At 42.1% G+C, this 123,960-nt stretch overlaps 6 protein-coding genes and 4 pseudogenes across 7 annotated transcripts in view; 7 read left to right on the top strand and 3 right to left on the bottom strand.

Annotated features, from left to right (window-relative positions):
- The first annotated feature begins 12,971 nt into the window (after window positions 1-12,971).
- On the top strand, window positions 12,972-13,492 carry LOC112080490 (odorant receptor 131-2-like; annotated as a pseudogene).
- Window positions 13,493-17,779: 4,287 nt separating this feature from the next.
- LOC112080501 (odorant receptor 131-2-like) lies at window positions 17,780-18,674 on the top strand (annotated as a pseudogene).
- A 59-nt stretch (window positions 18,675-18,733) lies between these two features.
- Window positions 18,734-23,610, top strand: LOC112080500 (odorant receptor 131-2-like; annotated as a pseudogene).
- A 1,139-nt stretch (window positions 23,611-24,749) lies between these two features.
- LOC112080499 (prolyl 4-hydroxylase subunit alpha-3-like) lies at window positions 24,750-41,823 on the top strand. Its single transcript, XM_070442607.1, has 13 exons — window positions 24,750-25,104; window positions 25,629-25,783; window positions 25,932-26,161; window positions 27,106-27,255; window positions 27,409-27,460; window positions 27,938-28,101; window positions 28,397-28,573; window positions 35,336-35,400; window positions 35,873-36,032; window positions 36,987-37,049; window positions 37,353-37,421; window positions 38,208-38,304; window positions 40,366-41,823. Exons 1-13 carry the CDS (start codon window positions 24,914-24,916, stop codon window positions 40,434-40,436), a joined length of 1,644 nt encoding a protein of 547 aa, XP_070298708.1. The 5' UTR covers window positions 24,750-24,913; the 3' UTR covers window positions 40,437-41,823.
- Window positions 41,824-55,069: 13,246 nt separating this feature from the next.
- On the top strand, window positions 55,070-58,018 carry LOC112080489 (dicarboxylate carrier UCP2-like; annotated as a pseudogene).
- Window positions 58,019-60,611: 2,593 nt separating this feature from the next.
- LOC112080488 (vacuolar protein sorting-associated protein 37D) lies at window positions 60,612-64,007 on the bottom strand. Its single transcript, XM_024146271.2, has 4 exons — window positions 63,635-64,007; window positions 61,643-61,814; window positions 61,413-61,492; window positions 60,612-61,301 (listed from the first exon to the last, which is right to left on the bottom strand). Exons 1-4 carry the CDS (start codon window positions 63,758-63,760, stop codon window positions 60,792-60,794), a joined length of 888 nt encoding a protein of 295 aa, XP_024002039.1. The 5' UTR covers window positions 63,761-64,007; the 3' UTR covers window positions 60,612-60,791.
- A 6,368-nt stretch (window positions 64,008-70,375) lies between these two features.
- Window positions 70,376-85,884, top strand: LOC111982687 (calcium/calmodulin-dependent protein kinase kinase 1). Its single transcript, XM_024146283.2, has 17 exons — window positions 70,376-70,503; window positions 71,141-71,424; window positions 71,681-71,728; window positions 71,854-71,907; window positions 72,058-72,109; window positions 72,213-72,346; window positions 72,448-72,484; window positions 72,673-72,694; window positions 73,123-73,211; window positions 73,614-73,813; window positions 74,023-74,076; window positions 74,334-74,407; window positions 74,643-74,730; window positions 74,889-75,017; window positions 75,383-75,486; window positions 77,326-77,370; window positions 85,699-85,884. Exons 2-17 carry the CDS (start codon window positions 71,161-71,163, stop codon window positions 85,793-85,795), a joined length of 1,491 nt encoding a protein of 496 aa, XP_024002051.1. The 5' UTR covers window positions 70,376-70,503; window positions 71,141-71,160; the 3' UTR covers window positions 85,796-85,884.
- Window positions 85,885-101,010: 15,126 nt separating this feature from the next.
- Window positions 101,011-107,427, bottom strand: LOC112080497 (14-3-3 protein gamma-2-like). Its single transcript, XM_024146282.2, has 2 exons — window positions 107,171-107,427; window positions 101,011-101,769 (listed from the first exon to the last, which is right to left on the bottom strand). Exons 1-2 carry the CDS (start codon window positions 107,255-107,257, stop codon window positions 101,110-101,112), a joined length of 747 nt encoding a protein of 248 aa, XP_024002050.1. The 5' UTR covers window positions 107,258-107,427; the 3' UTR covers window positions 101,011-101,109.
- A 5,102-nt stretch (window positions 107,428-112,529) lies between these two features.
- On the top strand, window positions 112,530-114,175 carry LOC139027435 (RIMS-binding protein 2-like). The gene is made up of 3 exons (XM_070442606.1): window positions 112,530-112,849; window positions 113,345-113,507; window positions 113,760-114,175. The coding sequence occupies exons 1-3, from the start codon at window positions 112,622-112,624 to the stop codon at window positions 113,864-113,866; spliced, it is 498 nt and encodes a 165-aa protein (XP_070298707.1). The 5' UTR covers window positions 112,530-112,621; the 3' UTR covers window positions 113,867-114,175.
- A 3,287-nt stretch (window positions 114,176-117,462) lies between these two features.
- The window catches only part of LOC112080487 (carbonic anhydrase 4-like), an 8,543-nt gene continuing 2,045 nt past the window's right edge, over window positions 117,463-123,960 (bottom strand). The window contains exons 2-8 of one of the 2 annotated variants that reach the window (XM_024146269.2): window positions 122,777-122,821; window positions 122,518-122,682; window positions 120,085-120,230; window positions 119,403-119,495; window positions 119,232-119,298; window positions 118,732-118,895; window positions 117,463-118,528 (exon numbers count right to left, since the gene is read on the bottom strand). In XM_024146269.2, the coding sequence (XP_024002037.1) occupies window positions 118,349-118,528; window positions 118,732-118,895; window positions 119,232-119,298; window positions 119,403-119,495; window positions 120,085-120,230; window positions 122,518-122,682; window positions 122,777-122,821 (860 nt within the window). In that variant the 3' untranslated portion in view covers window positions 117,463-118,348. Of the gene's footprint in view, window positions 118,529-118,694; window positions 118,896-119,231; window positions 119,299-119,402; window positions 119,496-120,084; window positions 120,231-122,517; window positions 122,683-122,776; window positions 122,822-123,960 lie in introns of both variants that reach the window. The other variant, XM_024146270.2, reaches the window with a different exon arrangement.

Raw genomic sequence — 123,960 nt, 5'->3', positions numbered from 1 at the left:
GAAACAAACACCCACAAATCCCAACAACTACATGCCTAACGTGACTAGACTTTGGTATGAAATCTTTTAAGAGCGGACATACGCACAAACAAGCCTCCTATATATGATTCTCAATCAGGGACAACGATTACCATCTGCCTCTGATTGAGAACCATATTAGGCTGGACATAGAAACAGACAAACTAGACACACAACATAGAATTCCCACCCAGCTCACGTCCTGACAACACTAAACAAGCAAACACATAATAACTCTGGTCAGGACGTTTCACGCTGGTTGACGGACATGCCTTTTACTCTAGGCCTGGTCTGCATGCATTTCACCCAAGGTTGATAGAACACCCTTTAACTTCTCTAGGATATGTGGGACGCTAACGTCCTCTGGCCAAATCCAGAAAAGATGTAGCGCTCAAATTCAAATATATTACTATAATGACTTCAATACAAAATCTAGGAGGCTCATGGTTCTCATCCCCTTCCATAGACTTACACAGCCTTCCGTTCTGCTAGCTAACGTTCAATCGCTGGAAAATAAATGGGACATGGGGCGGGGGCCTATGCATATTTGTAAACAATAGCTGGTGCACAATATCTAAGGAAGTCTCAAGGTTTTGCTCGCCTGAGGTAGAGTATCTCATGATAAGCTGTAGACCACACTATCTACCTAGAGAGTTTTCATCTGTATTTTTCGTAGCTGTCTACATACCACCACAGACCGAGGCTGGCACTTAAAAACTGCACTCAATGAGCTKTATTCCGCCATAAGCAAACAGGAAAATGCTCATCCAGAGGCGGCGCTCCTAGTGGCCGGGGACTTTAATGCAGGGAAACTTAAATCAGTTTTAACTCTATCCTCCTGATTCCTGCTTACAAGCAAAACTTAAAGCAGGAAGCACCAGTGACTCGGTCTATAAAAAAAGTGGTCAGATGAAGCAGATGCTAAACTACAGGACTGTTTTGCAAGCACAGACTGGAATATGTTCCGTGATTCTTCTGATGGCATTGAGGAGTACATCACATCAGTCACTGGCTTTATCAATAAGTGCATCGAGGACATTGTCCCCAAGGTGATTGTACGTACATACCCCAACCAAAAGCTATGGATTTCAGGMAACATTCGCACTGAGTTAAAGGGTAGAGCTGCCGCTTTCAAGGAGAGGAACTCTATCTTGGAAGCTTATAAGAAATCCTGCTATGCCCTCCGACGAACCATCAAACAGGCAAAGCGTCAATACAGAACTAAGATCAAATCGTACTACACTGGCTCTGACACTCGTCGGATGTGGCAGGGCTTGCAAATTATTACAGACTACAAAGGGAAGCACAGCTGAGAGCTGCCCAGTGACACGAGCCTACCAGACGAGCTAAATCACTTCTATGCTCGCTTCGAGGCAAGTAACACTGAAACATGCATGAGAGCATCAGCTGTTCTGGATGACTGTGTGATCACGCTCTCCACAGCCGATGTGAGTAAGACCGTTAAACAGGTCAACATTCACAAGGCCACTGGGCCAGACGGATTAGGAYGTGTACTCCGAGCATGCGCTCACCAACTGGCAAGTRTCTTCACGGACATTTTCAATCTCTCCCTGTCTGAGTCTGTAATACCAACATGTTTAAAACAGACCACCATAGTCCCTGTGCCCAAGAACACTAAGGTAACCTGCSTAAATGACGACAGACCCGTAGCTCTCACGTCTGTAGCAATGAAATGCTTTGAAAGGCTGGTCATGGCCCACATCAAYACCATTATCCCAGAAACCCTATACCCACTCCCCCAGGTGGTAAGGGTAGGTAACAACACATCCACCACGCTGATCCTCAACACGGAGGCCCCTCAGGGTTGGTGTTCAGTCCCCTCCTGTACTCCCTGTTGACTCATGACTGCACGGCCAGGCGCGACTCCAACACCATCATTAAGTTTGCTGATGACACAACAGTGGTAGGCTTGATCTCCCACAATGATGAGACAGCCTATAGGGAGGAGGTCAGAGACCTGACCCTGTGGGTCAAGAACAACAACTCTCCCTCAACGTGATCAAGACAAAGGAGATAATTGTGGACCACAGGAAAATGAGGACTGAGCATGCTCCCATTCCTCATCGACGGGGCTGTAGTGGAGCAGGTTGAGATCTTCAAGTTCCTTGGTGTCCACATCTCCAACAAACTAACATTGTCCAAGCACACCAAGACAAAACCTATTCCCCCTCAGGAGACTGAAAAGATTTGTCATGGGTCCTCAGACTCAACAAGGTTTTACAGCTGCACCATCAAGTGCATCCTGACGGATTTCATCACCGCCTGGTATGGCAACTGCTCTGCCTCTGACCGCAGGCACTATAGAGGGTAGTGCGTACTGCCCATCACTGGGCCAAGCTTCCTTGCCATCCAGGACCTCTATACCAGGCGGTGTCAGAGGAAGGCCCTAAAATTGTCAAAGACTCCAGCCACCCTAGTCATAGACTGTTCTTGTCAGGACCCGGTGCGAGAAAACAGTCACTAATAATCGTCAGAACCCAGAAGATGAGGCAGACACAGCAGTACTAGCGATAGTGGTTTAATAAGAACAAAATCTTCAGGCAAAGAACACAAATCCACAATGTCCAAAAATAAAGACAAAAGGCAAAAAATGGAAATCTCCAAAATACAAAAGAAACTTCACAAAGTGGAAAAAACAGCAGGGAAAACAAAACCTCAAAAAGACTACTCAAATAATACACAAGAACTAAACCAGAGAACCTCTGAAAATCCAACAAGAGAAATCTCTGAATAAAACAAGGCTTGGCCTGGGGCCTGGGTGCTAACTTACAAAATCTGAGCAAGGAACAAGGAACACACAGGGTTTAAATACTAACAAGGAATGACCTACAGGTGCAACAATAATTAAGAGCAAAGAAAAAACAAAAAGGTACAAAAAAGGTGCAATGGGGACATCTATGTGACCAAAACCGAAACAGTCCTTGGCCAAAACCTGACAGAATCCCCCTCCTAGAACGGCTTCCTGACGTTCCTACCAGCCTTCTCAGGGTGGAGATCCTGAACTGACGAATGAGGCAGGTCCAGTATGTCCTTGGCAGAACCCAGGAGCGCTCCTCGGGACCGTAGCCTTCCCAGTCCACCAATACTGCCAGACCGCTGCACCCGGCGGGAATCCAGTATCCGGTGGACGGTTATAAGCCGACTGGCCACCGATGACACGCGGGGAGGGGGAGGTCTGCCTGCCGGGATAAGGGAGAGAAAAAACAACAGGTTTTAATAAAGAATGTGAAAATGTTGGATTGATCTTAAGGGATCTGGGTAAGTGCAGGCGAAAAGTAACGGATTGATCTCCTGGCAATCTTAAAGGGACCGATGAACCTCTGGGACAGCTTGCGAGACTCCACCCGTATGGTAATCTTAGTTGAGAGCCATACTCTCTGGCCGGGGTACAGGGTAGACCTGGACGGCGACGTCTGTTGGCTTGTCGTTGGTACTGCTGAGAGGAACCAGAAGATTAAACGTGCCTTCTTCCCACGTAAGCCGACAGGTCTGATGAACCTCGAGGCTGAAGGCACTCTGACTTCGCCCTCCTGGTCCGGGAACAACCTAGAGGCGCATAGCCAAACTGACACTCATGCGGGGATATACCAGTGGAGGAGGAGCACAAGGTGTTGTGCGCGTACTCGGCCCAAACAATGAAGGATGACCATGTGGCCGGGTTGTTTGGAAACCATGCATCTGAGGGTGGTTTCCAGCTCCTGATTCCTCCTCTCAGTTTGGCCATTGGACTCCGGATTGGTTACCCTGAAGATAAACTGGCCGTGGCCCCTATGAGTTGGCAGAGCCTTCCAAACCTTGAGGCGAACTGGGGACCTCTGTCGGAAACCATATCTTGCGGAATCCCAAAGACTCGGAACACATGGTTATCACCAACTCAGCTGTTTCCTTGGCAGAAGGTAATTTTGGTCAAGGGAAACAAAAACCTTGGCCGCCTTAAAACCTGTCGATGATGACTAACCGTGATCGTAGTAGTATTACCATGGGACGGAGGAGGCCAGTAATAAAGTCCAACAAGATATGGGACCAGGGTTCGTGGGGAATAGATAGAGCGGTGCAAGGAGTTCCTTGAAGGGCGGAGGTGAGAAGCATTTGCCCTTGGCAGCACGGAACAGGCCTTGAACGAAAGTCCGGCAACGTCTTCTTTTATGGTGGGCCACCAGACACTTAGCTGGATGAACTCCAAGGTGCGACCTACGCCGGGTGACAGTGAGTTCGAGAGGAGTGCCCCACAGAAGGACTTGGGGACATTGCTGCCTTTGGGCAACAAACAACCGATTAGAGGACTCCTCCAGGGCCCGGTTCGATGGCTTGAGCTTTGGTTTCACGGTACTCCTCCACTTGCCACGAGATCCGGAGCCACACGGATCTAGCGGCCGAAGGACAGTCATGTCAGTGATCTTCTCGAATGGCAAAGGAGAGTAGATTCGTGACAAGGCGTCCGGTTTGAGATTCTTCGACCCGGGTCTATCAGTGGAGGATAAAGCTGAAATCGGCTGACAGAAAAAGAGACATCGAGCTTTGTCTGGAGTTCAACCGCTTCGCCTGCTGGATATAAACTCCAGATTTTTGTGGTCCGTAGCACTTTGAAACGGTTGAGAAGCCCTCGAGCCAGTGTCTCCATTCCTTCAATGGCCATCTTAACCGCTAGGAGTTCAACGATCCCCCACACGTAATTCTCGTTCGCCGGGGTAAGCCGGTGAGAGAAGAAAGGCGCAAGGATGGAAGCTTCTTGTCTTCACCCTCTGAGACAGGACAGCTTCCAACCCCAACCTCTGGGGATGCGTCTTACTCCACACACAAAAGGTTTCATCCGCACGTTGGTCATGTGTTCCAGGATGGGAGCAGTAGCGGATGCGCTGCTTGAGTCCCTTGGAAGGCCCGTCTCAGCTTCTCTCCCCACAGAAACCTTGTGTTGCCACCCTTGGTTACAGCTTGAGAGAGGGCTGCCACCGAGCTGAAGTTCTTGATGCACTTGCGGTAAAAGTTGGTGAAGCCAGGAAACACTGAAACTTCCTTAACGGACTTGGGGGGTGGGCCAATCCGCTCCCGCCCTACCTTCTTGGGTCCATACTGGACTCGACCGGGTTCCACTGATAAATCCAAGAAATTGTCTACCCGAGAAGGAATGGAATTCACACTTTTCCAGGCTTAACGTACAAATGGCTGTCTAGGAGGCTTTGAGCACTTGTCTACATGCTTTAGTGTGTTCTGAAGGGAGCTCGAAAAGATGCCGGATGTCATCCAAGTAAACAAACACGAAGATGTTAAGCATATCCCTAAGCACATCGTTTATTGAGCGCTTGGAACACAGCCGGAAGCGTTGGTCAGGCCCGAAGGGCATACCGAGTTCGTAGTGACCAGTAAGGCGTGTTGAAAGCGGTCTTCCACTTCGTCCCGGTTTGATCGCACAAGATGTATGCGTTCCGCAGGTCAAAGCTTAGTGAAGACAACTGCTTTCCTGGAAGAGCTCAAAGGCTGTGGCCATAAGGGGTAGCGGGTAGCGGTTACGGACCGGTTATGGCATTGAGTCCCCGGTAGTCGATGCAAGGTCGTAATCCACCGGTCTTTCTTGGCCACAAAGAAAAACCCTGCTCCCAGCCGGCGAGGTAGATGGGACACATTGAGGCCTGCCTTGCCCAGAGGGTCCTTGATGTAGGTATCCATAGCAGCTCGTTCGGGAGGAGAAAGGGAAAAGATCCGACCCTGGGAGGGCAGGTCCCCGAAACAGGTCGATGGGTGCCAAATCCGTAAGGTCTATGGGTGGTAGTTTGGTGGCCTCTGTTTGGCTAATACCCCAGTTTTGAGGTCAATGGTAACACTCGGAACTCGGGACAGGTCGGATGATTCTAGAGACTGAAGGGGGAAACTCAGGGAACTGGGAAGAATACAAGTGGCTTTGGCCATGTAGACCCCACTGCTGAAGTTCCCACAGACCAAAGTCGATGTGAGGGGTTATGGCTGTGAAGCCAAGGGATAAACCAAGACGAGGAGGGGAACTCGGGAACAGGAGATCAGATGAAAGTTCATCACTTCCTTGGGTGTTGGGAAACTGAAAGTTCCGGCAAGGGGGGGGGGGTAGTGGCACGAGTAACAAGTCCAGATCCCAAAGGGCTTTCTATCCAACGTTGTAATCCTTCTGGGGTCATTCAGAGGTTCAGAAGGAACGCCATTCTCTTTCGGAGCCCAGACCCCATCCATGAAGTTACCTGCGGCATCCCAGAAGGTCTAGGCCACAGGCTTGAAGAGAAAACTCGTGGTCGTCCCAGGAAAAGGGTAACTGGAATGAGCAGGCGGGGAGTTTGGTGGATGGGAGGGGGTTATGTTTCCCGTTCAGTCCTCCCAGGGCCCTGCACGGGAGAGTGGCGTTTCCCTGGAAGCCCGGGACACGTGGAAGCGGAAATGGCCCGGTTTGGCCGCAAATTTATAGACAGCATCGCTCCCCTATCCGGCCGGTTCTCTCTCAACCTGGGAGATGCGTCCAACCTGCATGGGTTCTGGTGGAGCCAGCGAGGATAAAGGTGGAGACTCGGAGCTGGAATCCCCCCCGATAGGAGCTAGGGTGAGGGTCTACGGTTGAGTTTCTCTCTCTCAGGACCGTGGTCTATGCGTGAAGCCAACTTTGATAAGGGACTCGAGGTTGGTTTCCGGTGGGTTCCCCGAGTGGCAGTTCATTTTGGATGGTGTTCAGATAAGACGCCTTCAAAAACCACATTGTGAGCGGCCTCGTCGTTCGCAGCCACTTGCTGCTTGCCACAGTGCGGAACTGGACTGGCATAGTCCGTCACGCTGCCCGCCGGATCTTGGCGGAGGAGTCAGGAGCTGTTTGGCTGAGGTCAGGGCCGTTGGTAGGACCTTGAAACACTCGCTTGAATTCTCAGCAAAGGTAGAGTAAGCTGGCAAACAGCAGGGGACTTTGGGCATCCCACAACAGCAGTAGCCCAGGCTAGGGCTTTTTTCCCGACAGCAGGGTGATGATATATGCTATCTTGGACCGCGGTCGGTGGAAACGACCGATGGTTGCAGCTCAAAGGAGAGAGAACATTGGTGAACAAACCGCCTTACAACACTCGGATTCGCCCATGAGGAACCGTTGGGGAGTGCCGTAAGACGAGGTCAGCCAGGGGGTTAAACTGCCGAGGGGCCATTGAATCTGATGACTGGAGCAGAAGCGGTTTGCGGGGAAAGTAATCCGAAATCTGCTTTATGGAAGTCCAGCATTTCTGGACAGAAGTTGAGAATTGTCTAGCCATTAAGGCCCTTGCTGAAACCAGAGCAGCTTCGGGCGTTGGAACTAGTCCCTCGTGGTGGGACAGCATGGCAAAAAGATCCTGGGTACATGGCTGCTCTGGGTTTCATTATAATGGGCTCAGTGGTTTCTGTCAGGACCCGGTGCGAGAAACATCACTATAATCGTCAGAACCCAGAAGATGAGGCAGACACAGCAGTAGCTAGCGATAGTGGTTTAATAAAGAAAAATCTCAGGCAAAGAAAACTAAATCGACAATGTCCCAAAAATAAAGAACAAAAGGCACAAAATGGAAAATCCTCCAAAATACAAAAGAAACATTCACAAAGTGGTTAAAAACAGCACGGGAAAAACAAACCTCAAAAAGGACTCTCAAATAATACACCAAGAACTAAACCAGAGAAACCTCTGGAAAATCCAACAAAGAGAAATCTCTGATAAAAGGCTTCTTGGGCTGGGGCCTGGGTGCTAACTTACAAACACTGAGCAAGGAACAAAGGAAACACAGGGTTAACATACTAACAAGGGAATGACCTACAGGTGCAAAAATAATTAGAGCAAGAAAACAAAAGTACAAAAGGTGCAATGGGGACATCTAAGTGAACCAAAACCCGAACATGTCTTGCCAAAAAGCCTGACAGTTCTCTCTGGCTACCGCATGGCAAGCGGTACCGGAGCGCCAAGTCTAGGTCCAAAAGGCTTCTAAACAGCTTATACCCCCAAGCCATAAGACTCCTGAACAGCTTAAATCAAATGCTTAACCCAGGCTATTTGCATTGCCCCCCCCCCCCCCCCACGCTGGCTGCTACTCTTGTTATTATCTATGCATAGCCACTTTAATAACTCTAACCTACATGTACATAATTACCTCAATTGGCCTCGACACTGGTGCCCGCACATTGACACATTGACTCTGTAATGCGTACCCCTGTATATAGCCCGCTATTGTTATTTACTGCTGCTCTTTAATTATTTGTTATTCTTATCTCTTACTTTTTGGTATTTTCTTAAAACTGCATTGTTGGTTAAGGGCTTGTAAGTAAGCATTACACTGTAAGKTCTACACCTGTTGTATTTGGCGCGTTTGACAAATACAATTTGATTTGATTTGAAGAACTTCCGGAGGACGTCCTTTAACCTATCAGCGCTCTTGCAGCATGAACTGACATGTTGTCCACCCAATCAAAGGATCAGAGAATTAATCATGTAGCATAAGCTACAGCTAGCTAGCACTGCAGTGCATAACATGTGGTAAGCTGATTCAAAGGATGAGAAAGATTATGGTTGAACAGTTTTGAACAAATACATTTCTTCAAAAATGAAGGAGAAGCAAGAGAGATATTTTGTCATTTTTTTCGATTTCTCTTTAATTTACTTAGCTAGTAAATACAGCTAACTAGTTTAGCCTGGCTCAAACACCCGGCTCAAACAGAGGGATGCTATGTTAGCTAGCTGGCTATGACTATCCAACACTGGAACTCTTCCAAGTCAAGTTAAGCTTTTGGTTTTACAAATGTATTTTGCCACCGGGGCCCGCCAGTATAACTGCTAAACTGCTTACTGACTGTACACTGTACTGCTTGACTGTAGCGGGTTTACTAATGCGTTAGTTCTATTAGCTATGTTGACTATGAGGTTACTTTAGCTGATACGATGTAGGCTGTGTGTAGCGGGCAGCGGTTAGGATATAGTTCGGCTTGGCAAGTWTTTTTTGCCTGGTCAGAGACGGCTGATGAGTTGTGCATCGAAGTCTACATGTGAAGGGAAAACGTGAGAGGAGGAGAGCACGTAGATGCGAGAAGGAATACAATATGGCTGCTATGAAAGTGAACTGTGTTTACGTGTAATCAGGGGTGTATTCATTCCGCCGATTCTGTTGGAAAACATTTCGTAAACGGAAGCAAGCGGGACGAAACGTGGATATACGTACCTGAATTTGGCTAGTAGAAACTCTAATTTGCAACTGTTGAACTAATGATTACACTGTCTGTCACCTCAAAATTTTCTCTCGACCTGTGTGCACCTACGTTGTAAACTTTCATTCATAGGCTAGGTTGTAGCAACCTCATGATGGGTATAGGGAAAATCTGAGTATCATGTAGTAGCCAAAACCTATCGATGTTACATTGAACTGGGTGAATGAAATATGAATGAAAATCATCCAATATGCTGTAATAGAAATAAAGCCATGTTCCTAAAAATATATATAATCCTCCCTCATCTTAAACGGCACCGACCACCACTGGTATGGTAGTAAGTGCCAGGCGCACTGATTGATTTGAGTGTGTCCAGAACTGCAATGCTACTGGGGTTATCATGCTCAACAGTTTCCCGTGTGTATCAGGAATGGTCCGCCACCAAAGGACATCCAGCAAACTCGACACAACTGAGGGAAGCATTGGAGTGTCCATTGGCCAGCATCCCTGTGGAATGCTTACAACACCTTGTAGAGTCCAYCCCCCTACGAATTRAGGCTGTTCACAGGGCAAAAGGGAGCGCAACTCAATATTAGGAAGGTGTTCCTAATGTGTTGTCCAATCAGTGTATATTTGGCCTTGTGTTTTAGGTTATTGTCCTGCTGAAAGGTGAATTTGTCTCACAGTTTCTGTTGGAAAGCAGATTGAACCAAGTTTTCCTCTATGCATGCCAGCAAAGCCACTACACAACACTAAACAATAYGTTAATTGCACTATAACGGTGACAAAATGGTGCCCACAAACTGTTAGGCCCTACATAAAGCTGTCACAACAGCAGTCCCAGCACTTTACCACTGTTACACCTGGCTATCAGCAGAGCCTTGTCTGGCTGTGAAACATTCATTCATTTACTGCCTTTTAAAAAACCATAGCTGATATGGATGACTTGCTTCAGCAAATGTGGTTTCTACTGTCAGTTGAGATGTACAAACTATGGCATAAGGGGGCGACAAGCGGATAAGAGGCAATCCGTAATTTCGAATAAGACATTAATGAACGAGCTAGGACAGACGTAGTCAATATAATTATTTGTTCAACACTTTTGAAATGTACAGCGACAGAATTCAGAACATGGGCTGTTCTTTCATTGTTCTTCCTGTACACCAAGTCAGAACTGTATGATAAATAAAGGGGCCATATAAACAGACAATGAAGCACTCCATAGCACTCCATAGCGTCACGTATAGTTTGCCTTTTTCTTGTTTTGTGCGTTTCACAAATAAAAAGATGTGGAACCCATATCACGCTGCACCTTGGTCAGAATGTTATTTCGACGATCGTGACAGTGGGCACATTTTGTCATCAAACTTTGTCATCAAAGTCTGGCATTCTCTGGATTTATGGTGCTTTCAAGACAATTGGGAACTCGGAAAAAAACAAGGTTGAATCATGATGACGTCAGTGATCTTCAGGTCGTAGCTGTAGGAGGCCCGAGTTCCCGACTTACAATTCTGAGTTGGATGACCGTTCAAAATGTTTTTTTCCCAGTCGGAGCTAGTTTTTTCCCAAGTTCCCATTTGTCTTGAACTCACTGAAGACAGATTTCCCAGTTCTGAGTTTTATCTATAATTTCTCTTCATTATTTCTCTTCATTTGACAAGGATTTAAAAGGATTTGCTAGTAGATTGTCGACTTGATTAATAATGATGACTGCTRGCTAAGATTTTGAAAGTATGATGTTGACATGATCAGTCCAGTCAAAGCTACTCTACATGTAACGTGATTTGACGTCATTTTATCTGTGGGCAATGACCTTGAGTCTTTTTGGAATGGCACTTCTAATGTAACTCAATGGCAGCACCCAAGGGGCTTGAATTTTGAGCTCTACCCTTAAATTTGGCAGTGATGTAGTGTCCCCATGAGTGACAGAACACTGAGCCAATCACGGCGSAACTAGAGAACCTTACCAACCCCTACGCTTCGTATTTTGTCCCACCACCACCACAGAAAGCACTGAGCTAGGCTGAAACACCTGCATTTTGGAGCTGCCTTACTCAAGAAAGCAAAAAAGAGACCATGTTTGTATGGAGGCTTTATTAACTCAATTATTAAAAATATATTTTATTACATTGTTTGCAAACTGATATGTGACAGGTATTAATGTCAAAATAACATGCMATTYTTTATTTTATTTGCTCTGCCCCACCTGTCCTGAATGGCGGATCATCACTGTTCAGGACATAACGTTTTTTTCTTAGCAATTTTTTGGGCAGTTTTACTTAGTGCCTTATTGCAAACAGGATGCATGTTTTGGAATATTTTTATTCTGTACAGGCTGAGTGTATTGATACACCATCCAAGTGTAATTAATAACTTCACCATGCTCAAAGATTTTAATTATTATTTTCACCCATCTAACAATGGTGCCTTTTGCAAGGCATTGGAAAACCGCCCTGGTCTTTGTGGTTAAATCTGTGTTCCCTGCTCGACTGAGGGACCTTACAGATAATTGTATGTGTAGGGCAAAGAGAAGAGGAAGTCATTAAAAAAACATGTTACACTATTATTGCATACTGAGTGAGTCCATGAAACGTATTATGTGACTTGTTAAGTACATTTTTACTCCTGAACTTATTTAGGCTTGCCATAACAAAGGAGTTGAATAGTTATTGACTCAAGACATTTCAGCTTTTAATTCTCTATTCAATTGAAAAAAATGTGAAAATCAGAATTACACTTTGACATGATGTGGTATTGTGTGTAAGCCAGTGACACAAAATCTAAATTGAATAAATGTTTAATTCAGGTTATAACACAACAAAATGTCAAAAAAGTCAACAGGTGTAAATACTTTCTGAAAACAATGTATATGATTTGCACAAATTACTTAAACTGAGTAAAGATGGCTCTGTTAGCTCAGTTGGTTGGAGCAAGGTGCTTGCTTCTTGCATGGGCCACATAATTGCTCAAAGGGTCAATTTAATGACTATACTATGTTATTATTACTTCTAATGAGTTCCCTAAGTWAAAGTTAAGCACTAGACCTTTTCTCTGTTGAGGAATAAGCAATAMTTATGAACATGATGCATTATGACAATGGCATGAAATTAATTTATCCCTTGAGATATTTGGAAAAAGGAAATGCCTCTGTTTAGCATCATGGTGGTGCTATGCTGAAAAATGTATAAAAATCCACAACCCATCCCTCCCAAACCTTTACTGTCACGCCCTGACCGTAGAGATCCTTTTTATGTCTCTATTTTGGTTGGTCAGGGTGTGAGTTTGGGTGGGCATTACAGTATATGTCTGGTGTTCTATGTTGTCCTTGTTTTGTATTTGTGTGTGTTTGGCCTGGTATGGTTCTCAATCAGAGGCAGCTGTCTATCGTTGTCTCTGATTGAGAATCATACTTAGGTAGCCTGTTCCCACCTGTGTTTGTGGGTGGTTGTTTCCTGTTTASTGTTTGTTTCACCTTTCAGGACTGTTCGTTTGTCGTGTTTGTTGTTTTGTCAAGTGTTGCGTATTTTATTAAATAATATGAACACTTACCACGYTGCACCTTGATCCTCTTCTCCTTCTCCCGACGAYGTTCGTTACATTTAMKTTCTCCATCAGAGRACAAGTTGAKGTTAGTTCATGACTTCTTATTCATCTTTGGGATCCAGTATATTGTCATGAATTGTTGTTCTGTGTGCATATCAAGTTTTTGTTTTCTTCAAAATTTCAGATTTGCAAACATTGACCATTCCTCAAGCAGGCCACACTGAAAAATGCAGAATCTGACCGACCTTCCAGGCAATGCCATCAACTCACATAAGAGCCTGTCTGTAATAATCAAGGTGTGTGTGGTGATCCCTTTCTTCTGCATCTTTCTCTACTGCATCGTGGTCATGCTGCACACATTTGCCTCCCACAGACAGTTCCTGACCAACTCCCGATACATCCTGTTTGCCTTACACGCTGATCAATGACATCTGCTATCTCCTATCCTCTGTCCTCCTCTTCCTCTTCATTGTTGGCACGTGAAGTACGCTATGTCTACTGTGCCCTCTACTCTTCTTTCTCCACCGCCACCTTCCACAACACCCCTCTGATCCTGGCAGCTATGTCCCTGGAGCGCTACGTGGCCATCTTCTATCCTCTGCAGTGCCCAGCCGCCTGGCACGCTGACCTTATCTGGATCATCATCCTGAGCCTGTGGCTGGTCAGCTGCATCCTGCCCATTGTGGACTTCTTTCTGGGAGAGCCTCAGCCTGGCGTGATCGTCCTCTCCACCCTGGTGCTTCCTTAGCCCGCTCATCTATGGCCTGAGAGATGAGAGCTTGAGGAGCTACGTGATGGGAGATGTACTGTGCTGCTCACACAAACACAGGTTCAGGGTCAAGGGTCAGGGTCAGCCCCAGAGCCCCGGCCACCACACAGACACTGGGTCAGGGTCAGCCCCAGAGCCAAATCCATATTTTTATTTGAGTCTGTATATTAGTCAATTAAAATATCTCAAAAGAGTAAAACCCTGGCTGGATGAAAGGGGTGTCTTTAAAAAAAAAAGTTTTCTTCAAACACAGAAGCTTACTTTGGGATTGAGAAGATTGCTTTACAATGTGAAAAGACTTTGACAAACAGTAAACTGGAACACTAGATGTCACTATAATTCCAAACTTGTCAAGTTGTGGGCATGTTGCTGGTGCAMAGACTGTAACTTGAGCCACMGGGCTAGATGAATGTGCGCCCATAGGAAGACATGCAGTCTCTTTGGCAAAATAAAAAATATTGATATTGAAAGCAATAAGGGTTAGATTATTTGATATTCAGAGAGTTATTATAAAACCATTTAATGAGACTAATATATGTAGAGTGGAAAGCCGGAGGGACTGAGCACATTAACACATAATAATTCCAAAGTGCAAACTGTTGCTATAAAGTTGGAGCAAAACCAGTTTTCCTAATTACTATACCTACCTACTGTAACATGAATGTTCATTAATCATGCAACTTTATGTATGAGATTGTTATTAATAAATTAACAAGCATTCTCAAACATTCCTCCTGATGACAGATGATGTGAAGTAATGACTGCTCATATCTCAGCTGTCAGAGCGGCTCGAGCTCTGCTGAGATAGAACATTGGGGGAGAATCACACAGAATGGCAGGACCGGCCAAGCGCAGCTTTCCTAACGTAGGACAGATTTGAGTCAATTTAAGAAACTGATATAAATGTTATAATTTTACAGCAAGACCACGATGGAGATTAGAGTCGACCAAAAATCTGCTGCAAGTTTAGGCAACATTTACATTTCAAACTTCATCCAGGACATAATGTGCGTGCAAAATGCTATATTATTTCAAATCCATTTACAAAGTCTGTGTTATAATCAATATGATTTCGATTCCATTATCTTTRGTGAGATGTATACGTCCTTATTGAACGTCAAACAAGCCATGAATGTTGAAAGCCAACTTATTGATAATTTAGAAACTTATATCGAACAYGATTCGGAGAGACTTTGAAGACATCAAAAGGTGAGTGACAGTTGGATAGATACAGTGGTGTAAAGTACTTAAGTTGTATTTTACTTAAGTCATTTTTGGGGTTTCTCTAATTTACTATTTATCTTTTTGACAACTTTTAGTTTTGCTCCACTACATTCCTAGAGCGGACTCACTAAACACAAATGCATTGTTTGTAAATRATGTCTCTGTGTTGGAGTGTGCCCCTCACTATCCGTAAATTAAAATAACAAGGAAATCATACAGTCTGGTTTGCTTAATATAAAGAATGTGAAATGATTGATACTTTTACTTTTTACCTTTATTATATTCCGCTCCATACAATTTCATGATACTATTATCTTCTAGGTAACTCTAGAAGGAACTTAACATTAGTAATTAATAAAATATACTATTAGCCTATCATGAACTCAAAATGCATTCTAGGGGCAGGTTGATTTCCATGGAAAGCCTCATGCATATATCATTGCATGGTTGTCTCCCCCTTGTCCATCTATCATGGTATTACCGTAGGGTGAAGTATTCTCTCTAACTTATAACGAAGAGCCTTACTCTTTCTGCAAGTTTTCTGCAAAGGTTTCAGACTTGCACAGTGAGGTGTACAATGGACCATCAGCTGCTATGGCAAACCCTTTGGTGGCGTTCACTCTTATCAAGCTCTTGCAGTCCGTGTGGCTGAATCTAGTCTATAGTGATGAAGCACAAGAGAACACCAAATGTTATGTCCCTTTTAAAAACACACCTTGTCATTATAACTGATATCCCCACTTGGTGCCTGAGGGGCTACATGAGGGGAAATGTCCTGCACTGCTCACACAGACACAGGGTCAGGATCAGCCCCMGAGCCCCGGCCACCAAGCCCAGGGTCAAATGAACTGGTACACAAGCAGAGCCACTGGTCAAATCAATGACTTTATTTGTGTCACGATCGTTGTAAGAACATTCGGACCAAAGCGCAGCGTGATATGGGTTCCACATATTTATTGAAGTGAAAGTGGCCTGGGAACTGTCGCTGGAAGCTCTGGCCTGGGGACCGTCGCCGGAAGCTCTGGACTGTGAATGCGCACTGGAGGCCGAGTGCGTGGAGCCAGTACAGGTGGCACCGGACTGGTGACACGCACCTCAGGGCGAGTGCGGGAGCAGGCACAGGACTTACCGGACTGGGAAGGCGCACTGGAGGCCTAGTGTGTGGCGCCGGCACAGGTGGTACCAGACTGGTGACACACACTTCAGGGCGAGTGCGAGGAGCAGGCACAGGACGTACCGGACTGGGAAGGCGCACTGGAGGCCTAGTGTGTGGAGCCGGCACAGGTGGTACTGGACTGGTGACACACACTTCAGGGCGAGTGCGAGGAGCAGGCACAGGACGTACCGGACTGGGAAGGCGCACTGGAGGCCTAGTGCGTGGATTCGGCACAGGTGATACCGGACTGGTGACACACACTTCAGGGCAAGTGCGAGGAGCACAGGACGTACAGGGCTGGGGAGGCGTACTGGAGACCTGGTGCGTGGAGCCGGCACAGATTTTACCAGACTGATAGCATGCTCCTCAGGACGAGTTTCATGTCCGTTGTCTATTAAATGTTCTCCCTGTACCTGCTTCTTGTCTCCAGTGTCGATCCTTACAGAATGCTGACACCAAAATTGGAAGCATCAGGGTGGGTTTGTTTTTTTGTTGGTGACGTCGGGTCCGGATGCCGTCACCGATGGAACCGKGGGTGCCTCAGCTAGCTCGTCGGGCTTCCACGCCGGCTCGAGAGGTTTTCTTGCCCCGGTGGGCTCGGCAGGCGCCCAACCCACGTCATGTTGCAGCCGGCCATCAGGCCCCCACGCCTCAGCCGGTTCGCCAGGCTCCCACGCCTCTGCAGGTTCGTCAGGCTTCTAAGTCCCAGCCGGCTTGTCCAGCGCCCATGCCTCGGCCAGCCCGTCAGGCTCACCCAGGTGGGACTCCGGGTGGCGCCCCTAGAGGGGAGGGTACTTCCCTTTGTTGATTGCCCCATCTATAATTGTCTGCTCCCCCATTTGTTCCCTGTGTCAGCATTGATGTCGTTATTTTGTCCCCTGTCCAGATGCTGTTCCTGTCCTGTTTCATGTCCGTTGTCTATTAAATGTTCTCCCTGTACCTGCTTCCTGTCTTCAGCGTTGATCCTCACAATAATTAGTGCCACGTTCTACCCTAGGAACATCATTCAAATAACCTCAATACATAAAAAGAAATGGTCACTCGAAATGAATGTATGAGAGAGACCGTGTTTTGATGCTGCCTTTTACATGCAGGCCAACTTTTGGGATTTACTATTATTAAGAGAACACTAGTTATAGTTTCCAAATTTCTCATTAAATATAAATCACATTTAGCCTAGAATTCATACAGTACTTCATGAAAGGGACGAGAGCATGCATCTGTGTTTGAATGTGTACCTAATTAAGAGCCCGGGGTATCCACTACTGCGTTACACACTACTACACTCCACTGCTCACAGGTAGACAGATATCCATACTTCTTGGTCAGATTACCACAATATTTACACACAATACATAATGTTTACTGTAATCTGTGTTTTACTCCTAGTGAATGCCACACAGTCCCCTGTAAACATTATGGAAAAAGTTATATAATCCCAGAAGATTAGTGTTCGTGAATTACGTAGGTATWTGGTTAGTTTAAATATAGGGACGAGGTGTATTGGAAGATTCACGACAACATTCCTTTGAGAAACCCTTCATAAATTAATTTCTCTATAAAGACTTTCTTTATAAAGACATAGCACTCTGTCAGTAGATCTTTGCTTGAAGACCGAATAGGAGAATTACCATTTAGCAGTGTGCTACTGCTATGCTATGAAAGTAATCTGCCATATTTAAACTTGTATCCTATAACCAACAAGACACAATGCATCAGATTCTGACAAAATTACATTTATTTTCCTGGAACAGAGGTTTTAGATTTTATCTAAGATTTGAAATGTATTTAAAGATGTCAATATTTGACACTTAAATGTAAATGTTTATATTGTTTCTATGAAATACTGCATACTGTATAATACATTTTCATTGTTTTTTACAGATATGTCTGACAACGTTACAGCTACAGGTGGTAGCAGCTCCTCTCTGTGACGGGTTAATGAGASGGTTGTAATAATCCAGGTCGTAATAGTCCAGGTCCTGAATGCCATCTTTATTTACATCATCTGCTTGATCATCTTCACCGTCTTCAAAAAGGACAAACACACGCTATATCTTCTTCGCTCACACACTGCTGATTGACTGCCTGTACTTAATAGTGGCTAACATCTTGCTCCTACTTAGTTTCTTTGCAGTCCCCATGCAAGTTGCAGTGTGTATTATCATCTGTGTGTTTATGAGTGTATTGACCTTTGCCACGCCRCTGACTCTGACAGCCATGAGCCTGGAGCGSTATGTGGCCATCTGCATGCCTCTGCGCCACGGAGAGCTCTCCACTGTACGCAGAGCCATTCACTGCATCCTACTCATCCACAGCATCAGCGCCATACAGTCCATCATAATGGTCTCCATCTTTCTTGCCTCAGTACCTCTGGGGTTTTACACTCCGGACAAGCAGTGCTCAGTGGAGATGCTTGTTGTACATAGGTGGCAGGGTCACATTAGATCAGCAGTAAGTCAGTTCTACTTTCTGGTCATGTCCATCACCATTGTGTTTGCCTATGCTAGAATAGTAGCAGTTGCTAAAGAGGCATCATCAGACAGTAAGAAATCTTCCTCTAAAAGTCGTAAAATGGTGATCCTCCACGCCATCCAGCTGTGATGCCCAATCATCTAGGCGGCTATCTTGCAGATTCATTTCAGAATTTTTATTAATGTAAGGTACTTTGATTATATTGTTTTTATTCTGGACCCACGATGTCTGAGTCCGCTTGTCTATGGCCTAAGGGATGAAAAGTTTTTATGTATTTTGTGGATTGAAACAGAGAATATTTGTTGATATTTAAATAGCTGATTATATGAAAAGACATCACTTACTGGAACAGGTTAACAGAGATGTTTTGTTGTATTGCATGATGTACTCACTAATAATGGCTTTACTGTTTCAGATTTGGATATATAAAACATGATTGCTACAGCATGTAACAAGGTATTGGATTTATTTATCACATGATCTTGTGGTATTGAAATGCACTTTTCTTTGTCAAGTCCTCAGACAATGATGTACTGTGTTAATGTATTGGTATATATGCACAGCTCTGTTAAATGCACTTGTGTATGTTTTTAGGTCTACACCATCAATAATTATATGCATTGCAGTGAAATGTGTTCTTCCCCCCCAAAATGTCATAACATAAACCGTGTACAGTGCCTTCGGAAAGTATTCAGATCCCTTGACTTTATCCACGTTGTTACGTTACAGCCTTATTCTAAAATTGATTCAATAGTTTTTTCCCCTCATCAAGCTACACCCAATACCTCCTAATGATAAAGCAAAAACAGGTTTTTAGACATTTTTGCAAATGTATTAAAAACAAAAAACTTAAACATGACATTAACATAAATATTCAGACCCTTTACTCAGTACTTTGTTGAAGCACCTTTGGCAGCGATTACAGCATTGAGTCTTCTTGGGTCTGATGCTACAAGCTTGGCACACCTGTATTTGGGGAGTTCCATCCATTATTCTCTGCAGATCCTCTCAAGCGCTGTCAGGTTGGATGGGGAGCATCGCTGAACAGCTATTTTCAGGTCTCCAGAGATGTTCGGTGGGGTTCAAGTCCGGGCTCTGGCTGGGCCCCTCAAGGACATTCAGAGACTTGTCCCGAAGCCATTCCTGCATTGTCTTGGTTGTGTGCTTAGGGTCGTTGTCCTGTTGGAAGGTGAACCTTCACCCCAGTCTGAGGTCCTGAGCGCTCTGGAGCAGGTTTTCATCAAGGATCTCCCTGTTCTTTGCTCCGTTCAACTTTCCCTCGATCCTGACTAGTCTCCAAGTCCCTGCCGCTGAAAAACATCCCACAGCATGATGCTGTCACCACCATGCTTCACCGTAGGGATGGTGCCAGGTTTCCTCTAGACGTGACGGTTGGCTTTCAGGCCAAAGAGTTCCATCTTGGTTTCATCAGACCAGAAAATCTTGTTTCTCATGGTCTGAGATTCTTTAGCTGCCTTTTGGCAAAMTCCAAGCAGATGTCATCTGCCTTTTACTGAGGAGTGACTTCCGTCTGGCCACTCTACAATAAAGACCTGATTGGTGGAGTACTGCAGAGATGGTTGTCCTTCTGGAAGTTTCTCCCATCTCCATAGAGGAACTCTAGAGCTCTGTCAGTGTGACCATCGGGTTCTTGGTCACCTCCCTGACCAAGGCCCTTCTCCCCCGATTGCTCAGTTTGGCTGGGCAGCCAGCTCTAGGAAGAGTCTTGGTCGTTCCAAACTTCTTTCCTCTAAGAATGATGGAGGCCACTGTGTTCTTGGGGACCTTCAATGCTGCAGACATATTTTGGTACCCTTCCCCAGATCTGTGCCTCAACAAAATCCTGTCTCGGAGCTTCTATGGACAATTCCTTCAACCTCATGACTTGGTTTTTGCTGTGACATGCACTGTAATTGCAGGACTTTATATAGACATGTTTGTGCCTTTCCAAATCATGTCCAATCAATAGAATTTACCACAGGTTATCGCGACTCAGGATATGACCCAGATCCAGACACCGGAGGCCGATAGTAATAGTTCTCAAATGATTTATTAGAAACACGAGGCAGGAAAGGGCAGGTCGAGGGCAGGCAGAGGTTTGTGATCAGGTCCAAGTCAGGCAGGTACAGGACAGCATGCAGGCTCGGGGTCAGGGCTGGCAGGATGGTCTAGGAAACAGAACTAGAGAAACAGGAAGGCGGGAGAGAACGCTGGTAAGACCTGACAAGACAAGACAAACTGGCAACAGACAAACAGAGAACACAGGTATTAATACACAGGGGATAATGGGAAGATGGGCGACACCTGGAGGGGGGTGGAGACAGGCACAAAGACAGGTGAAACAGATCAGGGTGTGACACAGGTGGGCTCCAATCAAGTTGTAGAAACATCTCAAGGATGATCAATGGAAACAGGCTGTGCCTGTGCTCAATATTGAGTCTCAAAGCAAAGGGTCTCAATACTTACATAAATAAGGTATAGTATTTCTGTTTTTTATTTTTAATACATTTGCTAAAATAAAAAAATAAAAACAGTTTTCGCTTTGTCATTATGGGGTATTGTGTGTAGATTTCTCAGTTTTGATATTTTTAATACATTTTATAATAAGGCTGTAACGTAACAAATTGTGGAAAAAGTCTAGGGGTCTGAATACTTTCCGAAGGCACTGCATGTTATGATGACTTGATCAGGAGAATAATAAAATACCCCAGTTCCTCCCAAGAAAACCTGCAAGGAAATCAAATATTTACTGTACTAGATTCTCATAAAGTGCACTTGATTTGATCTTTAGGCCAGTAACCCCACCAGGCCTCTACAGTGGTAGGGGAAACACTAACATGTCTCAATTAACCTGTTTCCCGGTTAGAGGCCCAATGCGGCACAATTGTGTAATAAGTGAAGAGTATCCTCCCCTGGCATAAAAAATAAGGAATTTTAACAGCTAAGTGCATGAATTTGATGCGCTTTGATATGAACATTGAGAGATTAGAACATTGAGAGATTACATATTTTTCAGGTAACTTGTCTCTTGTGTATCCTCCTCTCTCGTCCTGTCCTGTTTGTAAAAAGTGTAAAAAGCCCAAAATTGTTTTAATAGTAATTTCACAGGCTTTTTCACCTCACCGAATGCACTGTATATTGTCATTAAATTTTCTGTGTGCATATCAAAGCGTTGTTTTCCTCAACATTTCAGATTTGCAGACATAGACCATTCCTCAAGCAGGCCACACTGAAAAATGCAGAATCTGACCGACCTTCCAGGCAATGCCATCAACTCACATAAGAGCCTGTCTGATAATCAAGGTGTGTGTGGTGAWCCCTTTCTTCTGCATCTTTCTCTACTGCATCGTGGTCATGCTGCACACATTTGCCTCCCACAGACAGTTCCTGGACAACTCCCGATACATCCTGTTTGCCTACACGCTGATCAATGACACTCTGCAKCTCCTATCCTCTGTCCTCCTCTTCCTCTTCATTGTTGGCAACGTGAAGTWYGCTATCGTCTRCTGTGCCCCTCTACWCTTCTTCTCCACYGCCACCTTCCACAACACCCCTCTGATCCTGGCAGCTATGTCCCTGGAGCGCTACGTGGCCATCTTCTATCCTCTGCAGTGCCCAGCCGCCTGGCACGCTGACCGTATCTGGATCATCATCCTGAGCCTGTGGCTGGTCAGCTGCATCCTGCCCATTGTGGACTTCTTTCTGGGAGAGCCTCAGCCTGGCGTGATCGTCCTCTCCACCCTGGTGCTCTGCAGAACCATGGTCCTCAACTCGTCCCCAATCCAGACGCTGTTCAAGGTGTTGCTCAACGGGCTGTTCTTCGCTGTGTTGGCGGCCATCATCATGTTCACCTACATGAGGATCCTGCTGGAGACCAGGAAGATGSGTCAGGACCGGGCGTCGGTGACCAAGGCCATACATCAGTGCTGCTYCAAGGTTTTCAGCTGCTSCTGTGCATKATCGGCTTCACCCACTCGGTCTTAGAGAGCCTCATCAGTATGCACGCTGGTTGGCTGGTCGAGCACATCACCTTCAAGTACTTCTGCTTCATTTTGCTGCCCCGCTTCCTCAGCCCAATTATCTACCGCCTGAGAGATGAGAGCCTGTCCTGTGCTGCTCACACAAACACAGGATCAGTCCCAGAGGCCCGGCCACCAAGCCCAGGGTCAAAATAACTGGTCCCGAAGTGGAACCACTGGTTAAATCAATGTTTTTATTTGAATTTGTACAGACTAGTAGCCTGTTTTATGTTAAAAAGAGTAAAACCCTGGCTGGATGACAGCCATAATGTCATTATAAAGCGGTTGTCTTTTAACACTTATATTTGTTGGTTGCTATCTAACAAAACTGTACATTTTTCTTGAAACAGAGAGGCTTGCTTTGGAATAGAGAAGATTTCTTCACAATTTGAAAAGACTTTCAGAAACCGTAAACTCGTACGCTAGGTGTCACTGTAATTCCAAATTTATCAAGAGGTGCAGCTTGGGTCACCGCACTAGCAGTGGTGGAGRAAGTACTAAATTGTCATACTTGAGTAAAAGTAAAGATACCTKAATAGAAAATGACTGAAKTAAAAGTAAAGTTACTGTAGATTCTATTCGATTARATAGATTGAAAATGTACGTTAAACATCATAGCATAGTTGAAAGATATGTGTTGCGTAGAAACATGAAGTGGGTGGCCAGCAGAGATAGATKGGATGGGCTGAGGGAAGCTGAGGGTTGGTATGTGGAATTGAGACAAGTGGGAGTGGAGTTGCTGTGTGAGAGAGATAATGAGGGTCAAAAGATAAAGGRAAAAWAWTAGTCAAAATAAAACATAATAAAAGTATATTTGAATGACACTAAGTGGCAGTGTTTTTACAACTAATGMCGGTTTGCCTGAGGCTGATGCCGTGCAGGTGTTTGTACACATGCATATACACACRCTCTCATTCAAATAAACACATACAAGAACACACACATACATGTAATAGTGCCAGACATGCACACAAACATATACAGTTGGCATTGCTGTTATGATTTCAGTTGTCCTTGATGTCCTTTGTTTTAAATGTATTTTTTTACATTGTTTGCTGTTTTCTTCTATCTTTACCTTTTTTCTCTTTAGTTCTTCTCTTGGTTGTTGGTGCATTGGGGGTTCTTGGGGGTGGGGAATGGAATTAATTGTATTTTTTACAATTACAATCCGGGGGGGACTGTGGGAGGGGTCTCGAATGGTTGAGGGACAGCTATTGGGGAACTGTGGGGGGATCTTGGAGGGTTCGGGTGTCACAAGATTGTGATCATGAAAAAGGAAACTATAACATATATTTTATATCACTATCATGCACACGCACCCTTTCTCTGCGGAAAGACTGATACGTGTTTGATCGTGTCTTGATGCTGTATTGTTTGTCCTTCATGTTCTAATACTTTAATGTTACCCCTTCCTTGTGTTTTTTGTAATAAAAAATAAAAAATAAATAAAATAAAAAGTAAAGTTACCCAGTAAACTACCTTTTGAGTAAAAGTCTAAAAGTACATGGTTTTAAATATACTTAACTATCAAAAGTAAATGGAATTGCTCAAATGTACTTAAGTATCAAAAGTAAAAGTATAAATCATTTCAAATTCCTTAAATTAAGCAAACCAGAAGGCACAACTAAAACATTTTTTTTATTGAGAGATGGCCAGGGGCACACTACAACACTCAGACATMATTTACAAACAAAGCATTTGTTCTTAGTGAGTCAGCCAGATCAGAGGCAGTAGGGATGACCAGGGATRTTCTCTTGATAAGTGTGTGAATTGGACCATTTTCCTGTCAAAATGTAACGAGTACTTTTGGGTGTCAGGGAAAATGTATGGAGTAAAAAGTACATTATTTTCTTTAGGAATGTAGAGAAGTAAAATTTGCCAAAAATCTAAATAGTAAAGTACAGATACACMAAAAAACTACTTAAATAGTACGTTATAGTACTTGTACATAAGTACTTTWCACCACTGCGCACTGGATGAATGTGTGCCCATAGGAAGACGGTCAGTTTCTTTGGCGAAATAAGAACACTGATATCTAAAGCAGTAAGGGTTAGATTATTTGATATTCAGAGTTGTTATAAAATCATTTAATTAGACTAATATATGTTGAGTAGAATGCAGGGACTGGGCACATTTACGCATGACAATTCCAAAGGGAAACTGTTGCAATACATTTTGAGCAAATCCAAATCCTAAAATACCTAATGTAATACGATTGTTCATTAATCATGCAACTTCATATATGAGATTGTTATTGTTGAACCATTCCTCTTGATGACAGATGATGTGAAGGGGTGAAAGCTGATCTCTCAGGTGTGAGCAGCACGCATTGTTGAGAAAGAACATTGCGGAGAATCACACAGAACCGCAGGACCGAGCTAAACTTTCCCGTAGGGCAGGTTTGAGTGGTTTCAAACAAGAAACTGCGCTACATTTAATACATTTAAAGCAAGACCCATTGATAGAGATTATATAGTTGCCTAGGCAACTTTTTAAACGTCATCGAAGGCATCATACGCGCGCAAAATGCAAAATTATTTCAAATCCATTTACTCAGTCTGTGTTATAATCAATATGATTTTGATACCATTATCTTTTGGTGAGATGTATACGTCATTATTGAACGTCAAACAAGCCATCATTGTTGAAAGACAACTTATTGATMATTTAGAAACTTATATTGAACACGAATCGGAGAGACTTGAAGACATCAAAAGGTGAGTRACAGACAGGGAACGTTGTCATGATGCACGTGTKCTTGATAGCTTATCACTCATTTATGTTGTAGGCTTAATTATTAAGGTTTAGAGTGTGTGGTTTTAGAAAGAGAGAGAACAAATATTGCTAAATAATTGTGTCTAAAAATTWGTAAGCTATATGTTTGGGCTATGTGTTCTTTATTGTATGTTGTTCCATATAATTTCACGATAGGCTACGATTATCTTCATACTTAGGCCTTTGTATTCCTTCAGAACATATGCCATTGATGAATCACCTCCATCCTTTAGGTAACTTTAGAGGGAACTTAACATTATAATGACTAATTACTAATGTTAAGTTCCTTCTAAAACCTATCAAAACTCAAGATGCGTTCTATACTGATTTAGGGGCAGTTTGATTTCAATGTAAAACCTCATGCATATATCATTGCATGGTTGTCTCCCCCCTGTCCATCTACCATGGTATCACCATAGGGTGATATTCTCTCTAAACCTTTAGCACTTATAGACTCTTTCTGCAGGTTTTATGCAAAGGTGTCAGAATTGCACAGTGAGGTGTACAATGGACCATCAGCTGTTATGGCAAACCCCTTGGTGGYGTTTACTCTTATCAAGCGCTTGCAGTCCGAGTGGATTAATCTGATCTACAGTGATGAAGCACAAGAGAACACCCAAGGTTGTTTCCCTTTATGACTCTCTTTAAAAACAAATCTGGTCCTTACAACTGACATAACCTGGGACATAAGTTTGACAAAGGTCCATCACCACTTTTTGTGTTCTGTCGCCACCCCACCCCCACTCGCTCCCCCCGTGTTGTGTTTCAGCCTTCAGGTCCGGGTACGAGGAGGTGGAGGAGGAGGGAAGCTTGCCAAAACTGGAGGACCTTCAGGGGGCGGCCAATGGGTTGATGAGACTGCAGGATGTGTATGCCCTTCAAGTGGGGGGACTTGTGAGAGGTCACTTCCAGAGGATCACTAACGGCAACCCCATTGACATCTACAGTCCCACAATATCTGTTCTTCTTTCTGGGGATGACTGCTTCCTGGTTGGGAAGGTAAGCCACCAATAACTCACCCATTTAATCATTGGCTGCACATGATTCTCCACCCTTCTCCTCTTGCACACTGTCTCATATAGATCTAACAATGATGAAAGCTCCCTATGGTTACACAAATCCCACACGTAAGCTGAACAGGCATAAGCACTTCTTCATTCCCATGTCCATCATACCTGAACGTCAATAGTACGCCACTGACTAAGGGAATGTACAATATGTATTACTTACAGTATGTGGCTTTATGAGAAGTGTGTATGATAAGGGTAATGTGCAATGTATGTGTTGTGTTGAGTGTGTAATGTACAKTGTCTTTTGGGTCCTGGTCAAAAGTAGTGCACAATAAAGGGAATAGGGTGACATTTGGAGACATTTGGAAGACGGACAAAGTCTTCCTCCTGATGAGTCACTCCTCAATGGATCCTACTGTTTATGTACAGTGGCACTGTGTGGGAGAGACAGTATGGAAAATACATCATATCTGTTTAGGGAAGTCTAAGAATGTGGAGTAAGGGCCTTTGCCTTCACTTGTGCTAACACCAGGATTATCTGACTGTGACCATGTGTAAACAGATGCTCCGTTTGGCATGTTGCATGCAGTAATAGTTCGTCAACTGCACTTTTGTGGTGGCTAAAACCTAGTTGTTAAAACCAGCAGGGTTATCTAAGGGTTAGCTATATTTGCCACGTTTCCAGGGCCCGTACAAAGCCTCAGCCACCATCAACAATCATAGTAGTACATTTACTTTACGTCGCTCTCTCTTCTCTACAGCTCTAGATGTGAGAGAATGATATTTACAATGCTGAAAAGGTGTTTACTCTTTCCTTCCAACATATATTTTGAGTATGGTGTATGACTGTTCAGGAAAAGAATGTGTCTCAATTTGTCATTATGAAAGCTTTCTGTTGTTTTCTAATGCTAACATCCTGTTGTTGTATCGTAGGTTGCCTATGAGCTGGAGGACTACTACCACTCAGTGCCGTGGCTGGAGGAGTCAGTGCGTCTTTTCCGAAGGGCGGGGGGGGAATGGAGCCCAGAGAATGAGGGAACTCTGGAAGATGCTCTGGATCACCTGGCCTTCTCTCACTTCAAGGTGTGTCTATGTTGCACATAGAAATACAAGTTATTTTGATTTTGAATGTGATTCTTTATAAAATAGACCTACTGGTTGAAAATAGTATTTGTGGACAGATGTGATTCTTTCAGCATTTTGTTGACCAAATGTTACTTTTTTGTTTTGCTTCAGACAGGAAACATCTCCTATGCACTGAGTCTCTCTCAGGAGTTGTTGAACCATGGTAAGCCTGTCTAGTTAAAGCATCCCACTATAGAGTGGCCTGGGGTGGTCCAGCGGTCTAAACTGCTGCCTCTGGATCGCACATAGTATGTTCCGTTGCGAGCATGGGTTTTACTCCGACCCACTTCCTTTCTCTTTATCCTGTCCAATAAAAATAACATTCTGAAAAAGGAGTGGGACTGCCCCAATCCATAAAAAAACATCCCACTACATATATCATTGTCACCATCTGCTTTGTATATCAGCCTATTTCCCCATACGGTAGCTGAACCCTGAAGTACTATATACTTACTGTGCATAATGCAGACGTGGACCTGGACCTTACAATTCAGGCCTCCTTTTAATAATACTACGTACATTGACCAGGAAAACATCTGTACTGCTCGTTTGTTTCTATTTTACCAACTGGACGTTGTGATTTGTTTCTCCAAACTCATGGTATCATATTGATGGTATTAACATGATTCCCTTCCTGAAGATCCCATGAACAGGAGAGTTTTGAAGAATGTAGAGAAGTATGAGCGACTGCTTGTTGACAATCCACCATCACTGAGCGCTGACACTGGGTTGAAGAGGCCCAACACCACCTATCTACGGACAAGGAACACCTACGAGAGACTGTGTCGGACACAGGGCACTCCGGTATACTCATCTATGATATTGTAATCTCCTCCACCCAGCCGGCTATATGCGGTAGCAATTGAGCGATACATTTGCTTTTAGAAATGCTCCAAACAGCAACTGAAATCATACTGTCCTTTTACATGTACGACACCACATGAGCCACCATATGTGGAAAACTAAGACTTGGCTACATTCTGGAGCTCATAGAGAACGAAAATATTTTTTAAGTTCTGAGGATGAAAAGAAAATACTGCTGCTTTCTTCCCATGTTTCGGATCCAGTAATGACTTCAGATGCCCTTCTCTCCTCACAGCCAATGCGTTATGAAAACCCCCGGCTGTTCTGTGACTATTTCAACAATGACAGTCCTGGGCTACTACTGCAGCCAATCAGACGGGAGGTGCTGAGCCTGCAGCCGTATGTGGTCCTCTACCACAGCTTCATCACTGACTCAGAGGCAGAGCGCATCAGGGACCTCGCCCAGACAGGGGTGAGTGTCTATCTACTGTCATGGTGTCGCCCCTTTTACTCAGAAAAGGCCTATCAGGGCAGTATGTATCAAGCATCTCGGATAAGAAGTGTTGATCTAGGATCCAGTCCTCCCTGTCCAGTCTTATTCATTATGATCTTAAAGGCTAAATGGATCCTAACTCAGCCATCCAACTCTGTGACGCTTGATGCATATGGCCCCAGATTCCATTGTCATAACATTGATTCTGATTACCACATTCACTTTCCAAGTCCATTCAAAATGATGAGTGTCTTTTAAATAACATAACTGATAGAAGAGACCGTCCTGTGTCATGATTAGTTGTTGCGCATATGAAGCATTATTAAATGCGTTACCATGTCAACGGCCTATTGTAACGATAGTCTATATCGTCCTYCTCATCGGACGAGGAGAGGCGAGAAGGATCGGACCAATACGCAGAGTGGTTAGTTTCCATAGTGATTTAATATACACGAAAACAAATATGCGATACAAAATAACCAAAATGAAACTACTGTTACCGTCCCGTGTGGCGGAACACTAACAAGGAACAAACACCCACAAAACACACGTGAAACCCCGGCTGCCTAAGTATGATTCTCAATCAGGGACAACGATTGACAGCTGCCTCTGATTGAGAATCATACCAGGCCGAACACACAAAACCCCAACATAGAAAACAACACATAGACAACCCACCCAACTCACGCCCTGACCATACTAAATAAATACAAAACAAGAGAAAACAGGTCAGGAACGTGACACCTATTTTATGACTCCATGTCACGTTCCTGACCTGTTTTCTGTTAGTTTTATGTGTTAGTTGGTCAGGACGTGAGTTTGGGTGGGCATTCTATGCCCACCAGAACTAATCCAGAACTGCCCCTCAGTCCAGAGCTGTCTCTCTGTCCGGAGCTGCCCTTCAGTCCGGAGTTGCCCCTCTATCCTAAGCTACCTCTTTATCCTGAGCTATCTCTCTATCCTGATCTATCCCTCTGTCCTGAGCTACCTCTCTGTCCTGAGCTACCTGGTCCCGGAGCTGTCCTTTATCTTGGTGTTGTCCCTTAAATTAGGTGGGGGAAATAAGAGGGTGGTCATGATAGGGGGTAGACGTAAGCTGGGATTGACTATGGTGGGGTGGGGACCTCGTCCAGAGCCTGAGCCACCACCGTGGTCAGATACCCACCCAGACCCTCCCCTAGACTTTCTGCTGGTGCGCCCGGAGTTCGCACCTTGAGGGGGGGGTTATGTCACGTTCCTGACCTGTTTTCTGTTAGTTTTATGTGTTAGTTGGTCAGGACGTGAGTTTGGGTGGGCATTCTATGTTGTCTGTTTCTATGTTGGTTTAAGGGTTGCCTGGTATGGCTCTCAATTAGAGGCAGGTGTTTGGCGTTCCTCTAATTGAGAGTCATATTTAGGTAGGTTGTTTCACAGTGTTCGTTGTGGGTGGTTGTTCCTGTGTTGTGTATATGTTTGCACCATACGGGACTGTTTGCGGTTTGTTCGTTTTATGTAGTCTGTTCCTGTTCATTGCGTTCTTCACGTTATATGTAAGTTCGTCGTTCAGGTCTGTCTGCATCATTTATTTGTTTTGTTTAGTTTGTTTTTTCGTCGTGTTCAATAAATCATGTCATTTCACTAGCTGCGCTTGGTTCGATCACTATCCTCCTCTTCGGATGAGGAGGAGGAAAACCGTTACAGAACCACCACCAATCCAGAACCAAGCAGCGTAATGTGAGCAACGGGAAGTATACAGGACTTGTGGAGTTGGGAGCAAGTATTTAACGGAGAAGGACCATGGGCTAAAGTGAATCACCGTCATGGGAACAGCTGGAGCAGCTGGAGAGCGGAGGAAAGAGAGAGAGGAACCGGCGTTATGAGGGGAAGCTTGCACGGAAGCCCGAAAAGCCCGTGAGTAACACCCAAAATTTCTTGGGTGGGGCTAAGAGGTAGTGGGCCAAGGGCAGGTAGGAGACCTGCGCCCACTTCCAGGCTAACCGTGGAGAGCGGGAGTACGGGCAGACGCCGTGTTACGCAGTAGAGCGCATGGTGTCTCCTGTACGTGTGCATAGCCCGGTGCGGGTTATTCCACCTCCCCGCACTGGTAGGGCTAGATTGGGCATTGAGCCAGGTGTCATGAGGCCGGCTCAACGCGTCTGGTCTCCAGTGCGTTCCTCGGGCCGGCAACATGGCACCTGCCTTAGCATGGTTTCCCCGGTTCGCTACATAGCCCGGTGCGGGTTATTCCACCTCCCCGCACTGGTCGGGCGACGGGAGCATTCAACCAGGTAAGGTTGGGCAGGCTCAATGCTCAAGAGAGCCAGTACGCCTGCACGGTCCGGTATTTCCGGCGCTACTCTCGCCAGCCCAGTACCACCAGTGCCTCCACTACGCACCAGGTTTCCAGTGCTTCTCCAGAGCCCTGTTCCTCCTCCACGCACTCTCCTATGGTGCGTGTATCCAGTTCGGTGCCTCCAGTTCCGGCACCACGCACTAAGCCTCCTGTGCGTCTCCAGAGCCCTGTACGCACTGTTCCTTCTCCCGTCCTCGCTGATGTGCGTGCACTCAGCCGGTGTCACAGTGCCGGTACCGACGCACCAGGCCTATAGTGCGCTTCGAGAGGTCAGTGTGCCCTGTCCCTGTCCCCGCACTAGGCTTGAGTGCGTGTCTCCAGTCCGGTGCCTCCAGTTCCGGCACCACGTACCAGGCCTACAGTGCGTCTCAGCGGCCAGAGTCTGCCGTCTGCCCAACGGCGCCTGAACTGTCCCTCTGCCATGAGCCTGCAAAGCTGCCCCCGCCCATGAGCCTACAGAGCCTTCGCAGACAGGAGCAGCCAAAGCTTCCGCTAGAGCGATCAGTCTGAGCATCGTCCCACGCATCTGGCACGTTCTCCAGCCGCCATCTGAGCACATCCGTCTCCCCGCGCCATTAGAGCCATCCGTCTCCCGCGCCATTAGCACCCGTCTCCCAGCGGCCATTAGAGCCATCCGTCTGTCCGAGCCATTAGAGCCGCCGTCTGTCCCGAGCCGTCAGAGCCGATAGTCAGTCAGGAGCCGCTAGAGCCATTCGCAGACTGGATCTGCAGAGCGCCAACCAGACTGGATCTGCCAGAGCCGCAACAGCGGATCGAGCCCAACAGAAGGATCTGCCAGAGCCGCCAACAGACAGGATCTGCCAGAGCCGCCAACCAGACAGGTCTGCCAGAGCCGCCAACCAGACAGGATCTGCAGAGCCGCCAACCAGACAGATCTGCCAGAGCGCAACCAGACAGGATTCGCCAGAGCCGCAACCAGACAGGATCTGCCAGAGCCGTCAGCGAGCCATGACCGTCCAGAGCCGTCAGCCTGACATGAGCGTCCAGAGCCGTCAGCCGCATGGCGTCCAGACGCGGCAGTCAGCCATGAGCTGCCCTCAGCCAGAAGCGGCTAGTAATCCAGAATGCCCCTAGTCAGAGTGTCTGCTCTTGTCGGAGCTGCCCTTCAGTCCGGAGTTGCCCCTCTATCCTAAGCTACCTCTTTATCCTGAGCTATCTCTCTATCCTGATCTATCCCTCTGTCCTGAGCTACCTCTCTGTCCTGAGCTACCTGGTCCCGGAGCTGTCCTTTATCTTGGTGTTGTCCCTTAAATTAGGTGGGGGAAATAAGAGGGTGGTCATGATAGGGGGTAGACGTAAGCTGGGATTGACTATGGTGGGGTGGGGACCTCGTCCAGAGCCTGAGCCACCACCGTGGTCAGATRCCCACCCAGACCCTCCCCTAGACTTTCTGCTGGTGCGCCCGGAGTTCGCACCTTGAGGGGGGGGTTATGTCACGTTCCTGACCTGTTTTCTGTTAGTTTTATGTGTTAGTTGGTCAGGACGTGAGTTTGGGTGGGCATTCTATGTTGTCTGTTTCTATGTTGGTTTAAGGGTTGCCTGGTATGGCTCTCAATTAGAGGCAGGTGTTTGGCGTTCCTCTAATTGAGAGTCATATTTAGGTAGGTTGTTTCACAGTGTTCGTTGTGGGTGGTTGTCTCCTGTGTCTGTGTATATGTTTGCACCATACGGGACTGTTTGCGGTTTGTTCGTTTTATGTAGTCTGTTCCTGTTCATTGCGTTCACGTTATATGTAAGTTCGTCGTTCAGGTCTGTCTGCATCATTTATTTGTTTTGTTTGTTTATGCAAGTTTAGTTAGTTTTTTCGTCGTGTTCAATAAATCATGTCATTTCACTACGCTGCGCCTTGGTTCGATCACTACTCCTCCTCTTCGGATGAAGAGGAGGAGGAAAACCGTTACACTCCAGTAAAGATCGTGTAGAAGAGTGACTCTACACACAGAACACTGTTCGTTTTGGCTCTGCTGGGATAACGGTTATTTTAGGAAATTTCCAACCTGCTTTTTTCCCCTGGGGTCTGGCTGCTTAGACTACCACTGATGTCCTAGTTTATCACCCAAGTCATAGTTACAGCTTAGATTACATTGGCAGGCTATGATAGGATTTTCATCATATAGTAATCTTTCTATTCTTGCATGTTTGTGATCTCAAATACTTCATCTATCAAGGGCTTTAGAAAGGCTCAGTCTCTGTTCTGTGACCTGGTTGCAATATTTACAAATATTAACAAATAAGTGATAATGCCTGAGAAGCCGGTGTTTGTTGGATATATTGGCACCGGTGTTAGGCCCGAGAACAAGCCGGCAAACAGTGCCAATATATCCAACAAACACCGGCTTTGAGGACATAATCACTTTTATTCAACTGGTTACCAGCATATTCAAATAATGATTGACATATTTTCATTAAAAAACGTTATTTTGATGAATTTATTCGTACGATTTCATCCTTCCACAAGATATAGTCCCGACACAAATCTAGGGTTGCTAGAGACGCGACCCTTTCGTTCGTTCTTTTTGTTCTGTATCTATGGACGCGACCCAGTCGTTCGTTCTAAGTGTTCAATTGCCATACAGAATAACAACAGTAGCTGCATTTGTTTAAGCTGTTTTCTAGTGACGTTTATTTGGATACATCCATAACAATGAGCTAATGAGCCACGATTTTGCCTGGCATAGAAAATGTGCTCTCTCGTTAGGACACTGTTGTTTAGAAGAGCTAGCCAACAACATAGCTAACACAATCACTTCAAACTGAAGCTGGAAAGACTGCAAACTAGTTGCACTTCGTTTCGTTTGACCTTTTTCAATTGATACTTCTTTGTATTCATCTATAAAAACGATGCCAGCTGATTCATGATTTAGACTGGCTGAGAAACGCTGCCTGCCTCTCTCTCTCTCTCGTCTCGACTCCCGACCCCTACACGTTCATTACATTACTGTTGGACAGTTGGAGATCGAATTTGAATATTGAAACAATGACAGTGAGGTTTATACAAATCTCCGCTGTTGAAAACTAAATATTAGTCTAGAAGAAATGTGAGATAATGTCTAGATTCTTTTTGTAGTGGAGATCAAGTTTATAACTTCCCTGCCTGGGCTGATGAGACAGTGGATTGCGCAGTCAGATGGAACAGAGTAAATGGGCATTTAAACGTCATAGATTTAGCCGGTGGCAATTTGTGGAATAGACACCAGCTGGAATGCGCTTTTAACTAATCAGTATTCAGGATTAGACCCACCCGTTGTATAAAATCTGATAATGCATGCCAAAAAGAGCTGAAATTTGTCCATCAAGCTGGTTTGAAAGAATAACTTCTGTCACGCCCTGACCTTAATTATCTCTGTTTTCTTTATTATTTTGGTTAGGTCAGTGTGTGACGAGGGTGGGTATGCTAGTTTTGTATTGTCTAGGTTTTTTTGTATGTCTAGGGGTTTTGGTAGTCTAGGTATATGTATGTCTATGGTTGCCTGAATTGGTTCCCAATCATAGGCAGCTGTTTATCGTTGTCTCTGATTGGGGATCATATTTAGGTTGCCATTTTCCCTTTTGGTTTTGTGGATTCTTGATCTATGTTTAGTTGCCTGTCTGCACTATCCATATTAGCTTCATGGTTCGTTTTGTTATTTTGTTCGTTTGTTCAGTGTTCGTTCTTTTAATAAAGAAGAATGTACGCTTACCACGTTGCGCCTTGGTCTCCTCCTTAGGACGGCAGTGACAACCTCTGAGTCTGCGTTGTACTGATGGGCTAATTTTAATGACTGGAATGGAATTAATGGAACGGTATCAAACACAAACATATGGAAACAACGTTTGACTTCGCTCCGTTTATTCAATTTCAGCCATTACAATGAGACTGTCCTCCTACAACTCCTCCCACTAGCGTCCATTGGCTGTCTCAGTTTTTCTGGCGACATTCTGTAACCCAAATTATCTCCTAGATTTTGGGATGTTTTGGCATTGTTCAACAGGTTTTCCACCCCTTCTTCAAATTAAAATCCCTCCACTCATTATGTCAACATTTCATGGCGCTCTGGTGGGTTGATTAAAACCAGGCCTGGCCTGTCTCAAATGGCACCCTATTCCCTATATAGTGCACTACAAAAGTAGCACACTATATAGGGAATAGGGTGCCATTTGGGACTTGCAGCTGGAGTATTAGTCATTTGGAGCCTGGAGCACATGCAGTACTCCTTGCCCTGAGCACATAGACACATACATCATTGCCTGAGCATTGGTATTCAGGTGTTCATGCTTCGCTCCAAGGGTTTACTATTAGCTGTCTAGTTCAAAGTATTTAGAGAGGGTGTAGATAGAAATGGCAGTCAAAGTTACTGCTGTATAAAATGATTGAGTATTGAACGTTTTCTTTCTTTTTGTGCCATAAGTTAAGGAGATCTGTGGTGGCATCTGGAGAGGAACAGGCTACTGCAGAGTATCGCATCAGCAAGAGGTATTACTATCAGAAACATGTCACTATTAAATGTATAGTTTACAGTTCCTTTTCATAACACTGAAAGCAGTAATAAAAGCACCAGCAGAACAATGCACCCTCACAGCAACCAGTGAATATACTGTATAACACTATGAAATGCTTGGGCTAATTTTATGGTGCACATGTGATTTTCAGGCTTATTAGTTATAACATGTAATGTATGATAGTTAACTGTGGGATAAACTTTAACCTTTGAATGGAAAGTAGCTGAACACCTCTGGAACCTACAGTATCAGTGGAAGGTGAAGTGTACATTATTGTTTTACATCAGGTAGCACGACGAGTCAATCTGCATTGATCGGTTGAGGACTGCACATCAAGTAGGAATGACGCCACCTGTCAGAAGACAGAGTGTACATAACATCAGGTCGAGCTCAAACCAAGACAGTAACATTATCTGTATTATGAGAGTTTGTGTTTTGTTTTTCAGTGCATGGCTAAAGAACACAGCCCACCCTATCATTGGGAGGCTGGACCAGAGAATCACCTTGCTCACAAGTCTCAATGTGCAGCCTCCGTATGCAGAGTACCTCCAAGTGGTGAACTATGGGATTGGAGGACACTATGAACCTCATTTTGACCATGCAACGGTGAGTGGGTTTCTCTATCTTTAGAACAGTACATCTTGAATAAACCCTACATTTACTAAATTAATTAACACTTCATGCAATAGTGAACCCTCATTTTGTGTGTTAGTGTTGAGTGATGGGCTTGTGTCCCAAACGTCACCCTATTTCCTAGTACAGGGGTTCCTAAACTTTTACACTCTTCACCCTTCCAGCATATTATTTTAATTTAACTAGTCAGTTAAGAACCAAATTCTTATTTACAATGACAGCCTAGGAACAATGGGTTAACTGCCTTGTTCAGGGGCAGAACGACAGACTTTTACCTTGTCAGCTTGGGGATTCGATCTAGCAACCTTTCGGTTACCCAACGCTCTATTCACTAGGCTACCTGTCACCCCCCCTGCATTGGGGAACGTCCCGCCCCCCTGTGCGCGCCACGTCTATTTATATGGGCACAAGCCCTGTTCATTCCACAAACTGCTCACACCCCTCTTGCTGGCGGAGAGAACATTTTGCAGGTTTAAAGCTTATTTTCTGTAATTATACACATTTTGTCATGGCTGTAGAGAACATTTTGCCGTTTTAAAGGAAATTTTCTGGCAATTCTATAGATTTTGCCATGTCTAATGTGTATTCGTGTGATATTTGAGTGACTCGAACATTAATCCAAAATCTATGGACTAAAAAACCTAGCTACAAAACGTCAGCTGACATGGGCTAGTTGATCTGAAAATTTTTGACAAGATATAAATAGCTCTCTAAGGTCTGCAATAACTGACATGACAACTTATTTTGGGGAGGGGGACCCTCGCTCCACTGTTTGGGAACCACTGCCCTAGTACACTACTTTTGACCAGGGCTCATAGTTCTCTGGTCGAAAGTAGTGCTCTGTACAGGGAAATAGGGTGCCATTTGAGACGTAGCCATGGTAAGGACATGATATATTTATGTGTACTATGTTCTACATGTAACCAGTCAGCATCAAGCCCCCTTTTTAGGCTCAACACTGGGAATCGAGTGGCAACCTTCATGATATACGTACGTGTTTTATCTTGTTATCCTGTTATGTGCATGCTTGTCTCATTTGTGGATATACAGTAAAGGCATCTTTGGAGATACTGTACGCTATATCGCTTCAATCAGAATTAGAATTCAGTATTTTCTTATTGAAATTGCAATGAGATGTCAAACTTCAAGTTAAGGTGGTATGAAAAAGAATGTCTGCTTGTGAGATTTGGACAAACTCCACACTCCTTATTCCGGCATGGATGGCTTTTCTTTTACGTGCGCACAGTGGCTAGACTAGACACAACTCAGTGAGAATGTTGTCATCCTCCACAGCTCAGTTCTGTGGACGCAGGTGGGTCCACAGCCTTCATCCACRCTAACTTTAGCGTTCCTGTTGTGGAGGTAAATGCACTGCTCACATCAGCTGCTGGCTAAACTTGTTCTGTGTCCCAAATGGCACCCTATTCCCTACAGAGTGCACTATTTGTTACCAGTCTGTTTGTCAAAAGTAGTGCACTCTATAGGTAATAGGATTCTATTTTGGACATGGGCTTTACCTTCTTGTTTACCCATCAAAATTGCTTCAAGCCAGAACACATACCCTCCTAAACCTTCACCCTGTGCATGTGTTAATATGGCATCAAGAATAATAAGAGATTCTTTCCTCAGAAAGGTCACATCATTTCTTAAGATGTTTGGAGTAGGACTGTTCTTATGACAGTAGGCCTGATGAGTAAAGAGGAGCCATAGGCAGTGTCCCAAGTGGCACCCAATTCTCTTTATAGTGTACTACTTTTGACCAGGGCCCTGGTGTGGTGTTTGGTTTAATAAATGAGCTGCTGTTGAAAAGACACAGGACCTCACTAGGTTTTAACCTATCAATCTGGATTTTATTGAGGTTTCACTTCCTATCCTCAAGTGTTCCTATCCTCAAAATATCTCTCTCACTGGGCACCTTTTCCCTCGTATCAATGTCAAATATGTTGTACTTGGAGCACAGCTATGCACGTGGGATTTTAACATACATATATATACAACATTTAATTTTCATTGAGGTACAATGGCTTAGGATTGTCAAGTAGAGGAGGAGACCATACAAATTCCAGGCACGATAGTGGCCCACAAGATCCAGAAATGTTTTGTTCCAATGTTTTTAGTGACACATTTCCAATGTCTCTTGTGTTCCAGAATGCTGCCCTCTTCTGGTGGAACCTCCATCGGAACGGTCAAGGAGATGGGGACACTCTGCATGCTGGCTGCCCTGTCCTTGTTGGGGACAAATGGGGTAAGAGGCTTTAATGAGACAACCGGGAACTCCACATAGTTCCTATAGAAAAACACACAGGTACAGTGAGCAGTGTCAGATGTGGAAAGCTAAGGACCCTACGTCTATTCCAGTAGCCCCTGCCTGTCATACTGAAGTCACAGCAGGAGCCTGGGGCCACATCTGCACTGCATTATACAGATAGAGTTGGGGACAATATAGAGAAGAGGTCAGGCACTGAGCACAGCTCTGGGATGCTAAACATGTGGGCCTCCATTCCACATTTAACTCTATCCTGGATCCCACAGTCAGTGACAAGGCTAAAGGAAACGCAGAGGGGAATCAGTCATTATGTGAGTGGCTGCATCTGAGAGACACTTAAACGAGAAAGTATATACTTTTTATTTTTTATTTTACTGTGTGTTCATGTATTTGAACTAAGATTATAACAAGGCCCCATTTCCCATTATTGACTGCCTCGCCTGGTTCACTAACTACTTCTCAGATAGAGTTCAGTGTGTCAAATCGGAGGGCCTGTTGTCCGGACCTCTGGCAGTCTCTATGGGGGTGCCACAGCGTTCAATTCTCAGGCCGACTCTCTTCTCTGTATACATCAATGGTGTCGCTCTTGCGACACCATTCTTTGACGCAAAGAATGGTGTCGCATTCTTTCTCTCTACGCAGACCATTCTACGCAGACGACACCATTCTGTATACATCTGGCCCTTCTTTGGACACTGTGTTAACAAACCTCCAAACGAGCTTCAACGCCATACAACACTCTTTCCGTGGCCTCCAACTGCTCTTAAATGCTAGTAAAACGAAATGCATGCTCTTCAACCGTTCGCTGCCCGCACCCGCCCGCCCGACTAGCATCACTACTCTGGACGGTTCTGACTTAGAATATGTGGACAACTATAAATACCTAGGTGTCTGGCTAGACTGTAAACTCTCCTTCCAGACTTACATTAAGCATCTCCAATCCAAAGTTAAATCTAGAATCGGCTTTTTATTTCGCGACAAAGCCTCCTTCACTCATGCTGCCAAACATACCCTCGTAAAACTGACTATCCTACCGATCCTTGACTTCGGCGATGTCATTTACAAAATAGCCTCCAACATTCTACTCAGCAAATTGGATGCAGTCCATCACAGTGGCATCCGTTTCGTCACCAAAGCCCCATATACTACCCACCACTGCGACCTGTATGCTCACGTTGGCTGGCCCTCACTACATATTCGTCGCCAAACCCACTGGCTCCAGGTCGTCTATAAGTCTTTGCTAGGTAAAGCTCCGCCTTATCTCAGCTCACTGGTCACCATAGCAACACCCACCCGTAGCACATGCTCCAGCAGGTATATTTCACTGGTCATCCCCAAAGCCAACACCTACTTTGGCTGCCTTTCCTTCCAGTTCTCTGCTGCCAATGACTGGCACGAATTGCAAAAATCACTGAAGTTGGAGACTTGTATCTCCCTCACTAACTTTAAGCGTCAGCTTACCGATCGCTGCAGCTGTACACAGCCCATCAGTAAATAGCCCATCCAACCAACTACCTACCTCATCCCCGTAATTGTTTTTGTTTTTCTGCTCTTTTGCACACCAGTATTTCTACTTGCACATCCTCATCTGCACATATATCACTCCAGTGTAAATTGCTAAATTCTATTGGCCTATTTATTGCCTTACCTCCTTACTTCATTTGTTCACACTGTATACAGATTTTTTTATATTGTGTTAATGACCGTACGTTTGTTTATGTGTAACTCTGTGTTGTTTTTGTCGCACTGCTTTGCTTTATCTTGGCCAGGTCATAGTTGTAAATGAGAACTTGTTCTCAACTGGCCTACCTGGTTAAATAAAGGTGAAATAAAAAAATAAAAAATTAAAGTAAAAAAATTGATGGCTCTATACAAGGGATCTATATAAAAATGTGTGTCTACACTTTTTGGGGATTTTAATGTCAGTGAATATTTAACAACTCTTTTTTACACACCTATATATTATATTTTATGTTTATTTGACTACTCTGTGACATACACTACTAACACATACTCTCTGTTGTCCATGCCCTGTTCCAGTGGCTAACAAATGGATCCATGAGCACGGCCAGGAGTTCCAGAGACGCTGCAGCCCAAATCCTGAGGAGTGAGAAGAGAGAAAGCAGCTGCTGGGACCGCTTGGAGTACAAGAACCAGCCTCCACAATGGAGCCGTGCGCGCCACGCAGGCAGAGAGGGAGGGAACGAGAGAGGGAGCAAGAGAGAGCATGCGAGAGCGCTTGAGGCTGGGGGAGGGGAAGGCAGCCAAAGAGCAGCCTGCATCTGTGATTGGAGCTTCAGGCACAAGGGAACGAGGAGCACAGACACTGCTGGAGGGGGATGGAATGGCAGGGGGCTGACTTGGTTTTGGGAAGGAGGAGGTGGTGGTGGGGGAGGAGGGCATTTGGCAATCAGCCCCAAAGGCAGAGTGGCCTCTTGCTCCTACTCCCCAGTCAGTCCCTGCTGGAGCAGAGAGAGCGAGAGAGGCCTCTACACTCACACACTGGGCTGGTTTCAGTTAACGCTGCTAGGCTGTTTGTCAGTTTGTTTGAAAATAAATGTAAAAATAAGTATAATGCAGCCTTTTGAAAACTGATGCACTGAATCTGTCAGGATACGCTTCACACGGACTGATCTCATTAGCACAGCGCTGATCTTTACCATTAGAATTGAGTTAGAATTATATTTCTCTAACCATCTCACACCTTAAGAATGTAGTTAAGAGCAGCGCTGTGATTGAGGAAAAAGGTTATTGTGACTTTTTCCCATTCATGCTGTCAGTTCAGGAAACCAAAGGAGATGAGGTAGTAGTCTCTCCCACTGAGCGGCTTGCTGACATTTGGTGTGCTCTCTATTGCTCATCTCCTTGTAGCTAATGGGGTGCATATGAGTCAAACCTGTTGTGTCTTCTAGCTCCCATTCAGAGGCATAATTAATTAGTCATGGTCTGTAAAACAGATGATTGGATGAATGCATCTGCTTTAGTACTCTGACCTCACTACAAATCCTGGGTATCTAGCTGCATACCAGCCAGCCAAAATATGTGTTTGTATGTAGGTCAAAACACCTCTGAAAAGAGTGCATACCAGCTTTCACACCTAGTCTATGAGCGAGTGAGGAGTGAAATGTACTGTAGGCTCCCTCTCTTTGGGCTGGGTGCTGCCTTTTGAGTGACAGGGACTGTTGAAGGGAGAGGGGTTCAACAAGGATAATATCTCTGCCTGCTGGGATGTAAGGAAGTATTCCCTCCGGTACACAACCCCGTACCACCCCTACCCTTTACACACACACACCACACACAGATACAAACACAGAGGTCGTATACTACAGGAATGCTACATTCTCCCAGCTGCATTCCTTAACAGTAGACCTTGACTGTTCCCCCTGGAGTGGATTGACAGGAGGCCCATGTTTGATAAAATGCATGGAGGATGAAGGTTATGCCTTTGGCGTTTCTCCAACCAAGAACATTTTTTTCTATGGAATTCTCAAACTTTATGATTTCAAAATAAATAACTTCAACAAAAATATGTGTCTGCCTCATTACTAAGCAGTTAAAACAAAACATACAAAAAATAATATTTACTATGCGTACATTCCGCAGACTATTTATAGTTGACCTGTCTAAAATGTGAGCACAGGACACGTACAGTTGAAGTCGGACGTTTACATACACCTTAGCCAAATACATTTAAACTCAGTTTTTTCACATTTCCTGACATTTAATCCTAGTAAAAATTCCCTGTCTTAGGTCAGTTAGGATCATCACTTTATTTTAAGAATGTGAAATGTCAGAATAATAGCAGATAATTATTATTTCAGCTTTTATTTCTTTCATCACATTCCCAGTGGGTCAGAAGTTTACATACACTCAATTAATATTTGATAGCATTGCCTATAAATTGTTTAACTTAGGTCAAACGTTTCAGGTAGCCTTCCACAATAAGTTGGGTGAATTTTGGCCCATTCCTCCTGACAGAGCTGGTGTAACTGAGTCAGGTTTGTAGGCCTCCTTGTTAGCACACACTTTTTCAGTTCTGCCCACAAATGTTCTATAGGATTGAGGTCAGGGCTTTGTGATGGGCACTCCAATACCTTGACTTTGTTGTCCTTAAGCCATTTTGCCACAACTTTGGAAGTATGCTTGGGGTCATTGTCCATTTGGAAGACCCATTTGCTACCAAGCGTTAACTTCCTGACTGATGTCTTGAGCGGTTTCTTCAATATATCCACATAATTTTCCTACCTCATGATGCCATCTCTTTTGTGAAATGCACTAGTCCCTCCTGCAGCATAGCACCCCCACAACATGATGCTGCCACCCCCGTGCTTCACGGTTGGGATGGTGTTCTTCGGCTTGCAAGCATCCCCGTTTTTCCTCCAAACATAACGATGGTCATTGTGGCCAAACAGTTCTATTTTTGTTTCATCAGACCAGAGGACATTTCTCCAAAAAGTACGATCTTTGTCATCATGTGCAGTTGCAAACCGTAGTCTGGCTTTAGGACTAGTTTTACTGTGGATATAGATACTTTTGTACCTGCTTCCTCCAGCATTTTCACAAGGTCCTTTGCTGTTGTTCTGGGATTGATTTGCACTTTTCGCACCAAAGTACGTTCATCTATAGGAGACAGAACGCGTCTCCTTCCTGAGCGGTATGACGGCTGCGTGGTCCCATGGTGTTTATACTTGTGTACTATTGTTTGTACAGATGAACGTGGTACCTTCAGGCGTTTGGAAATTGCTCCCAAGGATGAACCAGACTTGTGGAGGTCTACAATTCTTTTCTGAGGTCTTGGCTGTTTTCTTTTGATTTTCCCATGATGTCAAGAAAAGGGGCACTGAGTTTGAAGGTAGGCCTTGAAATACATCCACAGGTACACCTCCAATTGACTCAAATTATGTCAATTAGCCTATCAGAAGCTTCTAAAGCCATGACATAATTTTCTGGAATTTTCCAAGCTGTTTAAAGGCACAGTCAACTTAGTGTATGTAAACTTCTGACCCACTGGAATTGTGATACAGTGAATTATAAGTGAAATATTCTGTCTGTAAACAATTGTTGGAAAAATGACTTGTGTCATGCACAAAGTAGATGTCCTAACCGACTTGCCAAAACTATAGTTTGTTAACAAGAAATTTGTGGAGTGGTTGAAAAACTAGTTTTAATGACTCCAACCTAAGTGTGTGTAAACTTCCGACTTCAACTGTATGGTGCTATTGTATTTCAACCAAGTTGCAAGCGTCCACTCGGGCTGTGGAGAATTGTTCTTATGCACACACATACAGTCGTTGCCAAAAGTGTTGAGAATGACACAAATATTAATTTTCAGAAAGTCTGCTGCCTCAGTTTGTATGATGGCAATTTGCATATACTACAGAATGTTATGAAGAGTGATCAGATGAATTGCAATTAATTGCAAAGTCCCTCTTTGCCATGCAAATGAACTGAATCCCCCCCCAAAAAATTCCACTGCATTTCAGCCCTGCCACAAAAGGACCAGCTGACATCATGTCAGTGATTCTGTCGTTAACACAGGTGTGAGTGTTGACGAGGACAAAGCTGGAGATCACTCTGTCATGCTGATTGAGTTCGAATAACAGACTGGAAGCTTCAAAAGGAGGGTGGTGCTTGGAATCATTGTTCTTCCTCTGTCAACCATGGTTTCCTGCAAGGAAACACGTGCCATCATCATTGCTTTGCACAAAAAAAGGCTTCACAGGCAAGGATATTGCAGCCTGTAAGATTGTACCTAAATCAACCATTTATCGGATCATCAAGAACTTCAAGGAGAGCGGTTCAATTGTTGTGAAGAAGGCTTCAGGGCGCTCAAGAAAGTCCAGCAAGCGCCAGGACCGTCTCCTAAAGTTGATTCAGCTGCGGGATCGGGGCACCACCAGTACAGAGCTTGCTCAGGAATGGCAACAGGCAGGTGTGAGTGCATCTGCACGCACAGTGAGACAAAGACTTTTGGAGGATGGCCTGGTGTCAAGAATGGCAGCAAAAAAGCCCCTTCTCTCCAGGAAAAACATCAGGGAGAGACTGATATTCTGCAAAAGGTACAGGGATTGGACTGCTGAGGACTGGGGTAAAGTCATTTTCTCTGATTAATCCCCTTTCCGATTGTTTGGGGCATCCGGAAAAAAGCTTGTCCGGAGAAGACAAGGTGAGCGCTACCATCAGTCCTGTGTCATGCCAACATTAAAGCATCCTGAGACCATTCATGTGTGGGGTTGCTTCTCAGCCATGGGAGTGGGCTCACTCACAATTTTGCCTAAGAACACAGCCATGAATAAAGAATGGTACCAACACATCCTCCGAGAGCAACTTCTCCCAACCATCCAGGAACAGTTTGGTGATGAACAATGCCTTTTCCAGTGTGATGGAGTACCTTGTCATAAGGCAAAAGTGATAACTAAGTGGCTCGGGGAACAAAACATCGATATTTTGGATTCATGGCCAAGGAAACTCCCCAGACTATGGCTGCAATCCCGTTAACGGGATGATATGACAACCGCCAGTGAAAGTGCAGGGCGCCAAATTCAAACAGAAATCTCATAATTAAAATTCCTCAAAAATACATGTATCTGATACCATTTTAAAGGTAAAGTTGTTGTTAATCCCACCAAAGTGTCCAATTTCAAATAGGCTTTACAGCGAAAGCACCACAAACGATTATGTTAGGTCACCGCAAAATCACAGAAAATCACAGCTATTTTTCCAGCCAAAGACAGGAGTCACAAAAAGCAGAAATAGAGATAAAATGAATCACTAACCTTTGATGATCTTCATCARATGACACTCATAGGACTTCATGTTACACAATACATATGTTTTGTTCGATTAAGTTCATATTTATATACAAAAACCTCAGTTTACATTGGCGCCATGTTCAGAAATGCCTCCAAAATATCCGGTGAAATTGCAGAGAGCCACGTCAAATAACATAAATACTCATCATAAACTTTGATGAAAGATACATGTTTTACATATAATTAAAGATACACTTGTTCTTAATGCAACCGCTGTGTCAGATTWAAAAAATATTTTCGGCAAAAGCACAATATTCAATAATCTGAGAACAGCGTTCAGCCACAAAAGTAAGCCATACAGTTACCCGCCAAATTGTGCAGTCAACAAAACTCATAAAAAGCATTATAAATCTTCACTTACCTTTGCTGATTTTCGTCGGAATGCACTCCCAGGACTCCCACTTCCACAAGAAATGTTTGTTTTGTTCGGTAATGTCCATCATTTATGTCCAAGTAGCTACTTTTGTTAGCTCGTTTAGTACACAAATCCAAACGCTCGTGCAGGTCCAGSCGAACGTCGGACGAAAACTTCAAAAAGTTATATTACAGGTCGAATAAACTTGTCAAACTAAGTATAGAATCAATCTTTAGGATGTTGTTATCATATATATTCAATAACGTTCCTTTGTGTCTATAGAAGTAATGGAACGCAAGTCGATATCATGTGGAATGCGCGTGACCAGGACCTGGCTCTCTGCCAGACCACTGATTCATTCCCCTCTCATTCAGCCCCACATCACAGAAGAAGCTTCATTCAAGGTTCTACAGACTGTTGACATCTAGTGGAAGCCGTAGGAAGTGCAAACAGATCCATATCCTACTGTGTTTTCAATAGGCGATGAGTTGAAAATCGACCAACCATCAGATTTCTCACTTCTTGGTTGGATTTCTTCTCACGTTTTTGCCTGCCATATGAGTTCTGTTATACTCACAGACATAATTCAAACAGTTTTAGAAACTTCAGAGTGTTTTCTATCCAATACCACTAATAATATGCATATATTAGCAACTATGACTGAGGAGCAGGCCGTTTACTCTGGGCACCTCTGTGCACCTTTCATCCAAGCTACTCAATACTGCCCCTGCAGCCATAAGAAGTTAATCCCATCGAGAACTTGTGGTCAATCCTCAAGACGTGGGTGGACAAACAAAAACCAACAAATTCTGACAAACTCCAAGCATTGATTATGCAAGAATGGGCTGCCATCAGTCAGGATGTGGCCCAGAAGTTAATTGACAGCATGCCAGGGCGGATTGCAGAGGTCTTGAAAAAGAATGGTCAACACTGCAAATATTGACTCTTTGCATCAATCATGTAATTGTCAATAAAAGCCTTTGACACTTATGAAATGCTTGTAATTATACTTCAGTATTCCATAGTAACATCTGACAAAAATATCTAAAGACACCGAGGCAGCAGACTTTGTGGAAATTAATATTTGTACTTGCTGTATTGTATTTACTTCGCCACCATGGCCTTCCCCCCCCCCCCCCTTTACCTCCCTTATCTCACCTCATTTGCTCACATTGTATATAGACTTATTTTTCTACTGTATTATTGACTGTATGTTTGTTTTACTCCATGTGTAACTCTGTGTTGTTGTACGTGTCGAACTGCTTTGCTTTATCTTGGCCAGGTCGCAATTGTAAATGAGAACTTGTTCTCAACTTGCCTACCTGGTTAAATAAAGGTGAAATATTAAAAAAAAAAAAAATGTGGTTCTATCATTTTAATTTAAGACCCTCACTTTTCTCATCACTTGTGGTAATGACAGATTGGTATTTCAATACATTCTTAGTCTAAATTACTTTATTATGCAGTGTGCAGACCTCCAAAATCAACCTAATACCCCAAGTAAACAATTTTGGATAAGCTTAAATCAATTACGGGCATGGTTAACCACCCCCCTCCACGACACTCATTCTTCCTGACGTTTCTTCTTACTTACTTACTTTATTGTCCCCATGGGGAAATTTTGTTGCAGTGTCATGTACACATTTAAAGTGGCGTTAAATACAAAACAAGATTGACAATACAACTTTCAATAACAGTCACGCACCAATAAATAAAATTAAATTTTAAATTTTAAAAAGAAGAAAAGRCTAACCTGCTGGCCTTACGGGGTCAATGGGAACATTTGCCCGAGCTATTTAAGAGGGATATCACACCTGGCACAAATGATTGTCTCGTTCTTCATGTTCTTCTTCAGATAATGTTTCAGTTCGTCCTTTTAATGGCACATGTTCAAAGTGGATGGCCCTTGATAATGTCTCTCACCTAAGCCGCCACTGTCCTTTACAGTCATTATGTCATGTTCTTTTTCATACCAGTACACCAGCAGCATGAGAGAAGTTAGGACTGTCGTTCTGAGCAAGGCAGTTAGCCCACTGTTGACCTGGCGCCGAAGATGTGGATGTCGATTATGGCAGCCCCCTGCACCGCTCTGATTCAAAGGGGTTGGGTTAAATGCGGAAGATACATTTCAATTGAATGCATTCAGTTGAACAACTGACTAGGTATACCCCTTTCACTTATTTGAGTGTACTGTACTGTCCAATTGTTGAGCCCTACCAAACCCTGGCTAAACGGTCCAGTACGTCACTGGGGCCAAGCTTTCTGCCACTCAGGACCTATATACTAGGCGGTGTCAGAGAAAGACTCCAGTCACCCAAGTCATAGACTGTTCTCTCTGCTACCGCACGGCAAGCAGTACCAGAGCACCAAGTCTAGGCTCAAAAGACTCTTTAATAGCTTCTACCCTCATGCCATAAGACTACTGACCAATTAATCAAATGGCCACCCGGACTATTTACATTGACCCCCCCCCTTTGTTTTTACACTGCTGCTACTCACTGTTTATCATCTATGCATAGTCACTTTACGCCTACCTACATGTACAAATTACCTCGACTAACCTGTACCTCCGCACATTGACTTGGTACCGGTACCCCCTGTATATAGCCTCGTTATTGTTATTTTATTGTGTTACTTTTCAATTTTAATTTTAATTTTACTTTAGTTTATTTAGTCAATAATTTGACTCTATTTCTTGAACTGCATCTTTGGTTAAGGGCTTGTAAGTAAGCATTTCAAGGTGAGGTCTGTTTCAAGGTAAGGTCCGAATACCTGTTGTACTCAGTGCATGTGACAAATAACATTTTATTTTATTTTAAAAGGTTTATCTATTACTGCATCTTTGACAACAAGGTAGTTCAACAAGTGCATGGTAACAGTGTTCCCTCTGAGACATCTGGTACTGGACGACAGTTGGATTCCCAGACTGCAGGTGGAAAGGAGAAGTGGTCGTAATATTAGGTCAATGCAGAATTTCAGTTGGGAGGAGTTGATTTGATGTGGTACATAGAAATTGCAAACAGTGTTCAAGTGGGCAGACTAAAGCTGGAGGTAATTTTACTTTTAATGTGACTAAATGCCATCATACTCCACCTGACATAAAACTTTTAAAAATATGCACTGACCAACCCTACTGACGAAGGTGTGGAACAGGCTTACTTCACAGAAACACTAATGGTGCTTAAGTCAATTTTGGTGACCCAAATATAATAGAATATGAACACTGAATAGTGTCTTAAACTACCATGTAACTGACAAAAATGGGAAATGCTAAAGTACAGCACCAATCTGTTGCATAAATGTAAACTATTGCAACTGTAGTACTTAAAGTGGCAGACAGAATAAGTGAATACGTTTTCTTCTAAAACTGGTGGCTTTCTTCAACACTAGACTGCTGTGAAACAGTGAAACTTGCAATTTCCTCAAGAGAAGTAGTAGTCTAATTGTATGTTACAAAGTCTGGTAGATCACATTTTAAGTCATTTAGCAGAAGCTCTTATTCAGAGCAACTTAGTAGTGAGTGCATACATTTTCATACTTTCTTCTTAYTGGTACCCCATGGGAATCRAACCCACAACCCTCACATTGCAAGCACCATTATCTACCAAATGAGCTACACGGGACTATATCAAGTGAATATAAACTTGAATAAATGGGATATTCAAATGTGGATCGTTGATGTCATGTGGTACCAGAATTTTATATCAGTAGGCTATTGTGTACAACAGGGGTGACTACTGGGTGCATGTGTGCAGGGTTTTGTTCCAGCCCAGCTCTAGCCTCTAGCACATGGGTATCCAAATCTTACCYTACAAAGTCTGTACTACTGCTGGTTTTCTATTCTACTACCTGATAATGAATTGCATCCACCTGGTGTCCAAGGTCTAAGTCAGTCCTGATTAGAGTGGAAGCATGAAACAAAGCAATAGAACTGACTTTGAGGTCCAGATTTTAATTTGAGGGCTCAAGCAAATCTGGATTTATGTATAAACTGCTCATCAGGACCTTGATTTGCTGAAGTAGGTGTGTTAGAGCAGGGTTTGGAACAAAAGCCTGCGAACCCAGTAGTTCTCCAGGAGGCGATTCCACAAATAATTGATGACTAGGATTTGTGAACGTTGATTTTAGTTTCACCSTCTATGACGATGGTGGATCTAAAAATTACTATATTCTACAGAACTGCACTGCTGCTCTATGGTGGTGACTGGTGCTGGTAATGAGTTGGGGTGGAGCAGGGTTGCCATGTTTGCAGTTTTCTAACAAAATTGTGTACTTTGAAAACGACGTCGCGGGTGAAAATGTGTTGGTCGCGGGTTACAGGTTTTTGAGCTACTTCTAAATTGCACCGCGGCCGCCATGGCATTATTTTCACTTTGACTTGCTGCTGTTAACTATCAGTAACAGGCAGTCTGTTACTGAGTGAGTGGTGGGGAAGGGGAGGGCCAGAGGGGTGTGTGTGCATTGAGACTGAGCGCTTCAGCAGGCAGCCGAGTCACGTGAGTGAAAGGAGTCAGAGCAGCGCRCACACACGCTCATCATGACAACTTTTTACCAGACGTAGGTCAAAACAAATCAAATCGTATTTGTCACATGCTCTAATACAACACGTGTAGACATTACCGTGAAATGGTTACATACAAGCCCTTAACCAACGATGCGGTTTTAAGAAAAATAAGAGTTAAGAAAATATTTACTAAATAAACTAAAGTAACAATTAGGGATGCAGATATATCGGTAAGCATATCGGAATCAGACGATATTAGCAAAAAATGTCAACATCGGCATCGGCCCGATGTCTAGTTTAACGCCGTTGTGCAAAACCGATGTCAAAGCTGACGTGCATACCTATATAACGTAGGTAGATGACGTAATGACGCCACGAAAAATACAGCGCTACACGTGCATTCCTAACCTAGCCCACAATGTCTGCTGTGTGGATCTATTTTGAAGTTTCATAGGAAGATAACAGAAAGGCCGTTTGTGCTGCTATTATTTCCAGAGGGGAGAAAGGGAAATCTTTCAATGCACCGATATGACATTTTTGGYCGATAYCGATATCCAATATTTTCCTTGMCMAAAAAACCTGATACCGATACGATAACCGATATTTAAAAAAAATKGCAGCCTTTTAAGCATTCTAGTACAGATAGTTGAAACACACACACTTCCCAAAAAGTTATTTTGTTGGCATTTACGTATGTCACCATTMCCAGTAAAACATAATCAAAGCGTATTTCTTTCACTTATTTGCTGTGCCCTTTCGTTGTTCATTTGTTCAGTCATTTCATTCTCAACCAGGATTTCATCATACATGTCAAGCAGTGAAGTTTCAGCTCTGACAGGCCTCCTGTCGTGGGTTCTCTTCCTCKGTGCACACTGTCATTGTGTCTGTGTCTATCTTGTCCAGCTGTGTCTGTAACATTTCACGTAAACCCTGTTTCTTGTCTGCATCGAAGTAGCGGTCCTTGTACCTATCATCGAGCATGGTGGCGACACAGTAAAGTGGCTCAGAGAGAATTCCACCGAATCGCTTGTTCACAGTATGAGAACCAGCACATTCTTGAGCATGCAATACGGCTTTGCTCAGTACAAAATCCTTGTCGACCCACTGTGCTGTCAGACTCGGCATGCTCATGGGGCTGACATCGCTGGTCCAAATGTCAGTCGTGAAGCTAATAGCAGTGACGCCCATAGCAAGTAGCTCATGGATGTGCGCTTCAACAATACTGTGTAACTCCGCTAGGGCAACATCTGAAAAATAGCGCCTACTTGGAAGTGTGTCCTGGTGCTCGAGGTGCTCGACCAGTCGGCGAAAGCCAACATCATCCACTRCAGAGAACGATTGATTGTCAAGGGCAATGAATTCCATTATCTTGGCTTTAATGGATTTCGTCTTTAAGTYGTCTCGCAGAAATGTTCTTACTCTTTCAAATGACTGCTCGGCTTGAACTTGTTTAGTTGTTGGAAGTGTGTGCTTAGTTTTTTCTGCTTTTGTTCTAAGTAGTCACTAAACGTCTGGGGGTGATGCACTTTCAAATTAGTAATTAGGTTTGTGGTATTTTTTTATCAAGTTGTTTCAAGATTTCGCTGCTCAATGTTATTCATACAAGTCCAGGATTTCAGGGCCCWTAGGGCTCTGGTCAAAAGTAGTGCACTATATAGGGAATAGGGTGCCATTTGGGATGTATCCTTCCAGTAGGGTCATCCATTTTGATTGTGTCCTTTAACACCTTGTTGATGATTGATGGTTGTGAGTCCTGTGTTGTCTCCTTGGCAGGCTGTCCTCTAGCTGAGCATAGTGGAGGGCTGCCTAGATGTTGTGTGTCCTACGTCATGGCGGACTCTGCTGAACCAGTCACCACAGCTCTCATAGCAGACAGTCACTGCCCCGTCTGGGACTCGCATCGTTTTGGGACTGCCGGTTATTCGATCGCATGTCTAGATTAGAAGAACATTGTTGCGGAAGCTTTGACATACAAACCATCAGACGGTCAGACAGTACACCGCACGCCTGAAGACACAGCTAAGATTCTCTTGTTCTTTTTCTCTTCCTCTATCGTTCACATTGCTTTACCCGTGAACAGACTTTCTATTTTTCAATGCACTTCCTATTGAAGTTCATTACAGCTGGACTATTATTGCCTGCAGAAGTATTCTGGGTGGACATTTTAGTTAAAAGGGAGGTTGCTTGCAAGTTGTGTTTATTTTGAATGTTTGAGGTGGGGTGTACTAATGACATGATGGCCGAGAAGATTGTGGACATTTAAGGCTTTTGTTTGTCTATGCCACCCATCTTCATACCCTCTGCACTCTTCCACTGACGGTAATACAGATTATTACAATCCTCTGACAGGGTTCTTTCTTGTAAATTGTTTCTAATTGAAGTGCCGTCATTGCCTCTGCCATTATTATTGTATGAGGTATTATTGGTGGGGTTACCTGTACTATTGACGTGTCTTCTCTTTCTCTCCACTGGCTATCTGGCAAACAGGCTCCTCTAGGGCAGTCTCTTCTGCTGATGTGTGTGGTCTGGTAGTGTGTACTCTCTCTATTCTACTCTTTTCCTTTCGGCATGGTTATACCTGCCTGGCCCCGAACAAAATCTTTATCTTTACCCTCTTCTAATAATACCGTACAACTATTCAAAGGTGTGTCCAAAATATGTTACTTAATGTCTAAGTTTGGGATGTCGTTGTGTGAGTTATTATTATGACTTAGTCGGGCCACTCAACGCTTCCCTCTCCTTTCTAAAAAGTCTACAGGAACATAATTGCATGGAGACGATACTGTAACGTCTGCTTTCCAACTCACACTCTCAAACACGTTGATCCCCTGAACGCAGCTCACTTTCCAGCCCACTTTCCACTCACACTGTAAACACAGTAGATCCCCTGAATGCAGCTCACTCTCCAGATCCCAAATCACCTGAATTCTGATCACCTGTTCACACACCTGTATGTCATCATCACACACTATTTTAGTTCAGTTCTTTGCGACCCCTTTATTGTGAGGTATTGTTTGTTTTGTGAGCTCTGTTTTCTAGTGATTTACTCCTCCGTTATATATAGTTTTGGCCTGCCTCACTAACGACGCCTATTCCTGCCTGATCTCCCGACAATGTTACTAGCCTTTTCCCTGCCTGTACTGTTTCTTTTGGACCCCCTGTGTATGACTTTCTCTGCCCCTGGGACCCAGCTACCTGCCTCTCCTGTGGTTCTTTACAATTAACACCTGCTGCGCCTGCGCTTGAAACAGCTCTGTCTCCCATGTGTTCATTACAGATGAGGAGACAGTGGTGTAGCCAGGTCTCTGAATGAGCTAACATCTCACAGACAGAACCAGCCCCTTGTCCAGCCTGCTGTCAGACCCAGACCGGCCTCTCTGGATAGGCTGGATGCACCAGAGGAACACACACGCTTAATACTCCATACTACCCCAGCCTCACCCAACAGGGAGGGAGAAGTTGGGGTCTACAGACTACACCCTAAAAGTTTGGAGCTCTGGTGAGCCCATAGGCATAACTAGAGGAGAGGGAGCAAAATGTTAACTCTTGAGTCTCTCATGGACGCAGCACAGATGAGGCAGACACCATGAGAGATGGGATGGTGAGAGGACACTCCAAACCTCTGACCATGAGGCAGCCACTACATCAGGAGTTTATCACTGCTCCTGCAAAATGAAGAGTTTCTTATTATGTAGTGGAGAGACTGCTAGCAGGGTCCTGGTGACAGAGATCTCTGTCAGAGGATGAGACCCGGGGTTGTTGCACGACACAGCTGATTTTGTCATTGGCAAAATGATCACACATCAGCCAGGAACATTTCCTACACAGAAGACGACAGGAAGTCGAAATGGTATCCTTGCATTGTCAGCGTTGTTTACGTTGCCTTCCTTTTATGTTATTCTAACTGTTTAGCTTAAGCTAATTTTCATTGATTTAGTGTTTACAGTTTTAACATGGACCCAAGAATAAGTACAGTACCTACATGCTTTGTTTTTACTTGTTCCTTAACTGCCTCTTGCCCAGCTCTGAACCTGTGGAGATCCCTAATTTCTTCCTCTCATCTTACCACATGGAGGCTTTGATGAGAGCTCAACACGTAACACCCATCTTCCCCCTTGCCTCTTCTGACCCAGTAAGTATCAGCCCTCTTTCCTCAATACCCTTAGAACTGAGTTATGCTGGTATAGCAGGTTTCTGGATGTCTAGACATGAGTAACTGATGGTCATAATGGTCACACATATCAAAATTTAGAGTAGTTGCAAATTCCACTTTGTAAGATGATCGATTGTAAGACTTATTCACTCTCGTTGCATTACGAGCCATAGGTTACAGAATATTAAGTAATTCATTCTCAGGCACGTGTAAACTGGCAGCGTTGCTCTACAGTCTTGAAGTTGCCAAGTCATCATCTTCCAGTGCCAATATCCTGTCATACCAATGACATAGTTACTAGTAGGTCACTATGTGGCTTTTCTTGTCCAGCTTGGCTCTAGGCGAGTGAAGGGGGCCAGTGTAAGAGTCACACAGAGTGCACCAGTCTAGACAAGTCTAGTGACTGCAAGAACTGAGCCAGTGCCGCAGCTAGTAGTATGAGGTCACCGCCTGCCTTAAAATATAGGTCAGAGGTGAGGGCTTTTATCATGAGAGGAACTGTTCTTTCTGCCCTGAGGATTGACCCAACTCTTCAGCAGTGGGAGGTCTCGCGCAAATGGTTTGCATTACTATTGTGCTAAGGAGAAAATAACCGTTAGGCTCATGTCTTGAAAGAGGGCGAGACGCCAGACTCAGAGCGCTCCGCACGCCATTGGCTGGAATATCATAAAAACGAGAATCCCTGAGTGTCTTTCCGTCTCAACATTATGTTGACCTTTAACTGTGAGGTCACAGTCACTCGGCTGATTTCTGTCTGTGTGGTTACATACTGGGCAGTCTGATTATGGGAGATTTAGGCTTATTATTTTGTGAGAAATCATCATTTATTGTCTTATCATTAATAGCTCAGGAGTTGTTCTAATTAGAATAATCATTAGGGTTTGGCTCATAACTCAGTTCAACTGTGGGGATAGAGAGGTATGCCTGCCTGTCCGGTCCCCTGCATCAGACTGGCGTGTATCCAGTTTCAAGAAGGGGTTGTGGAGGTACAGTTTTATCACGCAATGGGATTACAGAGTTTGCAGGACATGTCAGAGAGAACTGGTTCCAGCTAGTCACTCTCAAAGCTAAAGTAAACTGGTTCCAGCTAGTCACWCTGTGCTAATATTAAAACAAACATCTGACCAGCTCTTTTAAGAGTAGAGCTCAGCGTGTTTGATCACATATTTGTACTTATTTGACCAATGTGGGGCTGATTCCGTTTGATGGAGAAAGGAATGACTCATTAACACAATGGTTGACATTTAAATATTTGCATTATCATGTTTTTTTAAATCTCCCGGTATTCACATTTAAAGCTTAATGATGAATGCTGTTTGCTTACAAAATTAAGAACAATAGGCCAGGTTCGATGCTAAACAATTGATTGAATCTCTTTTTTTTTCTTCTCCAGAAATAGAGCTCTCTTAGACATGAGATTCTCTCTCGGCGCGTTCCTCATCCCAGGCCAAATATACCACCATCGTCCGTGAAGACAAGAGACCAAGAGAATAGCAAAGATATTTGCATMTCATTTTAAGGACGAACATTAGCACTATATGAATATGGTATATGAATGACCACACATCTTGATTACATAAGTGGCTGCTCATGTACAGTGCTTTCTAATTATGTAAAGAATATGTGCATTTAATTTAAATATTGTTTTTATTAATTAAATGGTTTGCCAGTGTAACTGATGTTTTTCTGTGTATTTATTATTGCTGTGCACCCATGATCACGGACGTGGGAGACTCCCATAGCCTTTCAAGGATTGTCACAGGGGAAAACATTTTGTCAAGTAGTCAACAGGATATCAAGTATTGACAAACCTGTCTAGTTGTCCTTGTTTTTCCAACAAAGTGATGAACAGTTTGTTCTTAAAGTGATGTCACCTTTGTTTGGATTTCTGCAGGTGTCGGGGTTAGTGGGCTAGTGTTCTATTCTCTGCGTCCCAAGGCAGTCACACACTATTCAAGAGACACTTCTGTTCCTGATACCAGAGACTGCTCAGGCACACAGCCGATCAGGGACATGTATGGATTGGCTGAGTAGATGGGTGGCCACACCACTATTATGGAGTGTTACATAATTATTATAAAGTTTAAGTTGAGTCTGTGCTATTTCAACTAGACTTATTCCCTTGGCTCCCTGCTGCAAATTAAATTCATTGTTTGTAAGACCTTCTACGGTGTCTTGCAAATCTGTTTGGTCAGTATTACTGAAGGTTACCAATGACATAATACATGACGTATCTTAACTTTTTGACAGAACTAAATGCATGTTTTTTTAAGGTTCAACAGAACATTGACTGTTATGATCTGTGAAACTGACATAATTTAGCATAATGTGTTATACTGCCTTAGACCACTGCGCCACTCAAGTATGGTCATTGCAATGTAGCCCGTGTGGCTCAGTTGGTAGAGCATGGYGCTTGCAACGCCAGGGTTGTGGGTTCATTCCCCACGGGGGGACCAGGATGAATATGTATGAACTTTCCAATTTGTAAGTCGCTCTGGATAAGAGCGTCTGCTAAATGACTTAAATGTAAAATGTAAATGTAGCCATGCTTTACATAATGATTACGTAAAGGTATTCTGTCTTGATTGAATAGTCACCAGGATTACTTTCAATACAAAGATGAATTAACACTTGTTTGTCTTTCTTAGATCCAGGGCGAGTCCAAGTGCTCTGAAGGGAAGATGGTGAAGTACAGAGGTGTGGTTTGGCACCATCAACACCATGGTGAAGACAGGAGCCCAGGAGCCTCTACAACGGCCTGGTGGCGGGTCTCCAGAGACAGATGAGCTTTGCCTCGGGTCCGCATCGGCCTCTGACTCCATGAAGCAGTTCTACACCCGGGGAACAGACAGTACGAAACCTAACAGACATTTTCAGTATAAAATACCAGTTTATTTATCTCTCAATCACATTTTTATCTGAGTTGGTGGAAGTAGAAGATAAGGAATGTGGCTGAAAGAATATGGCTTGGTGTTTTATGACTGCATCTCTCATCCTCGCTACTCCTCTCTACTCTCATAGATGCAGGCATTGGGAGTCGGCTGATGGCAGGCTGTACGACCGGGGCCATGGCAGTAGCCTTTGCTCAGCCAACAGACATGGTGAAAGTGCAGTTCCAGGCTCAAGTAAGGGGAGRGGGTGAAGAGATATAGCGGCACCATGGATGCCTACAGAACCATCGCCAGGACTGAGGGCATCAGWGGACTCTGGAAAGGTAGGCCTACTGCAATTAGAAACACTACATTTGCTTTACATGCATAAAAAGATGATTCTGTAGTTACATTTTTAATGAAACTGTCAATTTTATCTACCAGGTTGTGGCCCAAACGTAACTCCATAGTGAACTGTTTGGAGCTGGTGACTTATGACATCATCAAGGAACTTATCCTGAAGTATAATATCATGACTGGTAGGCAGGCATGTCATTTGTTTTACACCTAAACGGTTACATTTGAATAGTTACAATTACTTCAAAGTGTATATTAAGTAATATAATCATTTATGTTTTTTATTTTTTACAGATAACCTGCTCTTTCATGGCAGCCTTCAGTGCTGGATTCATCACCACTATTGTGGCGTCTCCTGTAGATRTAGTAAAGACATGGTTCATGAACTGTTCAGCTGGAAAATACAACAGTACTATTAACTGCGCTGTTACAATGATGAGAAACGAGGGACCCAAAGCCTTCTATAAAGGGTGTGTAGTGATCGAAATCCAAATTGCTTTCAAATCGTCTTTTGCTGAATCAAGACAATTCCTAGATATGAACAGTGAATTAAGCAAATCGTTCTGCTTGGTTAAATAATCTGATTCTCCTTCCCCTTCAGGTTCATGCCTTTCCTTTGCCTTGGCTCCTGGAACATCGTAATCTTTGTCACATATGAGCAAATCAAGATACATGTGATGAGATCTCGGCAGTCCTGGGAGTCTCTTACCTAACCTGTATCATCCTGATGGACTGCTGTGTGGATTTATCCTACTGACTATGATGTTCAAAACCATGACCGCTTGTACAGACAGAGCACATCTTCGTTTAAAGGAGGAACCACACAAGTATTAGCCTGGTCCCAGATCTGTTTGTGCTCTTGCCAACTCCATTGATGTCCTTGTCAAGCCTTGGCAATGATTGACAAGGAGTTGGCATGATAGCACAAACAGACTGGCACTCMGGCTACGAGTCTGACTTCTGTACAGGAAAATACACCCCCTGCAGGGATGTGTGACCCCACGTGTATCCATGATGCCTTGTACCAGAGACTATGGGCCACACACRGAGACTATTGATACAACTTTGTGACTCAATAATGGAATTAATGGCCTGACAGACTAGCGATGGTTTATGTAGCTTGYGTTTACAGTAGGTTAGGGATTATATATTATGCTTCCTCGCTGGTCTATAAGGTTCAAAATGTGACCATCAAAAGTTATTTAAGTTGTGTTATGTATTATGCCTATTTGTAACATGAGAACTTTGCCTCAAAATATCCATTAACATTTATTTTTTGTTTAATTTCTAATCCTGGTGGTTTTGTATTCATAAWAAATAATCCAACATTCTAGTAAGCAATCCAATGCCATAACCATGAACTTTTAGATAAGGAGGTGGTACTGTGCAAATTACCACTGCATGGTAAGTTGTTTATTACTGCTGGTATACACTAACTGCAATTTTGGACCAAGTCTTGAAGAGTCCAAAATAATTATCAATGTTGGATGTCCTAAATATGTTATTTATTATTTCCTGTTATGCTATTTTAGGAGTAAAATATTATTTATTATTAGTAAATTAACTACATGGTTATTTGGTTGTCTGTGGTAGCCTTTTTTTGCTTAGTGTTCAGAGTTCAGTGCCAAATGACTGTAGTCCCTATTGAAATCACATGTATTTGTCCCATACTTAGTAAACAACAGGCGTAGACTAACGGTGAAACACTTACTTACGGGGCCTTTTCCAACAACGCATAATTAAAGATTTAAAAAAAATATTGAAATGGTAACACGAGGAATAAATACACAGAGAATAACATTAAGTAATAAAGCTAATTACAGGGAGTACCTGTACCTACTCGATGTGCAGGGGTGCACTACTTTTGACAGGGCCCATGGGGAATAGTGTGCCATTCTGAATGCAGAACACAGGTGCTTGTTAGAGAACATTCACAGAACTAGGTCAGCCAAAGCTGCCCCACATGTATTCTTACACTATTAAACCCCTCTAAGAGTCACCCAATACCTACTATACCAACGGATAGTGACACAGATACCCCATAATCCCTATACACATAGCTAGTTGTTCTAGGAAGGAAATATAAACACCCCATGAAGATCTATTCCTGAGTGATAGCCTTATTTGGTACGGCTGTGCATTGAAGAGGTTCCTTACAGATACCGTTCAGTGATGGGATAGTGTCATTAAATCTAAACTCCTTTAGTAATTGTGATCCTTTGTAGCATCATTTGTGGCTTGCAAATTGTATCTAGTGCTCACCTATTGAAATAAAATAACTTGAGCCCATTAACTTCAACCAAGAAAGGAGAGACACAGAGATGTGGAGTTGACAGGCGCATGATGATTAGATGACAGATGAGAAAATTGCCCAATTTGAGCCGCTTAGGACAATAGGGGCTGCTGACATAGCTGTAACAGAAGTAAGCTGTCTGACAAAGGCCTTCACATCCTCCGCATCACTAATCAGCCCCTGTAAACTCACTGGCCTTTCTCTGACAGCTAATTAGTGCAGTGAGCTTGATTAGGCTAGATGGCAGTCTGGCTAACCCTATGGCTGATCAGGTGAATCCTTGGTCTGGTGATCCACGGAACTGGGGGGACAAATGACAGCCACTGAGTACTGTAGGCAGTGTTAGTCATTCAATGGAATCAGGCAACTGCTTTCATAAAAAAATGTCAAAGACTCCAGTCACCCAAGTCCTAGACTGTTCTCTCTGCTACCGCACGGTCCTAGCGCCAAGTCTAGGACCAAAAGGCTCCTTAACAGCTTCTACCCCCAAGCCATAAGACTGCTGAACATCTAATCAAATGGCCACCTGGACTATTTACATTGACCCCCCCCCCCCCCCCCCCCCCCTTTGTTTTTACACTGCTGCTACTCGCTGTTTATTATCTATGCATAGTCACTTTACAAATTACCTCGACTAACCTGGATTTTCGGAACAATGAATCAACATTAGGTTTGGATGTAATAAAAAGTATAGTGAACATGTGTAATTTTGAGGCTTGAAGAAACTGGCAGTTTGACAGTTCTAGACATGGTCCTTGGCTGACCTTAGCAAGAGTCTCTGTGGAGAGAGGATGATCTGAGCTATCAAGTGTAGCTAGGTGAAGCGTTCAAGTTCACCTTGTGACCCACTGCACTGAGGCACAGTGAGTTCAGGGTTTTCCTAACCCAAGAAAGCATTGATGCCTACAGTATGATGTTCCAATGACATGAGGGGAGCCTGGATATGAAACAAAACCCACAATGTATTTATTCAACGTTCTTAATCAACTTGTTTCTTTTGTCAATCAATTCTCAATTAACTTGTTTCARATGTGGGGTGCTGTTTTACAGACACAATCATAAAGTACACAAATTCATTATAGTCCAGAGAGTAACAGTTGATGCCTTTTTTACCCAACAGTGTCAATGCGGCGGTGGGTCCTGCTGATGATGTCTGGACTGTATGTTGTTGAGTCGCTGCAGACGTACAGGCCTGGCTGGCCACCTGGGAGCATGTCCCTTTCCATACACTCTAAGGCCTACAGGTTGACCAGTGTCAAAAGGTGAGGCTACAGGCCTCATAAGTTGAGCACTGTTGATGATGTGGTCACTCAGGGGCGGTAGATATGGACCCATCCGGAAGTGGACCGGAGCAGAGCTGACAGAGTGGTAGACGTTAGGCAGAATAATAGCAGGGGTGAGGCCATAGAAAACATGGCAGATATTAGGATGGGGGCTCAGGGGGAAGTCAACTGATGGCTCCCTACTATTGTTATTCTCAGTGGGCCTTTGTGGTTTGTGTTCAGGCTTGATAAACTCTTGAATTTTCTCTGCCTGAACCAGACGAATATGGTAGAGCTTACAAGATCTTTGACATGACTCCACAAAATGCTCCAGGGATATTTTCCCATCTGTGAATTTCTGTGAGAGAGCCTATAAGATAGAAAGACACAATGTTTGGTATAGTCTACTATTACAGTCAAATAGGATATTAATATGATTGCTTAATTGATCATTTGTGTTACACAATTAGTCCAGCCTTACATCACATTCTTCTTCAGAGTGGGCCAGCTTGTTCAGGAGAAGCCACTGGACCATGTAAAGGCTACGTTTCTCTAGTAAAACTACCAGAAAGGCAACAGTAGATKTGTATAATGAAAGGGGCATAAACACGGTTGTGACTAACTGACAAAATTGCAGAAACAGTTGGAGAAAATGGCAAGTATTCTGAAACTTTGATGTTCCCAAAAATAATACAAAACCATTTGACTCACCAAGTTGGTTCTGTTTGGCTTGGATGATATTGGTGAATTTCTCCAGTTCCTGGTACTTCTTGGCTAACCATAGCTTACCAGTATTGAGCTCTGGCTCATGAGAGAGACTGGTCTCTGCCAATCTACTGTTGGAGACCAACACAGTCTCCTTTGCTCCCTGAAGCCTCTGAAACTGGACAGGATATTGACATTCAAAAAACATACAGCGCATTYKGAAAGTATTCAGACCCCTTCACTTTTTCCACATTTTGTTAAGTTAAAACCTTATTTTAAAATGTATTAAATATAACATGTTCCTCATCAATCTACACACAATACCCCATAATGACAAAGCGAAAACAGGTTTTTAGATTTGTTTGCAAAATTATAAAAAATTWATACCAGAAATAYCTTATTTACAAAAAAGTATTTGGATCTTTGCTATGAGACTCAAAATTGAGCTCAGGTGCATCCTGTTTCCATTGATCATCCTTGAGACGTTTCTACAACTTGATTGTGGTAAATTAAATTGATTGGACATGATTTGGAAAGGCACACACCTGTCTATATAAGGTCCCACAGTTGACAGTGCATGTCAGAGCAAAAACCAAGTCATGAGGTTGAAGGAATTGTCCGTAGAGCTCTGASACAGGATTGTGTCGAGGTACATGGGAAGGGTACAAAAAATGTAATTGAAGATCCCCAAGAAATGTGGCCTCCATCATTCTTAAATGGAAGAAGTCYGGAACCACCAAGACTCTTCCTATAGCTGGCCAACTGGCCAAACTGAGCAATTGGGGGAGGGCCTTGGTCAGGGAGTTGACCAAGAACCCGATGGTCACTCTGACAGAGTTCCAGAGTTCCTCTGTGGAGATGGGAGAACTATCCAGAAAGACAACCATTTCTGCAGCACTCCACCAATCAGGCCTTTATGGTAGTGGCCAGACGGGAGCCACTCCTCAGTAAAAGGCACATGACAGCCCGCTTGGAGTTTGCATAAAGGCACCTAAAGGACTCTCAGATCATGAGAAACAAGATTCTCTGGTCTGATGAAACCAAGATTGAACGATTTGGCCTGAATGCCAAGCAGCACGTCTGGAGGAAACCTGGCACCTTCCCTACGGTGAAACATGGTGGTGGCAGCATCATGCTGTGGGGATGTTTTTCAGTGGCAGGGACTGGGAGACTAGTCAAGATCGAGGGAAAGATAAACGGAGCAAAGTATAGAGAAATCCTTGATGAAAACCTGCTCCAGAGAGCTCAGGACCTCAGACTGGGGTGAAGGTTCACCTTCCAACAGGACAACGACCCTAAGCACACAGCCAAGACAACGCAGGAGTGGCTTCGGGATAAGTCTCTGAATGTCCTTGAGGGGCCCAGCCAGAGCCCGGACTTGAACCTGATCGAACATCTCTGGAGAGACCTGAAAATAGCTGTGCAGCGACACTCCCCAACCAAGCTGACAGAGCTTGAGAGGATCTGCAGAGACGAATGAGAGAAACTACCCAAATACAGGTGTGCCTAGCTTTGTAGCGTTATACCCAAGAAGACTTGAGGCTGTAATCGCTGCCAAACGTGCTTCAACAAAGTACTGAGTTAAGGGTCTGAATACTTATGTAAATGTAAAATGTCTACAAACTTGTTTTTGCTTTGTCATTATGGTGTATTGTGTTAACATTGATGAGGGTAAAAAAAACAATTTCATCCATTTTACAATAAGGCTGTAATGTAACAAAAACATTTGGGAAAAGTCAAGGGGTCAGAATACTTTCCCGAATGCACTGTATATTTTGTCATATCTTACTAATGATACTAATTGTACCCTGCATTTGGTCATATTTTACAGGAGCGAAGAACTATRTTGCAATATTTGCTGACCTTATAAAATATACCCATTCTAAAGTAAATAAAAGGTTGCATCACTAAAAAAACAAGAAAGAAAACACTCTTTATACACACACAGTAACAACATCAAACTGTGTGTAAGATTTTCGGTAAATAAACGGAAAATACCTTTTGGCTGAATCTGATGATCTGGCWAATTTTTTCTTCATCCCGCAGAAGCTCCCGCAATTCAACAGTCCTCAAAAGCCTTAATTGGTCAGATACTGACTTTGAGTCGAAATGCCAAGGCATCATGGCCAAGCAACAGACCTTTGATATAGAAATGTTCCTTTATTTGGACCCCATGATGCGCACCAGAAGCTTAATTACGCACGAGCATCACCCCAGTAACCCGTAATGTCATGACAGTGGTATTACCTTCACCATCAAACTGCAGTTTACCCGTCCAATGAMGAGCAACATAGAACGCGCTCTAAAATAAAGATGTAAAGTGTCGTCCTCTGCTGTAGGTTTTGAAAAGCACACGCGTTTCTGAGATGATAATGAGTACTGTATTACCAGTACATCGCGGGAGGGTCGTAACTAGTTACCACAGCCACAAAGTCATAAATCCCGCCTATTTCTAGGGGGAGCGTTCAGGCTCACTCTAAAGACGTCAGGGCCAATCAGAACACTCCGTTTCCTATACGGTCCATGCTATCACGTATCCTTGGGATGTCACTACTTCATTGAAGTTAGTACCACCCTGCGTCCCACTGCTGTCTTACTTCTGAAGCTAAACAGGTTGGGTCCTAGTCGTTCCCTGGATGCGAGACCAAATGCTGCTGAAAGTGGAGTTGGAATGCCAGTGGGATGCACTTTTTCCTCTGGTATTTTTTTTWTTTTTATCCCATCGCCCCAGGGCAGTGAGTGGGGACATTGCTCTGTGTAGGGTCTTTCAGAGGGGACACTGAACGGGTGTCCTCTGTGGACACGAATATCCCATTGCATTTATCGTAAGAGTAGGGGTGTTAACCCTGGTGTTCTGGCCAAATTCCCAATCTGACCATCATGGCCACCTAATCATCCCCAGCTTCCAACTGGCTCATTCCCCAGGTCTTTGCTGTAAAGGAGAACGTGTTCTCAGTCAATTTACCAAAAGAAAATGTAAATGGTTAGGGTTTAGAGTAGCTGTGTGAAGCTAGCCACAATAAGGATTAGCCACAGTAGTGGAATTTGCAGTTTGCCTTTAAAATAAAAGTCCCCCATTGAAAGKGATACAAATAGTGTAATAGTGCCATATTTGAACTAGATAACGCTAATCAAGGTTGGAATAMATTTTGAGACTGCAGCTCAGAAATATCAGCCTACAGAGAGAAGGACGAGATTGAATTTCACTCAACTGTCTAGAGTAGTAGTCACCAACTGGTCGATTGCGATTCAACATCGATTAATTATTGAAATAATGAAACCGTCGAACGCATACTCTAAGTTGTGTTGCCGAGAGCTTAACTGATAATGAAAAAACAGAGATCTTATATAGGCCCTAAACACTTAGTCAGTCATTTTTACCGTTCCCATAAACCACCATGGTCCATCTCCTGGTTATCTGCACGGGATGTTGTTTTACTTCCAACTCCGCTTAGTTTCCCAGATGCCAGGAAGATAAGACAATGAAGCATTGTTCTAAACTCTTCCAGGCTCTCTCTATCTCRGGTCACATACACCACATCTTGTCTATAGAATGCCAGCTTTTAGGTTTTTATCACCAAGTCATTGTCAGCTCAAGCTATCCCTAGCAAAACCCATTTCCTTAATCAGACGCCCAGACTAACTGCAGGAAGCTAGAGTGGAAACCATCTCTTTAACACAGCATTAGCAGAACATAAATATCTTACTGTTTGTTAAGTAAATAGTTGTTAAAATATCCACCAGGTAAATACGTATTTTTTTCTGTCAAACCACTCAGCGCTACAACAAGCACTGCAGCAGTAATGAATGAGTAGGAAAGTGTATCTATAGGCTTGCGTTGTTGTTGTTATTATTAGCAGCTTGGGTCTTTTTTATTATCAAGGAATATTTCACTTTTTCTGTTCATAGGAGTAACAACATGAATGTGTGGATGAGGCAGAAATAATGTGGTGCGACTTGAGATTCGCCATCAGCTGGAAGATGGTGCCCCTTTTTGGTCAGTGTCARTGGAGGAAAGGGAGAGGGGAGGGATGTTGAGAGGCAGACCCTCAATCTGCTGCTCTCTCCCTCCGCTGAGACTGACCATCAGATGCAAGCACCATCAGCCCAGTAAAATAAAATATTGAAATGTATGCTCACTCAGCTGTGCCTCACAAGTACTGTAATACAACAACSGATCTATTACCAGTGTGATCATATAGCTTACCTCAAATTTTGAAATATAATGKAAAAAAATGGCCCGAACAACAATGCATTGGCAGGGCAATTCAAGCAAAGCTAATATGCAGTGATCATGTATTGGGCCTATAKCTTACTGCAGAAAACAAATCTCTACAGTACTGTTTTTAATTGGTTAATGTTGCATAGGCACTATCAACTTTTCCCTTTACTGTGGCAATTGTGATCGAATCAATGCAATAATATTTTGTTGTAGGAGGAACGCATCTGAGTAGGATTCTATTACATTGACACGCATGACTCAACCCGCACACTACACAGGCCGCTGTGGCATAAACTATCAGAGCTGAAGTAGGCCTATATACAAATAAACCATTGCCATATATGGATTTGTGCCATTTACTTTCAACTGGATTGTGTTTACAGCATGAGCGGTCATGAGTAGATGCACTTGTTTAAGATCAAAGCGAGAGCTGCATGTAGCCACGTGCACATTTTGTTCATATCCTTTGCTAGTTGGTGAATTATTAGCACAGGTATAGATAATTTGTAGTCAGCAATAGGGGAGTAATTGCTTCCTACAAGAGCACAAAATGTGTACATTTCTAGACACCTTTGAAAAGCGAGTCAGGTAAAGAGCTTTTCTTTTGTCTTAAAGGGGCAGTGTTGTATTTTGAGACAGGCTTGAATAAACTAAGTAGCCAATAGGCAGAGGGTAGAATAATTTGTATGATTCTCTGTAATAATGGCAGGAGAATAATAATGCATTTTATTTTGTGAAGTGGTTTCTTGCATCAAACAACACCACAGTATTTTCAGTCACCTCCTTGTCTGAAGGACAAGTGGATAAACAGGTTAATGTCAAGTCATGCATGTTTGTTTCAAAAGTCTCATGGAACGTAGGCCTACATTGAACACCACACATTGGCTGCTACCGTAGGCTGAATGATAGAACAGCTATTTCCATGTTAAAATGTTATGGGATGCATTTTCTCCATTGTTTTTGATGGTAGGCCACTCTGGTAGGCCTACATTATGATCAAATAGCCACAGTAGCCTACATGGCCTCTGTTAAAACTGTAACTTAAAGTGGGTAGAGCCTCACTATTCACAGTAAACACACACTGGAATYTGCAAAGAAGTTTGCGCTCAGCAGACCTGAAATTTGCTCAGTGCCTGAAAARATTAGAGTGAACATTAGTTGGAATGTTGTTATATAAATTCAACAAAAGACAATAATTAGTTAATTTGGCACAAAAAAAGTAAAAATCTGTTGAAATCGCACTGTGGCTGAGGGTTGCAGTCATTAGAATTGCATTGGGGGCATACTTACAGTATATGCACTGTACAGCCTTACTTATGGATCTTGGGTCCATGAATTGGGGTATCAACATACTCAGTGACACCCACAGATTACAATTCTGAAGAGTTTACACAAATATTAGCCTAGCAGGTCATATTAGGGAGTTTTAGCTGTGGGAAATCACCTCACTAATAAAGCCTAYTGTGCGTATTGACATTCATATTGCACATTAAGCTCACCAGTCAACCTATTATATGTATATTGAACAATCATATTGCAATGCACAGCCTTACCTATGGATCTTGGGTCCATGAAATGGGGTATCAGCCTACTCAATATGATATAATATACGTATAGTAGGTGTGCTTAATGTTGTTAATTTCACACCGGTTTCAAAGTTCCCCAATAAGTGCTAAGATGCTAATATTTGTGTAAACTCCTCAGAATTGCAATCTGTTGGTATCACTGAGTAGGCTGATACCCCAATTCATGGACCCACGATCGATAGGTAAGGCTGTACAGTGCATATAAGTATGTCCCCAATGCAATTCTAATGTCTAATACGTACACAGTGGAATTTCTACTGATTTGTACACATTATTGTCTTTTGTGGAATTTATATAACAACATTCAAACCTTGTTTAGCGTTATCTAGTTCAAATATGGCATAATACACTAGTTGCATCCGTTTGAATCACTTTCAATGGGGGACATTTATTTTTCAGGAGAACTGCAAATTCCTCTATAGTGGCTAATCCTTATTGTGACTAGCTTCACACAGGTCAGTCTACCTACTGCAGCAAAACTGTACACAGTATTGCCTAAACCAGTTAAGAATAAGATAACTAATAATAATACAAGTAAATAGCTATATCTTAAGTTACTGCAAAATGTGACTGGGCTAGTTGTAAATTAACTTTACATCATGTCTATTCTAGTTTGATATGTTGCTGTCACAACAAGTTATTAAATCTGATTATCACAAACCTCACCGCTCAGGCAGTATCGATCAGAGAAAAGGTTACAGGAGAATGCATCCACATCGGTCTCTGGATTAATGACATACTGTACCACTGTGAGACAAATGCAATGGAAGGATCTTTTGCAGCCTGGTCTCATAGACTAGACGTAACATAGTAAATACAAATCCAAGACACTCAAAGTAGTATGATATGTTAGGTATGGTTACATAAGACAGGTTACTTAAGGCAATAACAAAAATAGGGTGGTTGGTAGGGGTGGATGGGTAGGCATATGACACGAACGTCTGACAACCCAACAGTTGCATGTTTGAATCTCATCATGGAGAACTTTAGCATTTGAGCTATAGCAACTTTGCAACTACTTACTACTTTTTAGCTACTTTGCAACTATTTAACATGTTAGCCAACTCATCCCCTAACCCTAACCTTAACCCTTTAACCTAACTCCTAACCTTAACCCTAACCTTAACCCCTAACCTAGGTAACATTAGCCATCTACTGTAGCTAACATTAGCGTTAGCCACCTAGCCATCTAGCTAACATTAGCCACAACAAATTGGAATTCATAACATATCATACATTTAGCAAATCCGTAACATATTGTACGGATTGCAATTTGTAACGTATTGTACGAACTGCAWTTCATAACGTATCGTACCAATTGTAATTCGTACCATATCACAAACATTGGCACACACACACACATATGATAACAACCGTAAGGCTCTCCAGAGGGTAGTGAGGTCTGCAGAACGCATCACCGGGGGCAAACTACCTGCCCTCCAGGACACCTACACCACCCGATGTCACAGGAAGGCCATAAAGATCATCAAGGACAACAACCACCCAAGCCACTGCCTGTTCACCCCGCTATCATCCAGAAGGCGAGGTCAGTACAGGTGCATCAAAGCAGGGACCGAGAGACTGAAAAACAGCTTCTATCTCAAGGCCATCAGACTGTTAAACAGCCACCACTAACATTTAGCGGCCGCTGCCAACATACTGACTCAACTCCAGCCACTTTAAAAATGGGAATTGATGGAAATTATGTAAAAATGTACCACTAGCCACTTTAAACAATGCCACTTAATATAATGTTTACATACCCTACATTACCCATCTCATATGTATATACTGTACTCTATATCATCTACTGCATCTTGCCATCTTTATGTAATACATGTACCACTAGCCACTTTAAACCTGTCTCTTATACACATCTAGATGTGTATAAGAGACAGATGCTGTTCTGTACCACCACTCATTCATATATCTTTATGTACATATTCTTTGTCCCTTTACACTTGTGTGTGTGTATAAGGTAGTAGTTGTGGAATTGTTAGGTTAGATTACTTGTTGGTTATTACTGCATTGTCGGAACTAGAAGCACAAGCATTTCGCTACACTCGCATTAACATCTGCTAACCATGTGTATGTGACTAATAAAATTTGATTTGATTTGATTTGATATACACTATACATACACATGGATTTAGTAACGTAGATATGTGGTAGAGTAGGGGCCTGAGTGCACACAGTGTGTTGTGAAATCTGTGAATGTACTGTAATATTTTAAAATTGCCTTAATTTTGCTGAACCCCAGGAAGAGTAGCTGATGCTTTGACAATAAATAATAAATAATAAATAAAAATACAAAAATACATGAAATGGATGATGAACATCCACAAATTAATACATACCATGTATTTCAAATCGTTTGATACAATTTTATTGTTTTGTATTAGAAGTCATCCAAACAAACACTATCTTCAATAATTTCTGGTTGGTTGATTGGTATTCTCTGTTCAGTGTTGGAAACCTTTCTCCAGGAGTTTTATGTAACACTTGAGCCAATTTGTTCTGAGGTAAACAGCAAGCTTAAGAACTTCCTGGTGCACTCAACTCGGCTAGAAATCACATACAGATTAGAAGGATGTTCCACCATCAATCCTTCTCTTCCAGTGGTTTTCCTAACATCAATCTCCTGTCTCCATTATGGCTGATTTAACTGTTTCCTGGCCGTAACTCCCAGAATGTGTCCCAAATGGGACCATATTCCCTATATAGTACACTACTTTTAACCACAGCCCATAGGTGTGTGGTCAAAAGTAGTGCACTATGTAGGGAATAGTGCCATTTGGGACATAGACGTAATGTCCCGATGCTTTGGCCCAGGGGTGGAGTTGATCAATGTATACACTGACTGTCACCCTCAGAATAACCTTAACGAGGCTAAATACGGCCAGGGTTTATCGTTAAGGCTGGAGTAATCCTGTAGTCCTTGGCTCAGCAGTGAAAGTCCTGACCTGAGACACAAAGGGGTTTTCCTCACTTAAACATCAGCAGGACAGACCCTGCAGCTTATACACACGGAGAAGCAATGTAGGATCCTCAAACTATGTGTAAGTAAAACAGCCATAATATGAATATGCTTCCTTTATGTCATTTGCTATGTCATTTGCAGAAAATCTGATTTGTGTGGATGTGAACGTTTTAGTGGTGGATTTGGAAGGGATTTGCATTTAGTGCTATTTGTGTTGACAGGAATCGGTAGGCAGCAGAGCTCAGGAGGTTGTCATCTATGATGCATTTAGACATATTATGTCCCTGCAAAGTCATAGTCMTTTAGTTTTGTATTGTACATGTAGAAATGTAGAAGCCAATTACAGTTAATTCAATTGACATACTGTTTTTTTGCTTACTTACCCTGTTAAATAATAAGCTATTTCTAGTTAATGTGCATGCCTTAATTCTACAAAATCGCATTTGGAAAATATTTTCGATATTCAAAATTGGAATGCCAGTTGAGTGTAGTCTCCCATATCAGGGAGATGTTACAGTTGAATCTTGGTTAAGTAAGTAAGCCTTGACTGAGGAATCTCTAGGGCAGAATCTCCTGTTTCTGTAGCGAGAAGCAGCTTGATGAACAAGTACAGAACGCTAGTGAATGTCGGTTAAAATGTACGATTTAATGTTAATTATCTAATTAGCTGGCCCCTATGACATCTCTGACCTTTCTCTGTGATTGAACCGCGAAAGGAACAGGGTCAGGGATAACCATGAGTGAAGACACTGATGGACTGGCAGAGCTGGCAGAGCTGGACTCTGAGCACAATGCAGAGCTGGCTGACATGGTGGCCGCCATGAACGTGGCATCCAACCGGATGACCCCTCCCAACGGCCACCGAAGGCCCCTTGCACCAGCGCGCCGGAAGCTGTCATTGTCAGACAGGAAGCTATCATTGCAGGAGCGATCAACCCAGCCGCGAGAGGCTCGACAGCCCACCATCGAGTCCAAGCGGGTGTCCATTTCGGATTCCCAGGTCAGAGGTCAGGCCTGTGTCCCAAATGGAGGTCAGGGTTCTGTCCCGAATGGCACCCTATTCCTTATATAGTGTACTATTTTTGACAAGGGCCCATAGGGGAATAGGGTGCAATTCGGGACGCAGTATATGGGGGATAGGGTGCCATTTAGGACCCATCCATGAAGTCTCAAAAGAAATAGGCATGAGCCTAAATAATGTGTAGTCAATGTGCATTATCCCACCACCAAATACCCTTCACTTTGTCTCTCCCTAGGATTGTATCCAGCTCAACCAATACAAGTTGAAGGATGAGATTGGAAAGGTAAGAAAGGAAAAGTTAGAATAGATGCTGAATTTTTTCTGACAAGAGAAAACATTGTTTCATAAAGAATTCTTGTGTAATAAGTCAAAATGATTCTGTCAGACTTTCTTCTTTTTCTATTCTAGGGCTCATATGGTGTGGTGAGATTAGCTTACAATGAAGATGATGAACAATACTATGTAAGAATCTCTGCACATATTCTGCACAGAATCTCTTCTTTATCATCTCCTTTGTGGGAGCAGAGAAATGTACAGTTCTGCAACTCTCTGTTTTGGCCTTTTTGACTATTATACTATAGGAGCAAACTGATCATGTCTTTCCTTGCGTAGGCAATGAAAGTTTTTTCAAAAAAGAAGCTGATGAAGATGTGTGGATTTCCTCGTAGGTGAAAATGTTCCTTTTAAGTCTTTAGTATGTGGTTTGGTACTGGTATGAACATGAACTGGTGATGATCACCACTATATATAATGGCGGTTGGTTATAGGACGCCCCCCTCCTCGAGGAGCCAGCACAGAACAGGGACTGCCACCCAAACCCCTGGGGCCACTGGAGAGAGTCTACCAAGAGATCGCCATCCTGAAGAAACTAGATCACCTTAACATTGTCCATCTGGTGGAGGTGAACATATTGACATACATAAGTGGAAGATTTAAAAGGTTATTTTAGTTCATTTACATTTAGTTTTATTCATTTCAGAGATTTACACTTTCCAATTGTAGGTTCTTGATGATCCTGCTGAAGACAATCTCCACATGGGTAAGTATGCATTCATCATGTCAGTGCACTGAATGGTGATACAAGGTGTTACATGGTAAACTATGTTTTCTGTTGTATCTCCTTGTACTAGGTCCATAGTTTGTATATTATAATACTCTATCCAGTTTGATTATTACATAGAAACTAATATGACTAGTCATTTCATTCTCTGTTTGTTTATTTTCTAGCCTTTGAGTTAATGCCAAAAGGGTACGTTTTACTCCTTTCTGAAATATACTGTATTACATTACATTATAACACTGGTCCTTTGTAGCTCAGTTGGTAGAGCATGGTGCTTGTAATGCCAGGGTAGTGGGTTTGATTCTTGGGACCACCCATATGTAAAACGTAACCACGCATGACTGTAAGTCACTTTGGATAAAAGCATCTGCTAAATGGCTTATATTCTTCTTATTATATTATACTGTATATAACACTTAAATTATGAATTTTGTTATTTATATATAACTCCTCCAGTTACTGAATTTGGTGAATATAAGGTATCCATTTTTAAGGGATATAAGATACCAATGACAAGGTTCAGGCATTGTTAGTGGTAGGAAGACCACTGTTTGGAAGATTATGGTGGTGATGCTTACTTACCTTTGCCTGTCTCTGTTGCTTTTCCTGGGCCCTAGCCCAGTGATGGAGGTGCCCTCAGACACTCCCTTCACAGAGGAACAAGCCCGYTTTTACTTCAGAGACATCATCCTGGGGATTGAATACTGTAAGTCCTCCACCTGGATTTCGTCTCAAATGGCATCGTATTCCCTATATACAGTAGTGCACTACTTTTGACCTGAACCCTAAGGGCCATGGTCAAARATAGTGCACTAAATAGGGAATAGAGCGCCATTTGGGACGTATGGCCTAATAGCATTCTGCTCAGAGACCTGCAGCATACTGCTAACCCTGATCATGTTTTTTGCAAGACATTGGTTTGAAAGTCACTAGTCAGATACGTTCTGAAAAGACAGGATCAGTTGGTGCTTTGACAGCTGAATGTCAAGACCTAAATCAAATGGGCAATGCTCTTTGTATACTTATAAAAGTTTATCTAAAAAAAGAGAACTAAATCAGTGTTTCCTTTCCTTTTTCCCTGGTCATATTCTCTCTTCCTCCTTCTCAGTGCACTACCAGAAGATCATCCACAGAGACATCAAGCCTTCCAACCTGTTACTGGGAGACAATGGGCATGTGAAGATTGCAGACTTTGGTGTCAGTAACCAGTTTGAGGGGAGTGATGCTCTCCTGTYCAGTTCAGCAGGGACTCCAGCCTTCATGGCGCCAGAGATGATGACTGATCATGAACAGAGCTTTACTGGCAAGGTTAGACACTAATTGCTAATTTATCTAATCAGGTCACTCATCTTTGATTGTATCCTAGAATAATATTTACCCTATGAATATGTATTGCATTGACTGGTATCAAAAAGACTTAGAAATTGACTTGGTATCAAACGTCAACATTTTACTGTACTGTAAAATATACAGCAAGCTCTCTTTGTAAAGTAATGGTCAATGTTCATGTTTGTTAGGCCTTGGATGTGTGGGCCATGGGAGTCACCCTGTACTGCTTTGTCTATGGRAAGGTAGGTTCTGTTATTATCATAATGTACGGTATTCTGCCATGGATTATTTTGGCCAACTAGTTTCTGATTTACTGTGTCAATTATGCTGAGGACTACAACTATTGTTTGATCAACCGTTGCATCCCACATAATAATGCTTTTAAAATAAATACATGTAATGGTTTATGTGGGAAACAGACAGCATGTGTATGCATGTAGCCTATCCTTTTATAGCCGCATTTTAATGCCTTTTCTTCTTCACTATCTTCCTATATCAGTGCCCTTTCATCGATGAATACATCATCGGCCTGCACAATAAGATCAGGAATAGGCCTGTGGAGTTCCCAGACACGTGAGTTCCACTAAGGGACACTATTTACCATGCAAAAACAATTTAGTCTGCTCTCTATGCACCACTCTAAAATATGGGTAGAACGTCACATTATAGCATGTAATAACTTGATAATAACATAGTAATAGTATTGTTTTAACGTTCCTAGCCATTCACTGCTACTGTAGTTACTGTACTGTAGATGGTTCTATTCTATTTGGTGGGTGGTCATCTCAGTCACTATTTGGTACCACAGGCCTGAAGTATGCAAGGAGTTGAAGGAGCTTATTATAAGGATGCTGGATAAAAATCCTGATACAAGGATCACCATTCCGGAAATCAAGGTAAAAGGGGGCAGATCTAGACCTTCAATAGTGCCTATAAAAAACAAATCCTTCAYAGAAACCATCTATGACACTTGAAATTAATGTTTTACTGTCCTGGTAGAGCTGTCTTATATGTGTTGTGGGACGATTGTGTTCCCCCTCCTGTTTGTTGCCAGGAGCACCCGTGGGTGACAGAGGATGGCACTGACCTTCTACCCCTGGAGGAAGAACACTGCACTGTGGTGGAGGTGACTGAGGAGGAGGTCCAGAACTCCATCAAACTCATCCCCAGTCTGTCTGCTGTGGTGAGTCAGTTCACTAGTGTCCTGTCCAGGGGATATACAGCTCTTGTTCTGGCTCGGACAAGGCTAACTTACTAACTTACTCATCTATCACAAATAGGGCCAGGAGTTTTTGTGTCTTAACAAGGGAAAAAGTTTGGGACCTACACCAGGGCCCAGAGGTTTTCCAGGTCAATACACATGGTCAGGGAACATTTTTGTCATAAGGCAGATTGCTACAGTGAATATGTGTCCCAAACGGCACCCTTTTCACAATATAGTGCACTACTTTTGACCAGGGTCTATAGGGCTCTGGTCAAAAGTAGTGCACTATAGAGAATAGGTTGCCATTTGGGATGCACCTCTGACACTCACTCTCCCCATGTTAGATCCTGGTGAAGTCCATGCTGAGGAAGAGGTCCTTTAGTAACCCCTTTGAGTGTCACAACAGGAGAGCAGAGAGGTCTATGTCTGCTCCAGGAGGTCTCCTTGCGTAAGTCCCCTATAAATCCTCCTTATCTGCTTTCTTTATCTGCCGATTTTGGGATTAGGAAACAAACAAAACAAAACAAAGTGACAGAAATACACAGAGTCGGTTAGATATATAGGCTACTGTAAATGGGATTAACACAAAAGAAGCACACATATACAAAATACTGTAAGGACAGGTGTATGGCAGAAGACTGAAGCTACAATGAGAAACATGACATATAGTGAGCTCCAAAAGTATTGAGACAGTGACACATTTTCTGTTGTTTTGACTCTATACTCCTGCACTTTGGATTTGAAATTATACAATGACTAGGAGGTTAGAGTGCAGACTGTGAGCTTGAATTAGAGGGTATTTTATTAGATTTTTTGCATTTTGTGTAACTTATTTTTAAACGTATTGTGTACATAATGTTGCTACTACCGTCTCTTATGACTGAAAAGAACAAACAGATCAATAAAAACGACATTGATCCATCTAATTTGGCTATGAGAAGAGGAGACACAAATACAATATGACATCCATCTAACCTGGGGTAAGAAATTATTGTCCAAAAACAAACTTTCAAGTGGCACTGATCCAAAAGTGATAAAGAGTGAATATACACACTCACTGTGGACATGGCCAATGCTCTCCACTCGCACCAATAAGATAGGCTACACTGTTTGCTAAATTAAGTTGATAATTTTGATAACTAAAAGACAGAGTATTTTGTTTGTCTTCTCTTTACAGCAATAACCATTTGCTTTTCAAACTGTTTTTCTGCAATTGTATTTTGAAATATTGCAATATACAGTGCCTTCGGAAAGTATTCAGACCCCTTGACTTTTTCTAAATTTTGTTACAGCCTTATTCTAAAATGTATTAAATTGTTTATTTTTCCTCATTAATCTACACACAATACCCCATAATGCCAGTTTTTTTTTTTTTTGCTAATTTATATAAAAAACGGAAATATTACATTTACATAAGTATTCAAACCCTTTACTCAGTACTTTGTTGAAGCACCTTTGGCAGCGATTACAGCCTCAAGTCTTCTTGGGTTTGGCGCTACAAAGCTTGGCACACCTGTATTTGGGGAGTTTCTCCCATTCTTCTCTGCAGATCCTCTCAAGCTCTGTCAGCTTGGATGGGGAGTGTCGCTGCACAGCTATTTTCAGGTCTCTTCAGAGATGTTCGATCAGGTTCAAGTCCGGGCTCTGGCTGGACACCTCAAGGACATTCAGAGACTTATCCTGAAGCCACTCCTGCGTTGTCTTGGCTGTGTGCTTAGGGTCGTTGTCCTGTTGGAAGGTGAACCTTCACCCCAGTCTGAGGTCCTAAGCACTCTGGAGCAGGTTTCCATCAAGGATCTCTATATACTTTGCTCCGTTCATCTTTCCCTCGATCTTGACGAGTCTCCCAGTCCCTGCCACTGAACAACATCCCCACAGCATGATGCTGCCACCACCATGCTTCACCGTAGGGATGGTGTCAGGTTTCCTCCAGACGTGCTGCTTGGCATTCAGACCAAAGAGTTCCATCTTGGTTTCATCAGACCAGATCTTGTTTCTCTGTAGCTGTCTTCTTCTCACACACTTACAGTTCAGCTCAGTCAACTACATCCGGGCACACAACAGCTTTGATGACATTGCTAAGTGGTTTATTACATTGTGCCTTAACGAAATATGCTAATATTAATTAGTCCATCATAGATTTTTAGATTTTGTTTCTACAGTATCTATCTCCATCATGTAATGTAACTTTATGATTACATTGCTTATTTACCATTGACGTGCAGTCTTTAACAAACACATATTTGCTGATATTGTCCTTTTCTTGTCTATCTCTTACCCATTGCAGGGACTCTTGGGGGCGACTGGAAACCGAGGTTCATCCTTCATTGAGGTAAGAGCCCTGGTTAAAAGTAGTGCATACTATATAGGGAATATTTTGCAATTTGGAATTGGGACGCAACACCAGTCTTGTGGTAACAGGTTTTTTTCTGGGGTTTGATCACTATCATTCTACTCTATGTGATTCTATTTCTATGGTCTCAGTACTGTCTATTTATGCGCTGCTGAGAGTTGATGTGTATTGGACCTGATTGGTACTGCTGTTCCTGACATGCATGGCATTTAATGCAGTGTTCTTCTTGTCATGACCCTTCCCCCTTCTAGTTGCTTTTAACAACAAATCAAATCAAATTTATTTATAAAGCCCTTCTTACATCAGCTGATATATCAAAGTGCTGTACAGAAACCCAGCMTAAAACCCCAAACAGCAAACAATGCAGGTGTAGAAGCACGGTGGCTAGGAAAAACTCCCTAGAAAGGCCAGAACCTAGAAAGAAACCTAGAGAGGAACCAGGCTATAAGGGGTGGCCAGTCCTCTTCTGGCTGTGCTGGGTGGAGCTTATAATAGAACATTGAACATAAATTACCAGCATGGTCAAATAATAATAATCACAGTAGTTGTCGAGGGTGCAACAGGTCAGCACCTCAGGAGTAAATGTCAGTTGGCTTTTCATAGCCGATCATTGAGAGTATCTTTACCGCTCCTGCTGTCTCTAGAGTGTTGAAAACAGCATGTCTGGGACAGGTAGCACGTCCGGTGAACAGGTCAGGGTTCCATAGCCGCAGGCAGAACAGTTGAAACTGGAGCAGCAGCACGGCCAGGTGGACTGGGGACAGCAAGGAGTCATCATGCCAGGCATGAGGCATGGTCCTAGGGCTCAGGTCCTCCGAGAGAGAGAAAGACAGAAAGAGAGAAAGAGAGAATTAGAGAGAGCATACTTAAGTTCACACAGGACACCGGATAAGACAGGAGAAATACTCCAGAAATAACAGACTGACCCTAGCCCCCCGACACATAAACTACTGCAGCATAAATACTGGAGGCTGAGACAGGAGGGGTCAGGAGACACTGTGGCCCCATCCGATGATACCCCCGGACAGGGCCAAACAGGCAGGATATAACCCCACCCACTTTGCCAAAGCACAGCCCCCACACCACTAGAGGGATATCTTCAACCACCAACTTACCATCCTGAGACAAGGCCGAGTATAGCCCACAAAGAGCTCCTCCACGGCACAACTCAAGGGGGGGCGCCAACCCAACACACAGTAACAAGGCAACAGTAAACATGTTGTCCCCCACGAATGATGCAGAGCCCCCCCCCCTTGGGCCAGTTGGTGACAATTATACAAATGTATGTCGCGTGGATTAATGAGAAAGATAAAAAAACATTTTTTGCCTTGCTGGAAATCAAAACTTGATAGCTCACAATGGACGGGATGTTAGAGACCGGACTCCACTGCCTGATAGGGAGATGCATAGATATAAAACAGGAACAGGACTTATCATGAGGAGATGCATAAAAGAAAATTCTCGCTTTGTCATTGTGGGGTATTGTGTGTAGATTGATGACAATTATTTTTTTATTAATCCATTTAAAAATCAGGCTGTAACGTAAAAAATGTGGAAAAAGTCAAGGGGTCTGAATACTTTCTGAATGGACTGTCGGTACAAAATGTCATGACTGTAGCTCAAAAGGAACTGGAGATATGCTTGTAAAACATTTGCTGGGGGACAAAAAGTATAGTTTCTGGAAATTGTAATAGGCTGAGATAGTAGGTCCATATGGGACACGTGTTGCTCATGAGGAGATGCTTTGCAAGATGCAACAGTATTCAGACCCCTTTGAGTTCTTCACATGTTGTGTTACAAAAGGGGGATTCAAATGGATTTAATAGTAATTTTTGGTCAACAATCTACACAAACTACTCTGTAATGTCAGAGTGGGCAAAAAAGTATATATTCTGTATATATTACATATAGTTGTTGCATAAGTATTCAGACCCTTTTTTAGGCAAGCCTAAATTAGTTCAGGAGTAAAATATTGCTTAACAAATCACATAATAAGTTACATGGACTCACTCTGTGTGAAATAATACGGGTTGACATGATTTTTGAATGACTAAACCTTCCTCTGTCCCTCATATACAACATCTGTAAGGTCCCTCAGTTAAGTATTGAATTTCAAGCACAGATAAAACTATAAAGACCAGGGAGCTTTTCGAAAGCCCCATAAAGAAGGGCAGTGACTGGTAGATGGGTAACAACAACACATCATACATAGAATATCTCTTTAACTATGGTCAAGTTAATAACTATGCTGTGGATTATATATTAAACCACACAGACACATCAAAGATACAGTCGTCCATCTGAACTGAGCTTTAGGACAGGAATGAAACTGCTCAGGGATGTACGGGTGGCAGGTAGCCTAGTGGTTAGAGCATTGTGTCAGTAACCGAATGGTTGGTGGATTAAATCCCTGTGCTGACAAGTTGAAAATCTGTCACTCTGCCCTTGAACAAGGCAGTTAACCCACTGTTCCTAGGCTGTCATTGTAAATAAGAATTTGCACTTAACTGACTTGCCCACTTAAATAAAAAAATTGGTGATGCCATTGGTGGTTTTAAAACAGCTACAGAGTTCAATGTCTGTGACGGTAGGAAACTGAGGATGGCTCAACACCATTATAGTACTCAACAATAATGACCTAAATGACAAAAACATACATCTTGGTTTTAACAAGGTATTAAGGTATCAAATCCCACAACACATCACTGAGTGACTGCCTTGTGTTTATGCATGGTGGTGGCTTGGTATGACATCAGCAAATGCTGGGGAGATTTCCAGGACAAAAATAATCGGTATAGAGCTAAGCACAAGCAAATCCTAGAGGAAAACATGCTTCAGTCTGCTTTACACCAGACACTGGAAGTGGAATTCACATTTCAGCGGTACAATAACCTACTACACAAGGCCAAATCTACACTGGAGTTACCAAGAAGACAGTGAATGTTCCTGAGTGGCCATGTTACAGTTTTGACTTAAATCTGCTTGAAAATCTATGGTAAGACTTGAATTGCTGTCTAACCATGACATTGCYATGACATGACATCTAACCATGACATTGCTGTCTAGGCAGAGCTTGAATAATTTTGAAAAGAATAAAGGGCAAATCAAATAAACTAAAATCAAATCCATTTTTATTTGTCACATGCGACGAGTACAACAGAGCTTACCATGAAATGCTTACTTACAAGCCCTTAACCAACAATGCAGTTAAGAAATAAGAGTTAAGAAAATATTGACTAAATAAACTAAAGTAAAAAAAGTAACACAATAAAATAACAATAACGAGGCTATATACAGGGGTAACCATTAAACCTCTCACTAAAGGCTTCAGTAATACAAAAGTTATACTTAAATCCGAACTGGTTCTCTAGCAGATTAGTAAGAATGTCTCACCCCATGTTCAAGAATGTCCCTTTTCCCCTTTTCCAGATTACAACATCTCACTTTTGGTTATTTGAAAATTAAATAATCTCCAAAATATCACTGTTTTTAAAACAAGCCATAGAAAGTTGGTTGCAATTTCAGTTTAATCCACCAGAAAAGACAGAACAAATAATGCAACAAAAAATATGGTTAAACTCAAATATACTAATAAAAATAAGGTATCATCTTTGTAAATTAGATAAGAAATAGGACTGGTGGAGTTATTATGTCACACATGCAGCTAAAAAAAAATATATGGAAATGTCTGCTCTGACCCAAATTACAACCAACTAATTGCAGCATTACCGCAAAAATGGAAGACGCAAGTGAAAGAAGGAAAAAGTAAGGAACTTGACTGTCGGCCCTGCATTAAAGACAAAAATTGGTTAAAGAAAATTGTGATCAATAAAAAGGTWTACCAATTTAATTTAAGGACCCAAAAAATTGACAGCTGTGCCATATAGATTGCAAAAATGTTCGGTAGAGATTTTTGATGTACCGAATCCATGGCACATTGTCACGCCCTGACCTTAGAGAGCCTTTTTATTCTCTATTTTGGTTAGGTCAGGGTGTGACTAGGGTGGGTACTCTACTTTTGTATTTCTATGTTGGCCTGGTATGGTTCCCAATCAGAGGCAGCTGTCTATCGTTGTCTCTGATTGGGGATCATATCTAGGCAGCCTTTTCACACTTGTTGTTTGTGGGATCTTGTTTTTGTATTGTTGCTGTTGAGCCCTACAAGGCTGTACGTTTCGTTGGTTTCTCTTGCTTGTTTTGTTGCTGGTTATCATTAATAAATATGATTAACCTACCCCACGCTGCATCTTGGTCCGACCATTCTTACAACGACGAGCGTTACACACATGGTGTATGAACTGATACGCAAAACATCTCCCGGATTCAAAACTTAGAATTATTATACAAAATTCTTGCAACCAAAATAATGTTATATATATGGGGGATACAACCATCCCAGCTCTGCAGATTTTGCTGCGAAGAGACAGAATCATTAGATCATTTGTTTTGGTTCTGTCCATATGTAGTTTGTTTTTGGTCGCAGGTCCAGGAATAGCTGAATTGTAACATTTACCTGGAGCTAATTCTGCAAATAGCATTGCTGTCACGATCGTCTTCTTGTGAGAGATTGGACCAAGGCGCAGCGTGTGCAAAATACATCTCTTTATTGTGGAAGAGAGAAAAACACGAAAACGAACACTATACACAAACTAACAAAAAACAAACGACCGTGAAGCTAAATAACGTAAGTGCACAGACAAGCAACAAACGTTCAACATAGACAATTACCCACAAACACATGATGCCCATGGCTGCCTTAAATATGGCTCCCAATTAGAGACAATAAACCACAGCTGTCTCTAATTGAGAACCAATCCAGGCAGCCATCGACATACAAACACCTAGACAAGGCATTTCCCCATTAAACCTACAAACCCCTAGACAACCCAAAACACATACTTCCCCATGTCACACCCTGACCTAACTAWAATAATAATGAAAACAAAGATAACTAAGGCCACGGTGTGACAATTGCTAGGTGATTTGAAAAGTCAGTCAATCGATCGATAACATACAGTTGAAGTCGGAAGTTTACATACAATTAGGTTGGAGTCATTAAAACTCGATTTTCAACCACTCTACAAATKTCTTGATAACGAACTATAGTTTTGGCAAGTCGGTTAGGACATCTACTATGTTTATGACACAAGTAATTTTTCCAACAATTGTTTACAGACAGAATATTTCACTGTATCACAATTCCAGTGGGTCAGAAGTTAACATACACTAAGTTGACTATGCCTTTAAACAGCTTGGAAAATTCCAGAAAAGGATGTCATGGCTTTAGAAGCTTCTGATAGGCTAATTGACATCATTTGAGTCAATTGGAGGTGTACCTGTGGATGTATTTCAAGGCCTACCTTCAAACTCAGTGCCTCTTTGCTTGACATAATGGGAAAATCAAAATAAATCAGCCAAGAACTCAGAAAGAAATTGTAGACCTCCACAAGTCTGGTTCATCCTTGGGAGCAATTTCCAAAGGCCTGAAGGTACCACGTTCATCTGTACAAACAATAGTACGCAAGTATAAACACCATGGGACCACGCAGCCGTCATACCGCTTAGGAAGGAGATGCGTTCTGTCTCCTAGAGATGAACGTACTTTGGTGCGAAAAGTGCAAATCAATCCCAGAACAACAGCAAAGGACCTTGTGAAGATGCTGGAGGTTACAGGTACAAAAGTAGCTATATCCATAGTAAAATGAGTCCTATRTTGACATAAGCTGAAAAGCCACTCAGCAAGGAAGAAGCCACAACTCCAAAACCGCAAGAAAAAAAGATGAAACAAATATAGAACTGTTTGGCCATAATGACCATTGTTATGTTTGGAAGAAAAAGGGGGATGCTTGCAAGCCGAAGAACACCATCCCAACCGTGAAGCACGGGGGTGGCAGCATCATGTTGCGGGGGTGCTTTGCTGCAGGAGGGACTGGCATCATGAATAGATGGCATCATGAGATATGGAAATTATGTGGATATATTGAAGCAACATCTCAAGACATCAGTCAGGAAGTTAAAGCTTGGTCGCAAATGGGTCTTCCAAATGGACAATGACCCCAAGCATATTCCCAAAGTTGTGGCAAAATGGCTTCAGGACAACAAAGTCAAGGTATTGGAGGGGCCCTCACAAAGCCCTGACCTCATTCCTATAAAACATTTGTGGGCAGAACGGAAATAGCGTGTACGAGCAAGGAGGCCTAMAAACCTGAMTCAGTTACAGCAGCTCTGTCAGGAGGAATGGGCCAAAATTCACCCAACTTATTGTGGGAAGACTACCCGAAATGTTTGACCCAAGTTAAACAATTTAAAGGCAATGCTACCAAATACTAATTGAGTGTATGTAAACTTCTGACCCACTGGGAATGTGATGAAAGAAATAAAAGCTGAAATAAATCTTTCTCTCTGCTATTATTTTGACATTTCACATTATTAAAATAAAGTGGTGATCCTAACTGACCTAAGACAGGGAATTTTTACTAGGATTAAATGTCAGGAAATGTGAAAAAACTGAGTTTAAATGTATTTGGCTAAGGTGTATGTAAACWTCCAACTTCAACTGTAATAATACTTTTTGAAAACATTTTTATATTTAATTTACATTCTGTAGAAACTATGAGAATATAAAGGTTCAGAACTTTTGTACAGCACAGTTAAAMAATATATGGCAAATAGAAATAGAAAATGAGATAGATGGGAGGGGTTGAGTTGAGGTGAAGGGTGGGACTAAAAACAACAAGATAACTAATGTAAAGTATACTGAGTCCGTAAAATGTATATAGGTGCAGACTTTTGTGAAACAGCACAGTTAAAAATATATGGCTAATAGAACTGGATGGTCTTCAGAGATAGATGGGAGGGGTTGAGGGTAACTGAAGGATGGGATTAAAAACAAACATAAGTTAACTATTGTAAAATACATTGTGTCTGTAAAATGTATATAGTATGTATAAGCTGGAAGTAGAAGCCTAAGTGTTGTTGTCCATTAGTTCACTCTAATTTGGGGAGGGGTGGTAGGGTTAGGGGAAAATAATAAAGGAAAATATATTGAAAATAAAAATATATATAATTGAAAACTGACAATTACGTTGACGGAAGCTGAAATCTATCTGCAATATAAAAAATATTTTTTTWAAAGAAGAAAAAAAGAATAATGGGCAAATATTGTACAAGCCAGGTGTGCCCAGTGGCGGTTCTAGACCATTTAAACTGGGGGGGCCAAGCTGGGGCCAGTTGTACTGTTAGAGGGGCCAGTTACATTAGACATTATTGTTGTCATCATTTTCTTCACTGCATTGCAGGCATTAGCAGGCTAAAGACCATGTTCATAATTATCATCGTTGCCACTGTCTAATAACGGATGTAAAAAAAGAACGATAGCAAAAATTAGTTATGTAAAATTATTTCATACTCCACATTTAGGGGGGCCACAAGGGGGTCCAAAATTGTTGTCACAGGGACACTGCCCCCCCCCCCCAGAACCGCCACTGGGTGTGCCAAGCTCTTATAGACTTACCAAAGAAGACTCACCGCTGTAATTGATGCCAAAGGTGTTTCTAACATGTATTGACTCAGGAAGCTAATGTCACGGCTGTCGTAAGAACGGGACCAAGGCGCAGTGGATGTTGAGTTCCACATATTTAATTCAGAAAGAGAAACTTAAAACAAAACAAAATATATCAATAAACGAACAACTAAACGTGACTACGTGGTGCACATGCACAAACACAAAACAATATCCCACAAATGCAGGTGGGGAGAAAGCCTACCTAAATATGATCCCCAATTAGAGGCAACGATTACCAGCTGCCTCTAATTGGGAACCACACAAACCACCAACCTAGAAATCTATAAACTAGATAACTCCCCCAGTCACGCTCTGACCTAAACACCATAGAGAACCCTCTATGGTCAGGGCGTGACAGCTGAATAGTTATGCAACGACTATATTTTAGTTATTTCATTTCTATTCATCTTTAAAAAAATTTAATGTGACGGAATCCAAAGGGGTCTGAATACTTTTGCAAGGTATTGTATGTACAACATCTCATCACTGTAGCTCAAACGGTACAGGAGATATGCTTGTTCACATTTTGGAATTTGAGTTGATTACAATAGCGCCTCCCTTGGGCCAATCTGTGTAATTTTGTAAATGCCGAATCTCTATGGCAAGACACATCATTCACCCAAGTTTCACCAAAAGATGTTGTGTGTGATTAACATATGTACAAACGTACTGAGACCGATCCATAGTCGTCCCCCTTGCCCCGATTTCATCATGGGCGACAATAAAACATGTGTTGCCCGCAGGAAATCAAGCAGAGAAGGAGAGTTGGATGGAAACGGAGAAGGAGAGTTGGAGGACCTTACTGAAGATGATGATGCACTTGCAGAGGGCTGCTGGTAAACCTTTTTTTTCCTGATAGACCTGTTTAAATTAGGGGACAGACCTGTTCAAAGCAAACTCTTTGCTGTATCTTCATACGATATGTAATATTAATGTAATATATTTGAAGAGAGATCCAAATGAAAGAGCTCACCCTTACAGTCTTTTAGAAAGATTTGTGATAACTACAGTACAAACCATGTATTAGGTTTTTAACTTTTGTCTTATTCCATCTGCGTGATGTTTGTGTCTGCTGTTAACATAGGGTTTCATTGTCTGTTCATGATGTACTGTACTATATTACTCATAATAGTCTGAATGCCTTTTGTACTATTAGCTCTGTGTTTTCCAAATATTACACCTATGTATTGAACTGAAATGTGGTTGTTACATTGTAAATATGTACCATTCTAAAGAAGTCATTTTTGCATGCTTTCATACAGTTGATGTTGAAGATAATTAAAGGTAGCAAATGAACATTCTTGTTTGTTCTCTGTATGGCTCTCTCTAACAGGATGTGCTGGCTCTTGTACGCAGGTGTTATTAACGTCCTATAGTGCAAGCAATCTTTCATCTGGGGCCGTTTCAAAAGAAAGAGTAGGACTAAAGGCTTTATTTTTAATATATATATTTTTTTACTGTTTTACAAATTGAAGTGAGTGATATCACATCTAGATGTCAAATGGACTTCTGGAACATGTGTCAGAATAGCTTTTAGGATTTAAGAGGGAAAAACAAGTTACGTCGACACTAAGTCTGCATTGTGAGGAGCTAAAATGTGCAGCTTATTCTGAATCATCTCAGCTGACATGAAAGTAATATCGTTTCATAATTTAAACACTTGAATAAAAAAAATCCACCTGTTTTTGTTTTCGGTCAGACTTTTTAAAATTGGTATTTCTGAAATGCTGAAGTATACCACATAATTTTCAACAATATGATCACCTATTTGTTCAATAGTTCATATTGACATTCCCTCATGTCACAGCCCAGTAGGCTATTCAAGTATGGCTCTCTGACACCATCCACATGCTTTTGTAAAAAAATAACTGGAATGACACTTGTATTATTGTGACAGGGTGGGAACCTTAGTTTTGGTCAGTGTTTCCCCTGTGACCTTAATTAGGATGGGACAGGTCAAACGTATCAAAGCACCCCTGTGACTTGTTAGGTAAGAGATTTTGTACCTGAAGTTGGTGGAAAATGTGTTTGAGAACAATTTTGAGAACAATGCTGTTTTTAATAAATATTTGTGGTGTGGTAAATTGGTCTACGGTTTGTGTTTACTTTGATTATCAGTGTTTCTTTATTCAAAATTGACAGACAAAGTCATTGGCCTTATGTTCAATGTCCCTGTTTCTTTGTAAATATACCACTAGATGGCACCCTTGTGTCTGACTATCATCTATTGTGCCTCAGGTCAGTTTTTTCTTCTTCATTGTTCTTCATACAGAGGCTACGTTAGGCTTGCTTCAGACAGACATGTCATAATGTATTTGACACCAACTTCYTTCTGTAGAATGATCTAATACCACTTGCCAATGACCACAATGAAACATCATGCCATGTGTCCCATGCTTCTTTTCTTTCAACAGTCAGGGAACACAATGCATGTAAAGGTTTGCCCACTCTTGATAAGAGGTGTACAGATGAAGTCCTTATGTCTCTGTCATGCACTCCTCAGCAAGAAGAGGTAAAAATATGTATGTTTATCCTGTGATTGAGTACTATAGAGCCATTTATCTTAAGGGGCTGTCATACTAGTCATATGTGTTATGACAGGGGATTTGGCATGACACACAGCCCCTTTATCTAAAAGAAACACTCCAGGGGTTAAGTTTCCCTATACTGAAGTGTGTGACTTCCTGCACAGGTGTCAGGGGTACATGCTGCATGCACAGCCTCCATGTGAGCTGTAACACAATAAAAAAGGCATGTTCATTATATGTCCATTCATGTATTGAAACATATTTAATGTGGACCATTTGGACCATATTTAATCATTCTTTACATTAGTTGGCATTTTTGTGATCAGTTTATTTTCCCATTGCTATACATGGCACTCCTCGAAAACCACAGTGGAATGTRGAAAGGGTTACTGTGGAAACAGTTGCCAAGCAACAGCACAATAGTGCTCTGTTTTTGATCGGACCACACCTTATAAATAGAATGAATAAAACTGACTTGTTTCTCCACATTATACATCAAAATCCATTGGTCTACTGATAGAGGTACAATTCAGTTGATAATTGATTGTTATGATTCCTTACATAAAATAGACTACACAGGAAACAGACAATGTGTTGTATTGTAACTGATAAAAAAAAAAAAATCTCCCTAAGCCTGTGTGAAGTACATACCTGTGTATGGTAGAGCACACCTCCCCTGTGTGCTCGGGAGACCACCAACCCTCCAGCACAGCCTGTCTTCTTTGGGAGAACTGTATGGTGTATAGCTGATCATTCTCTGCTCCCTTGCCAGTGACATCTGCCATGACAGCCTCAGCAACAGGCTGAGCCAGCCAGGCCAATGCAGAGGCCAAGTGGGACTCCCCCGGCCCAGCTAAACCCATTACAGCTGTKACWACCCAGTCAGCTCCATCATGGGCTTGGGTTTCTCATTTCCCATCCCCAACTCTGTCAGTCTGTTCCAAGTCACTCACGACTCCATCATGCTAGCAGTCATGGTGCCCATGTCTCTTTCTCTCTGAGCTTCATATAACTGACTGGTTTGCAAAACCCAGCCTAAACACACTAAGGTCCCAGTTGATTTTTACACAAAGACAATGCTGGTGTCACTGACATGCTATCAAGTCCTAAACRCACAAATTAAACAATCACTTTCAGACCTGCCAATGCGCCAGAGAGCTCATCTCTCGGCTATACTCCTTGGTAGACTGTTTTCACAGTCCTTCTGTTCATGAATCTTAATAACAAAACGTTTCATGGAATTGTTTTTGAAACTCAATGCAAATAACTGCAGATTACACAGACAGTCTTCTCAAAGTATTTGTTTTCATTTACAAGGTCTTGACAAATCTCCACAGCTGTATACTATCTCTGTTGGGTCTGCTCTCTGTCTCTCCCTCAGTGTGTGGATACTAACCAACCAGAACCAATAATAGATAGCAAAACAGGAAATGCACAATTATACGTTTCAATCAAAAAGGTCATGATTTACATGATCAAAAAGTGCAACAACAGGAAATACAATGACTATTTGCAATGCTCAAGCCAAGCCTTTGTTGCTACCGCTACATTTTGCAGCCATGAGGTCTGTGCAGTAGGTACTGTGTATTATTTACGTTCCTGCTGTGTGGGCCCACACAATGTCACACCCAGCATAGGGAGATTACCTCTAATGTCCATGGTCCTGCTACTTTTTCCGTGGTGGGTACAATACATGTTTTGTATGTATGGTTTTTGAAAGCCCATAAAACTACTGGACAGACAAAGCTAGAAGATATGCTACATTTCTTAGTCATGTACAGTATTGCAGCCTATAGTTAAGGGTCAATGCCAAATCTTTGTTGGTAAAGGTATCCCAGAGCAGCTGCAGGAGGGAGACAAGCCTTTTAAAATAGCAGCCCAATACACATACAATATACTACAGCCAGGTGCACTCTAAAGCATATGCTGTAGACCGAACTCAATGTGGGCACCGACAGTCATACACATACTGTACACACTGAGATACACTCCAAACCCCAATGTGTCTGTCATATCAACAGGAAAGCACGAGGAGAGAAGAGATGAACACGGCTACGTGCCAAGACACTTCACCAGGAAAATCACAATAGTACAAAGCAGAACATTTGGATAGTTATCAAACTGTAAATCTAAAGTAACATCTCTTGGGTGATGATTGCAATGATACGTCCCAAATGGCACATTATTCCTTATATGGTGCACAACTTTTGACCAGAGCCCTTTAGGCCTTGGTCAAAAGAAGCACACTACAGTATAGAAGGAATAGGGTGCAATTTGGAATGCCGATATGGACAATAATAACTTCTGCCATATGAGAGTACTCTCCTCTGATACAAACGTTTTCTGTCTCCTGGCTGCAGCCTTCTCCCCGGTGTGGACTTTGAGAAGGTGACCTCCTCTCTCTCTGCAGAGGGTGTGCTCAGCATAGAGGCCCCACTGCCCTTGCCAGCCATACAGGAAGGAGGCCGCTCAAATGGCCATCAGCAATAAGTAAACTCCCCATGAGTAAGCTTCCAACATTGTGTAATTTTGCAGGCATCAGTTCTCAAGTGCAATTCATAGCTAATACTTGACATCTTCTTCAGTGGCTTGTATTTTATACCTTAAATTGCATTGTTAGTGTCACTTCTTGTAGTCCAAATCTTTATCTATTCCCTATCATGGTTGTCTTTAAAAAACTGACAGGAGAACTGACAGACATCTGATATTTTATTTTTAATTAACAGGGATGATGTTTGGGACTAGCGACTAATAGCTAACAACCAATTATAGCAAGAAGAGTCAAACATACAGATCATCTGCAGTAGATATTGGTCAACTGGAGAGAAGCGCTTACAGACTATCAGTAACATTTCAACTAACTATCTACTAACACTAACCCTGGCCCTAACCCTAACCTTAACCGTATCCTAACCCTAAACTTAACCCTTACCCTAACGCTAGCCCTAACTCTAACCTTAACCCTTACCCAAACCCTTATTCTAAACCTTACCCAACCCCAACTGTAACCTTAGAAAGCAGTTTCTTATCAACATTTAGTCAGTTGCTTATCAACAGATAGATTGTTGATAGCATGACTATCCAAATAAATTGTGACCGTGCTTTTTCTATATAACTGACCATGTCTGTACACTTGATGATGTATGCAGGTGAGTTGGGAGATAAGTCTCCACCTGGAAGTCAGTATTTCTGCAGTCTCATAATGTTTCAATCTTCTGATTTCAAATACATTTACTGTACAGTGTTTTCAATATAGTGGACGTTTCCAGTTAATTATACGAAGAGGAGTGGCTAAGGATAATTCTCTGTGCGGTTGGAGTCATGGGAGGTTTCTTAAAACCTTCCGCTGAACATTCTGGTTCGTTTGATAAATAATAAACAGCAAAGTAGATAAATGTTAATATGAATAAATAATTAATATTGTAGCAGTCATGCATACTATTTGTCTTTATTTTGTGATGTTGAAGAATACAGTTGAAGTCGGAAGTTTACATACACTTTGGTTGGAGTCATTAAAACAAATTTTTCAACCACTCCACAAATGTCTTGTTAACAAACTATAGTTTTCTTAAGTCGTTAGGACATCTACTTTGTGCATGACACAAGTACTTTTTCCAACAATTGTTTACAGACAGAATATTTCACTTATAATTTACTGTATCACAATTCCAGTGGGTCAGAAGTTTAYATACACTAAGTTGACTGTGCCTTTAAACAACTTGGAAAATTCCAGAAAATGACGTCATGGCTTTAGAAGCTTCTGTTAGGCTAATTCACATAATTTGAGTCAATAGGAGGTGTACCTGTGGATGTATTTCAAGGCCTACCTTCAAACTCAGTGCCTCTTTGCTTGACATCATGGGAAAATCAAAATAAATCAGTTGTAGACCTCCACAAGTCTGGTTCATCCTTGGGAGCAATTTCCAAACACCTGAAGGTACCACGTTCATCTGTACAAACAATAGTATGCAGGTATATACACCAATGTAACCAAATACTAATTGAGTGTATGTAAACTTCTGACCCACTGGGAATGTGATGAAAGAAATAGAAGCTGAAATAAGTAATTAAATGTCAGGAATTGTGAAAAACTGAGTTTAAATGTATTTGGCTAAGGTGTAAGTAAACTTCCGACTTCAACTGTATATATATTTCATGGCCAAAGGTAGCAGACAAATCTGAGTAGGAGGAAATTAATCCTCAAAACAGGTCAGCAAATCTTGGAAGTTTGATAAAGGATTAGATTGKGACAATTGTCTGATAGAATGCCAGATTTGACCAGTTTCAAACTTCTCAAGCAATAAGGTTTGCCATTCCCAACCCGGCAAGCTGTGGTTATCTGTATCCCAACATGGAACTATAAAAATGCTTTGTTTTGGTACTCCTAACTTACATACTACTTGTATCTTTGGTACTCGTAATTTACTGCATGTAAAATATACCAGAAGACAAGTAGATGCATTAGATCACCATGCATTTTGTTATTCATAATCCAAAATGTGAAGGGAAAAAAAGAATATCAGTGGAGCTCCAGAAATATAATCCTATTAAAAAGCTAGAAGTACTGTAGAATCTGAGTACACAGATAATTCTAATAACAGTACTCTCTGCCTGCAGCCTGTGAGTAGACACTGAGTAGACTGGGTACATCAATGTGACAGCCCACCACAGAGACTAGGCTACTGTGTAGTCAGTCCATCAGAGACCAACATACTCTTGTATAACAAGCAAAAATCTCTGAGYCAAATTTAGCACACCACCTCCCTCTACGTTATGATGGTCATTTACACTGTAAATAAATACTTTGTAGCACAGCAGGCTAGCTTCAGATTCCACAGTGGACATAGCAGGCAAATGATGTAATAACATTACTGTTATAGAATACAATAGCATAGTTAATTCTGTCAAAGACTATTAACACATGTAGTGCACGGTTCAGATGGTGCCCGTGAGGTTTCCTCTCTATATACTGTACACACAGCTTTTGTCAGGAATGAATGAAAACACAAAACATGTATTGTCTTGAATGAAGTTTATACAGTTGAAGTCGGAAGTTTACATASACCTTAGCCAAAAACATTTAAACTCAGTTTTTCACAATTCCTGACATTTAATCCTAGTAAAAATTCCCTGTATTAGGTCAGTTAGGATCACCACTTTATTTTAAGAATGTGAAATGTCAGAATAATAGTAGAGAGAATGATTTGTTTCAGCTTTTATTTCCTTCATCACATTCCCAGTGTGTCAGAAGTTTACATACACTCAATTAGTAAGTGGTAGCATTGCCTTTAAATTGTTTAACTTGGGTCAAACTCCCGACAGAGCTGGTGTAACTGAGTCAGGTTTGTAGGCCCTCCGTGCTCGCACACGCTTTTTCAGTTCTGCCCACACATTTTTGATAGGATTGAGGTCAGGGCTTTGTGATGGCCGCTCCAATACCTTGACTTTGTTGTCCTTAAGCCATTTTGCCACAACTTCGGAAGTATGCTGGGGTCATTGTCCATTGAAACCCATTTGCGACCAAGCTTTAACTTCCTGACTGATGTCTTGAGACATCTTTTTCCTTTCTCATGATGCCATCTATTTTGTGAAGTGCACCAGTTCCTCCTGCAGCAAAGCACCCCCACAACATGATGCTGTCACCCTCCTCCTTTATCCTCCAAACATAACGATGGTCATTATGTCCAAACAGTTCTATTTTTGTTTCATCAGACCAGAGGACATTTCTCCAAAAAGTATGATCTTTGTCCCCATGTGCAATTGCAAACCGTAGTCTGGCTTTTTTATGGCTGTTTTGGAGCAGTGGCTTCTTCCTTGCTGAGCGGCCTTTCAGCTTATGTCGAATATAGGACTCGTTTTACTATGGATATAGATACTTTTGTACCTGGTTGCTCCAGCATCTTCACAAGGTCCTTTGCTGTTGTTCTGGGATTGATTTGCACCTTTCACACCATAGTTCATTCATCTCTAGGAGACAGAACGCATCTCCTTCCTGAGCAGTATGATGGCTGTGTGGTCCCATGGTGTTTATACTTGCGTTCTMTTGTTTGTACAGATGAACGTGGTACCTTCAGGCATTTGGAAATTGGTCCCAAGGATGAACCAGACTTGTGGAGGGCTACAATTGTTTTTTGAGGTCTTGGCTGATTTCTTTTGATTTTCCCATGATGTCAAGCAAAGAGCCACTGTGTTTGAGGTAGGCCTTGAAATAAATCCACAGGTACACCTCCTATTGACTCAAATGATTTCAATTAGCCTATCAGAAGCTCCTAAAGGCATGACATCATTTTCTGGAATTTTCCAAGCTGTTTAAAGGCACAGTCAACTTAGTGTATGTAAACTTCTGACCCACTGGAATTGCGATACAGTGAATTATAAGTGAAATAATCTGTAAACAATTGTTGAAAAAATTACTTGTCATGCACAAAGTAGATGTCCTAACCGACTTGTCAAAACTAAAGTTTGTTAACAAGAAATTTGTGGAGTGTATTGAAAAACGAGTTTTAATGACTCCAACCTAAGTGTATGTAAACTTCCGACTTCAACTGTATATAGCTTGGTTATTACTGTAGCTTTGGTATTTTTTCAGGTAATGAATCATACATTATCTTCCTTTATTATCTGTCAACACCTTTAGCAGKGCTGCCTTTTGAAACTAAACTCCAAACTAGATGGTCAAGAAGTTAATTGTTGGGCCTCCCGAGAGGCGCAGCGGTCTAAGGCACTGCATTGCAGTGCCAGAGGCTTCACTACATACCCTGGTTCGATCCAAGGCTGTGTCGCATCCGGCCGTGACTGGGAGACCCATGAGGTGGCACACAATTGGCCCAGCGTTGTCCGGGTTAGGGGAGGGTTTCGCCGGCCTGGATGTGCGGCTGGCTTCCAGGTTAAGCGTGCAGTGTGTCAAGAAGCAGTTCGGCTTGGTGGGGTCGTGTTTCGGAGGAAGCATGGCATGTTATCGGTTATTTAATCATTTGTAAATGCAATATAAACCCTTTATAAACCCTTGAAAGTGTTACCATGTAAATAGAGCTCATAGAATAGGTATTGGTTTGACATGATTTATCAGTGATTTATACATAGAGGGAACTTATCTGGTTAACTTGATTATACTTTAGTATTCTATTGACTATACTGTCTAGTCTGTTGCCTCAATCCAGGAAATCATCAGATAATCAACAGATAAATAATTTWGCAAAAATGTGTTTCCTTGACCATTTTGATATTGTTTCATGGATACTTTCACAATCTATTGGCCACTGTATGAATGTTGGTTTTGTCATCCTTGGTGCAGATAATGTAGTGCACTACAACACCGCGTGGGGGACATGTTGGTGCTGCTGAATTMTAATGCTTCCTCTGCTGCTTGAGCTTTCATCTTTTTTTGCAGGATGCTATAGGTGTCTGAGCAGTGCAGCAAGGAACTGGGGCTAATAACGGGAGGCTTATTATAGCCCTAGCAACAGGAACGGGATTGGTGGCTGCGCAGAGTGAGCCTATCAGCTATTGGCTGGCAAGGGAGACAGTTCCAAGCACAGAAATTAATCTCATGAAAGCTTCAGTACAGCAGGCTGCAGTAAGAGACTGCAGTCTAGGGTTGGGGGATCCAACAACTTGCCACTTCAGCTTATCAGTCAATTTGGGGTGCTGTTTCCGTATTGGAATAAACAGATGTGCATGAATAATTGGTGTGTGTGTGTGTGTGTGTGTTGTGTGGTGGTGTTGGGTGTGTGTGTGGTGTGTGTGTGTGTGTTGTGTGTGTGTGTGTGTGTGTGTGCTGTGTGGTGTGTGTGTGTGTGGTGTGGTTGGGTGGGGTTGTTTGGTGTGTGTGTGTGTGTGTGTGAAACTCACTGTCAGGAATGGCAGAGTTAGTATCTTAGTTACAGCATACACATGATAGAGATTTATTGTCATGTAAATGAAATTTTAGGTTTGAGTAAAGATACTAATATTTAACCCCATAGGAAGAGAGTAGCTATACGTGGTCTCTAATTGGTTATATAGCCTAGAAGTATGCTTTATGATCATCATTGGATGTTATGATAGATGAGGATGAGCCAAAGCACCTTATCTCATCCTCTTCATCTCCTGCACAACGACATACACATGCACAGACAGGTAACACCTCAAGTGGTTCTGCGGGGATCTGGAAAGAAGAGATCCCGGAGATATACGCCTGAACGAAACAATTGGTATGTACGGACATAACCAGTTTCTACGATACCTATACAAACATGTTTGAACTTGAATCTCTGACCCAGCACATGAACAGCACATGATGGTGTTTCAAATAAGAGGCACAGTGTCCCAAATGAGTTTATCTGTCACACTGTCTATGGTGCACTAAATTCCTTTTTAAAATGTCTATGATGCACTACACTCTCTAAATGTCTATGAGTTAAATACTGGAGGGGACAGGGAACATTGTAGCACTGAGTAAAATACTGGAGAGGACAGGAACATTGTAGCACTGAGTAAAATACTGGAGAGGACAGGAAACATTGTAGCACTGAGTAAAATACTGGAGACAGGAAATATGTAGCACTGAGTAAATACTGGAGACAGGAAATTTGTAGCACTGAGTAAAATACTGGAGACAGGAAATATTGTAGCACTGAGTAAAATACTGGAGAGGACAGGAAACATTGTAGCACTGAGTGAAAATACTGGAGACAGGAAATATTGTAGCACTGAGTAAATATACTGGAGCAGGAAATAGTTGTAGCACTGAGTAAAATACTGGGAGGACAGGAAACATTGTAGCACTAAGTAAAATAATGGAGAGGACAGGGAACATTGTAGCACTGAGTAAAATACTGGAGAGGACAGGAAACATTGTAGCACTGAGTAAAATACTGAGAGGACAGGAAACATTGTACGCACTGGTAAAATACTGGAGAGGACAGGAAATATTGTAGCACTGAGTAAAATACTGGAGAGGACAGGAACATTGTAGCAGAGTAAGATACTGGAGAGGACAGGAAATATTGTAGCACTCAGTAAAATACTGGAGGACAGGAAATATTGTAGCACTGAGATAAATACTGGAAGGAGACAGGAAATATTGTAGCACTGAGTAAATACTGGAGAGGACAGGAAATATTGTAGCACTGAGTAAAATACTGAAGAGGACAGGAAATATTGTAGCACTGAGTAAAATACTGGAGAGGACAGGAAATATTGTAGCACTCAGTAAAATACTGGAGGACAGGAAATATGTGCACTGAGTAAAATACTGGAGAACAGGAAATATTGTAGCACTGAGTAAATACTGGAGAGCAGGAAATATTGTAGCACTGAGTAAAATACTGGAGAGGACAGGAATATTGTAGCACTCAGTAAAATACTGGAGAGGACAGGAAACATTGTAGCACTGAGTAAAATACTGGAGGACAGGAATATTGTAGCATGAGTAAATTACTGAGGAGAGGACAGGACATTGTAGCACTGAGTAAAAATCTGGAAGAGGAACAGGAAACATTGTAGCACTGAGTAATTACTGGAGAGGACAGGAACATTATGTAGCACTGTAAAATACTGAAGAGAGACAGGAAATATTGTAGACGACTAGAGTAAAATACTGGAGAGGACAGGAAATTGTAGCACTGAGTAAATACTTGGAGAGGAACAGGAAATAATTTAGCACTCAGTAAAAATACTGGAGAGGACATGTGAAATATTTGGTAGCACTCAGTAAAAATACTGGAGAGGACAGGAAATATTGTAGCACTTGAGTAAGATACTGGAGAGGAACAGGAAAATGATGGTAGCACTGAGTAAATAACTGGAAGAGGAAGCAGGAACATTGTGCAACACTGAGTAAGATACACTGAGAAGGACAGGAAATATTGTAGCACTGAGTAAGATACTGGAGAGGACAGGAAATATTGTAGCACTGGATTCATAGGATGAAGTATGGTGAATGAGCTGGTAGTTCAGTATGACACTAATAAAAAAATCTAAAAAATCTATATGCTGACAAACAACTAACTTGAATGAGCAACAGATAGCAACGAAGTTTCTTAGAAACATCCTCCAATTTAATGGTAGTCGATTTGTTGACAAGATTATGTGACTTCAGTCTACATTTTTTCTGTTGTATAGCCATGGTCCCAAGCCTTTACTTGATTCAATGGAAGTTTAATTTAATTTCAGAGCAAAGAGAGCATACATGTTACAGTGGTGTTCTACCTGAACTTACAGACACAAGGATCTGGGTGAACAAATTGAAAATTAAATAAATAAAYACAAACAAAACATGTACTTAATGAATGAACCATCCCGTCTGATGTGTCCAAAAATCTACACCAAACAAATTATAGAGTTTAAAGTTTCTTTCAGAGGAAAAGCAATCTGATTTGTTAACTCTCGCCATCTATGTTGACATACAGAGGAAAAAGTAAAATAGTGTTCCAATGTGGCCTTGTGTCCCAGAAGGGACTATGTAAATTAATGAAGTACCAGGTTTAATTACATGTGTTAACTGTTATTAGATTAGCATGGCAAAAATGGAAGGTATAACACTGTTTCTCTGTTGATGGCACTAGATGAATGGCATAAAGTAACACCCTAGGTTTATGAATATAAATATCTAAATCTGACACACCTCAAGGTGTTTGGGTTCCCCAGGGCAAGTGATAATGTCTGAGACCAAAAAATAAATAGATTGCTGAGTTTTAGCCAATTATGATCAAGATTATCAATCTAATAAAATCTAGAGCATAGCAGCAAGATGGAAAACAACATCTCCTCAGCAATATCTATTTGGATACATGGTTAGCTCAGAGGATGTGAGATGTACAATGGGTTAAAGACTATAAGTGGCGTCCCAAATGGCACCCTATTACCTATAGTGCACTACTTTTGACCAAGACCCATAGGGATCTGGTCAAAAGTAGTGCACTATATAGGGAATAGGGTGGCATTTGGGACACTGTTAAAGATCATTTAGATCTGTTCTTTTGTCCTCGTGGGAATCATTCAGTTGGGACATTCAGCCCTCKGTGGTAAATAACGTTAACAGTGTATGACAAATGACTCTCCCTGTTTGCTTCAACCTGAAGTCCTAATAGCCAGCTATAATTTGACTAGCTTTTGCATTATATTGCATGAGCAGAAATGTGCATTCACTGCACTGGAGTCATGCAAGTTTGTGTAGATCTAAAAGCATAAGTGGGTTTTTACTGTGTCGTTATAATTCTCTTTTTGCATATATGGTTATGGAGGATGCTGAATCAATTATTTCAAATAGCAAAGGAGGCACACACAAGAATAGCATACTAGCAGCACACAAGAGGTTACAACAAAACACAAACGTTGACTTAGTGACATCACAACAATACACTAGACTGCCATGGAAATGGTGCATTTATAATTGTCATATAATTTTTTTATCATCATCATAGTTCTCGTTTCTTGTGCAACTGCTACATAATGACTCACATTCAAGATATTCGTCACTCAGAAACAGCTAAAAGATATAAAACATATATTTTTTTAAATGTATACTGTCAGAAATAAATTGTGGTCCATGTTGTGAATTCATAACAGAAACACTGATTCTGAAAACTTCACCATTGTTCAAACTGGTTAATAACATGACAAAATAAGTAATCAAATAGTTCAAAGAACAAAGTATTTGTTTTACAATGCCATTATTATAATTTAATGTGACAAAGCCATTATTATAATTTAACATGACAAACACCAGTTGGTAAGATTAAGCAATCACTGGTGTGTTTTTCCCCACTTTTTTTTCTTCCATTAACAAATTAAATACATATTGCATGCCACTATAGCAATGCTCATAACATGTACATTTTTACGATCAACATTTTGATATAGCAAATAAAAACAAAATAAGAATAAGTTATAAATAAGAAATAATCAGACAAAGCCTATGTTTTCTCAATCATATGAATACTTAACACCCACAGTATAAGATAATAAAGTCAAGCTACTGTATGTTTCAATACTTCACCAGCATGCACAATACTGAATAATCGATATTATTGTAGTAATCATCTTACACTGAAGAAACAGTATAGTAGGCAAGTGCATTTAATAAAACACAGAAGTAAACCACAAGCTCTGCAGCTGCTTTAACATAATGTCTCTGTTTTAAACTGTCTCTGCCTTTAGATAGACTCTATTGGAGGTTAAGCTATGGTTCCAGTATCATATTTAGAGCAGTCAGAGGACATTCACAGAGGACAGCCAAATATTCCTAAAACTAGAAGTCATGTGAAAGAGTAAATTGATAACAGTATTTTATCCTTACCTCATTGCCATGATYGGTATTAACTTTACAATAAACAGCCAACATTTTAACAAAAGATCTGCATTTGACTTTTTCTAGTTGATTTGGTCAGATTAATACTATTTGCATTTTCTTGRCTGTCCTGCACTCCCTTCAAGAGTGAGTGATATATCTTAATAAAGGGCAAATCTGCAACTTTTCAAACCTCATATTCATTATCTCCAGCACTWAACCAATTTCTACATATGTGAAAACGTGGCATTTGTATGTCTTGTAGACGGAAAAAAAGAGCATTCAAATGTTCGACCCGATGACATCATCAAAAGTTTCAACATTTTAAAAACAGTGATTTTGAATGAAAAAGGAAACCGCACACTGCTCTTGATAGTATCACTGATCTTTAATAAGCTTACGTATCATCGGCCTCACGGCCTTCGTCAGAGCTTTTGTGAGTTTTTTTTAATTAGCACCCTTATGTAGACCTAGCCCCACCCACATCCGTTCCATGCATCGAAAGGGGTTGGAGGCGAAGGAAAAACAAATAAGTGCTACCAAATATAACAATATGCATTTCATAAATATTYGAATAAAGTGTGTAAATAAGACGTATTAAACACGTCTGTAAAACCACAATGAGGACATAGACCTAMCGAGCAAGTTTTCATTGATCATTGGGTACAAAAAATAGAGTAATCTTAAATAGGGGCAAAATTCATGTTCAAATTCACAAAAGAAAATGTGATTTTCAAACACTATGAGATTTGCGGTGACATGGGGAGCAAGAAAAGACCCCATCTCTGGCTAGAAATCCTACCCTGTGATGTCACAGAATCATATTTTAGGACCTTTCTTCTTATCTTTTTAACCACAGATCATAGAAACGCGCTGTTTTCACAAAAGTAGACACTGGTTTGGTGCTGAGATAATGAATATGAGGTTGAAAAGTGGCTGAGTTGCTAGTACTGGAACCATTGCAAACTATTTGCAAACTTCCCCCCTTCCTCAAGTGTCTGCATCTCTATCATGCATAAACCTAACTAAGCAGCTTCCCTTGGTACGACACCAGTCCCTATGCCAGTGTGAGACTGCCAAACCAATCCAACAACAACCACTTCAGGATTGACTGACATTTCAGTGGTTTTGGCAAATGTCAAAGAGAAAATCAAGAAGACGGAGGCCCTTTCAACTATTTATTTATATATATATATATATATATATTTAGCCTAAGATGTAACCTCCCCTCACCTTTCTTTTGATTATTTTCTTTTAACACATGGAAAAATAAAGAACTGCTGCTGCTGTACGAGCAAAAGCGTCTGCCAAAGCCCACCGGCCCTTCATTATATATTTTTCCTAAGTGTGGTTTATTAATCTTTGTTGCCCTCCCCTCCCTCATCATCCTGCTGGTCACTTGTCCACAGTGTTAAGTTGTCTCGGAGCAGCTGCATGATGAGAGTTGAGTCTTTGTAGGAGTCCTCGTTCAGGGTGTCCAGCTCAGCAATAGCGTCATCGAAGGCGGTCTTGGCCAGATGACAAGCCTGCTCAGGGGCATTCTGGATCTCGTAGTAAAACACAGAGTAGTTGAGAGCCAAGCCGAGGCGGATGGGGTGGGTGGGCTGCATGTGCTCTTTGCTGATCTCATGAGCCTCGTTGTAAGCCTTCTCTGATGACTCGATGACGGTGGCCCTCTTCTCACCCGTGGCCACCTCGGCCAGGTAGCGGTAGTAGTCGCCCTTCATCTTCAGGTAAAACACCTTGCTCTCGTGCTGCGTCTCGTTGCAGTTCTTGATCAGGTAGTTATCCAGCAGGTTGAGCACGTCCTGACACACAGCCTCTAGCTCCTTCTCAATCTTCTCTCTGTAGGCCCGAACCATTTCAATCTTTTTCTCATTTCCATCTGAAGAGGTTTTCTGCTCGATGCTAGAGATTACCCTCCAAGAGGAACGACGGGCCCCCACCACATTCTTATAGGCCACAGACAGGAGGTTCCTCTCCTCGTTAGATAGCGCCTCATTCAGCTCTGTTACCTGGGGAGGGGACAGAGCAGTGGTCATAAATGCACTATCCTGTGTAAGACATCCAATAACCCCCTAGGTTATGCATTCATGAATGTAAACAGTTATTTTTCAACAATATCACGTACAGAAGGTATGGTTTTACATTAAATCATATCAGAGCATGTCACAACCCTACAGTATCACACCTATCATATCTACTGTACAGTATGATCTGTTAGAATTCAAACTGGATGCACATACAGCACTGCATTGGGAATGAGCAAGATTCAATTAGTTTCCATGGCAATCAGCTCACTTAGTGCACCAGTAGATCAAACTGCCACGTGGACAGCTAATGCTCGCAAGTGGAGAACCAGATTGAAGATAGTGAGAGAGAGTGGGGGTTGGGACTGGAGAGGGGGCAGAGGGTTGGAGGTAGCTATGTTCCCACGRGGAATCTAGGGGCAGCTGCAGTGTAAGTGTAGACGGTCAGTCGATCGTCGCACAGGCAGTTCACATGTCTCTCTGACCTTCTCCTCTGCTTTAAACTGACCTTTTCACCTGTCTGAAACCCCATGTAATGCTGTCACCCAGGACATGCTTTTCACCTACTACTTCACTCTATAMGTACAAGGTGGGAGGAAACCTGTTAATCCTGGGAATGTCAAATAGTGTACAGTAAAAAGCACAACTGATCAGTAACCTTTGAACTTTTAACGTTGTATATTCTGACTTGGTCTAAATGCTACACTTCGTTCTACTAACCTACAAGGTATTTAGTGTCTGACTTAAAGACATTGCGTAGCAAATTGCAATAAGTAAAAATAAATATTCTCAAGACTTATTATAACGAACCCACACACAAATGTCACATATACAGTATTTCATCTACTTTTAACATTGTCAAAGATCCCATGTTTAACATTTWAAAAAAGAACATGTTTTAAAATCTCAAGAGGTTAAATAAAAAAGTCAAATAAAGTAACAGGGTTGACCGTAAACACAGCTGAAATCTTAAATCAGCCATAAATTCCCTTTTGACAGGGGGAATGGAAGTTTGTGTGCAACAGGAAGGGGCAATTGTTAAAACATTTCTAGTTTGTCTATGGGTAACACTGTTGACGTGTTATGCTCGACCCACTCAGTTTTCCACCACAAAACACCAGAAAATTGCCAAAAAGAGTAGAACTAGCTCACCTGCTTTAACTTTATGATTTTACTATTAGATTAGATACTATTAGACTATTAGACTATTTTTATAATCTATTTAACTCTGCATTATTGGAAAAGGACCCGTAAGTAAGCATTTCACTGTTAGTCTACATATGTTGTCTACCAAGAATGTGACAAACAATATTTGATTTGTTTCTTTTGATCACATTTTTTTAAAGGAATAGGGTAGACCTTAAAATGAATCAATAATCACATGAAATAAAGAATAATATTCAGAAATGACTTTTTCAAAACAACAAAATAACTAGGGCTTTACAATAACAATGAAATTCTGGGGTTAAGTAGGTTAAAGTCACAGACAGTGCACAGAGGGACATGTCAAAATGCTGAATCTTTATTCATGTTAAAAATCTGATTCATTKAATTATTCATGTGGTCTATATTAAAGGGCATTTCATTTAATATAACTTGCTTTTAAAATGCAATATTGGTGCAACATTTATAATTAAAATATCAAAGGGATGCAAAAGACACATTTTATGGAACAACCCCCATATCTGTGTTGAATCACATTAAGAGCAACTGAAAAGACCTGAGACGATCAATATCACTTCCAATCCACTTCCAGATAACCTTACATTGATAAAACACACGTATTTATATCCACCTAAATCAATATCTGCAAAATAATTACATTATCTAGATTAGAACTATAGAGAGGGAAGATGCAGACAGCAAAAGGCTACAGAGGAAATAGAGCTTAATGGGTGGCCCATTCTAGCAAAGTGCTCTCTCTCATTGAGAAGCTAACGTTGCTCCTTTYTGGTGAGCTGATGTGACATTCCCCTCCCAGTCTGGTAGAGGAGCACAAAGAATGCGGCTGATAGGTGACGTCACAGCCATCGTGTGCATGGATGACAGAATATTTCTAAACAGGCCTTTTTCCTTCCCAGCTTGAAATGCAAGAACATWCAATTCCCAGCTCAAATGCCATGGCAATACTAAGCAAATGTTAAATGACTATCTAATTGTTAGTCCATCTGATTGTAATGGATCCGTAAGAAACCTAATGGACAGAGAGTGCAAAAGACCACAAGTGATGTTGGAAAAGCACATCATATGCATTTCTTGTCAGTGAATCATCATTGTACCAAAATGCTGATGTCAGTGAATATAACTGAAGAGAGGCAGCCTACCATACTGATCTGAATACCTAATTGCCAAGCTGAACAATTACTGATGGGCTAGGTAAAAATCTGTCACGACTATCCATCCTGAACACATATGCTACTGTAAATACATGACATAATAAAGATAAAGAAATGTCTTCAATGACATTCACTGACAAAGCAGCACTGCTTATAGTTGCATCTTACTGCATTGATGCATTAAGGAACCAATGCAAACATGTATGCAGGATAATATTGTACTGTACAAGGTGAGATCTGAACATAAAAGTATACTTCTCATTGCTTTTTCCTGCCATCAAGAGAACCCTGGCTGCAGTGGCAAGGGATTTCCCATTGGAGAGGGGAACGAGTACACACCACTACACTGCAAAAGGCCTAGTTCTGACTGCATGCACTGACACAGCAGATTGCTTAAAGGGAAAGGAATCCTACAGGCACACATCACTAAAATGCCATTGCTTGAAACAAGAAATCTGCAGGGGAAAGATATCTAAATTATGCAGGCGATGAGACAAAGTATTACTAGGAAGTAATAATAATGGTTAAGATTTAATTTCATTACAGTGAGAAAAAGAACAGTTGTTTAGTACCGTTTTAATACTAAAGCACTAGGCTAGGCTACATAATGATTGGAGGAGATTGGGCATATAGGTTTAGGGCCTAATGACAATGCATTTTTCACAGTGTGAGACCTGTATCAATAAACCAAACAATAACCTAAATTTCATTCAAATTGCTTTAAAGAACACACAGCTTCACCCTATCCAGACATACAGTATGTCTAGAGGCTACTGCACACGTTGACAGTGACACACAATGCGACATACATTATCATTCTGCAATGCACCTGTAACTTAATGTAGCTCAACAACTGAACGCAAAAGGATCAATATCCAATCTGATCATTGACTCACTGCAATATGACAAAATAGAGAACATTCTAGAGAGAATTATGCTGCCTCCTACATTTGTTTTGTGTAAAGAGCTGGAAACTGAATAACCATGTATGCAGGAATAGATCCTCATCCAGAGAACATCTGTAGCCTATATGAACAGATATACAGTACCAGTCAAAAGTTTGGACACACCTACTTATTCAAGGGGTTTTCTGTATTTTTACTACTTGTTGGCTGCTTTTCCTTCACTGCGGTCCAACTCATCCCAAACCATCTCAATTGGGTTGAGGTCAGGTGATTATGGAGGCCAGGTCATCTGATGCAGCACTCCATAACTCTCCTTCTTTCACAGCCTGGAGGTGTGTTTTGGGTCATTGTTCTGTTGAAAAACAAATGATAGTCCCACTAAGTGCAAACCAGATGGGATGGCGTATCGCTGCAGAATGCTGTGATAGCCATGCTGGTTAAGTGTGCCTTGAATTCTTAATAAATCACCAGCAAAGCACCCCCACACCTGCWCCTCCATGCTTTACGGTTGGAACCACACATGCAGAGATCATCCGTTCACCTACTCTGCGTCTCACAAAGACACGGCGGTTGGAACCAAAAATCTCAAATTTGGACACATCAGACCAAAGGACAGATTTCCACCGGTCTAATGTCCATTGCTCGTGTTTCTTGGCCCAAGCAAGTATCTTCTTCTTAGTGGTCTCCTTTAGTAGTGGTTTCTTTGCAGCAATTCGACCATGAAGGTCTGATTCACACAGTCTCCTCTGAACAATTGATGTTGAGATGTGTCTGTTACTTGAACTCTGTGAAGCATTTATTTGGGCTGAAATTTCTAAGGCTGGTAACTCTAATGAACTTATCCTCTGCAGCAGAGGTAACTCTGGGTCTTCCATTCCTGTGGCGGTCCTCATGAGAGCCAGTTTCATCATACCGCTTGATTGTTTTTGAGACTGCACTTGAAGAAACTTTCAAAGCTCTTGATATATTCCGGATTGACTGACCTTCATTTCTTAAAGTAATGATGGACTGTCGTTTCTCTTTGCTTATTTGAGTGGTTTTTGCCATAATATGGACTTGGTCTTTTACCAAATCTTCTGTATACCACCCCTACCTTGTCACAACACAACTGATTGGTTCAAACGCATTAAGAAGGAAAGAAATTCCACAAATGACCTTTTAACAAGGCACACCTGTTAATTGAAATTCATTCCAAGTGACTACCTCATGAAGCTGGTTGAGAGAAAGCCAAGAGTGTGCAAAGCTGTCATCAAGGCAAAGGGTGGCTATTTTGAATAATCTCAAATGTATGCATTTGTTTAACACTTTTTTGGTTACTACATGATTCCATGTAGAAAATAGTAAAAATAAAGAAAAACCCTGGTATGAGTAGGTGTGTCCAAACTTTTGACCGGTACTGTATATATATTATCAATAGAGGACACATTTACAAAAATGTATTTAAAATATATGCCTAAATATATGGAAGAATCAATCAATATTTGAGTAACCTCACATGGCAATATCCTAAAGACCAAATTCTAAACGATCTGAATTTAATAAATCTCATGGGGATATTAAATCCCACTGGGCATACACTGGTTGAATCAAAATTGTTTCTACGTAATTTCTATGAAATTATGTTAAAACCAACGTGGAATAGACGTTGAATCGACGTCTGTGCCCAGTGGCATTGAACATTTATCAAATGTTGTAATGTGAGGGACACGTTTGACAGAGAAATCAATGTTCTTTGGTGCCTCCGAATACATTTCGTGGTAATATTACTCCACTGTATTTATTTTAACGGCACAAGACAGGCACCGCCCAAGCACTGCCCAAGGAGCACTCGATAGCAAATATTGATTGCCTTTCTTGAATGTTTGAGCTCCACATTTTGGCTATTTTATTCGTTATAAATAAACAGAGATTGAGCCCTATGAAACAGACGTGATATTCTGAATGGTGTAGGCTAGTATTGGTGTATTTCTATACACATTACATCCATGAAAAATCTCCAGGAATGCAATCAAATATCTAAATAGAGATAATTCATATGTATTATAATTACATTGAGAGAATTCAATGTTTCATTGAACACCATATCACATACCTTATTCATACAGTAGTCAATTCACATGCAATGGTTTTGGAGGAGTGACTTACCGATTTCATGGCAGCTGCCATATCATCATACCTTTCAGCCTGTTCAGCCAGCCTGGCTTTCTGCACCAGCTGCTCGCGATCAACCATTTTAATATTTGGTTAGTGTGAAAGTTATTCTATAGGTTTTGGGATGAAATTATATGTGTACTACTCGCAATGCTGTGAAACTCTATGTGAACCTTGGCTGCAGCTGTTCCGTGCAGTCTGTGCTAGTGCCGACGGGACACCCTTTCTCGTTCCTCACACTTTCCCCGGACTGCGTCATCACTCAGAAAGGTGGGTGTCTTGCTACTGATGAAACAGTCCTTACATGGGAATCCAGAGGTCCTGCATATGTGGGATGAGAGCGAATCAGATGTCCTGTTTCATTGGCTATGTGCTATGTGGGAAATTGAGTCCAATAGGTATCCTTAGTGACTCTAAACCTAGCCCTTACCCTAACCCATAACCCTAAGCCTAACCTTAACTTCATGTCCACACCCCACCTCAGCCATAACCATAACCCTAGCTTCAATTCCACACCCCAGCTCAACCTTACCTCTACCTGACACCTGTCACTGAACTAACCAATCACAGTTACCAATGCAAAGGATGACCTCTCCTGGCAAGATAAGCTTAATACAACTATTTATCATATGCTAGTGCCACAACTTGATTGTGCTGCCTGCCTGTTTCCTCTGAGAAAATCCGATACTATCCTTGCAACCCAACTGGAAGTCTTGCCAAATTTTTTTGAAAGGTCAGATATCCTTATTCATATTCAATGGGTATTGGAAGTCCCAAATGGGACCATATTCCCTATATAGTGCTCCGTTTTGGACACCAAGTAGTGCACTATATCACACACAATGTCAGTGCATTAAAATCAAGTTTATGCAGGGAGATGGAGTGATGGAGAAGGGACCTCCTGCTTTCTGTACATTTAGTCCAGCAGCACCAATCCAATGAGTCATTCAGAACCCCCTCTGCTGATACAGCATGGTATTACATCATGACTCAGTGCAAAGGATGGATGAATCATCACGGCCTGTGCTAACTCATCGCATTTGCGAATCACTAAGGGGTGAATCCTAACTTCCTATTGGCATTAATGCATGACTAAGTGAAAATTCAACCTAAGTGGAAGTTTAGTATTCACCCCTAAACATCATGTATTTGGACTTTTTTGACATAGTTTCAGAGTACTGTAGGTGCAGGTAGTATGTGTTTGTCAGTCACACAAGTCTCAATATTAGCTGGAAAGCAGTTCTGCATGTATTGTTGTATTGGGGAGAATGGCGAAGATGCATTCTGCAGAATTAGCATAATAAAATAAACCCCATAAAAAGATGTCTGTTTAAGATAGACATATCTGTTTTTTTGCATGGGCTGTGTCTATGACCCCTCTAAGGTATCCCCTTTCCCTTTTCTTTCCCTTCTATGGGCTAATAGCAGTAAAGCCAAATTCAATGTTTCATCAAATAATTTTTGTCTATATATTTTTTTATACTTAAAGGGATCCTAAAATTCTAAATCAAATACACACAACAAAAACATAAATGCAACATGAAACAATTTAAATAATTTTAGTGAGTTACAGTTCATATAAGGAAATCAGTCAATTGAATGGAATTCATTAGGCCCTATTTCATGGATTTCACATGACTTGGAATACAGATATGCATCTGTTGGTTACAGATACCTTAAAAAAGGTAGGAGCATGGATCAGAAAACCAGTCAGTATCTGGTGTGACCACCATTTGCCTCATGCCTCTCCTTCGCATAGAGTTGATCAGGCAGTTGATTGTGGCCTGTGGAATGTTGTCCCACTCCTCTTCAATGGCTGTGAAAAGTTTCTGGATTTTGTAGGAACTGGAACACGCTGTCGTACACGTCAAACCAGAGCATCCCAAACATGCTCAATGGGTTACATGTCTGGTGAGTATGCAAGCCATGGAAGAACTAGGACATTTTCAGCTTCCAGGAATTATGTACAAATCCTTGCGACATGGGGCCGTTTTGGTAATGAATATAGGCTACAAGATAGGCTGTTTTTAATATGTGAACTACCCTATGTGAATGCACCCGTACACACAGCTGTTTTAACAAAATAATGCAAATTCTAAAAGTAGTAGCCTAGTTATTTATGCATGCAAACAAATACTGAAAAGCAGTTTGGCTTACACTCTAAATATTAGGGGTTCAACAACGGTTCTTCTAAGATCCTCAAAGTTCTTTGAAGAACCTTAGGGTTCTTGGCACTGAAAATGCCCCCCAAAAGGTTCTTCCAAGAACCCCATAGGAGGTGGGGTTCATCGAGGAACCTCCTTAGTTGATGGGGGTTCTTTCAGGAACCTTACTGCCCAACTGAAACATTTGGATTTGAATATGAAAGGACAGCAGGTGCGGGCACTTAACTGAAACATGTAATAAAGATCTCCTCAATTTAAGATAAGGTTTGTCTCTTGTGTGATTACATTTTTTTACTTAACCTTTATTTAACTAGGCAAGTTAGTTAAATGACGGCCTACCTCGGACGATGATACAGCCTGGAATCAAACCAGGGGCTGTAGTGACGCCTCTTGCACTGAGATGCAGTGTCTTAGACCGCTGCACCACTCGGGAGCCCACTTGGGAGCCCCATGTGTTACATCTGCTCCTGCCACGCCCTCTACTGCTCATCCTGTGTCTCCTTGACCTGCCGCCACTCCCCAGTGCTCTCTCCCTCTCTCTGTCTGTGGGTGTATGTGATTGTGTGAGTGGAGACAGGTGTGCTGGAGTCAGAGCAGATCCCCACCAGCTGCAACCTGTTCCATAATCAAGACATCTACAAATACTCAGCCCTGCCACTTCCACGCTGCCAGATCGTAGCCTCTGATCAGTCAGTCTGCGTTTTAGCCATTGGCTCATGCATAGATCCTGTTTTCATGTTGTGCCTGTTTTCCCATGCCTGATACTGTTTTCTCTACGCTACAGTTCCGTCCGCTCTGACTCTGGTCCCTGTCTCCAGTCCCACGTCTCGTCAATCCTGCCACCTTGCCCAGAACCCCCACTCCACTGCTTCCTTGGATTCCGCTCCGGACCTGCTTACCCAGCCCCAACTCCCCTCGCTCCAGCCTCAGCCTCAGAACCTGGCTTCCTGCAACCCACCCAAGCTTCCCCTGGCCTGCAGCCCATCTTTCCCCTGCTTTTCAATAAATATCTTATCCCAATCACCTCGTCTGTCTGCTCTTGGGTTCACCTGCTCCGCGTAACACCATGAACTTTATAGATAGTATCATCATAAAGAAATATCAATCTTAACCCTTGTGTAGTCTTAACATTCTGTATACTCCCCATGTCCTAAGGATCAAAAATCACCCGCCCTCACTAAACTCCTAAAATAAAGCAGCTTAATTGAATTTTAAACCCCAAATCTATTTTGCATGAATAAACAACCTCTCATCACAAACTTTGTGAATATCTGGGTTTTCCCTCTTCACAATGCAGAAAGACTGCATTTAATCAGTGGACACCACTCGTTTTTATTACAAAACCTGTCATTGTTTTCTTTACTAAAGTAGAGGTTTATTGCTTAAGGTACTGCATAGGTGTAAACATTTTTTTGCAATAGAGCACTTGTATAGCCTAAGAAAGTAGCAGAAATGTGCAGAAAGTAGTTTTGAATGCATTTTATTGAAGGGAAACAATAAGTCTTTAACTTTTTGGCAATATAGTTCTTACATACTGTACAATGAGGAATTCAACTACAAAATACTAGTAATCTCWAATTTTTTAACCATTGCCCCCACCCACAAGGTGTATGAACAACAAATAATTTAAGAGATACAAAACAAAAATGTGAAGAACATAAATCAATCAACTCTAATTAKCACATGTAGGACAGTATGCAAGTGTGTGTGCATGGATTTTGCCGATGTATTTTTCACATGTGCAACACATAGTATTTGTTTTACATTCCTTCTGTGGGGGGCAGATTTGGCATCTCCTCTTGCCTGCCCCAGCTGCAGCCTCAGGTGGATCAGGACAAGATTCAGCCCCCTGAACAGCTTTCACAAGCGCTGCAGAGGCTGCTGTGCGGGGGAGGCGCCCCCTTCTTTGAATGTGTGGGGTTACAAGTGCCTTTCCCAGCTGCTCCAGGAACACCATCCTCTTGTTCCACTTATCAGGCATCCAGGTTGGGTTGATCTTGTTCCATATCACAAAGGCATTGTATGAGGACACATCAATGATGTTATGGAATATGACCAGGGGCCAGTAGGATTCTAGGCTAACCTGGGCTGGCTCCTCTGTTCCAAGATCGTCAGGAACAGTAGGAGGTGGAAGGGACTGAGAAGCCATTATCCTGGCGGCACTTGTGGAAGGGTGGGTAGGCTCTGTATGCGGAGCTATCTGGAGCGGTGGGCTCGGTGGTTTGATGCTGCTGCTGCTCATCGCTCTCCTTCTCCTTTTGGCTTTGTTTGTGTACTTTGACAAAGCCAATTTCTGATATCCATCGTGGCAGTGGCAGATTAGCTGGTTCGATCTAGCTAAATAGGCTAAGGCTTAAAACACTAACACTTTTTACAACTAACTAAGACAATAACTAAACTCTGTAGTGGTGGGGCGTGAGGCAGAGTTGTGTGAAGCAGCTTCAATGGTAAACTTGACTCTGACCTTATACATCAAAAGAAAATATTACAGGCGGAGGCATATCACGTTATTCACTTAGCCTACCACAGATAAGAAGTGCTTTTCCCGCTTTTTATGGAAACCCATAGGGGTCTGCAGCACCACAGTGCTTTCCATAGCCCTCCTACACACTCTGCAATGCGCTCTGTCCATTGTGCTGACACAGCACAACAGAGATGCAGATTTTGCGTCAACCTGTCACTCATCATTTTAACTTTTTTGCTATTTTATCTAGAGATATAAAACTAAAACTGAGGGGGCTCAAGTTTCAACTGAGGGGGCTAGGCCCCTTTTGCCCCCTCATGGATCCGGGTCCGTATACATTTACTTTATAGTATCTCATTGACCACCCATAAGTAGTTCACTGAAAAAATGATATCTGCATGTTCTGTAGTGCTATACACTATCATCTTTCCATTTCAACTTCCCAAAACAAATCACATCTTTAGCGCATGCAAAGTTGAGCATTCCTCTCTTGTTGCTACTTCTACAGACAGACTGTCCCGCAGGTATAGAGGGTTGGGACGAAAACGTTATCCACTTTCCTCAAAGAAGATTACAGCCTCATGCAGCTTACTGTAGCTTCATAAAGGGTGAGGGTAAGTAGAGCCCTGTTGTCTCCAGCAGCCGTCTGTCTGCCCAATGTAGTGCTGAGAGGGGGTTGCTCTCACTGAAGTGAAGCGGGAATTCAGCAACTCTTGGAAGAGAGTGGAAGTTAATAAAAATGCTTCTTTATTGTTAAAACTAACACATTCTGGCCCTTAACCTTCATCAGGGTTGCGCTGACTCACATAAGGGCTAATGGAGGGAGTGTATGTATTTCTGTACWCTGATGGACTGAGAATTGCTACACCAGAGGATATTAGGCAATGGGAGCTGGTGACCGCCAACCAGGTGTCAAGTCAGGTGTCTCAGGAACCCCCCGTCCGGCTCTTTGTGGATCTTTTCCCATACAACCCTGCTGCGATGTCGCCAAACCCTGAGACCACCGCCGAGGAGCTCCCTTTTGTGCCAGGACAGATCCTTAAGGTAATGTACTGAGAATACTGTAGTGTAGAATATCAACCGTTGTGTTATAGCTGTTTATACCAGGTGTTTAAACTGTCTATAAAAAAATTATTGAAACAACTTATAAACTCCTTTTTAAATAAACCTTTTTTGTATACCTTATATAAAGAGTTACCTCCCATTTTAAAGGGGTAGATATGATCAAACCAAGTTTGAACACGGCTGGGTTAATATGAGGTAGGCAGATTATAATCAGTTATATAGTATATGGGATTTTCTTTTTTATCAGTCCTTGATGCTGGTGTTTCCTGTTTGTTCTCTGTTAATGCGTAGGGCTACTTGATGTGCAAAAGCTGTGGTTTCCTCATTTCCTGTCATCTTTTGCAACTGGTTGATGTTGAACTGATAACTTTCCACTCATGTTCCTTTCTTTTACACATGCACAGTAGAGCTGTATCATTACCAAACAAATCTCAGGAAAACAAAATGGCTGACTCCTGTCTCTGTCTCTGCCAGGTGTTTGGAGATGAAGATGATGATGGTTTCTACCACGGGGAGTCTGGTGGTCTGTCTGGTGCCGTGCCTAGTAACATGGTATCTGTGATCCCAGTGGATGATGACTACCTTAAACATCAGCTCATACAGCAGGGTTTCCTGCCTGTCGACCACACCTGTACAGGTATCTCTTTCTCTCACTATCTCTTACACTCTCTTTCGCACTCTCTGAAATCATTTACATTAAAAAACAATCTGAGATTTCTTAATGATGACAAATGAGATCTGGTGTGCATCCCAAATGCACCCTATCCCCTATATACACCAGGGCCCTGGTGATAAGTAGTACACTATATAGGGAATAGGGTGCCATTTGGGATGCAGTCCTAGACTATGATCTAATCATTCAGCTCTTGACCTCTGTGTTTCCCATCAGATCCAAGTGAAGAGTCTAGCGTGCTAATGACTTGGTCGTCCGCAGGATGGTGGCCATCTTTGAGTATGACCCTTGGGAAAGTTCCCCCAACATGGACAGCGACATGAGTGTGGAACCTCCACATGGATGTCCAAATCCACTTTAACTTTCTTATTTTGGTATTTTGAATTTAGTGAACTCCAATTATCAGGTAATCACAGTTACAGGGCCTTACTGTGCATATTACAGCTACACCAAATGAACAGTAACTTTTCCCCAAAAACATTTTCTTGTAGGCTGAGTTGTGTGTGTTTGGTGATATGGATGAAGATGGATTATATTATGTGAGTGMTGGTTAAGTAGTCTTTGGAGAAATGAAATCTTGTTTGCCATTGGTTGTACATCTAAATGACGACTGCTTTGCCAATGTCTAATCTCCATCCAGGGGGACCTTCATGGGCTGAGAGGTCTGGTGCCATCCAACTACCTGGAACCACTACCATGGGAATAGGATTAACGAGGAACATAGGATACGTGAGATTATGCCAAGAATCGGAATTAGATACAATGACAAAATGAAMATTTTTAAAGGATATCTGAAGGGATATTATGTTTTACTGTGTCAAATATCCAGATTTTGTCATATTTTTTCTTCTGCATAAATACTTGTGACCACAGAAATCTTCTCCATAATTTGTAATGATCATGGGATTGTTTTTTGTTGTTGCCGTTTGCAGGTCATCATGCACAGTAACGCAGTAGACAGATTTTGCTCTGTCCAAAGAAATCCTATGAACTACTAACCTTTTTTGAACATTTTAAGGTGGAGTACGATTGGCCAAAATAATGAAATCATGGTTATCGAATGAAGATATCTACAGTATGCAGAATTTAGCAGTACTATTAAACTGTTCATTTTCTAAAAATCGGTTTAATTCCCTTGTTCCTATGTACCTCATGTTAGCGGGTTTAGAATTATACAGGGCAGGAGCTTCATCATAACCGGATGCTGAACACTGAAACAAGTGTAACTGTACAACTACTTTTACTATCAACTGCATTGAGATTGATATACAAAAATCTACAATTGTTGAATGACCATATACCATGGAAAGCAAACCATGAAGAAACACTATTTATTTATTTTCATAAGTACAAWATTGCAATCAAATCTACTTTTATTTGAGAAACATGATTGAATACTTAACGGGAAGATTTATTCAGAGGACTGCATTTCTAGTACAAAAATTAAATACAACTTAAACATAAACCATGGTCTCCAAGCTTTTCAGAATCTTTCATTGATGTCACTGGAGTCCCTGTAGTGTTTTCCTCTGTAGCCAACAGTACACTCATCCATAAAGTAGGAAACACTACACTGTGCAGAGGAGTTTAGTAGTACTCTCTACTTTATGGATGACTGCACTGTACATCAGTATCTTCTTGTTGCTGTGGCAGCTTCATGTTTGGTGCTGCTCAGAACCMCTCCTCAGTCCAATCAGCAGAGCAAATTCAAGGTAAGAACTAACTAAATCGTCACAAAAACGGTCATGTTTTTTGTAATACATTGCGGATGTGTAACAAAATGATCTAATAATTTATAAAAGTGTACTAAAATCATCTCAACCAGTAGAACCAGTAAAATGTTACAATATTTTTTGTAATACATTGTCTTTACTGCCACCATACAGTAAAACTCTCCTCTGTTTTATACAAAATGATATTCAATGAATCTATTAAGCTACGTCAATCAGTATATCACAGGGTCTTACCAGCTTTCTCTCCTCTATCCCAGCAGAAACAGAGTGTCAACTAACAGTGGTGTTCTTATTAAGTCTCGTAGTCACGTGGTGTAAACCACAGGAAGCGGTTCAACAGTCTCTCTACAGCGATACCTCCTTCTGTCTCTGAGATACACCAACCAATCTACGCCCATACGGCCCACATAGACAGACATCTGCACTACTGACAGARAATGTGTCCCAAATGTCACCCGTTTCCCTTTATATTGCAATACTTTTGAACAGATACTATCGTGCTCTGGCCAAAAGTAGTACACTATATAGGGAATAGGGTACCATTTGGGATACAGGCAGAGACAGTGGTCCCCCCTTTTAAGGACATGCAAACAGACGATAACATCAACTATTAAAAATTAGCTACTTAGATATTGTGAAATTTATACATATTTTATTGATCCCTTTTCAAATTGATTTAACGTACTTACGTGGTGTTCATGTTGACTATAGTCTAGAGGAGAGATCAACAGCTTAGGATGTTTTAGGCTTATAATAGAATATATCCACTATTAAAGGAGTAAAGTATAGGTAAAAGAACATTCTTATGACATGCTTTCTCAGACATGCTATAACTAATTGATTCATGACCTGTTTTGTGCAGATATCAGCTTCATTGCATTCAAAGATTTGATAGGATAGGTTACACTGTTGCTTGTTCTCTTGTCTTCTATTGCACTTTGCTAACAGACAGGAACCCATACCTCTACCCAGTTTACAGCAGCAGAAGAAGTGCTATATGCAATAGGCACAACTGAAACACGTGAGATGACGTTTAAGTGAGATATGCCCTATGTTGTCAAGACAACCTAAACCTCAGAGTCAAGTCAAGTGAGAGAGGAGGAAGTGGGTGATGGGTGGAAACTGTGTGTGCAACTGTGCAAGATATTTTTGTGAAACGTTGTTCCAAACCTACACTCTACCTTTTCTTTGTTTAGTTGAAGACAGTTGAAGACCTACCAGTTCTCTCACATTGAACGATTTCAGTAGGCATCTTTACTAGTATTTCAACCTCCCTACACTGTAACTACACTTTACTTGCCTATGTAACTACAGACACATGGTAAAGTCATGGTCCTTGAGTAGCTCTGGTTCAGGGCGTTGTGTGCGGCTTTAGCCTCCTTGAAGGAGTCCTATAGCAATAGCCAAACAAGACTTTGCAGCTAGGAGATTATTCCCCTGGCTCAACGCACTGTAGTGCTATTTATGTGTAACATGGGACTACTTAAGGTGAAATGGATAGTGTAGCCTACCTGTACCTAAATGAAATCAGTGGCTATTATCCACAGGTTGTTGACAAGGGATTGATTGAATTATGATTAGACAAGTATGAAATTGTTAAGTGTGGGGTATCCTGAGTAACCTGACCTGGATATGGGAAGTATAATGTCCACAGAGTGGAAATTATATTTTCAGTCAAAACACATGGTTATACGACCACTATTTCCCTGCTTTGTGCAGTGTGAAGTTGGTCAAAAAGGATGAAGAAAGGAACGGAATGTGTGCTGTTCCCCATTACTGACACTTGCTGGATTGTAGAAGAAATGACATAGAAGATTAAATCACATATAGCCTTTGTGCTGCCCTGTGCTTAGTTAGTGTGAATAAAGTGAAGTAAAAACTATATGTTTACAGCTTTAACTGATTGGGTACCCCTAATATAAAAATGACATGGATGTGCTTTGTTTCCGGACAATATAGCTCAGAGTTCCAGTACTTTGATACTGATTCTCACCAGTTGTGTTGTTGGTTCTGTGGAAAAGCACAGGTCAAATAATGACACAGACTGTTCAATAACAGCAATAGGAAGTTGATGTGAATTAAATATATTTTTTAAATGATTAGGAGGTCTAATAAGAGTGTAATAACAATGCTTGGCGTAATGCTCTCAAGTATTATTTGAATACATAAAAAAATATATATATATGAAATCTCTATGTGCATCATTAATGCGCTCCTTAATTGTTGAATAAACTGTAACAACTATAATTTGTCAAGTAAAGTGAACTTTATTGAAAACAACTGCATTGCCGTCATACACAAACATATTCTGGGTTGTTTGGGTTGTTGATGCTGGGTTATTAGTTCTGGGTAATTGAKACTGAAGGCATAGTTTAGTAAGAGAGTGGCTTTCAGATAGTTCTTTTTAGACACCCGTGAGAGTAAATATCATTCCTGTTAATCTGTTCTGTCGTATAGTTATCACATGTTAAGGTTGAACATTGACATTTTCGTAGCTTCATTGAGGCTTACAGAAGTGTATGAGTTCCTTAAAAGCCTCTGCAAATCCCATTGTTGGGATGGATACCACCTTATTATAATATCTAATAAATAATGAATTAATATTCTAGAAGAATGTGTAACATGCAAAACGTTAAGATGAAATGTGCAGTATGTAAACTTAACATGATGAACAGGAATGACATTTACGCTCACGGGTGTCCRATAAGATCTATCTGAAAGCCATTCCCTAATAAACCACGTCTCCTGAAAATAACCTAAGGATTACATTCAAAAAGACCCAGTTTATAGGTCAACCCAGCATGAAAGTAAAAAATACCAAACTGAAGGTTAAATAAAASCATGTTTRGGTAATCCCAACCACCCAACATGTTGGGTTATTCATGCAACCCCACTGGCTGGGTCAAAATAAACCAGCTTGTGTTCTGTCCAATATTTACCCAGTGCTGGGTAACCAAAGAACCCGAATTGGGTTGTTTTTAACCCAGCATTTTTTAGAGTGTTGCATTTGAGATTATGATAATATTGGGCACTCTCTAATTCACTGATACACATATCCAAAGATGCTAGTATTTATTTGGGCAGTGGGAGTCCAATGGCTGATATCACAGAGGTGATGAGTAGCAAAGTGCTGACTAAGATAACTTGACTTCCAGAGCGATACACCAGGCGACCATTCAACGGCTGGACTGGGCGATAGGTTCCCACCATAGGCTTTCCATCAGCAAACTGAAGCCGAGAAAATGCATCAAGCTGTAGGACACAAAGATAAAAAAAAAAAAACATGTTAGACATATAGTAAAAAAGTACAACTCAATAAAGACATACAAATAACAACTTTATGGACTTTATTTTGCAATACATTTACTATACATTCCCTGACAGCAGGTATAGGTATAATGTCAGGTATAAAAGTGACCTAGGTAAGGTGAGGTGTAATGTCAAGCATTATACACCTGTTGCCTGCTGAGAGGAATGGTATTTTTGAACACGGTCCAAACTACAGTTTCTTCACAGGGAGGTGTGGTAAGAGAGCCCTGGTAGCGGAAGTAGCTGGTCATATTACTCTGAGAGGGGATGAACATGTCCAGGGACACATCACTCAGGGTAGTGTTGGAGCCTAGAGGTGGACACAATAAAGACAATGGAACAAATACAGGGTAAAACTATCTTAAATTGCCCCTATGGAACTACACAGTAATCATTTCAGGTGAAGTGTTGCACAACACAGTTTATGATGAGAGCTGTAAGTGGTCTACAAAATAAGCTACTGTTCATATTACTAGTGATTGCTAATAGCTTTATCGAAGACACTGTGGTTAAAAAACAAGGGTTTTATTACAGCACACTATCACATAGGCCTATCCCTGTATGATCCGGAACATGCATCATTTAGTACCTGGATCCATGCTATAAAAGATACATAACAATGGTTGTTGTCTATAAGCTGACTTACTGGGCATATTGATTGTGTTCAGAGCATTTATGATGGAGTCGTATTTTTTGTTGGAGCTTCCCGATTGCTGAAAATATAAGATATATTATCAGGATTATCAGAGAGTATCATTTATCAAATGTCATATAAATCCCATTTTCTCATGTTGTAGAAGATTAAGCAGAAAAATACCTCATAAAAGAATCCTAGAACTCCAACCCCTGCTAGGYCTTTCAGAGCTTCATCCAAAGTGTTGTACTCCTCTTTTATATGTACTATATGCAGCTGAGGACATCAAGAGATATCATTGACAAATATGTCAAAGATTGCAATAAATGTGAATTTGCAAAAGTGTACGTTAATGTGATTGATGTATAATTACTGTACACATAATGTAGTTCACAAAAGTTAAATCAGAATGGCTGATCTGAATGCTCATTTAAATTCATCAAGCAAGTAGTACACAATTCACTATGTTTCCTATTCTACAGGCATAGTGCGAATGAACACAAACTTATCATTATCTTTTCTTCTTTTCTTTCCTATTAGCCATGTGTGGAATAATAATAACCTTAAGGCCCGTCATTATAACTCCTTTCCCCCAGCATGGGGGGTTCAATGCCAGCTGCCTAGTATAGGGATACCTGTCATCAGCATCTGGCTCCGAGGAACATTCCTCCGAGACAAGGCCTACCCCAACTATTCAAAATTCCATATTGCATTCTGTCTTTGTTGTCCATTCAGTTAAGCCTGTACTTGATTGAACTCTATCTAAAAGACGTAAAACTATGTGATAATCATAAATAAATATCAGGAGTTTTAAAATACATTATGGTGTATTATGGGAATGTTTCCTTTCTTTTGGTCATCAAACCTCCATGGGATATTGTTCTCCATCGATGGTGTGTTCTGATCCAGGGCCTCCATCCTTGCCCAAGTGCAGGTGGAGCTGTACTGCCTTGTATGGCACCGCCAGATCTCCACCCTGTACTTTTGCTGTGGCAGGCAGGTCCATGTGAACTGCAGAGAGATGAAAGCTTTAGTCCATGTAAAATGAGATATGTAGAGTCCAAGGACCTTTGCATGTACTGTACTATTGTAATGTTAAGCCAATGTTATGGAGCTTTGAGCTTAGATCAGATCTGTGAAATATCAAGGCATTGAGTGAATAAGCCTTGCTATTCGTGTTCAATACAACTACAATACACCATGCTGATAATACTGTATCATTTGCAGGGGGGTTCTGTACTGTAAATGCAGCATCTATATCAGGGGCCCACGACCCCATTTTGAAATCTGAAAATTCTCCCCACCCTAACCATGTGAAAAGAATTATGTAAATAACAGTCCATGTTTACTTTTTATTTGGGGCTATGGCAGTCAATTGAAAAACATTGTAACAGTATTCCTGATTGTCTTCTCAACTTACCATCACATACTTTTAACGTGGGGCTATGACAGTCAATTGCAAATTAGTCTGACATAATGTTGCTTATCTCACCACCACTAATGAGATGGGTGTAGCTTGATGCATGTCATGCTGGAGCTCCTCAAAGTCAGGAGGCATGGTTGACAGTACGCACCTCATCTCTGCTGTCACATCCAACCTGGATCGATATTTGGTTTTAATGCAGACGAGAGCAATGAATCCAGCTTCACACATATGAGCTGGCGAGAGGGAGGCGACAGGGTATTCCTTCGTAGTGACCCGTGAATGCGTTGTCTGCAGCAATTGGTCACATGACATCTCGATCAGCTGTTCAATTTCAGTTACCAACATGTCAACAGAGACAGGATCACACAGTCAAATGGATTGGGAAGTAGGTCCCAAGGTGCTCTTCCAAGCGTTGGAGGTGAGCAGTCATCACTCGTGTGGGACACTTACTGATGCTGTTGTCTGTTAGAAATATGCACAGCTGAGGGAAGGGGGCATGGTTCGCTTTTGACTCTACAATAATAATAATTTCCTCTGAATCCACTGATTCGGTCACTCACTCATCTGATCCTACATGTCCACATTGTGTTGTGAACAGGCATGAGCGCAATGGATGTGGTTTGATGTAGTTTACAATCGAAGTTACCTGCTGCAGTATATCTCAGAGTTCTGTGCCCAACTTTTTTGCCGCCAGTTGCTCGCGATGTATCATACAATGAGTTCATATGACAGAGGGAGACACATTCATAACTAGAGTGCAGAGGCCTGCCCGTCGTCCTGCCATAGATGGTGCCCCATCTGTGCAAAAGCCCACCATTCAATCCCATGGAATCTGTTTTTCAAGAATATAGCCACATAGCACACTTAACATCCCCTGTGCCGTTTCATGCTCGGGAGATATGTCCTTGTGAATAACATCCCGGGATATGTATAGCGAACAAAATGCAATGCATGGGCATCTCGGCCCTGACAGCTAACATCCATTTGGAGAGCATAAGCCAGGGAGTTTGAGTCGTTCAGCCAGAGTTTCCTGTTGATTGCTAGCAATAGCATAAATTCTTTGTTAAACAGCGTAATCTGACAAAAGTATTGATGTGAGTTCATGTGCTTCTGCCTCTCCACACAGTTGTTTTCAACTGTGTGGGAATGATTCAAGTGCAACGGTCAAGTGCGGCCTTTTCCCCTGATCTAAGGGAGCTCTCTGGTTGAATTTTGTCTTTAACATTTGAATAATTCTCATTTAGATATTTAAGGTTAACCACATGACAATGCTTTTGAAATACAAAGATATTACAATATTTATTTTTCTTCAGGATTTGGTAAATTCTCCTGCGACCGCATTTTCATATTAGGCGACCCCTTGTTTGGGAACCACTGATTTATATAGAAATTATTATTATTATTTGTTTTTTTTTTACCCCTTTTTCTCCCCAATTGGTAGTTACAGTCTTGTCCCATTGCTGCAACTCCCATACAGACTTGGGAGATGCGAAAGTCGAGAGCCATGCGTCCTCCGAAACACAACCCTACCAAGCCGAAAGGCTTCTTGACACACTGCTCGATTAACCCGGAAGCCAGGGACACCAACGTGTCAGTGGAAACACCGTCCAACTGGCAACCGTGTTAGCGTGTATGCTCCCGGCCTGCCACAGGAGTCGCTAGAGCGCGATGGGACAAGGACATCCCGGCCGGCCCAAGCCTCCCCTAACCCCGGACGACTCTGGGCCAATTGTGAGTCGCCTCGTGGGTCTCCCAGTTGCGGCCGGCTGCGACACAGCCCAGGATCGAACCCAGATCTATAGTGATAGCTCAAGCACTGCAGTGCCTTAGACCGCTGCGCCACACGGGAGGCCGATTTACATAGAAACTCACCAGTGCGACCATTGTTTGTGATGAGACCGTGGAAGGCCTCTTGGTACCCAGCGAATGTGAATGGTGTAAGGCGTCCATCTGGTAGAGTTCTTCTTGTCACAATGTTAATGGGGGACTGGGCTTTTCCGCCACATGCCACAGCAACCGTTGTCCAACCATCAGGTCCTTCACATGAGTAACGAGACAGAACATTGGTTATGTTTAAGAACTTTGATTCCAATGGGTATTTTAGCATATGTACTGAATGTATATGGTTTACCTGTGCAGTTGCCACCACATGTAACCTGGGACTGGTAGCACCAATCTGGAGAAGGGATTTTTTGGACATTAACCATTTTTTCCCATTGAATGCAATGTACTGACAAAAATGTCAAGCATGTGACGCACATTTCTTGCCATTAAATGCTATGTATTGACAATGTCATATATTGTGAAGTTTTCCTTTTTTTTTTTTACGTGACAGGATGACGTTTTCCTATGATATCATGTTGGGACATCATGAATCATCCAATGGCATAAATAAATGTTGTTTGAGTATTTCACTTCCTAAATTAAAAATAAATTACATAAGATGTGTTGTAAAGTCCAATGTTATGGTCACCTTTGTCAATCAGATAGACAGCTGAACACAATTTTAGTGGCTTTTGACAGAGACCATTACCCCAAGGCAAACAACCACAGAGGCAGGCCAAAGTACAATCAAAAGTTCTTGATTATAAATCCAGCTTTTACAACAAGGACAATACACAGTATCACTACGGTCCGATTAGAAACGTATAAGGGCCTAGGATTTAGGCATAACCATAAACACCGGCGCAAACTAACACAACAGTTGATTCACTCATGGAGCAGTGGCCAATGTTTGTTCGTCCGGCTCTTTCCGAGCAGGGTTCGTTCGTTCAGCTCTACCCGAACAGGGTTCATTAGTCGATGGCTGGTTTGGTCATCAATGGCAGATTTTAGAATATCAGGGTTTCATTTCAGATGTGCCAACTCAGAAAAATGTACTAGAGCATTACATTGACGTAGGGGACTTTGCCAATCAAACAACATGTCTATCGAGTGATTCCTGAAAAGTTCGAAAAAATCTGCAGTGAAGTGGAGTTCATGCTTGAGCACGGCATTGCACAACATGGCAACAGTCCGTGGAGTTCACCCTGTAAATTAGTAACTAAGGCAGATGGGCCTCTGTGGTTTTGTTCAGATTTTTTGCAAACTCAATGCCATTACTAAGTCAGACTCGTACCCTTTGCCCCGGGTCAACGATTGTGTGGGCCGTGTTGGCACTGCCAAGTACGTTAGTTAGTTCAACCTGTTGAAGGGATATTGGCAGGTCCCTCTAACTGAAGGTACCAAAGAGCTGTCTGCTTTTGTCACTCCTGATGGTTCATTTTCCTACCTTCATCTTCCATTCAGTTTGAGAAATGCCGGAGCCATGTTTCA

This window comes from Salvelinus sp. IW2-2015, unplaced genomic scaffold (assembly GCF_002910315.2).
Source record: "Salvelinus sp. IW2-2015 unplaced genomic scaffold, ASM291031v2 Un_scaffold16339, whole genome shotgun sequence".
In the NCBI taxonomy this organism is placed as follows: domain Eukaryota; kingdom Metazoa; phylum Chordata; class Actinopteri; order Salmoniformes; family Salmonidae; genus Salvelinus; species Salvelinus sp. IW2-2015.
Note: the sequence above shows the minus strand (reverse complement) of the source record. Positions and strands in the feature narration are given on the sequence as shown.

Bases quoted from the DNA above. Each gene is read 5' to 3' on its own strand.
- LOC112080497 (XM_024146282.2), bottom strand. From the start codon at position 107,257: ATGGTTGATCGCGAGCAGCTGGTGCAGAAAGCCAGGCTGGCTGAACAG. The intron at 101,770-107,170 runs GTAAGTCACTCC...TCCCCTCCCCAG, and splicing joins TGGCAGCTGCCATGAAATCG to GTAACAGAGCTGAATGAGGC.